Here is a 121,896-nt window from a genome sequence, read left to right on the forward strand (position 1 = left end):
GTGGCTCAGTGGTAAAGAATCCCACATGCAGGACTTGCAGGTTTGACCTCTGAGTCAAGAAGATCCCCAGGAGAAGGAAATGGCAACCCGCTCCAGTCTTCTTGCCTGGGAAATCCCTTGGACAGAGGAGCCTGGCGGGCAACAGTCCCTGGGGTCACAAAGAGTCACAACTTAGTGACTGAAAAAACACTTGCCATAGAGGAAGTTGGTAGGTCTAGTATATTAATTCTGTGAAGCTTGTGATGCCTCAGGAACAAGGTCGTTATTCACTCACAAATGACAAAAGCCTAGAGAATAGTTGTCTCATTTAAATGTGAAAGAACACTTACAGATAAGTTCAGAGGCAGCCTCCATCTTTAGTGGGTCTGTGAGTTGGTTTCCCTGTGAGACTAGTGCCATCTGGTGCTTTTTTAATGTTGCAGCCTTCAATTTGGTGAAGGAAGAGAAAATCTTTACAATGTGACTAACCAGAAAGATTTAGGTAATAGGATTGGCTGTCCTTAAAATTGCACTTCTTCATTAAAAACTGTGTTTTCAATAGTGCATTAGACTCCCCGCTCCCAACCATTGCTCTAATATAGCGTAAAACTAGAAAGGAACTCGGTGGTTCACAGAGATAGATCAATGCAGGCAGTAGCCAAACAAGATATACATTTACTGCAGCTCAACAGCAATGATTTGAGAAGTCAAGTATTTCTTAAGAGAAAGAAGATAGCAATCCTTCCTTTTTAAGACTGAGTTCATTATTTTCATACCCAGTGGAGCTGCAGATATAGGTTCACCTTCCATGGAGGCATCTAGTTTAGTTTCTGTGCCTTGGTGCTTAGTCACTCAGTCATGTCCGACTCTTTGCAACTTGATGTACTGTAGCCCACCAGGCTGTTCTGTCCATGGAATTTTCCAGGCAAGAATAATGGAGTGGATTGCCATGCGCTCCTCCAGGGGATCTTCCTGACCCAGGGATCAAACTTGCACCTGTGTCTCTTGAGTCTCTTGCATTATCAGCAGTCTTTGCACCTAGCACCACCTGGGAGGGATGGCCCTAGTTTAGTTTCCTGTAGTTTAGTTCTGTTTTAGATGGCACAATTGGTCATTTCTATACGTGGAAGAAAAAAAATGCTGTACCCTACTGCTGACAGTCTTTTCACAAATCTGATATTTGTCACAGGTATTTGCTTTAGCGGTTTTTTGTTTTTGTTTTTGTTTTTTTCTTGTTCCAAGGAATTTCAAGCTGGTGGATATGTGATACAGGTTTTTTACTGTAATGATTCATCATCACAACTCATAATCTCCAGATCTCCAGAGAGGAATACTAGTCTGAAATTTTGGTGGTGAAACTAAATACAAAACTACTGCTATAGTTAAGTCTGCATCTGTTGCTTCATTCTTTTTTTTTTTTTTTTTTTTCCTGCGGTGGTGGATCTTCATCGCTGCACTTGGACTTTCTCTTGCTGAAGGGAGCTGGGGTGTGCTGGCTTAGCTTCTCCGTAGCATGCGGAATCTTCCCAGACCGCGGATCGAACCTCTGCCTCCCCTGTACTGGAAGGCAGATTCTTAACCACTGGACCACCAGGGAAGCCCCACTTCATTCTTTTAAGAACAACCTGATGAATGAGAGGGGAGAGAAAGTAGATATTTCACTTCATGTCTTCCAAAATCCATTCATCCATGTTGCCAAATTGGGTAGTCTTTGCCTTGGTTCTCCTCTTCTTCCCTCTTCCCTTTCTCTTCCTTTTTGGGGGACCCCCAGTAGACAATGTACCTGTGTGTAGAATGACTAGGGCCCAGAAATACTGCATATTAGTAGCATTCACGCCTGCAGTGTTATTTGGTTAGAACAGTGTTAAGTCTGCACTGTGTATTATGGGGTGTACCTTTGCGAGTGGGAGGGGGCAGGTTTATGTTTTTAAACTATGCCTACCCAGATAATCACGATGGTGTGACCACTCACCTAGAGCCAGACATCCTGGAATGTGAAGTCAAGTGGGCCTTAGACAGCATCACTACAAACAAAGCTAGTGGAGGTGATGGAATTCCAGTTGAGCTATTTCAAATCCTAAAAGATGATGCTGTGAAAGTGTTGCACTCAATATGCCAGCAAATTGGGAAAACTCAATAGTGGCCACAGGACTGTAAAAGGTCAATTTTAATTCCAATCCCAAAGAAAGGCAATCCCAAAGAATGCTCAGACTATCCCACAATTGCACTCATCTCACATGCTAGTAAAGTAATGCTCAAAATTCTCCAAGCCAGGCTTCAGCAATGCGTGAACCGTGAACTTCCAGATGTTCCAGCTGGTTTTAGAAGAGGCAGAGGAACCAGAGATCAAATTGCCAACGTCTGTTGGATCATCGAAAAAGCAAGAGAGTTCCAGAAAAAAATCTATTTCTGCTTTATTGACTATGCCAAAGCCTTAGACTGTGTGGATCACAAAAAACTATGAAAATTCTGAAAGAGATGGGAATATAGACCACCTGACCTGCCTCTTGAGAAACCCGTATGCAGGTCAGGAAGCAACAGTTAGAACTGGACATGGAACAACAGACTGGTTCCAAATAGGAAAAGGAGTACATTAAGGCTGTATATTGTCACCATGCTTATTTAACTTAAATGCAGAGTACATCATGAGAAACACTGGGCTGGAAGAAGCACAAGCTGGAATCAAGATTGCCAGGAGAAATATCAATAACCTCTGATATACAGATGACACCACCCTTATGGTAGAAAGTGAAGAGGAACTAAAAAGTCTCTTGATGAAAGTGAAAGAGGAGAGTGAAAGTGTTTGTTTAAAACTCAACCTTCAGAAAACTAAGATCATGGCATCTGGTCCCATCACTTCATGGGAAATAGATGGGAAACAGTGGAAACAGTGTCAGACTTAATTTTCTGATGCTCCAAAATCACTGTAGATAGTGATTGCAGCCATGAAATTAAAAGACTCTTACTCCTTGGAAGGAAAATTATGACCAACCTAGATAGTATATTAAAAAGCAGAGACGTTACTTTGCTAACAAAAGTCCATCTAGTCAAGGCTATGGTTTTTCCAGTGGTCATGTATGGATGTGAGAGTTGGACTGTGAAGAAAGCTGAGCACTGAAAAATTGATGCTTTTGAACTGTGGTGTTGGAGAAGGCTCTTGAGAGTCCCTTGGACTGCAAGGAGATCCAACCAGTCCATCCTAAAGGAGATCAGTCCTGGGTGTTCATTGGAAAGACCGATGCTGAAGCTGAAACTCCAGTGCTTTGGCCATCTCATGCAAAGAGTTGACTCATTGGAAAAGACCCTGATGCTGGGAGGGATTGGGGGCAGGAGGAGAAGGGGACAACAGAGGCTGGATGGCTGGACCATTGTCCAGATGGCTGGATAATGAGATGGCTGGATGGCATCACCGACTCGATGGACATGAGTTTGAGTAAACTCCAGGAGTTGGTGATGGACAGGGAGGCCTGGCGTGCTGCGATTCATGGGGTCGCAAAGAGTCGGACACGACTGAGTGACTGAACTGAGCTGAACTGACAATTGAAATTCAGGAGATTTTTTTCTTAAAAGTCTAGATTTGCAGCTTCTTCTGAAAAACTTTCCAGAGAAAAAAGCTATCTGTTAGATAGCTTCTCCACAAGCGCATTATCTTCCTGCCCCAAGAGGCGTTTGAATTCACAGCACTGGATTTAAGGACATTCTTCTTCTTCTTTCGTTCTTTTAAATGAGTCACAATGATGTGTTAATTTCTGCTGTACAGCAAAATGATTCAGTTATACATGTACATGCATATAACATATACATATAAGAATGTATATTTATACATTCTTTTAAAGTCTTCTTTTCCACTGTGATTTCTCACAGGATATTGACTATAACTCCCTGTGCTATACAGTAGGACCTTATTTATACATTCTATATATAGTGGATTGCATCTGTTAACCCCAAACTCCCCACCCATCTCTCCCTCACTCATTCTTCATTGGGTGGCTTGCTGTTAATATAGAGACCACTGGGGGCTGGTGCTGCACTTCAAAGGGTCCTATCAAAATACTCATCCACAGCCCCAACCAGCTTCATCTCACTAACCTATTCTGCTCCCTCCAACCATAATATCACACTTCTTGCTTTCCCTTTGAACTCCTTTCCCCCCGCCACCCCCCCCGCCCCCGAAGTAGCCCAGGAGAGAAATGCTCTTGCTTAAGAGATGATGCGCCTTCCAGCATCTCCACCTACCTCTCCCCACAGGGGTACTCACACTGAACAATCTGGGTCAGCTGTCCAGAGGTAATTATACTGTGACTACTCAGAAGGAAGGCACCAAAGCTGACACCCAGAGCCTCAGATGTTCCCTAACAACCTGAAAGTTAGGAAAGTCTTCCCTTACTCTGACTGGATGAGCTCCTGCACAGAGGCTGGCAACTTGGAAATTGAAGCGGCGTAGATTTCAGTTGTCACCCATCCTCCCAGCCAGTTCCCCTTGTGCAGTGAACCAGCTGATAGCTCTTCTCAGAGGCCCTGAGACCAGGGCCTCACTTGTTTATAATGACTCTTCCATAGCACTTCTGTGCAGGTTCCTGTTTTCACTGTCCAGAATGATGCTGACCCTATCCCACATCTGTGTCTTACTGCCTCAGGCAGACTGAGCACCATTGTTCCTCCCCTGTCGGAGTATAACTTTTTCATCCTTCACTTTTTCTTGTTAACCATGTCTCCTGGGTTTTCTGACTACTTCAGTTCATCTTGGTCTTTAACTCTTCTGGAATTCAGAATTCTTCTGTGCCATTCATGCTTAGTATTATAGGTCAACTGAGAATTTATTAGTCTTATATATGCTTATTTGGTCTTTGCTGTCAATTTGGTATCTCTGCAAGGAGATCCCTCCCTACATGATTCTCATTCTGATGAATAGGAGCTTAGTGAATACTTCATACTGAAGTGAGTGGATTTACCAACAAGAATACAGCTCCTGTACCTAAAAGAGTCTCTGGGGACTTTGGACTCGATGGATTAACAGGGATTAAGGTCATCAGATAAAATCCAAGAAGTTCCATTAAATTTTAATTTCAGATATAATTATACTGTAAGCATGGGTTATAATAAAAAGTATTTGCTGTTGGTCTGATATTCAGATTTAAAAGAGTCTTTCCTTGTAGTTTTTTGGGGGGTTTTGGCCTTTTTTGTTTTTGTTTTTGTTTTTTTTTGCCTTGTGTTTTGCTAAATCTGGCAACTCTTCCATGTGTGGATTTACCCTCCTGCTTTAAACAACTTTGAAAAAGCTGAAAAATATGTGAAACAATAGTTTTCAGACATCGTGAACAGGCAGTGCAAGAGAACAATATTCCCTGAGAAGAGTGAAAAAATGAAGGAATTTTTATGATTGCCCTAGCTTATTTTTAAAAAGGACAAAATTTCCAGGCTGCAGCACAGTAAGAGGGAACTCAAACACAGCCTGGCAGGTCCCCTGGAGTTGAGAGTTTGGGGAGGCCAAGTTGGCTAGAATCCAGAGGGCTGAGCACCAGAAAGGAGACTGTAGAAGGTGCCCCTTGACTCTTCAGCTGAGTACTGATCAGTATCTGTGTGTGATGCAATTACCCAAAGTTGGGGGGATAAACCACTAGAAAGGAGAAGGTGGAACAATTTCTGGAGTTCACAGAGGACTGGGCATAGTCCCAACATACTCCCAACAGCCAGAGTGGAGGAAGTCCATAATACATGATAATAGCGGAAATTGGCCAACTGGTTAAAAAAAGGCAAGACCCAGTGATAGGGTACCTGCAAGAAACCAGCTTCAAATATTAATAAGTAGTTAAAAGTAAAATATCAGGGAAATTATATACCACGTTAATGTGAATCAAAGAAAACTGAAGTGGCTATATAAATATAAGACAAAGTAGCCTTCAGAGCAATATGCATTATCAGAGCAAAACACAGATAAAGAGGGATTTCATAATGATAAAAGGGTAAATCATCAAAAGGACAAAATAATCTTAAGTGTTTATGCACTTAGTGCTTCTAAAACATGAAAAAAGAGAACAGAACTAAGAGAAAAATAGACAAATCCAGAATTATAGCTGAAGATTTCAATACTCTTCTGATAATAATAAGATTAAGTTGATTCAGTCATGTCTGACTAGATATGACCCCGTGGACTATAGCCCGCCAAGCTCCTCTGTCCATGGGATTTTCCAGACAAGAATACTGAAGTAGGTTGCCATTTCCTTCTCCAGGGGATCTTCCTGACCCCAGGATCGAACCCACATCTCTTATGTCTCCTGAACCAGCCACTAATGCCACCTGGGAAGCCAAAACATGTATTTTGTTTCTTTATTTAGGCTATTCTACTTATTTATCTAGGCTGAGCCAGCTCTCAGTTGTGGCATGTGGGATCTAGTTCCCTAATCAGGGATCGAACCTGTGCTCCCTGCTTATGAGTACAGAGTCTTATCCACTGGGCCACCAGGGAAGTCCCAAAGTAAAGGTTGCTCAGTTGTGTTCAACTCCTTGCGACCCCATGGACTATACAGTCCATGGAATTCTCCAGGCCAGAATACTGAAGTGGGTAGCCTTTCCCTTCTCCAGGGGATCTTCCCAACCCAGGGATCGAACCCAGGTCTCTCACATCACAGGTAGGTTCTTTACCAGCTGAGCCACAAGGGATTGAATAAATAGGCAAAAAAAAAAAAACAAAACAAAACAGAAATTATATAGAAAACTATCAACCAATTTTGCCTAATTGATGTTCATAGGATACTCTACTCAACAGCAAAAGAGACTAGATTTTTAAAAATACATCCTTAATATTGAACAAGATAAATCATAGTCTATGCTGTAAAATAAAGTTCAATAAATTAAAATAATTCAAATAACAAAAAGTACAACAACCACAATTGAATTAAATTAAAAAGGTAATACCAGATATTATCTTTTATTAAAAAGATAATAAGCAGAAAGATACCTGGAAAGTCTCTACATATCAGAAAATTAGATGACACAGTTTTTCAAAAACACCCATATGTCAAAGAAAGAATCATAAGGGGAAAAAGAAAGAATCATAGGGGAAAAAAAAAAGAATCATAAGGAAAATTAGAAAGTATTTTAAACAGACTGAATGAAAATTAAAAACAGCATATAAAAATTTGTGGGATGCAGCTAAAGCAGTGGTAAAGGGGAAATATATACTTGCTTACACTGGGGCTTCCCTGGTAAGCTCAGCAGGTAAAGAATCTGCCTTCAATTCAGGAGACCCCTATTCGATTCTTAAGTTGGGAAGATCCTCTGGAGAAGGGTTAGGCTACCCACTGCAGTATTCTTGGTCTTCCCTGTGGCTCAGCTGGTAAAGAATCCACCTGCAATGCAGGAGACCTCGGTTCGATCCCTGGGTTGGGAGGATCCTCTGGGGAAGGGAATGGCTACCCTCTTCATTATTCTGGCCTGGAGAATTCCATGAACTGTATAGTCCATGGGTCCCAAAGAGTTGGACTGAGCAACTTGCACCGTACTAGGAAAGAGGAAAGATCCAATCAATGATCTAAGCATCCACCTTAAGATATATAAAAAATATGAATTGAAACCAAAGTAAACAGAAGAAAGGAAAATTTAAAAGCCAGAACAGAGGTCAATAAAATAACAGAAAAACAGAGAAAATCAATGAAATCAAAAGCTTGTTTTTGATACGATCAATAAAATTGATAATCTAGCTAGATTGTTATGGAAAAAAGAAGATATAAACTATCAGTATCAGAACTGACAGAGGTGACATTATACATATTCTACAGATATTAAAAAGAGCAAGAAGAGAACATGAACAACTTCATGTCTATAATTGGAACTATTTATAAAAAGATAATTTTTCAAATTGAAGTATAGCTGTTTTATAATATTGTATAAGTTTCAGGCATATATAACAAAGTGATTTGTTTACACATATACATGTATATGGGCTTCCCAGGTGGCACTAGTGGTGGAGAACCCACCTACCAATGCAGGAGACGTGAGATCCCTGGGTTGGGAAAATCCCCTCTGGAAGTAGGCATGGCAACTCACTCCAGTATTCTTGCCTGGAGAATCCCCATGGACAGAGGAGCCTGGTGGGCTACAATTCATAGGGTTTCAAAGAGTAAAACACAACTGAGTGACAAATCGCGTACACATGCATATATGTATTTATCTATATTCTTTCTTTATTATTTCCCATTGTAATTTAGAACACAATACTGAATATAGTTCCCTGTGCTATATAGTAAATCTTTGTTGTTTATCTATTTGGATATATGGCACTGTGCATCTGTTAATCCCATACTCCCAGTTTATGCCTCTTCCCCTTTCCCTTTAAAGAATCTGCCTGCAATGCAGGAGACACTGGTTTGATCCCTGGGTGGGGAAGATCCCCTGGAGAAGGGAATGGCTGCTCATTCCAGTATTCTTGCCTGGAGAATTCCATGGACAGAGGAGCTGGTAGGCTACAGTCTGTGGGGTCACAAAGAGCTGGACATAGCTGAGCAACTATTCCTTTTACTTCCCCCCTGCTTTGGTTACCATAAGTTTGTTTTCTTTCTTTTTTTTTTTTTTTTTAATATTATTTTATTAGTTGGAGGCCAATCACTTCACAACATTTCAGTGGGTTTTGTCATACATTGACATGAATCAGCCATATAGTTACACGTATTCCCCATCCCGATCCCCCCTCCCACCTCCCTCTCCACCCGACTCCTCAGGGTCCTCCCAGTGCACCAGGCCCGAGCACTTGACTCATGCATCCCACCTGGGCTGGTGGTCTGTTTTACCATAGATAATATACATGCTGTTCTTTCAAAACATCCCACCCTCACGTTCTCCCCCAGAGTTCAAAAGTCTGTTCTGTACTTCTGTGTCTCTTTTTCTGTTTTGCATATAGGGTTATCGCTACCATCTATCTAAATTCCGTATATATGTCTGAGTCTGTTTCTGTTTTGTAAGTTCATTTTTATTATTTTTTTAGATTCCACATGTAGGTGATATGTCTTTGACTTACTTCACTTAGTATGATCATCTCTAGGTGCATTTATGTTGCTGCAAATAGCACTATTTCATTCATTTTTATGACTGAGTAGTATTCCATTCTGTATATACACCACATCTTTATCCATTCATCTGTTGATGAGCAATTAGGTTGTTTCCAGGTCTGGGCTATTGTGAATAGTGTTGCAGTGAATATTGGAGTGCACGTATCTTTTTGATATGGTTTTCTCTAGATATGTGCCTCAGAGTGGGATTGCTGGATTATATGGTCACTGTATTTTTAGTTTTTGAAGGAATCTTCGTACAGTTTTTCATAGTGACTGTACCAATTTATATTCCTAGCAACAATGTAGGAGGGTTCCCTTTTCTCCACATCTCCAGCATTTATTATTTGTAGACTTTTTAATGATGGCCATTCTGACTAGCGTGAGAATGTTGCAGGTACCTTGCTGCAGTTTTGTTTGGCATTTCTCTATTAATTAGTGATATTGAGCATCTTTCATGTGCCTATTGGCCATCTGGATGTCTTCTTTGAGGAAATGTCTATTTAGATCTTTTCTCTCTTTTTTGATTGGGTTGTTTCTTTTTGTTATTGAGTGGTATGAGATGTTTGCATACTTTGGAAATCAAACTCTTCTTGGCCGCATCATTTGCAAATATTTTCTCCCAACCTGTAAATTGCTTTTTGTTTATGGTTTCCTTTGCTGTAAAAAAGTTTACAAGTTTGATTATGTCCCACTTGTTCATTTTTGCTTTTATTTCTATTGCCTTGTGAGATGAACCTAAAAAACATTGGTATGATTTATGTCAGAGAATGTTTTGCCTGTGTTCTCTTCTAGTAATATTATGGTGTCAGGTCTTATATTTAAGTCTTTAATCTATCTCAAGTATTTTTGTGCAAGGTATGAGGAAGTGTTCTAGCTTCATTGATTTACATGTGGCTGTCGCGCTTGCCCACCACCACTTGCTGAACAAATTTTTTTCTCCATTGTATTTTCTTGCTTTCTTTGTTGAAGATTAATTGACCATAGGTGTGTGGGTTTATTTCTGAACTGATTTATTGAAGCAAACCAATTAGACCAACTGAAGGCAGCACTTGATGAAAAGCATCCAAAATGAGTCAAAAGAAAATGCATTGTCTTCCATCATTGGAGCACAAGATCACATGCTTCCTTGATGACTAGACAAAAAACTGTTGCAGCTTGACTGGGAAGTTCTGATTCACTGTTTTGATTACTGTAGCTTTGTCATATCATCTGAAGTTAAGTTTTGGTGTCTCTGGCTTTGTTCTTTTTCCTCAGGCTTTAGCAGCAATTCTTTTTTTTTTTTGTTCCATATAAATTTTAGGGTTATTTATTCTAGTTTGGTGAAAAATGTCATGCATAGTTTTGTAGGGATCACATTAATGGATAAATTTTTTGAATTATACAAGCTATCAAAGTTCACACAAAAGAAAATATTGGGTTGGTCAAAACTCTTCTTCAGTTTTTTAAGTAGGAATAAAAGACAGTTTTCATTTTCACCAATAACTTTGCTGAATGAGGTATTAACCAATTTGTTCCATGAACTTCTGCCATTTTTCAGGCAACTTCATAATTCCATTTCCCCAAACTTTTTATTTTTTTGATCAAAGAACTCTTTCAGGTGCCTTTTACAGTCTTTCAGGGAATTGAAGATTTTTTTTTCCATTAAGGGAATTTTGTAAAGACCGAAATAAATGGACGTCCAAAGGTGAAATGTATGGTAAGTATGGCAGATGAGTTAGAACTTCCCAGACAAACTACAACAATTTTTCCCTGGTCATCAAAGAAACATGTGGTCTTGTACTATCCTGAGGGAAGATGATACATTTTCTGTTGACTAATTTTGGATGCTTTCCATTGAGTGCTGCCTTTAGTTGATCTAATTGATTTGCTTCAAAATGGGGGTCAATGGAAAGTTTTGAGCAGTGGAGTCTAATGACCCCTGTCTAATGATCTATATCAAGTTATTTTTTGTCTCTGTTGCACACCTCCTCCATCCCCCCGGACCTCATGAATGATCAGTATGGTTTTTGTTGCAGCGATATTGAAGGAAATGAAAAGAGTATTTGAGGCAAGTTTTATGCCATGTTTTGTTCTCTCTCCCATTCTTTCCCCATTTTCAACTTCCTTTACCTTCCTCTATCTTCTTCCTCTTTCCTTTCCTTTCTTATTTTTCTCTCCTATCTATTCCATTGTCCCAATTTTTATTTATGTCTTTAAGTGGAGTCCTTTAGCTGTTTTTTTACTTTTTCTATCACCCCAAACAGCGTAACCAAACTCTTTTCCTAAGTAAAGATCATTCTCTCCCTAAAATATTTGAGAGAATAAGAAAGAGAGAAATTGAGAAAGAAAGAAATTCTTCTTTACCTTGATATTCAAATAGAATTAACACACATCAAATTGCAGTCATGAAATTGGAAGACACTTACTTCTTGAAAAGAAGGCTAAGACAAACCTAGATAGCATGTTAAAAAGGAACGACTTCACTTTGCCAACAAAGGTCCATATAGTCAAAGCCATGGTCTTAGATGGTCAAAGCCATGTAAGAGTTAGACCATAAAGAAGACTGGGCACTGAAGAACTGATGCTTTCAAGCTGTGGTACTGGATAAGATCCTTGAGAGTCCCTTGGACAGCAAGGGGATCAAGCTAGTCAATCCTAAGGAAAATCAACCTTAAACACTCAGTGGAAGGACTGACGCTGAAACTCCAATACATTGGCCACCTGACGTGAAGAGCTGAGTCACTGGAAAAGATCCTGTTGCTGGGAAAGATCGAAGGCAAAAGGAGAAGAGGGTGGAGGGTTGAGATGGTTGGATGGCCTCACTGACTCAATAAACATGAACTTGGACAAATTCTGGGAGATGGTAAGGAACAAGGAAGCCTGGTGTGCTGCAGTCCATGGTGTCACAAAGAGTCAGACATGGCCTAGTGACTGAACAACAACAACAACATAACTACTAATAAACGTATAAACATGAGATGTTATAATAATCAAGTGTAGAATCAACCTAGGCAGGGATGAAGGGACTCAACAAGGAAAGTCACTAGAAAGAGCCCTTCTCAAAAGAGACTTTGATGATGGAGTCCTTCATCAGCTCTTCTGTTCACTAAACATTTCTTGAAAACCTGCTCTGTTCCAGGCACTGAGCTGAACACTGAAACACAAAGAATACTAACATTTAGTCCTGACTCCCTAAATATTCAGTCCAGAGAGAATAGCATATGAAAAATACACAAAATAAAATGGGGTGGTTAAGGGCTACACAAGCCAAATTTTTTTTGGAAAAGTCTACAGCTCAAATATCCTAGCGTGCTGTCAAACTTCATTGTCTCATTTGTGGCTCAATAGAAACACTCACCTCATGTACAGTATAAACAAGATGCTATAGAAGCATGTAATTTTCTAAATGTTTTGGAATACTGTTGGCAATGTGCCTATCATCATGATACAGCAGGGACTTTTAAATGCATGGCTAATTGTCTATATGTTCCACAGGAATGTTGGAGAATCAGAGGATATGCATCATCTCTAACCAACAGACTGTAATGAGTGTACTTTGGAATTTGTGTTTAGATCCTTAAATTTACCTCTTCCTTAACTCTCTGAGTAATTGATTGCTTTTATTATCAGAGCAGGTGAGGTTTTTGTTTTTAGTAAAGGTGAATGGTTACAAGTATTTCTGGAGTAAGACAGTCCAGTGTTTGAATCCTGAAACTGTTCCCTTATTATCTGATTAAGATTTACCAGATCCTCCAGCCTCATTAAGCTTATCTGTCTCCTTATCTGTCACTTGATGATAAGAATGATACTTAATCCTGGGGTATGTTGTAAGGATTAGGTAAAACAATGCATGTGAAGTTCTCAGCCCTTGCCTGCCAAGGAGTTAGAGCTGAAAAAGTTCTTGTTGTTGTTATTCAGTGGCTCAGTCATGTCAGACTCTTTGGGACCCCATAGACTGCAGCACACCAGGCTTCCCCGTCCTTCACTATCTCACCAGCTTGCTCAAACTCAAGTCCATTGAGTTGGTGAGGCTATCCAATCATCTCACCCTCTGCTGTCACCTTCTCTTTCTACCTTTTATATTTCCCCTTATCGGGGTCTATTTCGATGAGTCGGCTCCTCGCATCAGGTGGCTAAAAAAAAGTTCTATTGCAGGTAGGGGGGTGTGGGTAAGGAGTTGGGAGGTGGGGTGGAGTCGGGACAGAGAGGGTGGGGGACGGCAGATTTATAATTTGCAATGCTTTAGAGGGAACAGTAGAGGGAGCACTCTCATTGGGAATTGGACTTTAAATAGGTAAGCCCTTAGCTTGCAAAGCCTTTGGCTCACAAAGAACAGTAAGGAGAGTGGGAAGTTGCTGTATAGCACAAGGAACTCAGTCTGGTGTTCTGTGATGACCTAGAGGGGTGGAAGGGGAAAGAGGCTCAAGAGGAGGGAATATGTGTACCCTTATGACTGGTTCATATTGTTGTACAGCGAAAATGAACATAACATTGTAAAGAAATTATCCTCCAATTAAAAAATAAATACTTAAAAATAAAAAAATTTAAAAAAAGAAAGACTTCCTCAGTGATCAGTGCAAAGAAATAGAGGAAAACAATAGAATGGGAAAGACTAGAGATCTCTACGAGAAAATTAGAGATACCAAGGATTAGAGATACCAACATTTCATGCAATGAAACAGCTCAATAAAGGACAAAAATGGTATGAACCTGATAGAAGCAGAAGATATTAAAAGAGGTGGCAAGAATATACAGAAGAACTCTACAAAATAGATCTTCATGACCCAGATAATCACGATGGTGTGATCACTCACCTAGAGCCAAACATCCTGGAATGTGAAGCCAAGTGGGTCTTAGGAAGCATCACTATGAACAAAGCTAGTGGAGGTGATGGAATTCCAATTGAGCTATTTCAAATCCTAAAAGATGATGCTGTGAAAGTGCCCCACTCAATAAGCCAGCAAATTTGGAAAATTCAGTAGTGGCCACAGGACTGGAAAAGGTCAGTTTTCATTCCAATCCCAAAGAAAGGCAATCCCCAAAAATGTTCAAAACTACCATATAATTGTACTCATCTCACATGCTAGTAAAGTAATGCTCAAAATTCTCATAGCCAGGCTTCAGCAATGCGTGAACCGTGAACTTTCAGATGTTCAAGCTGGTTTTAGAAAAGGCAGAGGAACCAGAGATCAAATTGCCAACATCCACTGGATTATCAAAAAAGCAAGAGAGTTCCAGAAAAACATCTATTTCTGCTTTATTGACTATGCCAAAGCCTTAAACTGTGTGGATCACAACAAACTGTGGAAAATTCTGAAGGAGATGGGAATACTAGGCGACCTGACTTGCCTCTTGAGAAACCTATATGCAGGTCAGGAAGCAACAGTTAGAACTGGACATGGAACAACAGACTGGTTCCAAATAGGAAAAGGAGTACATCAAGGCTGTATATTGTCACCATGCTTATTTAACTTATATGCAGAGTACATCATAAGAAATGCTGGGCTGGAAGAAGCACAAGCTGAAATCAAGATTGCTGGGAGAAATATCAATAACCTCAGATATGCTGGTGACACCAGCCTTATGGCAGAAAGTGAAGAGGAACTAAAAAGCCTCTTGATGAAAGTGAAAGAGGAGAGTGAAAAAGTTTGCTTAAAGCTCAACATTCAGAAAACAAAGATCATGGCAACCCAGTTCCATCACTTCAATGCAAATAGATGGATAAACAGTGGAAACAGTATCAGACTTTACTTTTTTGGGCTCCAAAATCACTGCAGATGGTGACTGCAGCCATGAAATTAAAAGATGCTTACTCCTTGGGAGAAAAGTTATGGTCAACCTAAATAGCATCTTAAAGAGCAGAGACATTATTTTGCCAACAAAGGTCCAACTAGTCAAGGCTATGGTTTTTCCAGTAGTCATGTATGGAGAGTTGGACTGTGAAGAAAGCTGAGTGCCGAAGAATGAACTGTGGTGTTGGAGAAGACTCTTGAGAGTCCCTTGGACTGCAAGAAGATCCAACCAGTCCATCCTAAAGGAAATCAGTCCTGAATATTCATTGGAAAGACTGATGCTGAAGCTGAAACTCCAATACTTTGGCCACCTGATGTGAAGAGCTGACTCATTTGAAAAGACCCTGATGGTTGGAAAGATTGAAGGCAGGAGGAGAGGGGGACGACAGAGGATGAGATGGTTGGATGGCATCACTGATGCGATGGACATGAGTTTCAGTAAACTCCAGGAGTTGATGATGGACAGGGAGGCCCTGCAGTCCATGGGGTTGCAAAGAGTCGGACATGACTGAGCGACTGAGCTGAACTGAACAGAAGCTCTTAACACAAGGCATTCTCTCTGCTTTTAATGGAGCTTGAGTGACCTACACACAGATGAGCTGGTAAGACCCACACCAGACTGCCTTGTTCCAATAATCCTGTGTACCTCTTGTTTGATACTAGCTACCTTGGAATCCAGTGTATCTTTCTGTGTGTATGTATTCTGTTGGTCTAATCAGATCTAACCTACCCCTGTTCTTGGGACACACAAGAGAGGAAGTTTAGGCAGAGAGGTGAGGTGCTACCACAAAAGTAAAAACAAACAAATGTTTATGTTATTTGTATAAGAATGGGGGAGAAGGTGGAAGTGGCTTGTATCCCGTGGAGGGAAAGTGACACCTGTTCTCTTCCTGTCTCATGGCCTCCAAAACAAACAGCTCTCCTGAGCATAGTGGAAAAAACAGTCAGAAGAACGGACTGAATCCTTTCTGCCACCGACTTACAGATGTGAACCTGCTTACCTCACCTTACCTGTCTTCATCCCATCTCCATTTGAGACCCTGTCTGCACAACCAGGAGGAAGGGAAGGTGGAGTTTATTAACCTAGTGACCTCCAAAGTTTCTTACAATCTGGCTCTGTTTATTATTCTATTCACAACAGCTACTGAGCATTTTTCCTTATCTCATTCCTGAAATTAGACCTCTGAATCTTCTCAGCAATTTTGTGTGGGCTATAATATCGCCATTTTTATGGGTAGTTTGGAACTCAGAGGCTAGGTAGCTAATTCAACTTTGTACTGCTAGAAAGTGGCAAAATGAGTACTAGAATCTGTTTTTCAGAAAGTCTATAATCTGGTATTTCTGTCTCAAGATGAGGCAAACAAACAGCAGCAGGGCTTATAAGAGGGCAGTTAGGGGACAATTTAAAGCGGAGAGAAATCTCTGAAGGTCTTTGGGTTTGGGAAACTTTATGGGGGGATTTCACTTTAGAATGCTTTTATTTGATTTGCTTTGAATTGTTTTGGGGAAGGTTGGTTTGGGGTTTTCTGTTTTTGTTTTATTTGTTTCTGACTGAGGCGCTGATGAGGCCAAGGCCAGCATAGGGTCAAGAAATTGGGAACCTAGCTTTTTACATTTAATTCTAAGAAAGAGAAGCAAAGGAGATGTAGAGACACCCTTTATTGGCAGCCTATTAGTTCATGAAATAGGAAAGGAACCAGAATTTAAGCGTATGTTTGAACCAAGAGACAGTGTTCATTTGAGTGGAGATTCCCTTATGATCTATAACTCTGGGTAACTGACTACAGTAGACCGGAGATGGTGCATGAAGCAAGGATTCTGAAAGTGTTGTCTGAGGACCCCTGAGAGTAGTCCTCCAGGTCTTTTCAGGCTGTCCTCCAGGGTAGCACTATTTCATAATAATACTGGCTGCCTTTTCACTTTGTTGACATCTACACTGATAGCACCAAAGCCATGATGGGCAATGTTGGTGCCTTAGAATGAACCAAGGCTGCGGTGCCAAATTATCCTAGTAGTCACTGCATTCTTCACCACCATGCACTTCAATTTCTATTTACTTATTTATTTATTGGCTGTGCTGGGTCTTTGCTGCTGTGCACGGGCTTTCTCTGGCTTTGGAGAGTGAGGCCTGCTCTCTGGTTGCGCTGCCAAGGCACTTCATTGTGAGAGGAGGCACCCCACTGTGAGACGAGGCGCCCCCGCTGTGAGACGAGGCGCCCCCGCTGTGAGAGGAGGCGTCCCCGCTGTGAGAGGAGGCGCCCCCGCTGTGAGACGAGGCGCCCCCGCTGTGAGAGGAGGCGTCCCCGCTGTGAGACGAGGCGCCCCCGCTGTGAGACGAGGCACCTCGCTGTGAGAGGAGGCGTCCCCGCTGTGAGACGAGGCGCCCCCGCTGTGAGAGGAGGCGCCCCACTGTGAGAGGAGGCGCCCCCGCTGTGAGAGGAGGCGTCCCCGCTGTGAGAGGAGGCGTCCCCGCTGTGAGACGAGGCGCCCCCGCTGTGAGAGGAGGCGTCCCCGCTGTGAGACGAGGCACCTCGCTGTGAGAGGAGGCGTCTCCGCTGTGAGACGAGGCGCCCCCGCTGTGAGAGGAGGCGCCCCACTGTGAGAGGAGGCGCCCCCGCTGTGAGAGGAGGCGCCCCACTGTGAGAGGAGGCGTCCCCGCTGTGAGACGAGGCGCCCCCGCTGTGAGACGAGGCACCTCGCTGTGAGAGGAGGCGTCTCCGCTGTGAGAGGAGGCGTCCCCGCTGTGAGAGGAGGCGCCCCCGCTGTGAGACGAGGCGCCCCCGCTGTGAGAGGAGGCGTCCCCGCTGTGAGACGAGGCGCCCCCGCTGTGAGACGAGGCACCTCGCTGTGAGAGGAGGCGTCCCCGCTGTGAGACGAGGCGCCCCCGCTGTGAGAGGAGGCGCCCCACTGTGAGAGGAGGCGCCCCCGCTGTGAGAGGAGGCGTCCCCGCTGTGAGAGGAGGCGTCCCCGCTGTGAGACGAGGCGCCCCCGCTGTGAGAGGAGGCGTCCCCGCTGTGAGACGAGGCACCTCGCTGTGAGAGGAGGCGTCTCCGCTGTGAGACGAGGCGCCCCCGCTGTGAGAGGAGGCGCCCCACTGTGAGAGGAGGCGCCCCCGCTGTGAGAGGAGGCGCCCCACTGTGAGAGGAGGCGTCCCCGCTGTGAGACGAGGCGCCCCCGCTGTGAGACGAGGCACCTCGCTGTGAGACAAGGCGCCCCACTGTGAGACGAGGCACCTCGCTGTGAGAGGAGGCACTGCCTCACTGTGGAGGCCTCTCTTGTGCAGCACAGGCTGGAGTTGGTTGCAGCCGGTGGGCTCAGTAGTTGTGCACGGGCATGTGGGATCTCCTTGGACCAGGGATCAAATCAACGTCCCTTGATGTGTTGCAAGGAATATTCTTAGTGACTGGACCACCATGGAAGCCCCTAAAATTTTTTAAATGCCAGTTTGAGTTAAGAATTTTCAATAAAGCAGGAAAACATATTAATTGTATTAAGTCTCAGATCTTGAATCCATGTCTCTTTAATATTTTGTGTGATGAAATGGGACATACACATACTAACATACAATGGTCACTTCAAAGAAAAGCAATAATATGATTCTTTAAGTTGCCTACCCACTGTCCTGGACATTTTTACTTGAAAAAAATAACTGACTATGGCTATGAAGACTTGGGTATTTGGAAGACATTTTCCTGAAAACAAAGTGAGCTATCACTTCAAGGAGAACAGTTGGCAATATTTGTTGCCATTAACAAAACTGGAGCTTTTAAGCAAGTTTGGAAAACTTATATCTGTCATCATGAATTTAACAGCTTCCTAATACTTAAAATGGGGCTTCCCTGGTAGCTCAGCAGTGAAGAATCTGCCTGCCAATGCAGGAGACATGGGTTTGATCCCTGGGTCAAGGATATCCCTTGGAGAAGAAAATGGCAACCTACCCCAGTATTCTTGCCTGAGAAATCCCATGGACAGAGCAGGCTGGTGGGCTACAGCCCTTGGTGTTGAAGAGAGTCAGACCCAACTTAGTGACTAAACAACAACACTTAAAGTACTTTTCTGAAGAGATCAGTGGTGATGTTAACTACCATGATTTTCTGTTATTGTATGATGAAATGTGTCAGCATTTGGAAGAATTGCGTAATTCAGTGGACCAATATCTTTCAAACTGAACAATGTGTGATATTACAAAATTCTGAGTGGATTAAGAGTTCAATTCAAAAAACAAGGTATACCAATGGATTTTAATGTAACAATATATGTAAAGTTTGCTGATACAGCTTCACAATCCACAATGCAACTAACTCTTAAGGGCTTACCACTTGTTGAGTTGTGGTCTGGTACCAAAGAATACCAACATTATCTGAAAAAGCTATTAAAATGTTCTTCCCTTTTCTAGTTACATATCTATGTGAGTGCAGATTTTCAGATACTTTAAGCAAAACAATATTTTGCAATAAATTAAATGCAGAAGCAGCTGTCTTTTCTCAAATCAGACATTAAAGAGATTTTTTAAAATATAAATCAATGCCAGTCTTCTATTTTGCCTGTCTGTTGGAAAATATGCTTGTTTTCCATTTTAAAATGTTTAGCACATAATGGGTTTATGACTAAAATTTTAAGTGAATAGATGTTTTAACTTTTTTTCAGAGTTAATTTTGAGTGCAATAATTAAAAATGAATACAGAATAGAAATACACAAAAATTCTTTGGGATTGTCAACAATTTTTTTTGAGTATAAAGGTGTCTTGAGACCAAACAGTTGGAATACTGCTAGGAGTATCTCAAGGCGAGGTTCTTCAGAGAAGGGAACAAACTCTCAACTTTCTATAGCAGTCACTCAATAGTTGACTATAATGATGATAAAGACCCACAAAACCAATGTGACTAATGTTGTAAGGCAGGAAGTGAAAAGTGTTAAATGAGTGGGCTAGTTCTACACTGTCCAGTATGGTAGCCACTAGCCACTTGTGGCTATTAAGCACTTGAAATGTGGAGAATTCTAAGATGGCAAGTACACACCAGACTTCAAAGATTTCGTATGAAGTAAGGAATACTGTCTTTAGGTCTTCTTTTTTTTTAAGTTTTAAAAATTGAAGTACAGTTGATTTACAATGTTGTGTTAGTTCCTGGTACACAGCAAAGTGAATCAGTTATGTATATAATATACATATATATGATATTAAATACAGTTCCCTGTGCTATATAGAAGGATCTTTCATTTATGGAATGCTGTCTCTCATTAATAACTTTTTATACTGATTATATGCTGAAATGTTAATATTCTATATGTATTGGGTTATTTAAGTATTAAAAGTAATTTAATTGCTGCTTTCCCCTTTTTTAACGTGGCTACTAGAAAAGTGAACATATGTGGCTTGCATTTTATTTCTCTTGGACAGCATTAGTTTGGACATGATCAGAATTCAGAGCAGGGAAAAGTTGCTTACATGGTTGGAGTCATCAGTGAAATCGTCAGTGAGAAAGAAAGGATTTCAGTGAGTAGACAAGTTGGGGAAGGAACTGCCGCTGAAGGGAGCATCAGTACTAAAATATGAGAGGATAATCTAGAGAGCAGAGGAGACATCAGATCTACATCAGATCATGGGCTCTTGGGGTGGGCCAGGAGGGTGAGGGAGAGAAGTTTCCAGAAGAGGTTAGGACCAAGTTGAACAGAACTTTGAGTGCCAAGAATTGGGACTTTTTCCTTTAGGCAGTGTCTGTGTCCCCAGAAGAAAACCAGGCTTTGCCCCAGGGCTGCTGGAACAGCCGAGATGAGGCCCTTTCTTCAGGTGGGGACAGAGCAGCACAATCTCTGGAAACTGCCCAGCGAGCAAGCAGCCAGGACCAGCTCTACCTGACAAATTAATTTAAATGATGACTTTGAATTTAGATGTCTGACTTTGGGGTTGATTGACTTGTTCTTTGTAAGTGAAGGAGACAGGTGGTAAATTTAATCACATGATATCTCCTGAAAGAGGAGAAGAATCCTCTGTGATGCTAGTTAGCACCATGTTGTGAAGCACGGCCTTTGACCTTGGCAGATCTCTCTAGACATGTGCATGAACAGATTGAGTTGTTCTTTCTACCTCCTTCAGTCTATCTTCCGTTTTTGTCTTGTTTTGTTTTTGTCTTTATTTTCCTGAACTTTAGTAGGACTCAGTGAATGTTAACATCTGGCTCAGAGATGAAAAGAAAACAGCACTAAGGAGGCAGTTGAACCCCCCAGGTTCTTAGCCAGTCTTCGCAGGTAAATCAATGAGTAATTCGGATCACCTCTCTGGGCCCTCCATCTCTTCAGATAGGAAAGAGGAGTCAGAACCAGAAGAGGCCAAGGCTCCCTCCAGCTCTGGGGTTCTAGAACCAGTCCACCTCACAAAGGAAGAAGCACATCCCCCTGGCAACCAGGCGTCACTACTGGGTAGGGGAGGATGATTCTGGGCTGGTAAGGGCAGGTGTCCACCTGCGCAGGAGCTGGCCCCAGCCGCTAGGTGAGGTTGTCCTCCTGCTGGTGAGCAGACGCTATTAGGATCCGCGCACAGTGAAGTCTTCCACTGGCTGTTTTCATCCTGGCGACCCACCCTTTCATCCCTGGGGCTGGCTCCCACCGGGGTGAGTGGACTCTGTAGGGAAGATGCGGGGAAGCCTGGAATTTAGGTCGGTGCAGTAAGTCTGCGGGCTTCCTTGATGGTTCAGTTGGTGAAGACTATGCTGGCAATGCTGGAGACCTGGGTTCGATCCCTGGGTTGGGACGATCCCCTGGAAGAAGGCATGGCAACCCACTCCAGTATTCTTGCCTGGAGAATCCTCCTGGCGGGCTACAGTCCACGGATGGGGTCGCAAAGAGTCGGACACGACTGAGCGACTAACCGCGGCACAAAAGCCTGCAGGGGCTCTCAGTCTGGGGAAACCGGAAGAAAAAGAGCGTGCGGCCCTGACGGCCTCGGGCCACGGGGATTGGCCGCAGTGATTGATGGGGACGAGGAGCGGGCGCCCCGCGTGGTGGCTCCAACCTGTTTCTGCTCTTGAGCGTTTCTAGAATAGACAGTGGGTGGGAACGACCCAAGTAAAGTACCGGAGGCTCTAACACTGACGCACAGGAAAGCCTCAAGTGGGAGGAGAAATGCAAATCCCCTCTGACGGAGGCGTCGGCGGCCAGGTCCTGGGGCACCGCGCAGGGCGATTCCGACCGTGGACGCGGGCAGAGGGAGCCAAGGTAAGGAGGCTGACCGCACCTTGGCGTGGCTTCTCCGGAGGAGGCCGGGACAGGACGTGGTTCTGCAGCGCGCTGCCGAGCTTTTGCCGCTCGCATGCTGTGCTGACAGTTACTTCCCGGCACCCTAGCTGAGGAAGAGGAGTTTTAGAAACAAGCGGTAGACTCCATGATTCAAAGGTGCGCGGTGGCGCGGGTCTTCCCGCGGCGAGACCCCCGCACTCTGCCCGGGAAACCGTGAACCTGGGTGGCTGAGACCGCGGGAGCTGCAGCGGGGGTGTGTCCGCGCCGCGTGTGGCCCCCGCTTCGCTTTCTTAGCCAGCTGCTCTTAACTCTCATGCCTGGGATTAGAGTGCTTGCCTGAGCTTCAGCCAGAAGCCCGCAACTGAGGTAGCTAGTGATTGAGGCTTTGATAAGAGCAGTGATGTTTTAGGGCAGGTCGCCCCCTTTTCACAGAACCCCAAAGCGGCAGCGTTAGCTCCCAGGCGGTGGGACAAAATGCCTGTTTATCAGGCTTCTTCTAGGGCCAGGCATTCAAAGAGAGTAGGCAGGCACTCGGTCTTCAAAAGAAATGCTCGGTAGTTTTCTTGGGATGGGTGAATTAGCCCTCAGAGAGAGAAGGTGTTTTTAGGTCCTTTAAAGGCATTACTAGAAGCTGCAACAGAAAAGCGTGTCCTGACTATAAACCTGTCTTTCCCCCGTTCAGCCTTGAGTTCAGCTCTCTGGAGGGTGGACTCAGATCCTAGGAGTGATCTAACTTTAGGATGGGTTCAGTCCACTTAATTCTTAGTTAGAAAATAGATTTTCATCCAGATCATAGCAGAGATTGAACAATCGTAGCAGTTACAATTGTAATGCTATTCTCAGCACCTGTTCTTTTTGTCATTCCCTAGAATAAACTGATAGAGCAGAGCCATGGTGATAGTAGCATGGGAACAAATGCAATTTTGAGAGGAATATGTGTACACCCAGCATCAGGAAAGACAACCATGTGTGGTTACAGGAGACCTCAGGTTGTTCCTTAAGAGCTGTGTGTCTTGGGCAAGAGTCATTTTGCCTATGTGTCCCTCAGATTTTTGTTTTTTTCCATTTTAAAGCTAGAATAATGCTAGCCACCTGTGCTATTTACAGCATCCCGAGACCCACTCATTCTTCTATTAATGAGTACTTAATGAGCACTTTCCCCTAGGATTATATGTGTAAATATAAAGTGATAGGAAAGTGAAAATTTTTTTTCCAGTCGCTTTATTTTAGCAAAACATTGGCGTTAATCTTTTTTAAATACAAAAGGTGCCCCTGAAATGGTTCCCTTTGAAACCTGAGAAATTTATCATCATAATGTTCTGTAAGCAAAAGGAAATCTTAATATACCTACAGGGTAAGTTGAAACACCATTGTGATTGATTACATAAAAGGTTTTTTTTTGTTTGTTTTTTTGATCTAGAATTAGTGACAAAACTATAAAAAATTTGACTTTGGGAAAAGTAAAATACTGTAATTTCAAGGAGAGATGTCATATTCATTTCCTTGAGTTAAGAAATACATCTAAAGCTTCTAAACTGGACAGAATGGGGTTATGTCGGGGAAACACATACTTTTGTTTTATGACACATTGCCAACTACGTAACAAGTGGTTTCTTCTTCAGTATGTTAAGGGTTTAACCACTGTCAGATACACATCAGAGACTGGTTAAAAGTAGACTTCAAAAGCTTTTCCCAGCAATAGTTGATCATTCCAGAGAGAAATAAAAATATTTATTTGTTCAGAGGTATTTTGAACTGAAAAGAAGTCCATGTGAAACTCTTCATGTAGGTAAAACTGAGACTTGAAGTCTAGGAATATGACTGACTCTTAGAAGCCAGACAAATCTGAAATAAAAAGGGATTGGGCAATTTTATATAAAATAAGCTTTTATTGGGTAGTTCTCACATCAGGTATGGTGGCTCAGATGGTGAAGAATCCACCTGAAATGCAGGAGACCCAGGTTCAGTTCCTGGTTTGGGAAGATCCCCTGAAGAAGGGAATGGCAACATACTCCAGCATTCTTGTTCATGGAGAATTCCATGAACAGAGGAGCCTGGTGATCTGCAGTCTGTGGAGTCACAAAGAGTCAGAAAGACTGAGCAGCTAACGCTACAGCACATATAAAGCCTTTAAGAGGGATCTTAACAGATATAGTTTAGTTTGTTGTTTGTCTTCAAGTTGCTCAAAGTCTAATAGTGAGAAGGGAGCACAGAATAGGGAAGAAGATTGTTGAGAATACACATCTGTGTAGACAGATGTGAGGGGTTTTGAGGGGGAATGAAAGCTTTCTAGAGAAGGTGGATCAGATGTTTCTTTTAGAACAAAGAAAGACATGGCTTGGGGTAGAGAAAGAATCCTTTTTCCTTCCTTAAGAATGCCTTAGGAAAAAGCTCAGAACTGCATTATCTTTGGATTGAAAATATTTTCTTGTTTCTGTTTTCTTTAATTGAGTGACTATAAAATAAATTTTTTCTCCAGTTATTTAATGGATAACATTGTCTTTGTCCGAAATCCAAAAAAAAAAAAAAAGGAAAAGAAAACATGTACCATAGTTGCTAATTAACATTATTTTTAAATTTTATTGTTTCCTCTTCTTTATAGCATGTCTCAGTGGAATCAAGTCCAACAGTTAGAAATAAAATTTTTGGAGCAAGTTGATCAATTCTATGATGACAACTTTCCTATGGAAATTCGGCATCTGCTGGCCCAGTGGATTGAAAATCAGGACTGGTAGGATCAAACGTTATTGTATTTTCCCTAGAGGGCATACATATGGACTTACTCTATGGTCTGCTTTTAACTCTGTAGATAAATTCTTTTCAGGTAAAGAACTTTCTTTGAGGCTTTGGAAAGCTTCCTTAAGGGAGAAGAATCATTGTCCTTTCTGGTTTCATCCATTGTAGATTAAAACTTTATAGTTCTAGTGCTTCATTTTTTATAAGCCAACCCCCAGTGATTTTCTAAGTATTAAAAAACCAAGAAGTAAGTATATTGTTTATATCAGTTCTCCATCATAGACTCAATAAAATAAACATTTTTTTCTTAATATGTTTTACAAACATTTTTGGAAGCTCTATTCACCTTGTACAATTAATTTTTTTTGCTTTTGTCTTCTTAAAATTTTTATTGTGATAAAAATGCATAACATAAAATTTACCATTTTCACATTTGTTAGGTGTTCAGTTTAGTGGCCTTAAGCATATTCACATTGTTGTGCATCCGTCACCACCATCCATCTCCAGAACTTTTTCATCTTAAAACTGAACTAAAACTGTATGCTCATTAAATATTAACCCCTCATTCTTTCCACCCCAGCCCCTGGCAACCACTGTTTTCTGTCTCTGAATTTAACTAGTCTAGGTACTTCATATAAGTGTAGTCACACCAAATTAGTTATTTTGTGACCAACATTTAACTTAGCATATTCTTTCAAGGTTCATTCATATAGCATGTATCAGAATTTCCTTCCTTTTTAAGGTTGAATAATATTTTGTTGTATGCATATACTACATTTCTATATTCACCCTTCAATGAACATTTGAGTGATTTCTTCTTTCAGCTATTGTGAATAAAGCTGATTTAAATGTTGATGTACAAATGATCTACTCAAGTCCCTGCTTCAGTTCTTTTGAGTATCTACCCAGAAGTGGAATTGTATGTAATTTTATGTTTATAATTTGAGGAATCTCCATACTGTTTTCTCTACTGGCTGCACAGTTTTCCACTGCCATTGGCTATATACAAGGAGGTTCCAGTTTCACATCCTTACCAAAACTTGTGTTTTCGATAATAGCATCCAAATAGGTGTGAAGTGATATCTCCTGGTTTGATTTGTATTTCCTTAATGATTAGTGATGTTGAATATACTGTCATATGTATACAATTTAATTTTTAAAACCATTAAGTGCTTATCACTGTGGGATATATTTATCACTTTAAAATGATTATGGTAAAAAGTAGGCATTTTTATAAGCTATTTCCCGCTGTGTAATAACATTTTTGTTTTTTAGGGAGGCAGCATCTAACAATGAAACCATGGCAACAATTCTTCTTCAAAACTTGTTAATACAACTGGATGAACAGTTAGGCCGTGTTTCCAAAGAGAAAAACTTACTTTTAATACACAACCTGAAAAGAATTAGGAAAGTCCTTCAGGTGAGCATGCATTCTAGTTTTTTAAAATATTTGTCTTATAAGTCTTAAATTCAGTTTTTAAAAAAGTAGTCTTATTGTATTTCCATATCATATTTAAAAGGGAAAAAGCTGAATTCTCTTACGACTTTACATTTTGTGCTCAATTTTATTTCATTACCCAACGTTTATTTTTCATCAACTTTTGAATCTTAAGATGCCCACAAAGGGGAGGGTATGATTTGCATGTGACTGTTTACTAGTTATGATCAAATTGATGAGAGTCTGGGACGGGGATCTGAAAGATGCTTGTTTCACAGCTGTCTCTCTGAACCTTTCTTGCCTTTGGCTCATATGTAACAAATCAGAGTTGGTATTGTTCTCATTCATAGGTGGAGGCATTATGATCGTATGTCTTCTTCCAGATTTGGTTCAAACTTCACCTTCGAAAGCATTCTTTGGTGTCCTGTAGCTTCCCATTCCAAAAATTCACCAAGGTGTTCCCATAACACCTGCAACTCTTCTGTGCTGTAGCATTTAGTGTTTTTCTACATTAGTGTTACTTCTGCATTTCTTCTCCCTCAATTTGTGGGTTACTTAAGGCAAGGCCTTTAACATTCAGTTTTGAATTCCCAGTGACCACCACAAAGCTGGACATATGGTAGATGTATAATAGTCATTGATTAAACAGATGAATGAATAAGTGAAACAGGGATCTAAAGAATTAAGAGCCGGCTATTATTGACCTAAACACAGAGATGCTAATGAAGCAAACTCTAAACATGAACTGCTCTATTATTTACAAAGTGCCTATACAATGTATTAGAGAACATGAAATATACATGTACCATTTCTTAGTGATACATCTTTAGAACCTCAAACTTACAATGAATGTATTTTTAGAAGACTTTTCCTAGACTATAATAGAAATGTTCTTGATATTACTAACATCTGTGAGAGGGAAATAGATATTAAGTTTTTATTGTTGCTTGGATTGCTGTTTTTTAAATTGTTAGTGTTTTATTGTTGTTAGGATTGAATTTTTTTTTCATTGTCATTTTACTGTTATCTTTGCCTTTGTAATCCCCTACAAATTTGCAAGAGACTTGAGTGGGGCAGGAAATGAACTTGTTACCAGCAGAACAGAGTTTTTCACAGTGTAAAGTAAACTATCTCTTCCAGAGATAAGACATTTAATCTTGGCTTCATTTGCTATTGTTCTAATCAATGGACCTAAAACAGAGGTTTGGCATACTGGTACCCACAAGTCAAATGTAGCTGTTGCCTGTTCTTGTATGGTCCATGACTAAGAATGGTCTTTGCATTTTAGAGTGTTTAAAAAAGAGTAAAAGTAAAATAAATAAGTTTGTGACATGAAAATTAGAGGAAATTCAAATTTCTATATTTTAGTGGAATGTAGCTTACTTAATTAGTTATGTATTGACTCTGGCTGCCTTTGCACTGCAGTGGCACAGTTGAGTAGTTGTGACACTGCATGGACCCATGGCCTAAATTAAAAATGTGTGCATGTGTATATGTGTGTGTGTCTGTATTAAGAATACTTATCTGGCCCTTTATAGGAAAGTTTGCTGACCCTTGGTCTTTGCCAGAGGGACATAGATGAATAAAATGGGTGATTCGTGGTCTTTGGAAATTCTGATTCTCAAAATTTGACCATGGGCAAGTCACTTAATTTTTGTAAATTCTTATATCTTTTCATGTAAATGAGGATAATTATTTGGGATTATAAGAAAAACTGGAGCTTTTATTCTGGCAAAAAAAAAAAATAGGCTTTCAAAAATGGACCTTATTGTTGATAGAGAAAACAGCAGGATCTTCTTAGTGTTATTCAAGAGTAAGTGTCCAACCCATCATTTTTCTGAGTGGGGATACGATTGTGAGGGAGCCCAAGAACCCACAGTAATTCCCAATCACATTTCAGCTCAAGCACAAAGGTCTCTGCTTATGTCACAGACCTTGCAGCATCTTGTCTCTATTGACCTTTTCAATAAACTGCCCCAAGCTCCTCCACATTCCTGCCCTAGAAACCATAGATCTACTCCTTGTTCCTGAGCACAGCAAGCCCACTCTTAAATGACTCTGAGCCTTTGTCCGTGAAAATCTGGTGGCCAGGAATGCTCTGCCATCTCTCTTCCTCCAGTGCAGCTCCCAGTCATTCCTAGAGGACCTGTGAAGGCCCCAGGGCGGCAAGGGAGCCTTCACCTGTGCTTCACCCTGCTTTCTCATTCCCCATGGAGCATGTGCCGTAAGATAACCAGCCTCTCATCTGTGGGGGATGTACCCAAGAAGGTCACAAGCTCTTTGAAAGTAAAAATCTGATCTCCTTTTGTGAACTTCCTCTTCCCTCCGGTACCCAGTGTGGTACTAGAAACAAACTAGAAACTCCAAAACCAGTTTGATTGGTTAGGATATTTTGAATGGACAAAACCACTTGCTCTTCCTTTGACTTATAAACTATACTTATTGATATTTGTATTAATTCAAAACAGTAGAAAGTAGTGATAAAGAACATCACCAATGAAGACAAATCTTTTTGGTAAAGCAAGATCCCTTCCCTCAAAATGAAGTAAAAAAAAAAAAAACCTCCTGCTGAAAGAATATTGACACTATGTTTATCTGGTTTGAACCTTTTTATCCTATGGGATTTTAAATGCAATCTATTTTAAATTTTATAGCATAAAAGATCAAACAACATGGTCCCAGGGGAACTAAGCAGGTGTAAGCTAAATTTATTTTAGTGGTTGTCAGAGCAACTGAGGTCTCCAGTTTCAATATTTTAATTTACTATTTATATCCCACCTACTTCTGATAAAAATTTGGAATGGCTTGTTATAAAAGACAAATTAAACAAAACCACTGAACCAAGAGTCAAGGCAATCTCTGAGTTGGAAGCAGTGAACACTGATGTCCAGGTTACCTTAGTCCTTTTAAGGGGAGGCAGCCTCAGATCAAGGTCAGGAGGTAGGACTGTATTGGGTTGAATCCTGGTTCTATGATTTGCTTGCTGTGTGGGCCAGGGCAAAATGATCACATTCTCTGGCCTTAATTTCCTCAGCGGTATGAGTGGAATCACAGTGGTATTGACCCCACAAGGATGTTAGGAGCATTAAAAAATTGTAGAACATGTAGTAAGGACTGTGTTAGGATTTGCTAAAAATAAATACCTGGCCCAGATATTTCAAGAACGCTTCATTCTGTTCTTGGGGCTTATTTTTTAAACTAATAGAATTTATTTTTTAGAGCAGTTTTAGGTTTAAGGAAAATTGAATAGAAAGTAGAATTCTGTATATGCTCCCTCTCCACCTGCCTCTCCCTAATTTCTCTTATTATCTGGCAATTTTTTGTACTTTGTTTCAGTTGATAAACCTATTATAGTACATTGTTACTAAAATCCAAGATTGTATTAGCATTTACTCTCTGTGGTATACAATTCTGTAGGTTTTGGCAAGTGCATGATGTATTGGATCCGCGATTTCAGTTTCACTGCCCTAAAAATTTCCTCTGCTCCACCAATTTATTCCTCCTTCCCTCCCCATGCCCCAGCTCCCAGCAATCACTAATCTTTTTACTGTATAGTTCCACCTTTTTCAAAATGTCATATAGTTGAAATCATACAGTATGTAGACTTTTCAATTTGACTTTCCTCACTTATTAATATGTTTTAAGTTTCCTCTGTGGCTTTTTGTAGCTTGGTAGCTTTTTTAAATCGCTGAATGATAATTCCTTTTTATGGAGGTACTACAGTGTGTTTATATGTGTTGGGGAATTATAAACAAAACTCTTATTAATATTTATGTGCAGGTTTTTGTGCATTGAGTTTTTAACATATTTTTAGCACCTTGGAGTTTGATTACTGTATCTTTGATCTTTGATTTTCAATTGAAAATCTCTTTTGTTTATTCATCTTCCTGTCTGGGTCTTAGTCTGTTCTGGATGTTATAACAAAATACAATTGACAGAGTAAATTTTATATAAAAGACATTTATTTTTCACAGTTCTGGACAGGAAGCCCAAGATCAAGGTGCTGGCATGTTCAGTATCTGATTCAGCTTTAATGTAACCTCACAAGGAAGCTCTCTATGTTCTCTCTTAAAAGAATGCTAATCCCATTCAAGAGAGCTCTGCCCTTGCAATCTAGTCATTTATCAGAGGCTCTACCTCCTAATACCATCACTTTAGGGGGTAGGGTTACAGCATATGCATTGGGGAGTCACAAATATTTAGCCTCCAGCAACCTTTTACTGTCTCTTTTCCTCAGATAAAATGACTTTAAAATAATTTAAATGGTGCATATTCGTGATTTTAAAAATTGAAGCAATATAAAATATGCAAATAAAATATGAAATAATACAAAATCTACTGCTAAGATATAACCATATTAATATTTGATAAACATCATTCCTAACATCACTCTCTCTCTCATTCCGTATGATAGATAGATAGTAGAGCAGGCTACTATTGACATTTTATACTCAGTTGCTGTCAGTATCTTTGTAGCCTTCTGTTTCCCCACCCCCAATTCCTCTCTGCTCTCTCCCCATTCACAGTAATCACTAATCTAAATTTTGCATTAATCAGTCTCTTTCTTTTCATTACAGTTTATCATATATTGGCATCTTTAGATGATATATAGGTTTGCAAGTTACCAAATGCCATGTAAATAGGATCACATTTTCTATCCTATTCACATAAATAGGATCACATATTTATTCTTCATGACTTTTCTTCATGCAACATAATTCCTGAGATTCACCCGTGTTGATGTATACAGCAGTGGTTCATTCATTTTCATTGCTACACAGTATTCCATTGTGTGACTATGTCATAATCTATTTGTTTTCATGTTGATGGTCACTTGGGTTATTTCCAGTATTTCTTTGCTATTTCAGACATTGTGGTTTGAATATTCTTGTGTGTACCCCTTGGCACATGCAGTTCTCTGAGACATAGACCTGGGAGTGAAACAATGAATCTTGGGTTATGTATATCTTTAATTGTACTAGATCATGCCAAAATTGTTTTCCAAAAATAGTTATACAAGTTTACACTCTCCCAGTAGAGTAAGAATTCTGGTGTTCTTGTCCATACTTGTAATGGACACATGCCTGCATGTATGCGTAGTTGCTAAGTCACGTCCGGCGACTCTTTTCAACCCCATGGACTGTAACTCTCCAGACTCCTCTATCCATGGGATTTCCCAGGCAAGAATATTGGAGTAGGTTGCCATTTCCTCCTCCAGGGGATATTCCTGACCCAGGGATTGAACCCGCATCTCCTTTGTCTCTTGTGTCTCTTGCATTGGCAGGCAGATTCTTTACCACTGAGCCACCTGGGAAGCCCAATGGACATATATCATGTACCAATCTGGTGCTATATCCATCTAATGTCTTCAGTTTAGTTTATCCTTTGTCTAACTTCTTTATTCAAATACTTAATTTCCAGCCTTTTTTTCCTTATACATGAATTTAACACTATATGTTTTTGAGTGACAGAAATGGTCTATATACTTTAATATGGAGTGCTCTTGTTCATATCTAATCTAAGTGTTTCATTAGTCCAGTTTTGATTTCTGTTTCTAGCTAGCTAAACATAAAAATGATCTCACTAAAAATACATCAAAATGATAGATAAAATGTAACAGACTTTAAATGCATAGATAAATTTATCACAAATTAAGGCAAGTTATAGAACCAAAAGGGCTTCCCCAGTGGCTCAATGGTAAATAATCTGCCTGCACTGCCAGAGAAGCAGGAAGATCCTCTGGAGGAGGGCACAACAACCCACTCCAGTATTCTTGCCTGGAGAATCCCACGGACAGAGGAGCCCAGTGGGCTACAATCCATAGGGTCGCAAAGAGTCAGACATGGCTGAAGCAACTGAGCACACACACATACACATAGAACCAAAAAACTTTTGAACTATGAAACAGAACTGTGTGTAGGACCTGAACTTGTGGCTGTCATGCATCCTGTCATTTATCCATGTGCATGCATGGTAAGTACTTCAGTGGTGCCTGACTCTTTGTGACACTTTGAACTGTAGCCTGCCAGGCTCCTTTGTCCATGGGACTCTCCAAGCAAGAAAACTAGAGTGGGTTGCCATGCCTTCCTTCAGGGGAATCTTCCCAACCCAATGATCGAACTCGAGTCTCTTATGTCTCCTGCATAGGCAAGCAAGTTCTTTGCTACTGGCACCACCTGGGAAGCCCATCATATATCTTTAAACTCTAGAAATACAGGCCCCAAGCATGGTAAATAAAAAGAAAGTATAGGACACCAGAGAGAAAGAAAAGATCCTGAAAGTAGCAAGAGAGCCCAAATATATTACCTACTTAGAAATGAGAAAAACTGAAAGCCAAGTTTAAAACAGTATCAAGTGAGATAAGAGTGTAAAGCTTAATATCCAGAAACTTAGAATTCTATACCCAGTTCAATTATTATGCAAAATTAAAAGTTTGTATAATACTATACAAAATCTACAACGGTATGCTCACAGAAGAAATTACTAAAAGAAATCAGAAACAGATGGTAAGCACACATGTTAAAATTTCAAAAGTTTCACTGCAAAAAAGTAAAAATAGAGTACATAAAAGGTTGAAAATGTGCAATAATATATCAGAAAAAACCATTCACTATGTGAATCAAACTTAGCAGTTCTAAGCCAAACTATACTTTTTACAAGGATGTATCTAAAATATGAAATAAAAAACTGGTGAGATCAAAGGCGTGAGCCTGGGCTGCCTTGTATAGAATCTTGTGGGCCCTGGTCAAGATTCTGAGTCTTATTCTGAGTGTGATGAGGAGCCATTGAGAGGTTTGGGCAGAGGTGTGACATGAACTGATTTCTGTTTTTCAAAGCTTACTCTGATTTTTAAATGAACTGTAGTTAGTCAAGAAAGAATCAGGGCAACCTGTTAGAAAATTCCGTTGATTTTTGAAAGCGGTATACTGAGTCAATCTTTTTCTATTATTGGGGTTTATCAACTCTTAAACTTCTAGAAGTTTTTGCTTTGTGTATTTGTTACTAGGTTGTGAGGAGCATAAGTACAAAATAGTATTGGTTAATTCAACTTAAAAAAATTAACTTAAAATATCCTCTTTGACCCGTTTGTTATATTTGCATTTTGAAATTTTATTGTGTGGCTTTCTTTTTGTTACTGTTTGCCAATAGGCAAATGACTCTATCTTTCCATTTTCATACTTTGTCACTTTGTACTGAGTATTTTATAAATATCACATAGCCAATCTTATTATCTGGTCAACAAATATTAGACAAGTTCTTATTATATTATCAGTTACATCTTAAGCACTAGGAATACAATTGGAGGAAGTCATGAAGTTTACAGTCTAAAAAATTCACACCTCCTATGTTTTGTTTTTAACTTATAGGAGCCTCAATGGCTGTCCGTCACAAATTAGTATCAGGAAGTAAGAGGAAACAGACAATAGCAAACTTGTCTGATTTTAAAAAAAAATCAAACCTCCATTAGAAGGCTGAGTTCAGGGTTTTGGTGATTAACTCTGTGGTTAGAAGTCCCATCACCTACAGAACATTTTTCACCCACCAGGGTAATGAGTCTGTTAGTGAGAGTTTTAGACTCTATGTGTGAGGGGGCACGAGCAAGTGCAAACCACACCTAACATGTTCTATTCTCTACACTCTTGTGGCCTCTTTGTCAGAGGTGTTTGGATTTGCCTGAACAAAAATACATTTTGGGGTTGAAAGGTTCTCTAAAGTTGGGTAAACTGTGGTTCCTCTGGTCCAGTCTGTAAAAATCCTACTGTTGGTTCTGAGTATCAAGCAAAGTGAGATTTTTGACATGACAAATTAGAAGATTAGAAGCACATTTTTGCAATATGATGGAGAAAAAAGTTTGTTTTTTTTTTTTTTTTTAGACTATTGAGTGGCTCTGAATCTACCAGATGGTCTCCTCTAACTCATGCTGCTTTCTTAGTTCACTCCTCTTCCTTCCCCTATGTACACCATATACAAGAGAGGTGACGAGGTGACTTCAGCCTCCAACCTGAACAGAGCCTGGTGTAGCCAGTTGGTGTTAACTCTGAAGGAGCCAAATGAAAGCTTCAGTCCTTCAGGTTATTTTCTACACATGGGCAGCAGCCAGTTTGTCATTTTCATGCCACAGTTATTTTCCCAAATCCTCAGGACACATCCCTATTTTCCTTCTGTGATGCCAGTATCACAATGCTCATATTTCAAAGCCTAAGAGACCTGCAAGTCATGCCATCTAAGATGAAGTGTGAGTTAGGGGTCAGGATTTTGTTTGCTGCATAATCTGGGACAGCCAACAGAAGGTGGGTAGTGTACATCACAATGCTCATGCACATCACACTAAACTGGAAATCCCAGGCGATCAACTCAAGATCCCACCCACCTGAGACGTCATTCATGGATCATTTTTTGCATGTTCCTCCAAGCCTGTATCTTATCCAGGCCCGCCAGGATTGCTCTCCCTCCTTACTAAGTCTTCCCTCACACTGTATCATGTGTCTGTGATGATTTGTTCTTTCCCTCTTATGAAATAATTATTTGTTTATAGTCCATATGTTTTTAAGTTCCAAATGATGATTTGGATTTCTTACAGTCACAATAGAGTTGGGAACAATTGAGCTGGTTCTAAGAGGACGATGCAGAACTCTGACAAGAAGAAGGGAGGGAAAGGAATCATGTACAGAGGGAAAAGCAGGAGCAGGAATGCAACAGGGGAACGAATGCCCATCCCTCAAACAAGCTTGGCACTTCAAGCATTAACAGGGACCTTGTATGAGGTCCATCTGGTCAAGGCTACGGTTTTTCCAGTGGTCGTCATGTATGGATGTGAGAGTGGAACTATAAAGAAAGCTGAGTGCTGAAGAATTGATGCTTTTGAACTGTGGTGTTGGAGAAGACTCTTGAGAGTCCTTTGGACTGCAACGAGATCCAACCAGTCCATCCTAAAGGAAATTAGTCCTGAATATTCATTGGAAAGACTGATGCTGAACTGAATCTCCAGTACTTTGACCACCTGATTCAAAGAGCTGATTCATTTGAAAAGACCCTGATGCTGGGAAAGATTGAGGGCAGTAGGAGAAGGGGACAACAGAGGATGAGATGGTTGGATGGCATCACTGACTCAATGGACATGAGTTTGGGTAGGCTCCAGGAGTTGGTGGTGGACAGGGAGGCCTGGCTTGCTGTGGTTCATGGGGTTGAAAAGAGTCAGACATGACTGAGCAACTGAACTGAACCGAACTGAAGCAGTTTGTACTTTGGCAATGGGGAGCTATCAAAGGTTTTTGAGCCAAGTGGAACATGAATGTAGGTTTTTTTGAAAACATATATAGAGCAATCTTTCTCTCTAGAAAGACCCATCCCTTATCTGCCGTAGGCAAAATAACTTTGGAGAATTTCCTAAGACTTAAAGCTTTTTCTTTCCTCATTCCAGCTCCTATTCTCCCTCTCCTCAAATCACCTAAATTTAGAGATTGGATAAGTTTTATTTCCCCTAATACAAAACCTAGCTATAGTGTTCCCAAGGAAAAGAAAAAATATTCTTTTTTTTGTTAATGATTTTTAATGTAGACCAACTTTTAAAATCTTTATTGAATTTGTTACAATATTGTTTCTGGGTTTTTTTTTTTTTTTTTTAAGTGTTTCTTGGCTTTTTGAGTCCCAAGGCATGTGGGAGCTTAACTCCTCATCCAGGAACCAAACTCACACCTGTGTGCAATGGAAAGCGAAGTTCCAACCACTGGACTGCCAAAGTCCCAAAACTAAACATGAAGCTCATGAAATTTATCCAAGAGCTATCATGGAAAGTCCAGACATAAAGATGAGGCCTGAATCTGTCAGCCTGACAGACTGTAACAGAAGCTTTTAGGGGAGCTGCCAAACCTCAGAGAGAGCAGTCATCCCCAAGAATATAATTAAATAGATTTCTATAGCCCCTAGTATGATGACTAATATCACCATTGAGAACGTGGGTGGAGAGACACAGATGCCAGTTGGGGAAGAGGATATGAAAATGTTAAGTGTCATAAGCTGATGTTTAGTATCCATGGGTTCCTTTTGCTGATGGCATCATGGTGACTGAAGAAAAAGCTGAGCAGATGTTCATCTTAAAAGTGGGATAATTGTATCATTCTGCTAGCAGTTGTTGTTGTTTTTTAATTAGTTTCTTTTTTTAGTTGTCCCCATCTCATGGAGATGAAGACTTATAGGAAAGCTTGGTTAGACTGTTCCAAATTCATTGTGACCTGGAAACTTTCCGAAGAGATACTTAGTCAAAACCAAGGTAATTTATAAGACTTGTTTGTTATCTTGGTGTTTGCTGCTTTAAACATTTTTGTACAAGTTTAGTAAAAGCATAAAAATTGGAGCAAAAATAAACAATCCACTTATAAACAAGTTAGTCAGTATAATCCAAGTTTGTAAGAAACCATTTTATTTTAGCTTTAAAACTGTGATCTGAGTGAATAATGATCAAGTTGCTATCTAAAATTAGTATATAATTAGATTTAGTTCATAGTGCCTATGTGTTAAACCAATTCAGTCATGTCTGACTCTGTGATCCTGTGGACTGTAGTCCACCAGGCTCCTCTGTCCACGCAGTTTCTCTAGGCAATAATACTGAAGTGGGTTACCATTTCCTGCTCCAGGGATAGAACCTGTGTCTCTTATGTCTCCTGTACTGGCAGGTAGGTTCTTTACCACTAGCACCAGCTGGGAAGTTCTTAGTTCATAGGCATTGAATAATTGCCTTTAATTGATCCAAATAACTTTAAAGGTATCAATTGTGAGTTGTCAATGAAAAGTTCATTGTTTGGGAAAGAAGCTATTTTCTCACCAAGTCACCAGTTCCCCTCTGGGCTTCTCTTACTGATTTCTCCAGAAATGACCTGGGGAACAATTTGCTCAGTTGACACCGATCTCTCACACTGCTGCTGCTGCTCAGTCGCTTCAGTCGTGTCCGACTCTGTGCGACCCCATAGACGGCAGCCCACCAGGCTCCCCCGTCCCAGGATTTCTCCAAGCAAGAACACTGGAGTGGGTTGCCATTTCCTTCTCCATCTCTCACACTACTTCCTTTAAAAAAAAATCAGGGTATAGAGCCAAATATTTGGTACTTGGTTGCTGCCCTTATTACCATAGACCTGTGATTGGCTACCTTGGTCAAGAACGTAATGACGTCACTCCCTGTGCGCTGAGTGCACAGCGAGGCGCTAACATAATGAAGACTTATAGGAAAGCTTGGTTAAACTGTGCCAAATTCATTGTGACCTGGAAAATTTCCAAAGAGATACTTAGTCAAAACCAAGGTAATTTATAAGACTTGTTTGTTATCTTGGTGTTTGCTGCTTTAAACATTTTTGTACAAGTTTAGTAAAAGCATAAAAATTGAAGCAAAAATAAACAATCCACTTATTTATTATGGTACCGGTAGCCAAGAACTATGCTCACCAGAGACATGAAGACCCTCCTGTGTGCCTGGGGAGTCAAGAACCTGCCCGTTTTCTGTCCTTTAATCTGTCATCTCTGTCTGTTGCAAGATGTGGAAATGAGAAAATAAACAGTGCCATATCAAACTAAAAAAAAAAACAAAAAACAGCCAGCTGCCTTTTCTACTTACCAGGTTTTCATAACTTACCTCATTTCTGTCAAGATTTCTTTTGGGAAAAATTAGTATCTCATTGGTTCTCTGTAGTTCAGTATATCATCAATTTAGTATTTCTCCTCCTCTGGACTCTTCTGTATCTTTCTCTGAACAATAAATAGTCTTCCCAGAAAAAGACGTAGAGATGATAGACAGACAGACAGAGGCTTCATGGCAACAGTGTGGAGCATAGAGGGGCAGAGGTGAACATTTAGGCACAGAGACCTGTCCAGACATTATTGCAGTAGTTCAAGCGATGTTGAGCTGGGCAATGACAAGGGTGAAAAAAATGTGCTGGAGTCGTGAGATAATCTGGTAAAAGAATGTATCAACGAGTGGATAGATATGAAATGTGTGAGAGGGCAGAGCAAGAAATGAGAGATGATTGAGAGTTTTAGTTTGGGTTACTGTATGATGTTGATGCGTAATGATTAGGTTTGGGGCAGAAAGTGGGATAACAAGATGAGTTTGTTAAATTCTAGTGGAGTACAGCAGAAAGTTAATGGAAAGTAACTGGAACTAATGTGTCTGCTTGCTTACCTGTTTTCTCCATGAGGCTGTGAGCTCCTTGGCATGTTCATCTCTGCATTCCCAGAGTTTGACACAAGCCCAGAACCTAGTAGGGGCTCAGCACCTCATTTAATCAGCAGTGTAGTCGATGTTGAAACAGTGACTCTCTCCTGCTACAAGCAGTATCCTAAATAAACATCAATGTATGACAAAACCCCCTGAAAAATAAAAAAAAAATAATTAAAAAAAAAAAAAAAAGGAGCAAATGTCATGGCATCATTGTGACTGCAGTTTAGCGTCCATAAACTCAACTTTGATAATAAAACTTTCTTGCTGAAATCACCAGTTTCTAAAGATGAAGGGGATTGGGTTTGGGAACACATGTTTTTTAGAGTGTGTTGTACATGTGAGAGAATTTGGACTGGATGGGACCAGAAGCAGCAAAAGCTGAGAAACCTTTGAGGAAAGGATACAAAACCACAATCTAGAGTTTTTATTCTTATATATATGTAAATATGTATTTAATATGCCCAGTATGATGATTTGATATACATGTACATAATGAAAAGATTACTGCAGTCAAGCTAATTAGTATTATCTCAGTTATCACTTTTGTGTGTGTGATAAGAGCACCTGAAATCTACTCTCAGTGTATTTACATTATTTGATACAGTATTAACTTTAGTCAATCTTGCTGTACATAATTGCAACTTCCTCACTCTTCCACTACCCCCAGACTTCTGGCAGTCACCTAAAACATCCATATGGTTAAATCTTTCATTTATCCTGGCAATGTTTTTCAGTGTTCTTCTGTAGGTCTTTACTATTTTATGGATGTACCTTACTCTACCCATCCTTCTAGAACTGGGCATCTAGTTTGCAGTTTTCACTCCACTGCATCTCTACAAGTACAATGAAATTTAAAACCTCACGTCTGTCTTTTGCTTGTCATTTTAAGTTCTATAATTATCATCTTTAAGTGCTGTATTGGTATCGAACATTATTCATTCTCCCCCTCCTATATTCTCATCTATAAGCAAGAAGCCAAAGGGCAAAAAAAAAGATTACCAAGGGTGTCCCACCCTTTGGTTTTTAAAACCACAGCTGAACCACTTCAATCTATTTCCTGTTATTTAAAATCTCTAGGGAAGGCTACTGCATGAACACACTTTGTAGCTTTCCAGTACCAACATGGTTATCAGAAAATGCCTTCTTTTGTCGTTTTGCTATAAATTAAACCCGTTTTCCCATTGTTCACTTGTCAGTGAATGAAAGGACTTATTGAATGGAAGAATATCTGATTTTTATTTTTTAAAAATAGTTCTCCATGAATTAGAAAACAAACTGTATTGAGGGGCCTATTAATTTCCCATGTTTTTAACTCTTTTTAGCTCTACATATTGGTCCTAAACTCCAACCTTGCAAATCAACTAATAAACATGCACTTGTTGGTAATCTGCTCTATAAGAGCCCTTTTAATAAGCATGTGAACACTTTAGCTTCAGGTGTCCTCTCAAAGGCAGCCAACTTTCCTGAGTTATTAAGCCTCAAACAACACACATTCAGAGCCTTATAGGTGGTTTATCTCTGAGTTCCTGTAGATTATATCTTTATGCTGATGTAGTTCAATATTATAACTACTGATTTTTAAAGAACTTTATTTTTTATCACAAAAATATTTGTGTATTGGATACACATCCAATAATGAAAGTTTAGAAAACATAGATAAATAATAAGGAAAAAAGAACCATCTGTAATCCCATCTTTAACTGATAACCACTGTTAACATGATAGCATTATAAAATAGTATATTATAGTATATTTCCTGCCAATGATTCTACTCAAATATATGTTTTAACTTAAAAAAAATATTGGTATTGTTTTATATCCTTTCTAAGCTTGCATGCGTGTGTGCATGCTAAGTTGCTTCAGTCACGTCCAACTGAGACCCTGTGGACTGCAGCCTGCCAGGCTCCTCTATCCATGAGGATTCTCCAGGCAAGAATACTGGAGGGATGCCATGTCCTTCTCCAGGGGATCTCCCTGACCCAAGGATCAAACCTGTGTCTACTGCTTTGACAGGCAGGTTCTTTACCACTAGCGCCACCTGGGAAGCTTAATACAGTTAAAGAATCATCCAATCAACCAACGATGGAATAGCATTCTATACCATTAAATTCTCTTTTTCAGCGTTATTTGTATTCACCTATTATTTGGATATTTACTACTTTTTCCTATTTTTCAACAATACAACAAGTGAAGTGCACATGTTGTTTAGTGACTAAGTTGTGTCTGACTCTTTTTGTGACCCCGAGGACTGTAGCCTGCCAGACTCTGCTGTCCATGGGATTTCCTAGGCAAGAATACTGGAGTGGGTTGCCGTTTCCTTCTCCAGGAGATCTTCCCAACTCAGGGATGGATCCCACGTCTCCTGCTTTGCAGGCAGATTCTTTACCACTGAGCCACCAGGGAAGCCCCAAAGTATACATATCTGTTATTAAATTTTCATTCGTATTTATGATTATTCTATTAAATGGTGGGTTTTGACACTATGTATCAAAATCACTTATAGAGTTGTTTTTAATACACCCACTGTTGACATGAGTGTAAACTGATATATTAATGAGAATAATACTAGTTACTTTATTAAGCTATCAGACAGTAGGATTTTATTTATCATGCACATAACAGTTAGGTATTGGTTCATCTATAGATAAGTGGGTGGCTTTCATTTTCATTACAATTCAGGAAACCAAGTTCCTTCCACACGGGACTTGGCTATTCCAAAGGGATCTCTTTGGAGATAGACAGGAACTGGAGAAAGAGAAAGAGCATGAAGTCACAGCCACATCAAGATTCCTTGGCCTAGAAATGACACACTATATCTATATCCCATTAGCATGAACTAGTTACACACCTTCCACACCATGCAAGGAATGCTAAGCAGTGTAATCTCTGGAGGGACTGCCACTTCACACTTCAAAGGGGAGAGAGGAAGCAGGAATTTGGGGGAATAAGTAGGTATGTTTGCCACATTTGGTAAAACCATTTTTGAAAAGCAGTTTGTCAGTATCAAAGTTTAATGCAACTCATGAATTCCATTTCCGGATATTTATCCTATAGAAGTTCTTACAGAGGTAAAAAGAAGGATATCCATACAATTATGTTCATTGTTTTGTTATTTATAATAGCAAAATGTGAAGATGATCTCCAATGTCCCTCTTTAAATAATCTCAATTCTTTTATCATTGTCCCATCACTCGGTTGTGTCTGACTCTTTGCAAACCCATGGAATGCAGCACGACAGGCTTCCCTGTCCTTCACCATCTCCCAGAGTTTGCTCAAACTCATGTCCAGTGATGCCATCCAACTATCTCATCCTCTGTCATCCCCTTCTCCTCCTACCCTCAATCTTTCCCAGCATCAGGGTCTTTTCTAATGAGTCAGCTCTTTGCATCAGGTGGCCAAAGGATTGGAGCATCAGCATTAGTCCTTCTAATGAATATTCAGGGTTGATTTCCATTAGGATTGACTGGTTTGATCTCCTTGCCGTCCAGGGGACTCTCAAGAGATTTCTCCAACACCACAGTTTGAAAGCATCAATTCTTCGGCACTCAACCTTCTTTATGGTCCAACTCTTAATTCTTAAAAAGTTGAATTGTTTCTATTGGATAAACAGCTATTAAAATATTAGATCTGAATATGCTGAAGTGGAATAATGATATATGTTATGGGGTGAAGAAAACACAGAACAACATACTCTGTGTGATTACCCACAGGGAATGAGGGAAAGAAGTAGAAGATGGAGCTGTCAGCAATTTTTAGCTTTTCTATTACCTGAAATTAAAAAAAAAAAGTCCAATTGACATGAGTATTTTCAAAACCCAGATTCCCAGACCTTGCCCCAAATCGACAGAATCATAATCTCCAGGGAGTGGGGCCCAGAAATGTGTAGTTCATGTAAAAGCCTCACAAATGATTCTGATAAATTGCCAAGGTTGAGACCACAGCCTTAGGGTAAATTTCTATATGTGGAATTGCTATGTCAAAGGGTATGAAAAATGTCAAGGTTCTTGATCAGAATTGCTAAATTGTCCTTTAGTAATGTACCATTCACATTCCCACCAGCAGTGTGTGAAAGCTCATTCCATCATCAATGCCGAATGGTGCAAAGTGTTTTAATCTTTGCCAGGCTGATAAATGAAAAATGATATATCTGATTTATTTCGGCAGAAGCGCTTGTTTTTTGCATTTGGTTCTCTTGGGGGACGTTCTGTCCCATCTATCTTCCTCTTGAATTGTGTAGAAAGATTCATCATGCTAAATTAGCGTTCCATTATAAAAATCGCTTGGGGAACTTGTTAAAAACTTGTAGCACCCACTTCCAATTCTGACTGAGCAGGTCAAGAATGTGGTTTGGGGATGTGGATAGGAAGGTAGGACTCACAAAGTTTACAAAGAAGAGACACATTCCAGGCAGAAGCAACAGAAGACAATGTGAACAATGGTGGATGTAGTTTATGAATGTCTCATATGCCTAGAATAGAGGCATTGCTCATGACTTGCCCTGCCTTCTGCTCCCCTTTCCTCCCATCGCCTATTAAGTTCCAGTCCAAGACCTCTCTCTGTGTCATTAAAAATCCACATTGATTTCTCTGTCCTCTGTACTTCCCCAGCCCTTTGTCTCCAAACAACTCACCCTGACAGTCACATGCTGCAATTACTTTAAATGGATTGGCATTGACTTACAGTAATAAAGATACAGGCTTGTAAAAGTTGTAGAAGTATTGTTTCAGGACAAGAAGAAATGCCCCAGGATAGCCTGGAACATAATCCTGAAGTAAATTACTTTTGTGTTGACACTAAACTAGAAGCACTGCAACTCTGTAGAAGGTGAAATTTGAAGTCAAATGGACTTAAAGAATTAGAAATGAGTGCTTCTCTGTCAAAACAAAACAGAGGGCACTTTTTATCTTCCCAATTGGCAAAGTTTTAAAAACCACTCGGGCTGAGTGCAGACTGAGCAACCCGGGTGATTCTTGTAATTAGACCAGTGTGGGAAAGAGTGCCTTTCCATCAGTGTTCCCAGCATTGCCTGCTTATTAGAATCATCAGGAACACATTGAAAAATTCGCCATGTTTGGCCAGCGCCACCCCAGAGATTGTTTCAACTGGGTTTTTTTTTTAACCTCCACAGATGATTATAATGTGTAGCCAAGATGGACACTCGTCAAAAGTAATGCAAAACAACCAGGTGTAGATCTCAAATATAATGTATTTCATTATTTTTTGCCACTTTAAATGCAGGGGATAAGTGAGTGCTTTTCCAGTGGAAATGATTCCTAAGGGTTTATTTACCATCTCCCTCAAATCCATTGTCATCCATTTTGAGAAGTTTGAGTAAATTTACATTCATTTATTCATTCATCCAACAAGTATGCATTGAGGAGATTCTCTGTCAGGAGTCTGCTGATGTTGGGGATATTGACTTCATGGTGTGTATAATCTACCAGAGCAGATGGAAAGTAAATAAGTAATTGCAAGTAATTACACTGGAGCTGAATCTGTGAGTAGGCTTCAACCATTATCTACCATTCCCAGAATATGCCATCTTTGTCTTAATTGAATGCAGTGTGTTTAAGAACAACTTTTCTAATTCTTTGGGGTTATTTCTTCTATTTTATTTTAAATCTACAGTTATTTTATTAGAAGAAAATTTTCTATACTACTCTCAACTTTTAACATTTCTCAACTTTAGTTAGGCTATTTTTTTTATTATGACTAAGCTGATTCTTCTTTATGTAAACTTTAGATTGCAAAGTAATTGTATATCAACAAGACCAGCTGATGAGGGCTTGAGTCCAGGTTGGAATGCAGTGGCCAGTATGATCCTGTAGAGAAGGAGATACCAGATCACAGATCTAAAACTGTTACCTTATCAAACTATTTCCCTCTTGCCAACACAAGTGGACAAAGGGTACATGTGACCCTTGTCTCACGTTGGGAATGGAACAGTGGAAGGAACTATCAAGATTTCCATCTGTCAGTCATGGCCCTTACCAAAGTATTTCATGTTATAAGCAGAATGCATCCCAAGCAAATGCTGTTTTTCTGACAATCCAGTATCATTCAGTTTTTCTCATGATCATAAGGTTCATTTGAATCATGGGTTCCATGACCATAGGTCCATTAATCCCATATGACTAATCTCTTATTCCTGCAAGAATTATTAAGCACTACTACATAAAAGACACAATCTTTTCTGGCATTTTCACTTAAACCTGCTTGAAAAGGTAACGGAAGACCCAGTACGTAGAATCGGAGTACATTTTTGGACCCCTCAAGAATTGATGTATACAATTTTTGTATTACTGGTATAATGTACATTAAATGATTCCTAATTTAATAAGGAATTCTTCACTGTGCATTGGTAGGAAGTCATTATTTTTGAGGACCAAGGTTATGTACCAGCCTGGGCCCCCAAATAGTTAAATGTAGTCTAAGATCCTCATTGGAAACATCAAACTATAAGCTATTGCAATTTGCTACAGTGGGAACATCATTCTGTCCAACTGTACACAGGTGAGTAAAAACCCTAATGAGACACAATAAAAATGACGCATAGGCTTTTGGGGAGTCTGATAAAGTAGCATTAAGCACAAAGCCAATGCAGATGTTTTTCAAAACAGAACTTTCAAAGTCTCAAGGTATGGTTGACAGGCTACGCCTTGCACAAATGCATGAGACTGGGGGACAAACAGGGATCCTCCTTATGAAGCTGTGTGTCCTGCTGTGAGACCGCCTAGGTTGTTTTATTACAAGTCACGTTAAGTCATCCTAGGAACTGCTTTACTTTTCTTCTCTTTTAAACAATCTTTTTTTTTTGGCCGCATCACATGGCTTGCAGGATAGTGCCAAGTCCTATCTGCCTGTGAGCCCTAAGCCGTCTTCAGCCGAGACATATCCAGTTTTTTATCCTCTTGGATTGGCATTATTTATGATCCTATCTGACATAATGAGGCAAGACATGACCATGAGCCACAAGGGAGAGTCCAGTGTACACATGACTACTCCAGGTGCAGTTGAGGCATCTTATTGAGTGAGGTCAGTACTTAAAAACTCGTCCAACTTCAGGGCTGTGTATGCTTAACTAAGAAATTATGGAGCTGGGAGAATGGAGTTGCTCTTTTTGCTTCAGTGAGGCTGTACGTGTGAGGAGGCTGTGTTCAAATACTTCTAAAAAATGATACAAATGAATTTACACAACAGAAACAGACTCACAGACTTTAAGGTTATAGGGTAGTGGGGAGGGATAGATTAGGAGTATGGGATTGACATATACATACTACTGTAATTAAAGTAAAATGCCTTTCAATGAAAAAACAATTCTTACAAGCACAAGGTGAAAGCACATAAACTAAAAGGAAGTACCCCTCAGTGCTTAGTTTGGAACAAAACCTAAAGTTTAAACTAGCCTTTTACCCTTTCCATCATCCTGCTTGAAGTCATGAAGAAAAACTAAAGGACACAATACAGATTAAATCCAGCTCCTCCTTCAGAGCCCAGATCAAATCACACCCTCTCATTGGATTGATCTCTCACTCCTAAGAAGAGCTATTTTCTTCTCTGGGCTTTGAACAGTAACTTTGTTCACACCTCTAATAAAGCAGACATGTCATGGCTGTTTACATATCTATATTTTCTATTAGATTGTGAGTTTTGGAGAGCAAACAGCCTGAAATCACTTTAACAAATGGTCTTTTAGTGAACTGGTTTTTGATCAACTGAATTTGTATGATGGTAGAATTGTGTTTTATTCAACTTTCCCCATCACTTAGCACAATCTCTGGCACATAGCAGATGTTCCTTAAGTGTTGGAGGAATTGAAAACCAGGTAATATTTTTTTTTATGTTTATAAAAGTAATGCACTTCCATGCTTGTCAAAAAAATGTGGAATATAGAGAAAAATATCAACAAATTTACCTTTTAATCAAACAAACTAATGTACACTAGCACGTCAGTTTTGAGAACAAAAAAATAACACTAGCAATGATGATGTTGTTCAGTCACTCAGTCATGTCCAACTCTTTGTGACCCCATGGACTGCAGCACACCAGGCTTCCCTGTCCTTCACCATCTTCCATAGTTTGCTCAAACTCATGTCCATTGAGGCAATGATGCTATCCAACAATCTCATGCTCTGTCTCCCCCTTCTCCTACCTTCAATCTTTCCCAGCCTCAGGGTCCTTTCCAATGAGTTTTCTCTTTGCATCAGGTGGCCAAAGTATTGGAGATTCAGCTTCAGCATCTGTCCTTCCAATGAATATTCAGGGTCAATTCCCTTTAGGATTGACTGGTTTGATCTCCTTGCAGTTCAAGGGACTCTCAAGAGTCTTCTCCAACACCACAGTTCAAAAGCATCAATTCTTCAGCACTCAACCTTCTTTATGGTCCAACTCTCACATCCATACATGACTACTAGCTTTGACTAGATGGACCTTTGTTGACAAAGTGATGTCTCCGCTTTTTAATATGCTATGCAAGTTGTTCATAGCTTTTCTTCCAAGGAGCAAGTGTCTTTTAATTTCATGGCTGCAGTCACCAGCCGCAGTGATTTTGGAGCCCAAAATTGGAGTAGCAATGATGACCACACTGAAAACAAGGCATATGAAATTTTGCCATTAGAGGTGGAAACATACCTTCCCCTGACCCAACAAAATGCCGGTTGGCTGCTTAATTGAATGAAAGCAGAACTCTGTCCTCTTCTATTTTCATATTTGCTGTCTCCTCCTCCAAAGGAATCTCTAATCTTTCTACCCTTCAAGGGGCATGATTAATAACACTGACCCTATTTAGTGATATATTTTAGTAGGGAGAGTCCCAGGGCTCTGACTGAGATAAAGGTGACATCACATGTGATAAGTTGTGTCGTGGTATTCTCACTAGAACTGACTTCATATTTCTAATAAAGGCTCAGCTGAAAAACATACAGAAAATGGAAAACACAAATTATGCAACTGAAAGTTGTAATTTCCTGTTGAACTTCACGGAGGAGGTGATAATAGAACAGTAAGAGAGAAACTATTCTTAAATGCTTTTTTTTTAACATATTGTTTCTTTTTTTGCTTTTCGTACTATCTATACTATACACAGAGAATACTATATTATCTGTTTATCACACTATATGTATAAGCATCCTAGAAAATAATATTTTAGATATGGAAGAGACCATAAGAATAATGAATATGTGTGCAACAAATAGCCAGCAAAATAGTTTTTGTTTCTTTTTGTTTTTGTTTTTAGGAAAAGGAACATTGTTTTGTTAATAGTCTCATTATCATGACTTTAAAAAAACTTCAGGCTATAAATTTTTAAAAATTTTATGTCTTGTTCAATTTTAGAAATGCTATTAGCAGCTGAGCATTGCATACAACACGTAAGGCTTGGGGGGTCTTTCATTAATTTCACTGATAATTATTCTCCTGTCCCTATTGCAATTTAGTTGCTTAAACTAAGTCTGAAATGCTACCTATGTTGTAAAACAACTGTGACCCAGACTAGATTCTAACACCAGCTTCCTGTATATCACACCTTTGCTCAGACCACAGCTTTCTTAAGAAACAGTGTATTTTAAACATCCGATTTGATCAACCATAAACTCTAGGCCTTAGAGTCTAGGGGAACCTCTAGTCTGTGGTAGTTCTGAGCAGAAGAAAAAGACATAAAAATACGTATGAAAACATTTTCTCTATATAACTCACTTTCTCTGTTTTAAAAACCTCTAACGTTTATACAACATTCTCTGTGGCTCTTGGGGAGAACTTTCTCTGTGAAAAGCTGCTTTTAAAAACATTTTAAATTTCCACAGATTTTCATTATACTGATCTCTGTAATTATTTTCCCTGATACTGTTTCCCGGGCTCTTTTGTTGAAACTCCCAGGTGAAGTACTCTCTAATTCTTATCCTTAACCTACTTAATCCCTCTTCCAAACAACAAGAGATGGTGAGAGTTGTCCCCAGTGACATCTAGTTGCCTTACTGCATCTCTCTGGGGAGGCCAAAAGTTTCCTCAAGTTTCTTAAACCATTTCATCCTTGTTCAAGTTTGGCTCCCTTATGTGAATTTCTGAGCATTGTTTACATCAAACTTTTAAAAAATTGTATCAAATTCAACAGTTTCCTTTCTCTTAAATTAATGCATTTCAAATAAGAGTTTGTCTCCCACATTTCAAGTGCTGTACCCTGAACCTGTCATAGCTCTAAGGTTAAAGGAACAACTACAATATAGGGCTTCCCTGGTAACTCAGATGGTAAAAAATCTGCCTGCAATGCAGGAGACCTGGGTTCAATCCCAGGAAGATCCCTTGGAGAAGGGAATGGCAACCCACTCCAGTACTCTTGCCTGGAGAATTCCATGGACAGAGGAGCCTGGCGGGCTACAATCCACAGGTTACAAAGAGTGGGACAGGACTGAACAACTAACACTTTCACTTCATTTCACTTCACAGTATAAAAGTGAAGGTCAGATTCAAAGAAGGGAAAGATGGAGGAGGTGAGGCTTGTTTGGTGTGGTTTTCTGAGCATCCAGATCAGTGCCTGGCAATAACTGTTGTTTAATACAAATTTGTGGAATGAGTGAATGGATAAAGACGTTGCATCAGTAATGTCTGCAAGCATTGGCAGGATTTTCATAAACAGAGGTGTGAAAGATGTACAAAGCCATGTATGCAAAGGCACAGAGGTAGGAAAGCAATGTGAAAGGACATAGGAACCTGGACTAGGCGATTTGTGGTCACTCTTGGCTCGTGCACTTGAGTCTTGGGAAGGCGGGTCAGAGCAATGGAGGACTATGTGGGTGCTCTTCGCATGAGGGAGCACAGGGAACTGGCAGTGGGGTGCAGGGGAGAAAGATGCTTTTCCTTAATATTTGCTCTACAAATACAAAGATATAGACACAGAACTACAAATTGTCTGTTTACTCTGAGTCCTAGAATACTTATTAACTACATTTGAGAAATGACCTTGACTTTCCTTCCTGTGATTTCTTCAGGTTTAAGGTGCTCGAAAGCCCTAGACTTGAAGTCAGAGTGTCTGTGTTCCACTCATTAGTTGATGACTTACCCCGCTTCTGCTTCAGTTTTCTTAGCTGTAGAATGGGGGTACTAATGAGCCTTACGTCACATAGCTGTAAAACTAAGATGATGTTTGAGAAAGTAGTAACAGTAATACCAAAAGTCTCATTTTTCATAGATCAGTTCATTGCTTCTTTTAGGTTCACCACTATCCTATATTCTATGTCGATTGTGCCACAGCATCTGCTTACATGTCCATACATGTTCATACATGTTCTTCAATACATCTTAGGAAAATGGTGCATGCTTAGTTTATGTGGAGTCCATTCTGATACCTACTTTCATTAGCTCTTTTAATCCTCACAACAGTCCTATGAGGTAGCTACTGTTATTTTCCCCGTTTCACAGATGAGAGAACTGAGGCTTAGAAAGGTCACACAGCTAGGAGGTGAGAGAACTAAGATTCAATCTCAGTTTTTCTGAATCTAAAAATTGTGCATCAAATAATATACACACATAGGTACTTTCCCCAATTCTGAGTTTATATTTTTCTGAAAAATATAGTTTATGATAGTTTGAACAGTTTATTGAGGTATAATGACAGACAATAAACACATAAAGTATACAATTTGAGAAGTTATGACACAAGTGTCCACTCATGAGACCATTACTACAGTCAAGATAATGAGCATATTCATTACTTCTAAAAACTTCCTTGGGTACTCCTTTATTCCCCTTCCTGCCCTGGGTTCCTTCCACAGGAAACCACCTATCTGCTTTTGCATACTAAAGATTAGCTTGCATTTCTTAAAGGTTTTTTCCTTTTAAAATAAAATTAAGTTTGTGTTTGTTTTAAGATTTATTCGCTTATTCATTTTAGTATTTTTGGCTGCATTGGGTCTTTGTTGCTGCACATGGGCTTTCTCTGCATGCAGTGAGGCAGAGCTACTCTCCCTGTGGCACGTGGGCTTCCCCTTGTAGTGGCTCCCTGGTCGCTGAGCATGGGCTCCAGGCCCTCGAGCTTCAGTGGTTGCGGCTGTGGGTCAGTTATTGCAGCCCCTAGACGCTAGAGTGCAGGCTCTTTGGTGGTGGTGCATGGGCACATGGACTTAGCGGGGCTTCCCAGGTGGGTCTGTGGTCCAGAATCTACCTACCAATGCAGGAGACCTGGGTTCAATCCCTGGGTTGAGAAGAACCCCTGGAGAATGGCAACCTACTCCAGCATTCTTTCCTGGAAAATCCCATGGACAGAGGAGCCTGGCAGACTACAGTTCATGGGGTTGCAAAGAATTGGACATGACTTAGCAACTGAGTGTATGCACACACACACACATGCGTGCACACACATACACAAACACACACATACGCGCGTGCACACACACACACACACACATACACGGGCTTAGTTGCTCCATTGCATGTAGGATCTTCCTGGATCAGGGATCAACCCATCCCCTGCACTGGCAGACAGATTCTTAATCACTAGACCACCAGGGACACCCTTGAGTTTTTATGTAAATATAACCACACCCTGTGCTGTCCATTTAAACTGGGACCTTCAGTTGCTAAGTTGTGTCTGACTCTTTGTGACCCCATGGCATCTTCAATGCATCATAATTACTCGAGTTTATTCCTTTCTGTTGCTGAGTAGTATTCCAGCAGTGTGGACATATTGTAACAAGTTTATCTATGATAATTTTTAATAATTTCCCATACTCTAGAATATACAGGAAGTACAAAAGTAAATTATGTTCTTAAACTTGTGATATTCTGATCCTTAATTTATATTTCTCCTAATACTTCATGCCATGTTTCCCTGAAACATTAAGTAGATATCTAAACTGAAAAAGAATAAGATAGGTAGTTAAGAGAGGAGAAAGCCCAGGATGGATAAGAGTTTGTCTCCCAGATGTAATATCTCTCTGGTCTTTCAAAACCATAAGTTAATTTTGAAATTTTACCCTCACAGGCATGCACATAAAATCTGTATTTTTTAATTCTATGCATAAAATTCTGCATTTGAAGTATCATGTTTATAATTAAATTAATCCAATATGGTGCTACAAACTATGAAAACTCACTCTGTAATCCAGTGCTTCAGTTCTATCTGTTGAAACACACACATCTTTTCCTTGGTAATATAGTTGTAAGTGGACAATAAATGTTCCCACTTTAAAATGGTATTTCCTCTCCCTGCCTGTCCCAAATCCTTTTTTCTAGAGACTTCTTTAGGCTCCCAGGGAAAATAAGGACTCCTTTTACCATTCCTCGTTTAGCACTTTTCATATACTTTCCTCCCATCACCTGTCACAGAGACAGGCACATAGCTAGTGCTGGAATACTTGTTGAACAAATGCCTAAACGGGAGCTTTTTACCCTAGCACTGGCAAATAGCTATGTCGACTGGGGAGCGGGAAGGACCATCCACTCCAGGAAAGGCGTGGAGCTCTGTCCCGGGGAGGCAGGCCTCTGTGCGGCTGGCTGGCATTCGCTGCAGGGCCTTGTAGGTGGTGCTGTCAGTCCTTGGGGCTTTGTGGAAGGTGACAGCTCAGATTAGAAACCAGAGGCTTGCTAATTGTGATCTTTCTTTGTGAATAGGGCCCCCCTGGGAAATATAACAGCTTATCAAGGGCCGTTTAGCATAGCTTGGGTGTTGACACACCCTCAAAGTCAGTGATGAATAAACCAAGTACCTTGCCATTGTGCAAAGTCAGAATATTAGTTTCCAGGGAGTTGATCAAGAGACCCTTGTGAGACTTTAAATCTTAGAAAATTGACCATGTTGAGTGAGAAACAGAAAAATGGCAAACTTGTTGCCAACATCAATATGTTTCCTTAGACAATGTTTCTGGGTCTACAGTTAGCCCTTTGGCTGCCAATGGTTGTTCTGTGTGTGCTGAGGCTCCATCGACCACACTTGCTCCCACTCCAAAACAGAAAGCCAGACTCGAACTCTAAATGAAAACATAAACACATAAAACCACTGGGGCTGTTTTGAGGGATGGAGTAGGACATGGGAAATAACAGGACTGAGAAATATAATGTTCTAAAGAACATTTTAAAAACCACTGGCATAAGATAAATTCAGTGCAACATAAATAAAGAAGAATGGCCAACCTGTTTAACCTCCCTCCACCATAATAGAAAGACTTCTGGGGGAACAGGAAGATTTGGTCTGGATTTCAGGTCAGCTTCTAACAAGGTCAGTGACCAAGGAAGGCACTTTACTTTGAGGATGCTCATTTCCCCCTTCTGTGAACTAGTGATTCATGGCATTGATCTTAATCAGACTACTTAGAAGAGAACTAAATGAGATCAAAGGGAGGACAGACCAACTGAACACAGGACTTAGCACATAGTGTTCAACAGATCTTTGTTGTACGACTTCCCCCCGAAAGGCCCCCTCCTCTTAACTGCACGAATGGAGAACATCATTCAGGCTTTGCTCCTTCTCTTTAAAAAAAGCTGAATTTTCATCAGAACTTTCTTTCCGCCTCTCTTCTGTATCTGTAAAATGAGTATAAATCCACCTGCCTCCCAAGGTGTGTGTGAGAACCACAGGTAATCAGGGAAAGTGCCTACTGCACACCCAGCATACCACTGCTCAACAAGTATCTAAAAGCACTGCTTTTTCTCAGGAGCAGAAACACACGCTGATTGCTAATACTAGTCAGTATGTGAACCATTCAGAAAGGTAGAGAATGTCTTTGACAAATAGGAAAGTAAATAAAGCTAATATTTTGTAATTTTCCATTAGAAACCAAGAGGTTTCTGTTTTTGCCAAATGGAAAAAGATTTGTCAAATGCAGTCTTATTTTTCAGGTAGTTTAGCAGATATGGAAAATTCAGTTTTAAAAAGCTATTTTGTTATTGAATCTCTATCAAATTTTTAAGGGTATATACCCAGAGTTTTAGAATTTTAGGGGAGTTTCCATTAGTAAATAGCGCTTGCTTTGGCTGTGACTTTTTGGCTGCTTTGAACCTGTTGGGTCCAACCACAGAATCATGGTTCCAAGACACAAACTTGTTTTCTCATTTTAGCCTGTTCCTCACGCCTGTTTTGCTGATGCTGACCAAAAGGTTTCCTTTTCTAAGTAAGAAAAATTTGTCTGCTTAGCCTCATATAACTTGCACGCACAAACTGAAGTGAAATAAGTCTTATTTCATGTCCCTTTCTTCTTCCCCCACTGCCTCCTCTTCATTTCATATTTGACTGATTTGTCCTGAACACACCAAAATCAGTTTCTGATTCTGTTTCTCAAAGCATCACTGCATGTAAGTGAAAAAGTATCTGTTTCCAAAAGAACAGATATTCATGTAGAACAGCACTGCAGCTATCATTACATTTACAGATAAATAAGTTCCCTTTTTTTCTGTTACATCTCCATAAATTAAACAATGGATAATCTCTTTATTTTATCTTTGGTATGCTTCATAAATTATATAATTTAGAGATCATAGAAACTACCTCTGTGTTTTCAGAGATCATAGAAACTACCTCTCTGTAAAATGTAGGCATCGATCAAGTAAGAAACATTCTATAGAAATTGGGATGCTTCAGCCTATAGAAAAATGTGGGTCTTCCCCACATCATAAATACTTGATAAAAAGCTAGAGCTATCATTGAGATTCTCTTTCTGTGACCAGACGGTAGAATAGCAGGAAAGGTGGATAACAATTCAGACTGAGACAATGAAAAACAGAATTATACTTTGACTATTTCTACTTAAAGTGGGTAAGTGGCTAAGCCATACTCACTGACCTTAAAAAATATATATCAAAACTAAGCTAAGAAGTGGAGACAATTTAAAAATAACAGCGTGATCTTTAAGTGTACATGCATTCGTGAATCAGACTGCCTGGAGGGACTCCTGGTTCCGTGTAACCTTTGACAAGTTACTCAATCCCTCTGCGCCTCACTATCCTTATGTTTGCATTTCTGCCTGATCACATGGGGAAAGTAGTGGTGCTGTGCCCCTTATCAGAGGGCTGTTGTGGGCTAGAGGACATAATTCATGTAAAGAGCTTAGCACAGTGCCTGGCACTCAAAAATCCCTCAATACGTGTTATTTTATAAATACTGCCATATCTAGAACTGAGTGTAAATGACACGGTAGACTAGTAATAGGCGGGATATTTACAAAGAGAAAATAAGAATGATTTGGGGGAATTTCAGCTCATAAACATACTTGCAGTACATATTGAGGTCATCACAGTATATTTGACATTGGGGATGGAAGAATGACTACAGGCTTCCCAGGTGGTGCTAGTGGTAAACAACCTCCCTGTCAGTGCAGGAGACATAAGAGATGTGTGTTCGAGCCTTTCGTCCAGAAGATCCCCTGGAGGAAGGCGTGGTAACCCACTTATAGTGTTCTTGCCTGGAGAATCCCATGGACAGAGGAGCCTGGTGGGCTATAGTCCATAGGGTGGCAAAGAGTCTGACATGTCTGAAGCAACTTAGCATGCACACTTTATGCTACAGACCTCACAGAACAAGGTTGATCTCTGAAACTTTTCAAAATTGGCCTATGTATACATTTTTAAAAATATTTAAACATGCATCTATTTGACTGCGTCAGGCCTTAGTTTCAGCACTCGGGATTTTCACTGCATCACCTGGGATCTCTAGTTGTGGCACATGGACTTTAGTAGTTGCGGCTCATGGGCTTAGTTGCTCCGTGGCATGTGGGATCTTATTTCCCCAATCAGGGATTGAACTTCCATCTCCTGCACTGCAAGGCAAATTCTTACCCACTGGACCACCATGGAAGTCCCTCTGAAACTTTTGAACACTTTTTGTCTTACTGACCTCCCTGAACACTGCATTAAAAAAAAAAGCCACCTAAACAGAACCTGCCTCCCCAAAACCCTATATTCTGTGCAGTCACAAGTTTCTGCTGATGGTGTTAAATGTATAGAAGTACTTGAATTCAGCAGATACGCTGATGAGCAGATCGCTATCAAATCCAATATCACTTGACTGACACTATAGGTGTACAACCGAGCTCTAAACATGGCACCTCTTCAGACAGCAACATCTTGTACAGTTTGCTTTACAATATCTTCCTCGCCTAGAGGATTGCAAGAATGCTCTCTCATAAAAATGAGGTTTCTCCATATACTGTGGGCTTCCCAGGTGGCCCTAGTGGTAAAGAACCTGCCTGCTAATGCAGGAGAGAGGTAAGAGATGCAGGTTTGATCCCTGGGGTGGGAAGATCCCCTGGAGGAGGGCATGGCAACTCACTCCAGTATTCTTGCCTGGAGAACCCCATGGACAGAGGAGCCTGGTGGGCTACAGTCTATGGGGTCACACAGAGATGGGCATGCCTGAAGTGACTCAGCATGCATACACACCACATACTGTGAGATTCCTAGGGATCTGGCCTAATTCTAATCCTGGGCTTAAGCACACTGTCATACTCTTGCTCTGCTCCTGAAGGATGTATGTCTGCTTTTCCTAAAATGATTTGTTGACTCATGCACATTTTTTTTTCCAGAAATCTCCTTAAATTGGGGACATTTTAACTTTTTTCCTATGCAGTCACTAAATCATAAAACTTAAACAGAATTAGGCATGTGTTTTGATTTGTCTCCTGTTCTGCCAAGTTGGAAAAGTTCCCAATACCGAGTGATTTATTTGCCAGCAAAGCCACAAAAGCACAAATGAGACCCCAAGGGTTACAAATGCTTTTGTAATATCTGTGTTCTAATGGATGGCCAATTATTTTTGGCTTGAGACCTGTTAACAACAAAACAAAAATTAGGAGAGCTGGAATTCTAATATTATTTAATGCAACTCTTAATGTTACTGATGAGGCCATAATGACCTGATCAAAATTCCTCAGTAACAGAAAAGCTGATGGGGGATCTTTCTCCTGCAGAGCTCACAGCAAATCCCAGTGATGCACCTGTAGTCAGATTATCATAAGCCTCTCTGCTGATGCCAACACTGTCCCTCTCCAGAAGCTGCGGCTACTGCTGCTAAGTCACTTCAGTCGTGTCTGACTCTGTGCGACCCCACAGACGGCAGCCCACCAGGCTCCCCCATCCCTGGGATTCTCCAGGGAAGAACACTGGAGTGGGCTGCCATTTCCTTCTCCAATGCATGAAAGTGAAAAGTGAAAGACAAGTCGCTTAGTCGTGTCTGACTCTTCGTGACCCCATGGACTGCAGCCTACCAGGCTCCTCCATCCATGGGATTTTCCAGGCAAGAGTACTGGAGTGGAGTGCCATCGCCTTCTCCTCCTCCAGAAGCTAGGAGTTAGCTATTTTCTGTTCATATTATGAACGAGGATGCATGTGTGTGTGTGCATGTGCGCTCAGTTGCTCAATTGTGTACAACTCTTCTGCGAACCCACGGACTATAGCTTGCCAGGCTTGTCTGTCCATGAGATTCTCCATGTACAAATACTGGAGTGGGTTGCCCTTTCCTACTCCAGGAGGTCTTCCCAACATGGGGATTAAACCTGAGTCTCCTGCACTGGCAGGTGGATTCTTTCACCACTGAGCCACCTGGGAAGCCTGATTAGCGAGGATAGTGAATACTACATTTAGAAATCAGGAACAACCTGAATATTCATAACAGGAAACTAGTACCATAACTGTGGCCTTGCCAGATAAGTCAGTAACACATTTATTTAACATCATGTTTTTGAATACTGTTTAACAACACTGAAAAATAATTGGGACGTATGTACCCATGAATTCATGACTTTGGCTTGGCTAGGACAGTGTAAAGACTGTGGCTTTTATTTTGAAATGAGAAACCACTGGTAGGTTTTGGTTGTGGAGTGGTATGATCCTGCTTAGTTTTTAACAAGATCACTCTGGTTAGCCATACTGAACAAGGCTGGTCGTGGTAGAGGTGATGAGGTTTGGATTCTAGCTAGTTATCCATCACAGTGTTAGGTTTTGAAAACTATTTTCCCACCATCTATCATTCATTATATGGGGATTTAAATATATATTTAATATATTTTATCAATAGAATTTATGATGAACTGAAAAACCATTGGGTGATAGGTCTTCATGAAAATAACACCAAGTCTGATTTTTCCTTTCCTTCTCAAACACCTGCTTCTATGCCAAGCATTACCCTATCTCTATGGAGCCAGATAAGATTCCTTTGGGACTTCTTTGTCCAGTCACCAGAAGAACCAAGTCTTAGTCCAGGAAGCATCAAGCATCAGTTAGGGCCCATCCTTAATAAAATCACCCGTCAGCAGCAAAATAAGAAAATTTACAAAGTCAAATTTATTCCTTTTACAGGATTTTTTAAAAATTCTATAACATTTTGTATACTTGGGATAGAATGTTCTGTTTTCTTGAAATGATGATGTGCATGGCAATATTTGTGGAGATTTCCTTATATACTTATTTAAGCAGAGTAAAAAGTTGGCCACTTTATATTAGTCACCAAAAGTTCTACTGTTTCTGGTCCATAAAATGCTCATGTCTGAAAAGCACAGCGTTAGTCTATGGCAAGATCTTCTTCACATGTGCCTGTTGAGAATGTCCTCTTTTTTTGGTAACTGAATGACAAATGACCACTAAAACTTTGTGCCTATAGTCTACTTTTATCCTGTCCCAGAAAATAGATGTTGGCTGGGACTTAACATGGGAAAAGCAAATTTCATTGATTTAATTCCTTCATCATTAAAGTTTTGTTCAGTTAGAATAGATTTTTCTTTGGTTATATAAGTAATACATATTAATTATAGGGAATTTGAAAAATAAGGCAAAGAATAAACTATCCATAATGCTACCATGCAGATTTCAACCATGGTTGATACTTTAGTATATTTCTTCTTATCTTTTAAAATGTATTAGAAATGGATGCATGTATTTTTTTTTCACAAAATGGAGATTACACAAAATGGTTGTTTCTTTAGTATATTACATCAAAAAGCTATTATAGAGGCTCTGATGCTTAGAAAACTTAGCAACCCATTACTCGTACTCTCAAACCTAGTTTGCTCATCAGAAATGTGCAAATAAAACTACATATATTTGAAAGACTGGAGTGATGAAAAACATACTTAGGGAAAGCTACAGATTCCCCAATGCCTGAGAAAATTACTTCAAGTTAAAATAGAGCTTAATTGACATTAAAGACATATTACTATATCATGAGACTAATAAGGTAAAATAGTGACAAGCAATTTTCAAAAATCAAATTATGCTTCAGCTTGAATAGAAGCAACCCTATAAGCAAGAGAAACAGGGCTTTCTATTTTTGCTCTTAGGAACTCTGACAAGAGATTTAAATTTCAGCACATCTCTAAAGATTTTTTTTCCAGTTTACCATGATGCCTGGAAATCATGCCTTTGACTTTGGTAATGAAGACTTCAAGTTTACAATTGTATATAAAAATCTCTCCAAGCTTCTAGATAAAATACATAAGAGGAGAAAAGGATAAAGACATATAACATTAAAGCCTAAAATGAGTGGACAGTTAAATACCAAAACATGAGTGAAATCTTTACATTATCAGACAAATAAATAAAATTAAATTAGGAAAATCAACCCCACATTCATCCATTGAAGCATTGCCTAAAGATACATGCTTGAGTCTTATGAAAAAATCCTTATAACAAGAGACTGGCAAACTCAAAAGGATGTATTTTAAAAAAACATACCTCTGAAAATGATCTACTCCACAATATGAAGTTTTTCAGGACACCACGTGTATAAAATAGGAACACAAACATAAAAGAGATAAATAAGTTTAAATAAAAATTTCAAACAGATAATATGAAAAGAGGGAGATATAGGAAGGGATTCTGAGGAGGGAAAAAGAGAAACAGTAGAACTAAATCCGTACTGGACATAAGAAAGGACAGAACTGATACTATGGAGAATGAATAAATAATGTGGGAAGGGAGCTTCCCAGGTGGTCCTAGTGGTGAAGAACCTGCCTACCTGTGCAGCAGACGTAAGACACCGGAGTTTGATCCCTGGGTCAGGAAGATGCTCTGGAGGAGGGCATGGCAACCCACTCCTGTATTCTTGCCTGGAGAATCCCCATGGACAGAGGAGCCTGGTGGGCTACAGTCCATGGGCTCGCAGAGAGTTGGACACAAATGAAGTGAATTAGCATGCAGTCAATGTGGGAAGCACCCAATGTAGTGAAGTGAAGGAAAATGGAATTTGGATATCAGACACTGAAGGGCTGACAAACAAAATTGCTAAAGAGGCCAGAACAAACAACAAAAATAACAGTTGAAAATATATTCTCAATTCAGTTCAGTCACTCAGTCATGTCCAACTCTTTGCGACCCCATGAACTGCAGCACTCCATGCCTCCCTGTCCATCACCAATTCCCAGAGTTTACCCAAACTCATGTCCATTGAGTCAGTGATGCCATCCAGCCATCTCATCCTCTGTCTTCCCTGTCTCCTCCTGCCCCCAATTCCTCCCAGCATCAGGGTCTTTTCCAATGAGTCAACTCTTCGGGTCAGGTGGCCAAAGTATTGGAGTTTCAGCTTCAGCATCAGTCCTTCCAATGAACACCCGGGACTGATCTCCTTTAGGATGGACTGGTTGGATCTCCTTGCAGTCCAAGGGACTCTCAAGAGCCTTCTCCAACACCACAGTTCAAAAGCATCAATTCTTTGATGCTCAGCTTTCTTCACAGTCCAACTCTCACATCCATACATGACCACTGGAAAAACCATAGCCTTGACTAGACCGACATTTGTTGACAAAGTAATGTCTCTGCTTTTTAATATGCTGTCTAGGTTGGTCATAATTTTCCTTCCAAGGAAAATTTTCCAAGGAAAATTTTAATTTCATGGCTGCAATCACCATCTGCAGTGATTTTGGAGCATCAAAAAATAAAGTCAGCTACTATTTCCACTGTTTCCCCATCTATTTGCCATTAAGTGATGGGACTGGATGCCATGATCTTAGTTTTCTGAATGCTGAGCTTTAAGCCAACTTTCTCACTCTATTCTTTCACTTTCATCAAGAGGCTCTTTAGTTATTCTTTGCTTTCTACCATAAGGATGATGTCATCTGCATTTATGAGGTTATTGATATTTCTCCCGGCAATCTTGATTCCAGCTTGTGCTTCTTCCAGCCCAGCATTTCTAATGATGTACTCTGCATATAAGTTAAATAAGCACGGTGACAATATACAGCCTTGACGTACTCCTTTTCCTATTCGGAACCAGTCCGTTGGTCCATGTCCAATTCTAACTGTTGCTTCCTGGCCTGCATATAGGTTTCTCAAGAGGCAGGTCAGGTGGTCTATATTCCCATCTCTTTCAGAATTTTCCACAGTTTTTTGTGATCCACACAGTTTAAGGCTTTGGCATAGTCAATAAAGCAGAAATAATGTTTTTCTGGAACTCTCTTGCTTTTTCGATGACCCAGTGGATGTTGGCAATTTGATCTCTGGTTCCTCTGCCTTTCCTAAAACCAGCTTGAACATCTGAAAGTTCATGGTTCACATATTGCTGAAGCCTGGCTTGGAGAATTTTGAGCGTTACTTTACTAGCGTGTGAGATGAGTGCAATTGTGTGGTAGTTTGAGCATTCTTTGGCATTGCCTTTCTTTGAGATTGGAATGAAAACTGACTTTTTCCAGTCCTGTGGCCACTGCTAAGTTCTCCAAATTTGCTGGCATATTGAGTGCAGCACTTTCACAGCATCATCTTTTTGGCTTTGATGTAGCTCAACTGGAATTCCATCACCTCCTTTAGCTTTGTTCATAGTGATGCTTCCTAAGGTCCACTTGACTTCACATTCCTGGATGTCTGACTCTAGATGAGTGATCATGCCATCGTGATTATCTGGGTCATGAAGATCTTTTTTCTACAGTTCCTCTGTGTATTATTGCCACCTCTTCTTAATATCTTCTGCTTCTCTTAGGTTCATACCATTTTTGTCCTTTATTGAGCTGTTTCATTGCATGAAATGTTCCCTTGGTATCTCTAATTTTCTTGAAGAGATCTCTAGTCTTTCCCATTCTATTGTTTTCTTCTATTTTTTTGCATTGATCACCGAGGAAGGCTTTCTTATCTCTCCTTGCTATTCTTTGGAACTCTGCATTCAAGTGGGTATATCTTTCCTTTTCTCCTTTGCTTTTCACTTCTCTTCTTTTCTCAGCTATTTGTAGACCTCCTCAGACAGCCATTTTGCCTTTTGTATTTCTTTTTCTTGGGGATGGTCTTGATCACTGCCTCCTGTACAATGTCACTAACCTCTGTCCATAGTTCATTAGGCACTCTATCAGATCTAGTCCCTTAAATCTATTTCTCACTTCCACTGTATAATGATAAGGGATTTGATTTAGATCATACCTGAATGGTCTAGTGGTTTTCCCCACTTTCTTCAATTTCAGTCTGAATTTGTCAATAAGGAGTTCATGATCTGAACCACAGTCAGCTCCCAGTCTTGTTTTTGCTGACTGTATAGAGCTTCTCCATCTTTGGCTGCAAAGAATATAATCAATCTGATTTCCGTGTTGGCCATTTGGTGATGTCCACTTGTAGAGTCTTCTCTTGTGTTGTTGGAAGAGGGTGTTTGCTATGACCAGTGCATTCTCCTGGCAAAACTATTGCCCTGGTTTGCCCTGCTTCATTCTGTACTCCAAGGCCAAATTTGCCTGTTACTCCAGGTGTTTCTTAAATTCCTACTTTTGCATTCCAGTCCCCTGTAATGAAAAGGACATCTTTTGGGGGTGTTAGTTCTTACAGGTCTTATAGGTCTTCATAGAACCATTCAACTTCAGCTTCTTCAGCATTACTGGTTGGGGCATAGACTTGGATTACTGTGATATTAAGTGGTTTGCCTTGGAAATGAACAGAAATCATTATGTCGTTTTTGAGATTGCATCCAAGTACTGCATTTTGGACTCTTTTGTTGACTATGATGGCTACTCCATTTCTTCTAAGGGATTCCTGCCCACAGTAGTAGATATAATGGTCATCTGAGTTAAATTCGCCCATTCCAGTCCGTTTTAGTTCGCTGATTCCTAGAATGTCGACATTCACTCTTGCCATCTCCTGTTTGACCACTTCCAATTTGCCTTGATTCATGGACCTAACATTCCAGGTTCCTATGCAATATTCCTCTTTACAGCATCGAACCTTGCTTCTATCACCAGTCACATCTACAAATGGGTGTTGTTTTTGCTTTGGCTCTGTCTCTTCATTCTTTCTGGAGTTATTTCTCCACTGATCTCCAGTAGCGTATTGGGCACATACCGACCTGGAGAGTTCATCTTCCAGTGTTCTATCTTTTTGCCTTTTCATACTGTTCATGGGGTTCTCAAGGCAAGAATACTGGATTGGCTTGCCACTCCCTTCTCCAGTGGCCCACATTCTGTCAGACCTCTCCACCATGACCCGTCTGTCTTGGGTGGCCCCACACAATGTGACTTAGTTTCATTGAGTTAGACAAGGCTGTGGTCCATGTGATCAAATTGGCTAGTTTTCTGTGATTGTGGTTTCTGTCTGTCTTCCCTCTGATGCCCTTTCTCAATGCCTACCATCTTACTGGGGTTTCTCTTACGTTACACTTGAGGTAAGTCTCTTCACAGCTGCTCCAGTGCCCCTAGAAGAAGACTTTCTTGGGATGACAAAGAAATCATTTAGATATGGAAAGTATGCTAAATTCCTTATTTTGACATGGGAATTTCAAAATAACGGAAATTAGCTTCTACTTCAGATACTTAAAATGAAGTTCAATGGTAGTATCATACAATCAAGACATCTTATGATTGGTGCAAGTGAAAATGGTGGGATTCTAGATGGTGCAAGCTGGGAGTTGTCCATAGGGTACAGCCTCTTCTATCAATGCAGCAGTGTGTAGCGGAGTATGGGGTGGGTGTGGGGTAGTCCACCTGGGGACTGTGTGAAAACTAGGTTGTGAACTACTGGGCACAAAAAAGCTTTTGATAAATTCAATGATAATTGATATAAGCATGTAAAACTGCATTTATACCTCCCCAAATAGTGGAGAAAGTGACAGAAAAGAAGTATGGGCTATAGGTAACAAAACACAGGCAAAGTAAATAGAAAAGTACGTGACAGAGTACAACTGAACATATAAATACGGCAGTAAATGCAAGTGGATTGAACTCTTCTTAAAAGTAAGAGAGTTCTCATTTAGAATCAAAACAGAAAATTCAGTGACATGCTATTTACAAACAACTCCTAAAATGAGGTATATGTGTGTGCTCAGTCACCAAGTCATGTCCAACTCTTTGCCACCCCATGGATGTAGCCCGCCAGGCTCTGTCCATAGGATTTTCCAGGCAAGAATACTGGAGTGGGTTACCATTTCTTCCTTCAGGGGCTCTTACCAACCCAGAGATCAACCCTGAGTCTCCTGCGTCTCCTGCATTAGTAGATGCTTTACTACTGAGTCACCTGGGAAAGTCCAAAATGAGGTATAAGGAGAATTAAAAGTAAAAGGTTGGGTAAAAATAATGCAGACAAAAATAGAGTATGGTCATTATATATTGTTATAATAAAAAATAATAAAATAGAAATGAGCTGACATTTATTTAGTACTCAGAATGTGTAACGTTTAATCCTCTTGGTGGTTCTGAGGTGGTTAGACAATGTCAAATTCCAGTTCAAAAGCAATAATCAGGACAAATATTTTATCAGAGACAATTTCAAATAGAAATGTAACATTCACAGATCAATATGCACCAAATAGTACTGAATCAAAATATAAAGTAAAAATTATAAATACAGGAAGAAATGAGAGACATCAAAGTGGAACACTTTAGTAAACTTCTCTTAGTTTCTGACATACCAAGTAGGAAAACCATAAATGAACAAGATCTAAATACTGTAATTTAATGAGGTTGGTTTAATCAATATATCACAGCATTTTAATGGTGACAAATTATAAATAATCTACATGTCAACAGTGGAGAGTTTATTCAATAGATTAGGGCTAAAACAGCCATTCGTCAGCTATTAAAAATGATATTGTAGATGTTTGAATGACATTGAAATTTAATTATCAATTAAATGGAAAAGCAGATATATAATAATATATAAAGTGTAAATTTTATTTTCTTAAATGTCTGCACATGGAAAATATAAACTGAATGGCACATTAAATGTTAACATCAGTTATCTCCAGATCTTGTGATTATGGGTGTCTTTTATTAGTATTAGTATTTTTGCATTTAAAAATTTCTCTTCAAAGGATATTTTTGCTTCTGCAATCTGAGCAAAACATAATTGACCTTTGTTTAATGATTGACTCTGATATTCTGAACATCCCACTTGATTCTCACAACTTAAAGAGGGCAGGGTACAGATTTTAAAGCGGAGAAAATCAAAGTTGAGAGATGTAAAGTGGCTTTTTTTAATGTCACAGTTAATGGCAGGTCTGGGTAAAACCCTGATTCTGACCTCAAATGCTGAGGACTTTCCAGTGCCTTCTGCATAAACCATGTCTCCACAATGGCCTGGCTTCAGCACCTCAAGTGATTCATGCCCTCAGGTAGTAAACTATATAAACCTGTACAGCTTAATAGGAGTTTTCATCCAAGATGATAGGAAAAAGAGGCAACTACATTGATTATTAGCACTGCATGAGCAAGGAGTGTAGAAATGAGACGAATACATTTTCATGGATACTGATGGCACAAATAGTCCCGGAAGCCAGAGCCAGTCAGTTTAAAAGGCCTTGAAGGACAAGTTCCACTGGGTTAGTGTCTTTACTAATGTGGCCTTGAGAGAAAGTGACCCTTTAAATATAAACATGTTATTGTGACTTGCATTTTAAGCCTCAAGACCACTTTGAAGTGTCACTCTGGGTATCTGTAAACCAACATTAGGATTCCCAGTTTTAGAACCGGTTCTGAGACCTATCCTTATGGTCACAGTTGAGTAATAAGTCACTTGGGCATCACTTTCCATTATTCATGAGCTATTAGCAACCCTTCAGTTTCCATTTCTCTCAGTAGCTGAACAGTATTAATGCCTCCGCTACAATTCAAATAGATTCCGGATTTTTGTTCAATGGAAAATGTTTAATGGTCACTTTGAGGGTTGCTTCACAAGTGTCAACAGTCTTCAGAGAATGGTTTTATTTCTTCCGATTGGAATGGTTTTCCACTTCTAGATGTAAAAGGTCTAATTTTCTAATTTTTGCACAATATGTAAATTAATTTAAAAGTTTTTTACTAATGGACTTTTTTGATATCATGGAAATAGCTTTCTAATTTTCCCCTAATTGTTTAAATAACACGTCTTTGTGAAAATTCAGATAATAATGAAAATTCTAAGACAAAACTAAAAATTCCCTAAAATTCCACCAAAATAAAATTACTACCACTATCATTTTGGTCATTATCTTTTCATATTTTTACTGCACATTCACCTATAGTCTACCATAAATTAGATTTAGTATATGCTGCTTTTTTATTACAGATTTCTCTTTTTCCTCACCTCCATCCACACCATCACCCCCAAAGACATCAGTGTTAACATCAATGGGTACTCTTCCATACCTATATCTCATTTCTAAATAAAATAAGAATATATGTAATTTATCCCCATGAACATTATATGTTCTCTGAAATTTTGTAAATGAGAAGTCAGGATCTTGTCATGAAAAAAACATGAAGTTGTGTTAATCATTTCTCTACTTTCTAAACTTTACAACACAGAAATCTCTAGATCTTAATGGTAGCAAATGGTCCATGGAGTGGATGTGCTGTAATTTATTGAGCCATTCCTATTAGTAGAGCAGGCACTTTACCTACAGTTTTTCTCTACCATAGTGTGGTAACAAACAACCTGGTGTGTGTGTCCATATGGGCTATTGCCCTTATTTTTATGAGATAGATTCCTAGAAATGGACCTTCTAGTCCAAGGTATAGTTGAATTTTAATAGGTATTGTCAAGATTGCTTTCTAAATAGGCTGTAACATTCACATTTCCATCAGCAAAGTCTATGAAGACCCTCTTTCCCATATCTCCATTAATAGTAGGTATTTTCATTTCTTTTCATCTTGCCTACCTGATTGTTAGGAAATAATATCTCTTTTTACTTTGTTTGCTTTTCTCTGACTACATGTGAAGCTGGTCATCCTTTTTCATATTTATTTGTTACTTAGATGTGCTCTTTTGTCAATTTTCCATTCACTTTCTTCTATTGTGCTCCCTCTTATCAATTTCAAATGATTATATATTAAAAACACTAAGAATATTTTTCATGTTAAATAACAGTTACTAATAATTACCTCAATCTACCATATGTCTTTTGGCTTTATGACATGTTTTTCCATACAAAAAAAAATCTTTAAATGTAGTGAAAAATTCATCTTTTTGTATAGTTTCAGGGGGTCTAGCCTCAGTTAAAAGTCTCCCAATTCTTAAATTATACTTGTTTTCCTGACTTATTCTACTTTTTAAAAAAATTATCTTTAATCCACGTAGAATTCTTTATATAAAGATTCAACTTTTCTTCTGGATTAATAGACAATTATACCAGCAAGACTTTTTAAATAATCATTTTCCCCCACTGAATTGAAATGCTTTTTGTATGTCCATTTTTAACATAATAATCCTCTACCACTCTCTTGTTATGCTCTGCTAGTCTAGATATATGTCAAAATTAATGATTATAAAGTATGTTATATAGTATATTTATACCTTAAATATACTACACTTTGTAGTATATTTCAGCATCTTATATGGCAAGTCCTTCTCCCCCCCACTTGGTGACAATGACTTGGGTGGTTAAGTGGTTGAAAATACACACTCTGGAGTCAGATTGAACCTTGGCTTCAGGCTACTTCATCTCGCTCTCTCATCGTGCCTATCTGTAAAATCAGGATGATAGTATTGATCACAAACAGTTGTTGTGAAGATTAAGTGAAATAAAACATAGAATGCTTAGAAAATTCCCTGATATATTTTAAGCACTGAAAAATTAAGTAGCTTTTGTAATTTTCCTAACTATTGTGCAACATTTCTTTCATATGAATTGTATTACCTCTTTCTCTCAATCCAAACTCTCCAAAAGCAACTCTTGGAAGTCTAACTGCAATTACATTAAATATGTGTATTCATTTTGGGATGATTAACATTTTTAGGAAAAGTCCCGCATCCTAAAATTCTGTTATGTTTATTTTATGTTGTTTTTAATTTATGCATTCTCAGATCTTTAGTCTTCAGTATGACCCTAGTTTAATTGATGTAAAACGAATGGTGAGTGGTCAGGGCTTCGTATTCTTGGCACACCAGCAAGATCACACAGGAGCCCTCAGGGTCCATGGCAGATTGCCTGTATGAGTAGCAAGCCAGAGGTTATTAAGACTGAAGTCACTTAAGGAAATGTGATTCAACGATTTTACAATCAAACACATAGTAATTTTCTGTTGGTTGGTTTAACCACTGCAACTATCTTGAGGTTCCACAAAGAATGGTTAATCCTTGAACAGATTTATCATGGGATATATTATAAAGATAATTTCCAGGGAGAGTAAAATTGAATGCAACTATGACTGAAGGGGTCCAGTTAAATAAGAAATGCATTTTTAAAAAGACAGTAGTGATTTGGAAAGGTGATGGTTTATAGAATGAGATACACCTGTTTTTTGAAGCACTCCTTTGCCTTAACTTTAGAGTTCAGTGCCGTTCACAAATAACGTGACCTCTGGGCTTCCTAACAGGACTATTGTCCTGTTATTGTCAGCTTTTATAATGCTTTTATAAATGCACCCTACATATAATAGGTATTCAGTAAATGGCAGGTTCTAGTATTGTTATGTTCAAACATATAAATGATAAGTAGAGTTTGTTAGCATCTACCTTGTTCTCTTCCTGTCACTTTGAATTAAGCAATTCATTTCTCTCTTAATTACAAGACTGTGAGTTCCCCAAGAGCATTGAAATTTAGTCATTATAGTGATCTAACTAGACTCTGACTCTCCTTTTTTCTCTTTTCACCTGAATGACACATTTTCAAAACCAACATTCATCTTTTACAAAAACCTCTGCCTAAATCAAGCCAAGAGAAAGATCTGGTATGGAGCATATATGAGTGATTTATCACTACTTATTTTGTTTTAATCATAAAAGTAACACATGCTTAAATATCTTTAAAATTCCAACAATACCAAAGAATAGAGATAAAATGAAAGTATCCAGCCTCCCCCAATCTCATTTCCCCAAGGATGATCTTTAATGAGAGTTTATCATGTTCCTTCTCAAGACTTTGTATTTGCTTAGAAAATGTAGTATTGATTATTTTCTTCCAAAGGTTTTATGAATTATGCTCAGGTGGGAGCACTGTATCATTATGTCTTATTACTAGCTTGTATGAGTTGGTTTTTTAAATTTAAAGCAGCTGTGTACTTGTGCACATGTGCAAGTTAATCCTAAAGAAATGCTGGGAAAGTCCCTGCTCTTTAATGTTTTGAAAATCCCCAATACATAGTCTATCTTTTTCTGGAGTTTCTTTTATATACATATAAATATATTTCCCAGAAAACAATTGGTCTTTATTGGGTTTTTAGTCAGTTTTCTTCCCTTTTGTGAAACTAATAGGAAGATTTTTATCTTATTTTCATTGATTTACCATTTATGGTCTTTAAACTCTTCTAACACCCCCATGAGACAACTTAAAAACACCCTCTTCTCTTTTTAGAGCACTTTATAAGTTACATGCTTTACAAGCTTCCCAGGTGGAACTAGTGGTAAAGAACCTGCTTGCCAATGCAGGAGACAAGAAAAGAGGGTTTGATCCATGGGTTGGGAAGATCCCCTGGAGGAGGTGCATGGTAACCTACTCCAGTATTCTTGCTTAGAGAATGCCATGGACAGAGGAACCTGGAAGGCTATAGTCCGTGGGGTCTCAAGGAGTCTGAAGCAACTGAGCATGCACAAGTTACAAAGCTCTTTCTTGTCTGGCATGCCCCTCACAATGACTCTCTGATACCAGTATTGTTATCTCAGCTGACTAAGAAGCAATTCCCAGGTGGCTCAGATGGTAAAGTGTCTGCCTGCAATGTGGGAGACCCAGGTTCGATCCCTGGATCAGGAAGATCCCCTGGAGAAGGCAATGGCAACCCACTCCAGTACACTTGCCTGGAAAATTCCATGGATGGAGGAGCCTGATAGGCTATAGTCCATGGGGTGGCAAAGAGTTGGACACCACTGAGTGACTTCACTTTCACTTTCAAGGAGCAATTAGAGTAATGAAGGTTAAGAAGTACTTTGCCTAAGGTCACACAGCTAGTGACAACCACAAACTCAGGTTCCCCTGACTTTATATAGAGAACTTTCCCACTGCTTCATGGAGCAGTTGTCTAGGATACGCTAAGCCTTCACAGACACAGAACATGGTGCCAAAATAGACTCAGAATTTAAGTCTGATGCCTTTAAGAAGTATTTTCTTTTAGTTTAAAAAATAAACCAACACAAAAATAAAAAGTAAACCAAGACAAACTATTTACATCTACAGTTAATTTTAAGTTCATTTAAGATGTATGTATCATTATTAGCATAAATAGAAATGGGGCATTAATAATTTGTATCCATGGAGAATCTATACCTCATTTCTCTTTTATTAAGAAAATCTTTGTGATGATGAGAAAATTTCAGTTCAGTCGCTCAGTTGTGTCCAGGTCTTTGCAACCCCCTGGACAGCAGCACGCCAGGTTCCCCTGTCCCCGAGCTTGCTCAAACTCATGTCATCGAGTCAGTAATACCATCCAACCATCTCATCCTCTGTTGTCCCCTTCTCCTGCCTTCAATCCTTCCCAGAATCAGGATCTTTTCCAATGAGTCAGTTCTTCACATCAGGTGGCCAAAGCATTGGAGTTTCAGCTTCAGCATCAGTCCTTCCAGTGAATATTCAGGACTGATTTCCTTTAGGATTGACTGGTTTGATCTCCTTGCAGTCCAAGGGACTCTCAAGAGAATTTAAAGCCAACTAAACAACAGAGGAGAGTGGAAAAGTTTGCTTAAAGCTCAACATTCAGAAAACTAAGATCATGGCATCTGGTCCCATCACTTCATGGCAAATAGATGGGGAAACAGTGGAAACAGTGTCAGACTTTATTTTGGGGGCTCCAAAATCACTGCAGATGGTGACTGCAGCCATGAAATTAAAAGATGCTTACTCCTTGGGAGGGAGGTTATGACCGACCTAGATAAGCATATTAAAAAGCAGAGACATTATTACTTTGCCAACAAAGGTCTGTCTAGTCAAGGCTATGGTTTTTCCAGTGGTCATGTATGGATGTGAGAGTTGGACTGTGAAGAAAGCTGAGCACCAAAGAATTGATGCTTTTGAACTATGGTGTTGGAGAAGACTCTTGAGAGTCCCTTGGACTGCAAGGAAATCCAACCAGTCCATCCTAAAGGAGATCGGTCCTGGGTGTTCACTGGAAGGACTGATGCTAAAGCTGAAACTCCAGTACTTTGGCCACCTCATGTGTAGATTTGACTCATTGGAAAAGACCCTGATGCTGGGAGGAATTGGGGGCAGGAGGAGAAGGGGATGACAGAGGATGAGATGGTTGGATGGCATCACCGACTCAATGGACATGAGTTTGAGTAAACTCCGGGAGTTTGTGATGGACAGGGAGGCCTGGCATGCTGCGATTCATGGGGCTGCAAAGAGTTGGACATGACTGAGCGACTGAACTGACCGACTGACTGAAACAACAGAGGCAGGCAACTCTAGTCATTTGAATTTTCTCTTTCTTGGTCAAAAGAAAAGCATAAAGATATGTGAAAACTGTGACTTCTGAATGATGGTTTTTAAAAATAGACTTTAAAATTTTTTTTAGTACTGTCTTAGGTTCACAGAAAATTAGAGTGGACAGTTCAGAGTTCCCATACCTTAGCCTCTCCCCTCTGCCCACCCCCCAGAGTTTCCCTTGTTATTAACATCTTGCATTATTAGTGTAGTGTATTGCTTGTAACTGATGAACCAATAATAGATTATTATTAGATAAAGTTCATATCTTGCATTACCCTTTGTTCTTTGTGTTACCCGGGTTTTTGAGTTCTAACATATGCCTCATACCATCTATCCACCATTACAGTATCATACAGATGAGTTTCACTGCCCTGAAAATCTCCTGTGCTCCCCCCCATTCATCCTTCTACCCCACCCTGCAAACCTCTGGCAGCCACTGATCTTTTTACTGTCTCCACAGTTTTGCCTTACAGTATTCTTGTAGTAATATGTTTCCGTTTCCTCCATGTCTTTGTGTAGCTTGACAGCTCATTTCTTTTTATCACTGAATAATATTCCATCATAGAAATGTGTTGGTGGTTTAGTCGCTAAGTCGTTTCTGACTCTTGTGACCCCGTGGACTGTAGCCCGTCAGGCTCCTATTTTTAGCACGGAATTTTTCTAGGCAAGAATACTGGAGTGGGTTGCCATTTCCTTCTCCAGGAGATCTTCCCAACTCATGGATTGAACTTGAGTCTTCTGCATTGCAGGCAGTTTCTTTAACATCTGAGCTACCAGGGAAGCCCTCATGCAAGTATGAACCACAGTTTATCCACTCACCCATTCAAAGACATCTTAGTTGCTTCCAAGTTTTCATAATTATGAATAATGTTTCTATAAACATTTGCTAACTTTTATGTGAACATAAGTTTTTAATGCATTTGGGTAATTTCCTAGGGGCAGGACTTCTGGGTTGTATGATAAAGGTGTTTTTAACTTTGTAAGAAGCTGCCAAAGTGTCTTCCACATTTGATAGTTCTGTTGCACTGTATCCTCACCAGCATTTGGTGTGGTCAATGTCAACCTGACAGATGTGGAGTGGTACTTTATTATTGTTTTAATTATCATGAAAGAGAATTGCTTTTTAAATCTGTTAGACTGGCCAGTCTAAATCAGCCTTAAGACAGCTGGGTTAACTCTTCCTCAATTTAGTATTTTTTTTTCACCTTAGATATATCCTTATAATTCTAGTGAGGAAATCTTAGGAAAAGCCTTTAAGAAAAATCATGTACTCAGAACAAAGAGAAGGAAATAATAATAAGCTGAAGCTGAGAGTGTGTTGTCATGGCCAGTGTGTTTGATGCTGGTAAGGAGCAGGGATAAACATGATTTAACAGCAGTATTCAGGATGATAAAAGGGGAGAGTATGAGCTGGCAGCCAGAAGTGTGCAGTAGATTGCAGATTGCCAATAAAAACATGAATGAAAACATTTTACCCAGTAGTTGGATTTAACTGCTTCATATCTCAGAGATACCATAAAAGAAGAAATATCAGCATTTGACTGTAGTGTGGTTGCAGGTAGTTTAAAAAAATAAGAAATCAAAAATATCTCAAACTGATGTTAGGAGGAGAGCTGGTAGAGCAGAGATAGGGGCTGCCCTGCCCCATAGCCCCTTGGACCTTATGGCTTTAGTTCAATCAAGTGGACTTCAAAGTGCCGGCATTTGTGGGTTTTTGCTTTAGGGCTAGTAATGACAAGAGCTGATATAAAAATACTCTAGTTCCCAAAGCCCTGGAATAGATAAATCTGTGCTGTTCTAAGTCACTTCAGTCATGTTTGACTCTTTGAGACCCTATCGACCATAGCCCATCAGACTCCTTTGTGCATGGGATTCTCTAGGAAAGAACACTGGAGTGGGCTGCCATTTCCGTCTCCAGGGGAATCTCTCTGACCCAGGGATCGAACCCACGTCTCTTACATTTGTCTCCTGCATTGGCAAGCAGGTTCTTTACTACTGGCACCACCTAGGAAGCCCAAATAACTCTAAGGCACATGTTCTACCCTATCGGGGGGTTTCCAGCCCATTTGAGCCAATGGTTGGGTGGTGCACCCTTTACTGGCGCACCCTTCTCTTCCTCATCTCACTGACCCACTCCCATAACCGTGCTTTTGGGGATGAACTTTCAGTTATGCTTCTTGCACTGGCATCTTTGTCTCAGGGTTAGCTTCTAGAGAAACCCAGGCTCAGACAGTTGTTGGTTACCCATTTATTCAGAATCCTCCATCCCCTTTAGTTACTGTGCCTCCTTCTTTCAAGGCTGTCCTGAAACTTCCCCTTTTATTTGCCCTGGAATCCATTACACTCAGCCTGCAGGTGCCAGGTCCCCGCAGCCAGAGAGCACATCTGGTAAATCCTTCACAGTGCAGAGGGAATTACGTAAATGCAGTGTGTTAACTCTCCCTTATGTCTTTGCATTTTAAAGGGGATCCTTGGAAAGACCGAAAGTCTAGCGATGAAATCTCAGATTTCATGCCACCCGAATGAAGGATATCGTTTTGAGCAGCCTCATCACTTCCTTTAGCTCTGACTCTGGTACTCTTTGGACTATCTGGGAGAAAAAGAGCAGAGAAACTAGTCATTCTTTAGTGACAATCAAATTTACAAATTAAATGGAAGGCACTAGAAGAAGAATTTGAAGGAAAGCCAAGGAATTTAGCCAAAAGCAGCAAAAATAATAAAATAGCACATTTGTTGATTTTAATGGAGGAGAAAACAGCAACCTACTCCAGTATTTTTGCTGGGAAAACCCCATGGACAGAAGAGCCTGGCGGGCTATAGTCCAGAGTCACAGAGAGTTGGACATGACTGAGCAACTGAGCACGTTGATTCTAAGACACTTTTTCCTGCATTTTAACGTCTCTGAAATCAAAATGCATCTTATAATCAATAGCATCTCTAGTTATAACCCTCAGGTAGCAGTCACAATGTTATGGCCATTTCCTGTGATGTAAAATTAAGTCATAGCTCTTCGTGTCACTTTGGTTGAACTATGTGCACTGTTGATAACAAGACATTGAATTTAATTGCTGTTTAAGTGTCATTAATATAATACTGTGATTTAGGATTAAAACAAACAGTTTTCACATATGTGGAATGTTGCTCAGTTGCTCAGATGGTGTCTGACTCCTTATGACCCCGTGGACTACAGCACGCCGGGCTTCTCTGTCCTTCACCATCTCCTGGAGTTTGCTCAAATGGAGAATGGGACAGGAACAAATCAGCAACACATAAATTTGATATTTGTTAAGCAAGTTAATTGTCACTAGGTGGATGATCCTAAATTCCATGTTTTCTTAGAAAGCAACAATAAAGTACTTTACAAGACATGAGAAAGGGAGGAAGATGCCCACTATTAGAAGTTGTATTTTATTTTATTTTTGAGACTCATGCAAAAGGATTGCCTATCATAGATACTGCAACAGTGGCAAGAGAAATCACCAAATGACTCACAATAGATGAATAAAATATCGGCACAATAGCAGGCTGGAGGAAATGAATCATGCATTGCCCAGGACTATCATTAAGATGTACAATATACATTTATCAGAAACTTCCTGCTGCCTTTGAACAGAATGCCCTTAATTTACAGCATGATACCACTGAGGAAAAATTAAAATACGTGTTTAATTGTTATCAATTACCCTGCTTTTCATAATCCAAACACACTCTTGATCCTTTTAAGGATCCATTTGTGGAACCCTCCTACACTGTTGGTGGGAATGTAAATTTGTGCAATCATTATGGAGAACAGTATGTACAGTGTGGAGTTTCCTTCAAAAACTAAAAATAGAGTTGCCATATGATCCAGCAATCCCACTTCTAGGCCTATATTATATTTTTGTTTCAAGGCAAAAAGCATTCTTAAAGATAAAGATCAGTTCATAGTAATGAAAGATTTGATTAGTAATTTATAACAAGTGTGAATGTGTATGAAAGAACCACAAGAAGAAAAATTCACAAGCTAGATTTTAACATGCCTTTTTCAATATTTGATAAAAGTAGTGAGGCAGAGAGAAATCAGCAAGGATACAGAAATTTGAACAAAACAGCTAAAGTTAAGTTAATGAACTTGTATGAGACATTTGCATCCAACAACTGCAGAATTCACATTCTTTACAAGCTCACGTGGAACATTTACAGAAAGTCCATATGCTGGGCCACAGAACAATTCTCAGTGAATTTTGTGACTGAAGTCATTCAAAAATCTATTCTGATCAGACTTTTAAAAATCTATAACAGTTAGTTAAGAGGATAATAGAAAATTCCTGTTTGGAAATTAACCAATGCATTTGTAAACAAGTCATAATGTGAAGGTGAAATTCTGATGGCAATTAGATAAAGGAAAAGAGAAAAATGTTATCAGTAGTCAGACAACATTTGATTTGTATTTGCAGAAAAATCCAAAGGAATTTACAGATAAATTTTTATACTTGGTAAGAGATATTATAAGTACCTTATTAGAATTATTGGAATTTAGCAAAGTTGCTGAATTCAGTCAATATATAAAAGTCAAATATATTTCTACATACTAGTGAAAACACTTAAGAAAGAAACATACTATCCATTATCAAAAATACCAACTACATAGAAATAAACTAACAAAATTGTGTAAGATCTCTGTGGAAAGATATAATGCTTAATAGAGAGGCATTAAAGAAGACCTAAATAAATAAATTAGAACACAATTATAAAGATACCAAGTATCTAAAGATTTAGTGCCATTCAGATTCTCAACAGGGTTGTGTGTATGTGTGTTTGTAGCTTGATGAGGTGATTCTAAAATTTATGTGAAAATGCAGAGAAAGCCTATTATACTTGACATCAAAACACTTGTTATACAACTCTAGTAATTAAGATGGCCTGTTGATAAAGCAGATAGAACCATAAGGTGGAATGGAGTCAGAAACCAACCCATCCATATGTGGGCACTTGGTTTATGACAGTTCACCCAGCAGTGGTGGTGAAAAACTAGAATGTCCAATAAATATTGTTAGAACTAATATTCATATAGAGAAAAGTGAAAGGGACCACTCATATTAATAAGCCCCAAGTGAATTACAATTAGGGAAAATCTCTAAAGGCTTGCAATATATATATAGGGAAAAGTCTCCATGACTGTAGGTTAGGGAAAGATTAAGTCGTAAAAAACTAACCATAAACAGAAGAATTAATAAATTTGACTGCACTAAAATTAAAAACTTCTCTTTATTGATATTAAGAGATAGTGAAAAGAGCCAGAGATAGAAAGTATTTGCAATACCTATACATAAGAGAAACAAACACCTCCCTCCAACTTGGTGGCTCAGACGCTAAAGAATCACCTGCAATGTGGGAGACCTGGGTTCGATCCCTGGAGGAGGGCATGGAAACCCACTTCAGTATTCTTGCCTTGGAGAACCCCCATGGACAGAGGAGCCTGGGGAGCTACAGTCCATGGGGACTTCGAGCAGCTGGACACGACGGAGCAGCGAAGCACACAGCACACACATAAGAGAAACACAACTGAAGAAGGGCAATCTCCTGCCTTCCCTCCTGCTCCCAGCATGCTCTTAGGGGTGGGCTTCCTGCTGTTCTGTGTCTGATTTTTGTTGTGGCTTTCTGGGAGGAGGAGGGTCCGTGGCCCCTATACACAGTAACTACTAAAAGGTGAACATAACTACATCTTTTGGTAACACACACACACACACACACACACACACTCAACTGAATCACTTTGCTATACACCTGAAACTAACACAGCATTGTAAATCAACAATACTTCAATAAAAAATAAAAATTTTAAATTTACCTGATCATTTTAAAAAGTGCTAATTTTCTTTTGAATCTATAACAATCAATTTTCCATAAGATGTTTTCATCTCATATATTTAAGTGAGATAAAGGTTTAGGAAAATACAAAAGGAAAGTGAAAAGATAGCCTGGGTAAAAAACATAGTGATTCTCTGCTCTTAGCAAAGCAGAAAAAAATGACTAATGTAACCTCACAGTGGGGAAACTGAAATGTGAAAGGGAAGGTAAAAGAAGTCCAAGTAGGAAAAAAAACAAAGAAATTTAGACAAAGGAGCTGAGAAATGATGAAAGATAGTATCTAAATGATCAACAATGAAGAACTTCTACAACATTGAGAAAAACAAATAGTAGTGATTCTTCGGATTTTAGAGGAACTCCTAATCTTGGATAGAAAAATCTTTCAACTTAACATAAATAACAGAGCCTCTAAACTAGTCCTGGGAGAAACCCTTAATTGTTTTCAGTGGAATATTTTAGAAATAAGGGCAAAATGAGAAAACAAAGCTTTTCTTGGAGAGTTCAATAGAAGGTATATGGGGGAAAATCAATAGATAGGAACATTTTAAAACAGGAATAAATTCAAACTAAGGAGAATCTGAAATTGTTAGCATGCAGAAATCAGAATTTTTGGTATCCCAGCTTAATGAACAGGATAATTTTAATTTCTTAAGAGTTTTTGTCAATTCATTTTTGTTTTTTTCTTTTGGAGTTTTCTGATTTTAAAGGGGAAAAATGTTTTGAAAGTATTAGACTATGAAACCAGATACTTGGTGTTTACCCTAACTTTACCAATAGAAATGCTAATTAGAAAGCATCATCTAATAACATTGTAGCAATTTTATGGTCAAGGCCACAAAAATGTTTACAAACAATAGCCTCATTTCTTTCCCTGAAATACCTTTTGATTTACTAGTCTATACAATCTACTTTTGACTATTAATTTTCCACTTTGTTGTTTGTTATTTTATCTTTTCTACTGTTGATCTTTTGGCCATTTTGTGGGTAAGTAGCACCTCGTTCAGAGAGGAGGGGGAAGGAAACTAAATAAAAAAATAAATGCATTTGTTTACATTTATTGTGCTTCCTGTTAATCCTGCCATGGAGAGGTCTAGTAACAAAGTTTGACACTATTGACTAAAATGATTCTGTTCAAATTAGTCCTGTAAACCAAGAAAACACAGACACCTATGGGAGCCTAGCAGGTAAGGGAAATGAGTGCCTGAGTCACTCAGTGATGGATATTATGGTAATTTTGGGTAGTACATGCTACCCTGAAGGAATTACAATATTTCAACTTACACAACATACCTTATGGCTGAATTAGGCCCACAGGCTACCAGTTTATAAAATCTGCACCGTTAGCATTGGTAATAAAACATGTATATGCTTAGATGTCATAAAAATGAAAGTGAAAGTGAAGTCACTCAGTCGTGTCTGACTCTTTGCAACCCCATGGACTGTAGCCTACCAGGCTCCTCCATCCATGCAATTTTCCAGGCAAGAGTACTGGAGTGGGTTGCCATTTCCTTCTCCAAGGGATCTTCCTGACCCAGGGACTGAACCCAGGTCTCCTGGATTGCAGGCAGACACATTACCATCTGAGCCACCTGGGAATTGTTGCTCTAGCATGCTGACATAATTATGAGCTAGTTGATATGAAGACCACCAAACAGGGACCAAAAACAATGAGTTAAACAAGTCACGAAGTACAGGGTTAACAAATGAACAACTGGGACCACCATGGTTCCTAATAATAATTTACAAAGAAGTAACTCTTGTAGAACTTATCCTAAGCCCAAAGTAAACCAATCCTTCTGAATGTGTGTTCAGAGCCTTTCCTACAAAGGTGCTCAAAAAGTATTTTTAATCATTAAGAATAACTTTTAGAGACAGAACAATATGTTACATAGATGTCTACACTCACAATATAAGTTTCTGTGGCTTTATAATAGAATAGATAGTTGAAACAAATCCCAAACAATTTCACATACTTATTGGGAGATTATTTTAATCTTCAAATAGTGAGGTATATATTTAAGATTTTATGTTGTTTCTGTTCAATTTTTTTCAGGGAAAATTTCATGGAAACCCAATGCATGTAGCTGTGGTTATTTCAAATTGTTTAAGGGAAGAGAGGAGAATATTGGCTGCCGCCAACATGCCTGTTCAGGTAATATTTTCTCCAGTTGCAATCTTTTCACCCAGAACTCAAGTTTTCTAAAACAGAAATTCTAATCTATTTTCCAACTGTCTTCTTCTATCTATATTAATGGTGCCATCATCCATTCATCCAATTGGAATCAAGGTCTTAGGATCATCTTTGAATAGTTGCTTTTCTCTGCCTTCTTACTGAGGTAACTACCAAGTCTTTGCAGAGTTTGTTTCTGGAATCTCATCTATACGTTCTTTTCTGTTCCCGCTGCTCTCACTCTGGTCTGTGGTCTTACAGCACCAGCTGAGGACAGAGTAAGCACTTCTGGATAAATTCCTGCGTGCCAATCTGGATAAATTCCTTCCTTTCAGCATGTTTATGCTCAGGGACAGTCTTGCTCGAAACCCTTCAGTATTTCCCAGTTTGCTACACCACAGGTCCAACTATTCCATAAGCAGGAATTTTGTCTTACAGAAACTCCATAAATACTTCTTGTCTGTTTGAGTGTGCTCTGCCCTGCCATATTTTAGAGAACATTTTATCCCACTATACTGAATGAATTCAGAGTCCCCATCAAAACTAAGCAGAGGAGTTAATGAAGGCCTTAGGAATACTCCATTTAAAAAGGAAAGAACATGTAGATAATCAAGTTTCCAAATGTCATGCTGCATAATTTAGTGATTCACTCTACTGTATTTATTTTTGAAGATCCAACAAAAGTATCTTTTTTTCAACTATTAAAAATTCTCAAATTTTCTTGCTGCTAGTTTATGGTTGTTTCTAGAGAACTATGAGGTTTTAACAACTTACTCTTATTTTTTAGATGTGAATAAGAATGATATCACCTTTAATTTTAAAATCTAAAGTTAGTAAGTTTCTAAAGTAAACATAGTTTGATTCAGTGAAAATTTGGATGAAAATTAAGATTCTATATATGACATTTTCATATATTCTCAGTTGTCCTTTTTGGTAGCCCTCTTATCTCTAGTCATTATATATATATGTGTATGAGTGTGTATTGTTGTTATTGTTCTCTTCACATTTCAGGTATCAGCCAAGTTAGAAACATTTATTTGAATAGATGCTAATGAAAATCATTCCTCAAGCAATCTTCTAGTACTACATACTGCCACAAAAGAAGCACTGGTTTGTAAACTTCAAAGCAATAGACAATATAGAGAGATACAGAGAGAGAGAGAGAAATAACTGGAGCCAAGATGAGAGAGAGGGAATTTTACAAATCATCTGAAGAATGTGATGTAGTTGAAAGAACATTTCATTGAAAGTTAAGCCCCTGGGTTCCACTTGAGGTTCTGGGACTCATTTTCTATTTAGTCGTCACTCTTTCTAATCATACCTCCCTATCCAAGTGTAAGGTGAAGGGTTTATGGACATTCTCTCAACTCAGACATCTATGTAAACGTTATATCTAAAGAACAAACTCAGATAGGTTATTAGAGTGGCCAGGAAACATGGCTTGGAGTAGCTGGTTAGTCTTTCCAATAATACTTAACTAGGCTAACAGTTTACATATTGTTTGTAAACTCTCTTTGTTCCAATATAAAAATAAATTTCATCCTGGCAGGTTCAATATCCCTAATTCTGAATTCAAGTACAACTTAATGTAGTTTCACATTTTATAGAATTTCAAAAGTCACATGGGTCTGATGTAGAAAAATAGGAAAAAAATTTTAACCGTAAAATCATCTGTAATTTCACTGTTCAAAGATAACAAATGATAATATTTTGGTGTATGTATTCTTCCAATCACATGTGCTTGAGTTTACATATCTATACATATATCTAGGTATTTATAAGTAAATACATACATACACAAGCAACAAAGATCACAAACATATAGTGTCTTATAATTTTGCTCTATTTCTTAATACTTTAACACTACTCATATGTCCTTAAGGCCTCCCCAGGTGGCGCTAGTGGTAAAGAACCTACCTGCCACTGCAAGAGATGCAAGAGACATGGGTTCGATCCCGGGGTTGGGAAGATCCTCTGGAGGAGGAAATGGCAACCCACTCCGGTGTTCTTGCCTGGGAAATCCCATGGACAGATGAGTCTGGTGGGCTGCAGTCTGTAAGGGTCGAAAAGAGTCAGACACGACTGAAGCAACCGAGCACACACACACGTACGTCATTAAATAATTTTCTGCAGCATGGTTTTTAATGGCTGTAGAGTATTTCATATCATACTGATCCAGACCTCAGTTCAAAGTTTATTACATATACTACATTCATCATAAGCCTGTTTCATCAATATGTTGAAGTTTCAGGGATTTTGCTGGCAGTCCAGTGGTTAAGTCTTTGCCTTCTAATGCAGGGGGGTGCAGGTTTGATCCCTGGTCAGGGAGCAAAAATCCCATATGCCTTGCAGCCTATAAGCCAAAACATTAAAAAAAAAAAAAACAAACCAGAAGTAATATTTTAACAAATTCAATAAAGACTTTAAAAATGGTTCATATAAAAAATGTTTTTTAATACGTTGAAATTTCAAAACGTTTTTCCAGGGACCTCTGGAGAAATCCTTACAAAGTTCTTCAGTTTCAGAAAGACAGAGGAATGTGGAGCACAAAGTGGCCGCCATTAAAAACAGTGTGCAGGTGAGTGGTCTCTTAGAGATGGCAGAAAAGGGAGCAGTGGCCCCCCGTTCTATGCACCTTCTCTTGTGTGCCCAAAGTTACCGTGTACAGGAATCATGGGGCACTTTGTTATGAGATAAATATCTCTCACACACTATGTTCATATTAGAAAAGGTTTCTTTGGGGAAAGCTTTGAACTTCAATTTACTGAAAATTGAAATCACACCAGTCTCTATCAGCGAGAAGCCATGTGGCTTCAGTCAAGTAAGTTACTTTGCATCTCCAAGCCTCTGCTTCTTCATCTGTAGCAGTAAGGATAACCACTCTAACAGGCTGTTTGGGAGGACTACATGAGATTTAATACTATATGAAAAGCCTTTAGCTTAGATTCTGACATCTTTATGTCTGAGCAGAAAACATCACTAGATTTGGGGAAGAGGAAAAGCAAAAATCTCAAAGACAGAAATGAAGAGGAAACACAGAGGAGGCATAAATATTTTCTAAGAGGTAGAGAGGAAAAATTTTAGACTGTATTGTCATAAACTATATCCTTTGATAAAGGAGACTTTAAACAAAAAGATAGTTGGTACATTAATACAGAGCTATATGGAGCTAAGTGGATAAAGTATCCGTATTATAAAAAAGATGTTAGCATCATTTGGAATTTACTGAGAAATGAGAGACATGATGTTGAAATTTGCAAACACTCAGGAAGAGAAAATGGAAGAGCAACTTCAGTCTGGTTCTTCCAGAGCTATTCTGTTTTCATGGGAATTAGCTCTTTAGAAATTGTGGTTCTATAATATATAATTAGTTTGGGATATTACTGGAGATTGGAAGCACTAAACAGTGTGTTTTTAAATACTGATAATGGATGGTATTGTTTCATTGACATGATTAATTGCAATAACAGAGTATGTTTTCTTTTGTAAAAAGATGACAGAACAAGACACCAAATATTTAGAAGATCTACAAGATGAATTTGATTACAGGTATAAAACAATTCAGACAATGGGTAAGTTTTTGTTTTGTCTACAATTCCACAAAGGGACATGACTAGGGTTTCTTCTTTCCTGAAATAATTGATAAATTAATCTCCTTTTTTTGAAGAGAGGATGCAGGAGAAGAGAATTTAGTTTACTTCCTCCTTTTCTTTTCATATAAATATGTATTTTTCACCAACCATTCAAATTATAAAGCTCATGAGAAATAACCCCTATATCAGAATAGTTCTCCAAAAGCTAAGAACATTTTCCTGTAGAATCAAAATATTGTTACTACAACTAAGAACAGGAATAATAATTGTCTATTATGATCAGGAAATTACTAATATTATCTCTAGGTGAGTTTTTTACCACAATTTTTAAAATTAAAAGTAGAAATGTTATTCACTCTAGGGAAAGTAGAAAAAAATTACAAAATTTAAAAATCACACAAAATTCTGCTATCTAGCTATAACACCATCAAAATGTTAGTATATTTTGTTCCAGCCTTTGCCTACATGTTCAAAATACATCCACAGAAATTTATTTACAAAAAATGAAATCATCTTGCACATAGTTTTTGAATAGTATTTTAAGCTAAATTTTTATTTTACATATTTCCTCATATTAAAAAAATCTTCACACACATAATTTCAATAATTATATAAATATCAAAATGTAAGGACACTGCAATTTATTTCACTATTTCTTTGTGGTTAAATATTGAGGTTGTTTACAATTAGGTGTTTTTAAAGAAATGTAAGGAAAGAATGAGAATATTTACAAAGATCTAAGATTTATAAGTAATAATAGATTGGTCACTAAAAGTGTGCTGCAATTACTAGAACAATTAGAGAGAAATTTTAATCAGGTCTAGATTAGTTAATAGGACTGTACCAGCGTTAATCTACTGGCTTTGACCATTGTACTATGGTTATGTTAAACATTAGAGGAAGCTGTGTGAAGTCTATATGGGAACTCTATACTATTTTTCGTAACTTCTTGCAATTCTAAAATTATTTTAAAATAATTTTTAAAAACACATTAGATATAAATTCTTTTTATAGATGATTTACAAAATCATCCTTAACTGTTGAAATACTAGCTTAAAATTTATCTGGAAGGAAGTAATATGGATGATTGTGATCAAATGCTTATTAACTTCCTATCTAATATTCAAAAGAGAGGATGTTACTTTTTCCTGGCATAGGTGAGATGTGACATGTTCTCCTGGCACCTTCAGGATGTTTTGACTCCCATGAAATGTTGATTATTATTATGTTATGATTATAAGTATGTTCATGAATTTGTATGCACAATTGTATGTACAGTTTTTGTGCATGCATAATTGTTTGTATGTACAAATTTTTTTCCTTTGGAAAAATTCACACAACACAGGTTTCATCAGATTATCAAAGGGGTCCATGATCTTAAAAAGGTTTAGAACAACTGCACATTTAATCAACCATTACAGTTCATTGAAAGCAGCCTCACTCTATATTTCATATGTGAACTACCAATTTTATTAATTAGAATACAATAAAATACATTATAACAATAACATTATCTTGAACTTATGTTATAATTAGTTACTTTAATATCTTTCAGTACTTCATAAGCAGTATGAAGCATAAAAATGATTATCACTTTAATCACCAAGTATTTATTTTGTTGGTTATAAGTGAAAGGAAATGTTTTAAGTGAAATGAAAGATACATGGGAAACAAGTTATATCCTTGCTGGTGAAGAATGAAAAGTATTAGCTAAGTTTTGAGTTGATAAAATGCTGTCTAAGCAAGAGTGTGCTATACCTGGGATCTAGGAGTTAGTGAATTTGTGGATTAATACAGCCAGAAATACTTAGAGACCAGTGCTATTTTGTGGAGAAATTTGCCACAACATTGTTCAAGAGCCTCTTCTTCACAATTACTGAGGCCCTATCAGTGTTCCAGGCCTTCATTTAGATATATGAACAGTTAGGCCTTCATTTAGGTACATGAACAGTTGGTATAAATAGTCACTTACTATATACCAACACATTTTTAAGTTAAAATTAAACAATATGATGTTTCTTGTACTTTTTCCATTTAAGAGGATAAATCATTTGGGGTTTTTTCAGCCAGAGATTTTTCTTAATTTGTAACTCCCACTTCTGGTTTCACTGTGAGTCTAGCTTGTTTTGCAAAGAAAAAGAGAAAGCAAAGGATTTAGTCATTATTAGTTCATGAGACTGTGTATAAAAGTACAAGCCTTGCAGGAGATGGAGTCGAGGCATCAGGAGGGGTCAATATGATTTAATCATGGGCACAAAGAAAGACCCCTTCTTTTCTTACACATGCCAACCAGCCAAGGTCATTATCAACGCAGAGATGATCTAATAAAGAGTCTATTATAAAAACATTGTATCTCCTCTCTCCCGGCCTCTAAAAGAATATTGTGAAGAATGGTGTTCTCTCAAGGTCTGTAAGATAGAGAGTTCATCTCTGGCATGCTTGGATGTAATCCTTCCTGGCAATATGAGCAGTCAGGGATTTACTTCTAAGCTCATCACTAATGGCCCCATTTCTGCTCTTACATCCTGGATCTTAGGGTGGCAGGTTACAGCCAGCTTGGCTTTCAGGACAGAGACCTTTTCCTTGGAGAGGACTCTAAATCTGATCTCTTCTTCACAGACCAGGGTGACAAGAACAGTGCCCTAATGAATCAGGAAGTTCTAACTCTGCAGGAAATGCTGAACAGCCTGGACTTCAAAAGAAAGGCTAGTGAAGAACTCTAATTTGGCCTTTTGTCTACTTTTCTCCTTTTTCTGCATCTAGTCCTACTGAAATGAAGCTCTTTAATTTTATCAGTTCAATTAATGCTGAATGATTTTATCAGTTCCATTTATGCAATGTTTCTAGGATGAGTATCATACTGTTTGCCATGCTTCTCTACCTAAGTTTACAAATCAGACTCTCTCTAGAGTCTATTTATTCTGCTTATGTGGTACCTGTACTATAGAGGAAAGCTCAGTTGTGTCTGACTCTGCGACCCCGTAGACTGTAGCCTACCAGGCTCCTCTGTCCATGGGATTCTCCAGGCAAGAATACTGGAGTGGGTTACCATTTCCTTCTCCAGGGGATCTTCCCAACCCAGGGATCGAACCCGGGTCTCCTGCATTGGAGGCAGACCTGTACTATAGCTACCATTAATTTCAAGGTGAACATTTTACCCAGTTTTTATTTGCCATTATTTCAGACATGACTGTTTTAGTTGCTGTACTTAGTTGCTGAAATGGGTTCTACTGTATATGTATAATTAAGATATTACTTGATGACTACTAAAATTTTATTGCAGAAATGTGTCTCAGTTTCTATTATGAGAAATGACATTGTACTAAATAATTTTGTAGATTTCAGGATAGTCCACTGAATCCTGAACATATTCAATCTCATCTCTTCCCAAGGAGAGGGAGAATATTTTTCTGGCTCAATAAAATATTTTAAAAGAGGGGAAATATCTCTATTTCAATTCTACCTCTCTTTGAAAAGAGACACAACTGAAATTAACCGGTTACTGAAATCGATAGTTTATTTATATAAGTTTGGTTTCACTTTTTTGTGCAGGAATTTGTGTAAGCACAAATATTTTCACCCTAAATCAATTGTAAACTTAACTATATATCAGATTTTAAATATGTAAATATTTAACCCAAGATAAGCTCAATACTTTTGTACATAATGAATTTATGCTATACATTTTATGCATGCTATCTTAAGATTTTAAGAAGGGGAACCTCAGAAATAATTCAGTTCATTCATCTGACTGTATAGATGAGAAAGCAAAGGAAAATGACTTGCTCAAATTTACATAGCCTGTGGCCAAGCCAGGGTAGAAATTCACATCTTCTAATCCCTAAGCCTTTGAAAATTATCCTCTTCCACTATGCTTCCCCAAACCCAGATAAAGTGGTAATAAAAACTAATGTGTGTGTGTGCTATAACGCTTGAGTTGGGTCTGACTCTTTGTGACCCTATGAACTATAGCTGGGCCAGGCTCCTCTGTCCATGGGATTCTCCAGGCAAGATTACTCCTCCAGCGATCTTCCCAACTCAGGGATCAATCCTGCATCTCTTAAGTCTCCTGCATTAGCAGGCAGATTCTTTACTAGGGCCAACTGAGAAGCCCAAAAACTAACAGAGAGAGGCTCAAATTTTAGTCAGTACATTTAAGAATTAATGCATTAAGATATTTATAAGAATGTAAATTTAATTTATAAATGGCTTTTTAAGAAGCAGATAAATGGCTTTTATGACTACAGGATTCAATATTGTCACAAGAGTTACAAATTCAACATATTTATATTAATGATATGAGACTTCTGTGAGATATTATGAGAATGTTAACTGTGATCATAGTGTTTTCTTCACGATGTTATTGAATTGCAATAATTTAATTATTTGAAAAGGTAGTCCTATGGCAAATAGAAGGTAGTATTTGGTAAAATATTTGGTCAAAATTTTAACCCAAAGTTTTATCTCCCAGGTTAGGCAGACTGTTTTCTAGATTGAATTGTGACTGACTTCGGTTGTGTGTCAAAAAAATCTTCTCAGTAGTCACTTTTGTTTTTAGGAAGCCCTGAATAAGATGACACAAATAGTGAATGAGACAGACTTGTTAATGAACAGCATGCTGGTGGAGGAGCTGCAAGACTGGAAGAGGCGGCAGCAAATCGCCTGCATTGGAGGTCCACTCCACAATGGGCTTGACCAGCTTCAAAACTGGTAAAACGCGCTGACTTTAGTTTCTAGTGAAAACCACAGGAAATACACACACACAGCTTCAGTATCTCCGAGCTGGAGAATGCAGGCTTAGACCTCAGCGTCAGTTCATTCAGCTTGTTGATGGCTTACGAGCAGCTGGAACTCTTGAATACAAATAGATGTAATTGTCTAAGTGTTCTTAATTCCCATTCCTTTGGGGAGAAAAATAAAGTATCTACAGAAATCTGTAGAATGCATAAGAATTGCTTATTTTCTCCTATATAATATGTCAATATGTCAGTCTTAAAAGACTCAAATGAATTTTTTTCAAATCATCAATAAATACACTTTCTTGAAGAGCATGAGCAGCACTGGCTTCAAACACTCTATCTCATTTTTAAAATGTGTATCTTAAGATGTCAACATAAAACTAAGCATTAATTTTGTGTTTTTAACAAAGTGATCTGTTTTTGTAGATAAATGACAAGTCTCAAGTGGCTAATACAATTTGGCATCTGCTGCCTGTGTACACATGCACACAATCATGTACAGATATTATCCTTTGTACTAAACAAAGGTTTATAGGGTTTCCCCCTTCATCAGTGCAAAAGAAAATTCTCTGAGTGAAGGAACAATTAGAAAATATAATGAAAAAGAAGGAAATTTTTTGATTGAATCGAAAATTGCTTTCCAGGGGTGCAATCCAATTCGATGAAAACACAGAAACTGGGCACACTTGTACTAAAAGCTCTGCACTCCAGGACTACTTCTCAAGAAAAGTAATTGGACGCTTTTAAAAATTTATTGATTTCCTTGGGGAAATATTTTGATTCACTAACCTCACTATCGTTGTGAAAACAAGATAAACAACAAAGGGAGGAATAGAGAGCATAGCAGAAATGGTGCTTATACCAAATTCAGTAAGGGTTTGACAGTTCTTTCTACCATGTTATGGGGAATAAACTTTAGAAAGAGCTGCTGTCAGGGCACATGGACTTAGTAAGTGTGATGAGACTTCTGCCTCCTCTTAGTTGGAGGCCCTGTCTGTGTGCCTTTCAATCTCCCCCTTTCCCAGACTTCCAGCCCAAGCTGCCACCTCCATTTCTTAAGTGAGATCCAAGGTGTAAAACTCTAAGCAGATAATTTTCTTCAGAAAGGTCCATTGACAAACTTTTGGTTAATACTTAGGACTTGTATAAATATATATGGGGGGGTCACATTTTTTCTGTCAGTATTCTTACACATAAGATTCTTCATAAGATGTATTTTTAAAGTTTTAAATTTGCTCTCTTTGCACTTTAGCAAGTACCATCTTTTAAAAATATATGTGTTTAATAGACTTTTTAAAAAAGATAATTAAAAAGAATTTGGGGGGACTTTCCTAGTGATCCGGTGGCTAAGACTCTGTGCTCCCAATGCAGGGGACCTGGGTTTGATCCCTGGTTGGGGAACTAATTCCCATATGCTGCAACTAAAGACCCTGTGTGCCACAACTAAGACCCAGTGAAGCCAAATACATAAAAATACCTTAAAAAGAAAGGAATTTGAATCCAGACATTCACAAAATTTTCTAAATGATTTCTTGTCTAAAACTGAAGGTAAAAAATTTAAAACATTGAAAACAGTTAACATCTATCAAGCATTTCAGAGAAAAGCTGAGTAAGGAAAATAAACACAAAAAACACTGTCACTAATCTAATGGAATTAAATTACCAATTAATTTAGTAATTATTTAGTAATACTTGCTAAATAGTTTAAATGGTGGAGTTTAGTAGAAAAAAACTATCTGCATTTTTCATTGACTGTTCAATAGCTTTACACTGTTGGCAGAAAGTCTGTTCCAACTCAGAAGGCAGTTGGAGAAATTAGAGGAGCAATCTACGAAAATGACATACGAAGGAGATCCTATCCCATTGCAAAGAGCACATCTGCTAGAAAGAGTCACCTTCTTGATCTACAACCTCTTTAAGAAGTAAGTCAACGCTTTGCTCTACACCCGTAACTTAAACAAATTGTATATCAACTATACTTCACCTTAAAAAAAGAGAGTAAGTCAAGTGTTACCCATTTAGATGCCTCCTGGCAGCTTCAGTTCTATGTAGTTGGGAGGACACCCTGGTTGGCTTTTGGTGTTCAGGTGAAGGAATGGGAGAGAAGTGTTAAACAGTGAGCTTTAGGGTGCAGTGAATAAAGCTCCAGAGTTCCAGAAACATTTTTTACTCATCACTGTTTATTCATCAATACTTCTTCTATCACTTAACCCAGTTTTTCATGAGTGACCATGTTGCCCACCCAAAGTTCATTTTTCATATTTTAGAAAAAAGATTTCAAGGATTTCTACTCAAGTATCGATATATATTCAAGAAATGAAGGGTGGAGAATATGTTTATGTTTATAAGCTCATCTAAAGAAAAAAATATTACTGTGTACCAGAAATCCTGATATCTAGGTCAAAAATGGCATGAAATTAACTTTCTACTTGATGTTTATTATGATAAAAAGAGACTGGGGCTTTTCTTCTTGACCTAAACATAATAATTAAGAATTATTTACTGTTGTTACTTAGGGAAATCTTTAGGCATTTCCCGTCTCTTGGTAATTATTTATGTGAAGTCTTGGAAAGATTTGAGCCTAATGGGAGTTTGAATGTCTTATAAGTGTAGAAAATTTGGATTTTATAAGAGGACAGCATCCTGTTACTCTATGGTTTTCAGCCTGTCAATGTCTTCAGTGTTTTCAAATGACACGCTTTATTTCCTTGGACCCCAGCTCATTTGTGGTTGAACGACAGCCATGCATGCCAACCCACCCTCAGAGGCCAATGGTACTTAAGACTCTCATCCAGTTTACTGTAAAGCTAAGGTAAGCAGAATATATTCTATTGTTTCATATTTATGGTACTATGGTCAATGTGTAATTAAGGCTCATTTCTTTCAATGTTGCTTTCATGCAACTATTCTTTATTGAGTGTCTCCTGCATGCCCAACTATGGTAAATTAAATACCCACAGAAATATTAAGGTGAGAGCCCTGCTTATAAAGAGTGGAACGATGAAGATGAGGACATGAGAGCTATTAGCATGAAAGTATGAAATCACAATTTCAGATGACATGGGGTTAACTGCTCAGAAGATTGACTTGAGAGAAGACTCGGGAGCCTAGAAAATGCCTTGCAGTCACTGTGAGGAAGGAGGGAAGAGCAGGGGTGTGAGAGTGAAACTATCAGAAGTAAGGACTTTCTAAAATAAGGAGTCACTGTTCTATAAGCATGGGGAGCAGGGAGAGGGAGAATCGAGACGATAGATTGGGACAGGTTGGAAGGTTCAGATATCCTATCCAGTCATATAGTGGCAAACTCTTTACCTGTGATCACGCAGCAACTAGCTTATTGAATTTTCCATGAAAACTCTCAACACCATGATTTCCAGAACATCCTTATTATGAACTTGATTTAAAGAGAAATGATTATGTTGTTGCTGCTTTATCTATATATGTGCTTCTTTTCATTTTCAGGAGCAAACTAACACATACAGCTTTCCTAATGACAGTTTTAAAATAATGAGTTTGACTTCAGACTTTCAAAGATTTTCATCATGCCTCAGTCTCTAAGTCCCAAAGCTTTAAATTCCTAATCACTAGGTCATCTCTGGAAAACTGAAATTCCAGACCAGTACAAGAGGTTGTGATGCCATGGTAGATGGTAGTTAAGATCCCATGATAGCATCCCTGGTCACAGGTGACTATTGAAAATCCACTTTTAGTTTAGTTTCATTTTATCAAGACATATTAACATACAACACTGTATAAGTTTAAGCATAAAGACTTGATGTGCATAAATGGAATAATGACGATTACAGTAAGTTTAGTTGACATCCATCACCTAGGAACTTCATTTTTAAAAGGAAGGCATTTGTCTTTCATTTGCATTTCAGAAACCCTACTTGAAATTCTGAATCATTTCCTTGTGTGAATTTGCACCACAACACTAAGAAACAAAAATAAAAGGCAGAAACCAGGTTCCTTTTTAAAATTTTATTATTTTCAAATGTATTCCTTTCTCATCCCCACATCTCTATACAACCCAGAAAATTGTAACACTAAAGGGAAATAGGATAGAAGGGTGGTGCATATATCCTGCTTTCCCTTGAGACACCCCTATATGATATATTCAGTCTAAGATGTTCTCTGGGGCAAAAGGGAAGATGAGTAGGATTGCTCAGCAAAGAACTCTGAGGGGAAGAGGTCCTTGAATGGGCATCTCCTGGCATGTTGTTTAAACTGACTGCCAGAGCCATAGACCGTTAGTGCCTGGCAAGGGTATTCTGCCCTCCTCTTCCATCTAGCTGTTCAGTCCCCATTCTTTTCTGTACCCAGTTCCCCCATTGTCTTGACAGCTGATTCTTTACTTAGTATTCAAGATTTTTCCTAAAACCCCACTCTACCAAAATATTCCATCCTCCTATTTCAAAGAAAAGAGGTGACATGGGACTCCTTTTTGTCGTCAGCACTTAGCAGTGAGTCAGATCCTTCCTGATACAGGATAGAGAGGAAGGCATAAAGGGAAATCATTTCATCTTACTTCATATGACTTCCTCACTACCAGCAGCTATATTATTATATCCCAAACCCCAAAACCAATTCTGGCAGGATTTTTAAGAAACCTTGATACATTCTTTTTGTTTTGTTTGGGTTGTTTGTTATCTGTGATTATATTTCTCAAATGTCAATCAGTTGCTTATCACCATCCTTTAAATTTCATCTGTTTAGCTGGACTTCTTCCTGTGATGTATCTCCATGTCTACTCTGCTCCTTCCTTAATCTTCATTATGCCAGTTTCCCACTGCCTGGGGCTGTATTGGGTTTATATAAGAAGCTCAATGCAGCTGAGTGAATAAACAATGTTTGGGATGAGTGTATATGTAAATGAATGAGTAAGTGAATGACTGAATGAATACCTCTGAAACTGAACTGAACCTGCAGAGAGGTTATGTCAGAGGGTACAGCTTAGAAAAATTGGGGAAAGCTAAGGAGATACCACCAGACCACCTGAGCTGCCTCTTGAGAAACCTGTATGCAGGTCAGGAAGCAACAGTTAGAACTGGACATGGAACAACAGACTGGTTCCAAATAGGAAAAGGAGTATGTTAAGGCTGTATATTGTCACCATGCTTATTTACCTTATATGCAGAAATGCTGGGCATCATGAAAAACGCTGGGCTGGAAGAATCACAAGCTGAAATCAAGATTGCTGGGAGAAATATCAATAACCTCAGATATGCAGATGACACCACCCTTATGGCAGAAAGTGAAGAGGAACTAAAAAGCCTCTTGATGAAAGTGAAAGAGGAGAGTGAAAAAGTTGGCTTAAAGCTTAACATTCAGAAAACTAAGATCAAGGCATCTGGTCCCATCACTTCATAGGAAATAGATGGGGAGACAGTGGAAACAGTGTCAGATTTTATTTTGGGGGGCTCCAAAATCACTGCAGATGGTGACTGCAGCCATGAAATTAAAAGACGCTTCCTCCTTGGAAGGAAAGTTATGACCAACCTAGAGAGCCTATTAAAAAGCAGAGACACATGTCAATGTATGGCAAAAACCACTACAATATTGTAAAGTAATTAGCCTCCAACTAATAAAAAATAAATGAAAAAAAATTCAAAAAAAAATAAAAAAGCAGAGACATTACTTTGCCAGGAAAGGTCCGTCTGGTCAAGGCTATAGTTTTTCCAGTGGTCATGTATGGATGTGAGAGTTGGACTGTGAAGAAAGCTGAGCACCGAAAAACTGATGCTTTTGAACTGTGGTGTTGAAAAAGACTCTTGAGAGTCCCTTGGACTGCAAGGAGATACAACCAGTCCATCCTGAAGGAGATAAGTCCTGGGTGTTCATTGGAAGGACTGATGCTAAAGCTGAAACTCTAATACTTTGGCCACCTCATGGGACGAGTTGACTCATTGGAAAAGACCCTGGTGCTGGGAGGGTTTGGGGGCAGGAGGAGAAGGGGACGACAGAGGATGAGATGGCTGGATGGCATCACCGACTCGATGGGCATGAGTTTGAGTAAACTCCGGGAGTTTGTGATGGACAGGGAGGCCTGGCATGCTGAGATTCATGGGGTCGCAAAGAGTCGGACACGACTGAGTGACTGAACTGAACTGAACTGAAGGTGATCCCTGAAAGAATTAAAGGAATTGTTATTCTGACCTTTAATCATTTGTTTGTGTGAAGTTAGGGCTTTTTCAGTTATAAAATTTTTGCTGTTACTTACATGTAATATCTTTAAAGTCTGCAAATGTATTTGAAGTGGGATTTTCCATATTCTATCAGAGTCCTAGTCTTTCTCAGTATTTTACCATAAAACAGTTATCAAAGCATTTAATTTTACTAAGCTTACCTTTTTTTATAATATGAGAATTAAATGAATCCACATAAATAGACTTACAAAAGTTTTTTCTTTTATTTATATGTCTAATGCAAATTTAGGCTTTAGCCAAAATATATAGCTATTTTTCTGATCTAGCCAATGCATTATCCAACACACATCAACTGAAGTAATATGGAAATACTTTCCAAATATGTGTTCTATTAAGTGGGTGATGTCAATATTAGTGAAACGGCAAAGTAAAGAGGAATTGGACATTTTTAAAGGACACTAACATATGACTGGAAATAATGTGAGCTTGATTTATATTTTTGTGGCATAAATGTATTTAAATCTTTAAATATAAAAAGGCTTTTAGCCATGGAAATTTTTATCTTTAATTCTTTATGTGTTTTTTCCAGACTGCTAATAAAATTACCAGAACTAAATTATCAGGTAAAGGTGAAAGCATCAATTGACAAGTAAGTTTCTAATTTCGTTTTGAAACATGAAATTGTAAGACTTTTTAAGATGAATTGTCCTTATTTTATAGAATAATTTTTAACTTTTAAATTTACTTCTCTCACATTACATATCAATGTACTTCAATATTTGACTTTAAAGTTCAAACCTTTAACAGAACTCCAGTGAAGACTGACTTTAAAAATTTTACTATAAAGACATGAAATGAAATTTTATATACTATCCTCATCCTCTAAAGTTGCATAGAAAAATCTTTTTTTAGATCTATTAAATAACTCATTTTAAAGAATCTTCTTGGTTTTACAGGAATGCTTCGACTCTAAGGTAAGACATTTACTTTAGAATTTTTTTGTTGTGCCCATAAATACATTTTTACCTGAGACCATTGTAAATAGCTAAGATTTCCTCTCTAGCAATCGAAGATTTGTACTTTGTGGAACTCACGTCAAAGCCATGTCCATTGAAGAATCTTCCAACGGGAGTCTCTCTGTAGAATTTCGACATTTGGTGAGTTAAGCAGTGAAATGACCCAAGTTCCCCCCCCACCCCTCCAAATCAGACACATCTAAACTAATAGACCTTATAATTTAATGTGTTTTGTTCTTTAGTGTTTCTTATGTGAATTAAGGATCATATTGAGAAATAAAACATGCCATCTTTGAAGAATTAAAAGTGGTTAAAAAAAAATTGAACCTTAACTCTGAAGGTCTGAGTTCCTAACAATGGTGATGCTGTACCTAAATATATGTCTTAATTAGTCAAAATATTTTGGTCATGATGACAGAGATAATATGTCTTAAAGTAGATAAGCATTCCTGGCTTCATTTTTAAAATCTCCCCAATTGATACCCAATAATGGCATGTCTGTCTAAAAGCTCTGTCATTTTAGGAGAATTGGCTTGGGGAAATAGGATGGTTTTAGGTGTGAGATGCACACAGTTGGCCTTGGCATTTCTAGAAAGCTTCTGACCCAGCCTCATCCTGTTACTTCTTGTTTTACCACTTCCTCTTAACCTAGAGTTCTCTTCCTGCTTCCTTTCTAATTCTTTGCATAGTTCTTAGATTTCCAAATATCCTATTGCTTGTCTAGCCAAAAACATGTTACTCACCTGGCTTATTAGCATTGAGAAGTTACCTCACCTGAATGTTGGGACACCACTGAAGCAGCCTCAAAAGATCTACTTTCTAAAAGATAAAATTTATGTTAACTGAAAGATAGCTGCATACAAATATTTATACTGGTGTTCAATTTTTATTTTGTTTTTGTGTGAATCCTTGAATCCCTCTGTGTGAGACTACTAAATCAATTAAATGTAATGATGAGTGATTATATATGTATATTTTTACAACTAAAACTCTTTTTGCTTAAGTTCAATTCCTATTCTCAAGAAACTTTCAATAATGGCCCATGTTTGCTAATAAGTGAAGCCATAAAAGGCTCTTAATTTAGAGATACCTGTCTCCCAAAAGAGTCATTTGAAAAAGGAAGGACAAGAAACATACCAAAAAGCGGTTGAGTCTCTATTCCAGGAAGGATAAAATATAAAATAACAAAACTTTAGTTTTCATGATGCTTTTCTAGTTGCAAAGCATTTTCATATATATTACCTTTTATATAATACCTTTCATCACTTTTTAATACCAAAGCAAATATAGAAAATCAGCAAAGCAAAATTTTAAAAATTAAAAACCACCTATATGATCCCAACACCATGACATAACACTATTTACATCCTTATTTTTGCATTTTCATTCATATATATATGTAAATATGTGTGTACATATATAGACAGCTTCCCTGGTGGCTCAGACAGGAAAGAATCTGCCTGCAATGCAGGAGACCTGGGTTTGACCCCTGGGTTGGAAAGATCTTCTGGAGAAGGGAATGGCTACCCACTCCAGTATTCTTGCCTGGAGAATTCCAAGGACTGAAGAACCTGGCGGGCCACAGTCCATGGGGTCGCAAAGAGTTGGACATGACTGAGCCACTAACACTTACACTATATAATATATATATGTATATATTGTTTTTTTTAAATGGATCAGGTTGTACACATTAATTTGTTTTCCGTCCTATTTTCCCACCGAGTAGTCTATATCATGAACATTTTGTGTTTTCTCCTCTCATGGCATTTAATAGCTCACCACGCCATGTGCATACTGGCCCGTGTCTATTTCCCCAGGCCTGTGTGTTAAACATGATTTCATAGGCATTGAGAATTGTCATGGGTTAGCTCAGATGATACTTTCCAGGTACAGAGGAGCGCTGAATATATTCTAAAACATCCCAATATGATTTCCTCTTTCCAAAATGTGGCTGAAAAATAGTTTTATACCAGCTTGCTCCCTTATCTCAACGAAACTTCCTTAAGTGGTGTCCCATGAGGTAAAACAGGAAGCTCTTTCTGTTGAATCTGGGCAGCTATGTTAGGTTTCAATGTGTTAGAAGACATCTGGCTTACTGTTCTAGAAGTCAAAATTCTGACTGAGAAAACTGCTATAATAGGTACAACCAACTTGGTGTTTAACAGATAATGCTTCTCCATCCAAACACTGTTGTTTCCTTTTCCACAGCAGCCAAAGGAAATGAAGTCTAGTGCTGGAAACAAAGGAAATGAGGTAGGAAATGTTTTCTCCAAAGGAATTTTTCTAGGAAATAATCCAATAAAGTCTTATTTTTACAAAGCTCATGAACAGTATGAAAAGGCAAAAGCTCTTAAACTGCCCTTTATATTTTTATATAAAATCAAATTCATGTTTCTCTAATTACAAATGTAAAACTTGATAATTGTCAACTGTATAAGAAATTTTGTTTTAAAAAGAAGAGAATAGAAATTGCATATAACATCCTTCTAAGAAAACAACTATTAATGTTTTGGTTCACATCATTCTAGACTTTATATGTATGCTGCTGCTGCTGCTGCTAAGTCGCTTCAGTCGTATCTGACTCTGTGTGACCCCATAGACGGCAGCCCACCAGGCTCCCCTGTCCCTGGGATTCTCCAGGCAAGAATACTGGAATGGGTTCCTCCTCCAATGCATGAAAGTGAAAAGTGAAAGTGAAGTCGCTCAGTTGTGTCCGACTTGTAGCGACCCCATGGACTGCAGCCCACCAGGCTCCTCCGTCCATGGGATTTTCCAGGCAAGAGTACTGGAGTGGGGTGCCATTGCCTTCTCTGCTTTATATGTATACATTACTTTAAATGTATACATACACACAATGTTTCATAACCTGCTTTCCATCACATAGCAATGTGAAGTGAACAGCTTTCCATAAACTTACTCTTGGAGGACATGATTTAAAGTGGTTGCATTGTATTGCTGTAATTTCTTTAGTCAGTTCATTATTATAGAATATCATAACATCACTCATTTTCCACAGGTAAGAGGTAAGTCTTTGAACATCATGACCCAGGATGTGAAAATCACAAGTGAAAAACAGTTCTGTTACTTTATGGTATCAATTACTTTACTCGTATATCTAAGGTTGGCGCTTCAGTGGATGAATTGATTAAAAGAACAAACTGATGCAGCCCAGGTGTTTGAGTTTGTCAGTAAATAATAGAGTTGCCACATCCTGGATTGGAAGTGGCTTTGGGAATCATCTATTTAGTTGACCTAGATACTAGGGCATTTCTCTATGCCCTACATATTTGGAATTAGAAAACCTGGGCCTGAGTCCATTCTGACAGTGACTGAAAATATGACCCTTGGCAAATGATCTGATAGAGAAATATTGCATTTTTTTCCCTCTAAGAGATCAGAGTCATAATGCCTAATGCTCTGTGCTCAGAGAAACTGCATGTGTAAGACCACCTACATGATGCAGTTAGAAAGCAATGAGGCTTATTCCTGGTGTGGTTGGTATGGATTCAATCTCCTGGCTTTAGTGTTACAGCTCTATGAGAAATTTCTTCAGATTATTTGGAAGAAAATACACTTTATAAATCCAGCATTCTATTATAGTCGATCTAGCCCACTCCACAAAACCACAAAGATCCATCACAACAGTTTTCATGCTCTAGGTTTTTCCCTTCCAAGAATTCTTCATTCTCTTAACCATGTCTTAAAATTCTTTTGCCAGATATCACCACTCCATCAAGGATGAGCTAAGCTTTCTTCCCAAGGTAGAACCTTGGCTTACAGCAGACTGTCAAACAGGTTTCTCAGCGCAGATAGAACAGGAACAAAGCTTTTGAGTTTAAGAATATTCTAGTAAACCAAACAAATAAGAGTTATTCTTTCCACCTTATAGAAATCCATAAAGGTTTTCCAAACTTCCTAATTAAAACATTAGCACATTATAAATAAAAGTCTGTTTCACAAATCTCCTTGGAATTTTCACCAAAGTTGCAAACAGCATTTCATGCAGTGACCTCTCTGAATAGTATTTACTAAGTCTGAATAGACTAAGCACAATGCTTCTAAACTCTTCTTAAGGAAAACAAATCAAGTGGGAATAAATTAAATAGCTGAATTCTTCAGTACTTTGTCATCTTTGTGAATGTAAAATCAGAATTTACTTGAATTTCTCTAGAGACAGAGATCTAAGTAAATCAGCTTCCAGTATAGAAAAACAATGTCTCATTAACCATGCCTACTTATCTCATTTTGAATTTATTTCCTCTCATTTTCTGATTAATAACAAGATCATGTGGTTATATCAGAATGATTTGCTTTTTTTCCCCCCACATTTGCAGGAACTGGATAATTTTATTTTAAGCTGTTCTTTGAGCTCCCCCTGTTGACAGAATTTTAATATGACTCCTTGGTACATTCAAAACAAACCATAGACTTGAATGCTGTTTTATGTGCTATAGGAACCACTGAAAAGTCACACAATATATGAAGTGGACTCAGAAAGTTGAGATGGGAATCAGGAGCTTGGCCAAACTTAGGAGTGACAACAGGAAAGTCAGGAAAGAGTGGGGGAGGATCTGGTGATTAAGTGGGATTCACAAAGTCATGGGGCCAGGAATTGCAGTAACCAAAATTTAGGGAGAATGGGAAGCCAGGATATTATAACCTCATTTTCAAATTTCAAGCAGTAGCTGTTGCTTATCGCTTATCTATGTACCTGCAGCAGGAGTTCATAACCTGATAAGAACTTATCTGACAAATCCTTGTGTGGCATTTACTCTGTATTGCACTGTCTAATAGCTTTGCTGGCATTGACTGATGTAACTCTCTCAACAGTGCCAGGAAGTAGAGACCATTAGTGTCATACTTATTTTGGCCAGGGAGACTGAGGCACTGAGTGCTTGGGCTTAGATTCAAACCTCAGCAAGCTGGCTCCTGTGTCCATGCTTTTGGCCACTGAGTCACAAAACCTTGCCTGGGAGAGACTGTGATGGTTGACACTCACATTGACCTCTTTAGCTCATCACACCCACCCACACACACACACACATGCATGCACAGAGGCCATGATGGTTATCACTCCACTTAACTCTTATCACACACACACACAGAGGCCATGATGGTTGCCACTCTGCTTTGACCTATTTCATCGCGTACACATACACAGAGGCCTGGATGGTTGTCACTCCGCTTTGACCCCTTTACCTCATCACACACACCACCCATTTGCTGATATTCCTATAAGAAGGATCTCTGCGGGTTTGTGGGGAGCACCTCATTTTTTCATCTATTTAAACTACTGTTTTCCCCACTTTACCCACCTGCTCAGAAACATGTAGCTACCTCACACCAGAATCCTGACAAAGTTTAGAAGGAACTTAAAATCACGATTCCCAGGAAAATTCGGGCTGCTCCTGTATCTCCTGCGCACATTGGTACAGTGGTGGAAACAGCACTGCCGATGGCTCTGCCTCTTGCAGGGAGCTGACCTTGCACCAGCCACTTTACCTCGCTAACTCCCAGTTTCCTTAACTGTAAAATGGTTTCACGTTCACCTGCACCTCATAGGGTTGTTGTGAGGACCAAACAAGATGAAGCGTGTGAGAGTCCACGGCAATGCACTGTGCAGCTGTCTGCCATGGGCCTCTTGGGCAGCTCTCCAGGCTGTCCCCTCTGTAACAGGTGCGGACATGGTTCTAAAGGTGGTTCCTGGCTTAGGATAAACTACGAATCCGTAACATCCCTTCTCTGCCCACCCGCCAGGTGCTCTGCTGGAAACATTCCCTTTAAGAGTCACTGAGCATGTTCCTCTTCTGGCTCCAGGTCCATGAAACCTCAGACCGCTATGTATATATACACCCCTTTTATACGCTTGCATGTCTACTCCCAGTGCCTGCTGCCTGACAACTTCCCCGACTTTGAGTCCTCCTCTCCTACGTCAGCGGGGTTAGACTGAATAATACCAAGGCAGTTTCCTCAAGACTGCCAATCCAAACCTCTTTAGAACTGCAGCGCCTCCTGGCGTTTGACTCTGAGATTATCCGGGAAGAAGTGACCTGTCGGGATGCGCAGGGGCTCCTGGCCAGGAGCGCTGGGTTGAAAGAAGGAAATTGCACTAGACCCATGCTGTCCCTAGAAGGCTAGGAAGACCAGTGGAGTCCGCTCCTTGGTTGTGGTTTGGTAAACGGTGGAACTCTGGACTTCCCACCCCTATTTCAATCAATCAGCCCTATTTTAAGTATTTTACAGATAGGGGCCCAGGTGGGAAATTTACTTCTAAGAACATGTTTCAGGGTTAAAAAAAGATTTTAGAACCATTAGACTACACAATCTCTGAAACTCCTTTGATAGAGATTCTGTAATCCTCAGAAGTGCAGCAGAGAATCGGGTCATTTTTCAAAATGCATTTAATTTAAAGGATTTGCTTTGGAATGAGGAATCTGTTGACATGCTGTCACAAATTCAAGGTTTGCAATTACTGCTTATTTTTCCCACCTTTGTTCTTTTCTTGGACTAATCATGCTGAAGATAAGATTCCATCATCTAGCAAGTGGCCTAACTTGGTGAAAGCTTCAGTCCGTCTCTATAAAATAAACATTCCCAGGAAGCAGCCTTTCCTGGCGGTCCTAAGAGCTGGCTTGAGAGTGATTGTTGAAATGGCAGAAATTGTTTGAACAGGGAGGCTGAAATTGCAGTCTCTTGAGTTTGTTCTGTCAGTAGGCTTTAACTGATAAATGGCAGTTTTAGCCACAGACTGAGGTGTTAGGTAATTTTGTTTATGTGGTGGAAAGTCATGAAGCACAAAGAAGCTATTAGTAAAGCCTGGCTGACTTGAGTTTCATTTAACAAAATAGCCAAACAGATGTTCTGTCAAGGTTCAGTGTTCTCAAACACAGATCCACCACTCACACTCCAACTGGCTCAAGCATTTTCACAGGAAGTCGATTGCCTTCTGAACTAATTTAAGTAGTTGCAATGCTTTTTAAAGACAAAGATTGGTGCACGAATAACACTAGAAACACAGATTTATTTGCAATGTCTTCTGTATAGTCCCTTTATTTTATGGGTTGAGAATTAGTTGCTGCTTTACATTCATTTCCTATGATTCTGTGATTAAGGTCTCTCTCTCTCATATGACTGTACCATTGTTTCCCCTCTTATTATTGTTTCTCAGGATCTAGGCCAGGGTCTAACACATGATAGGGACTCAGCAAATACTCATTAAACGAATGGATTATTACAGTTGTTTTCTATTCCACATAGTTTACCATGTGCAACATTATCATAGATTGTGGCTTGTTAAGAAATGAGCAAGATAAACAACAATGTCCTACTCTATTGGGGACTTCCCAAGTGGTGCAGTGGTGAAGAACCTGCCTGCCAATGCAGGAGACATAACAGACATGGGTTCAATCCCTGGGTCAGGAAGATCTCCTGGAAAAGGCCATGGCAACCCACTCCAGTATTCTCGCCTGGAGAATCCTATGGACAGAGGAGCTTGGCTGGCTACAGTCCGTAGGGTCGCAAAGAGTTGGACGTGACTGAAGTGATTTAGCATGCATGCACAGAGGTAACAAAAAGAATATGGTGACATCTTTACCTGCCTTTCATTAGGTTCCATATATTTTCCTAGGTGGAGTCCTGGTCAGGTTGTTTAGCCAGTTTTTTAGTTTCTTAGCAGATTATCCAGTGGGTACTTTTCCTTAAAAGTGCAATACAGTCAATCCAGTTATATCATCAATGTCATTAATATAAATATCATAAATATGGATACTTTAAATCTATAATCATTCCAGATGGTTGAAATGGCTTTTAATACAACATTAATGGTACATCTTATCTATGATATTTTTACAGTCTGTAAGGAATGGGCCCTAGGAATGTGAGATTGAATAGTGTCTCTAGCTTCGACTGCACTGATAAAATAATAAAGACTATGACTGGTGGCCATGCAAGCTTGGAAAGTTAACGACACTGTCTTCTGTCAGAGCTGCTCTCCTCCAGTCCTATATATTGTTGATACACATGTTGAAGCTGATGTCAGCTTCTTTGTTGGATTTCGTTCTAAACGTACGTCACAGTTGCATCAGAAGTTTAAAGCAAACACTAGAAATTAGTTTGAATCCCTATGTAAATCTCTCACCATCCACATTACAGTTCAACAAAGTACTGTTTTTAAAGTACAGAGTCTTCTTCCAAAGCTGATGGACAGCTCCGGTGCCACTGCTCTGTAAAGTCCTGATTTCTCAGGACTGAGAAACGAAAGAGTCTTTGAAAGATTCTTGCCACTTGGACCAGTGATCACCCAAGTGCCATAACCCAAAGGTGTGAGGGAACTATATCCATGATGAATTGTTGTTATACACACACACACACACACACACACACACACATTTAATTAACCAAGTTAAACTGCAGAGACTAGAATGAAGGCGGGATAAGAACTCCAAAGGCTCCCTTTGGCAGTCCTCCCACTGTGGCCCTCCATACAGAAAGAGATGTCTGGGTAGTCAAGGCCATGTGCTCACCAGAGCCCAGGGCTTCAGCATTCCCAGCCCAGAAGACCTCAAGACCACTTCCAGGGCTGTACAGGCCTTTTCCCCAGGTCTGCTCTCTCAAGCACAGATGAAACCATCAGTGCAAACATTTCCAGGCATGAGGAGAGGCCTCAGGGCCACACTCGTCAGGTCAGCCCCGCACAGAGGGAGAAGAAAGAAGGATGGGAAGTGGTCCCGGAAGGTCATGCTCTCCCCAGGCCAGCATATTTCAGCAGGACTTTGAGGAGTTAAAACGTGGCCAATTAGGTCATGTGAAAGCTTAGCTGTTGGTTGAGGCAGGAGGCTAGACCATACTTTAACATTTGTTAAGTTGATTTATAAAGGCTAAATATTTAGACATATGGTATGTGGTCCCCCTCTGTGCGCTTGCCTCAGGCCTCTCAAATGTACAAACACAGGCTTGTGTCCTTTCTGCCACTGAGCTCAGTGAGGATGTGAGTGGCACCCACTAGTGAACATGGACTTGTGGGTTCTTCTGTTGTCTCACTTTGCATAATGTAAACACCTCCTCCTAGAGGGCAGTGAGATTTTCTGTTGTTTAAAAAAACAAAATGTGGTTTTTGTTCAACTTGGTGCCTAAACATGACCATTTCATCTCATGGTCAATCAAAGGAAGGACAATTTAGTTCTACATAATAAGTAAATTGGGGGAGAGGGCTGGTTGTTGGGTGTGTTGGGAGTAATTTTAGGGGTGGTCTAAGAATTTTCAAAGGAATTTTTGGTAACATAACTTTCTACTAATCCATAAGAAGCAGTCTTACTGAGTCAATCTAACCACCCCCAGGCACTGGAAGGTACCACAATGGTCTAGCCCAAGGGAAAGAGGAGTTTTTAATTTTCTGTTTCCTTCTCAGTAACAAGTTCTATTTTAATGTTCCTCATTATCAATAAAATCTTCCTCACGTAGTTGTCATTCATATCATCATATTAGAACTTTTTTGAAATTTAACACAAAAGGACTCCAGCTTGTTATTAACTATATTCAGTAGCAAAAGCTCCGTTTCAGAGCTGACTCAGCCACCCACAACCCCACCCTGACTTTTCTACTCTAGATAATTCCACTTCTGCTCATATGTTCCCACAGGACTTATTTTTTTTTTTTATCGTTTAAGCTTTCTATATCATCTCCAATTTTTCTACATCCCTTTTGAGACTAAACACAATGTGGATACATCACTTTGAGAATAATTGCCTCATACATTCCACCTGGGGTTCTTGTTAAAATGCAGAATCTGGTTCAGTAGGCCTGGAATGAGGCCAGAGAGGCTGTTTTTCTAACAAGCTCTTAGATGATGACAGTACTGCTGGTTCTGGGCATATAGCAAGTTTTGGTCAGAATTCATCCTGGGAAAAACAGCAATTTCTGTCCCACTGCTTCCCATTCCAAACCAACTCCTCAGAGGTGATCATTTTTTGAGTTCTAAATATTATGTTAAGATCATACTGATATTTCTTGATATTTTTATTTTATATACTTCTGAATTATTTCTAGAGAAAGATTAAGCTGTGGCTCTCTTTTTAAAAAACTTTTTATTCTATACTGCAGTATAATTGATTAGGGGCTTCCCTGCTGGCTCAGATGGTAAAAGCATCTGCCTGCAATACAGGGGACCTGGATTCGATCCCTGAGTGTTGTGTTAGTTTCAGGTATAGAGCAAAATGATTCAGTTACACATATACATATATCTATTCTTTTTCAAATTCTTTTCCTATTTAGGTTGTTATGTAATATTGAGCAGAGTTCCCTGTTCTGTACAGTAGGTTCTTGATGGTTATCTATTTTAAATTAAGCTATGGTTCTTATATACCAGCTCTTCATACACATGAATTTCACCCATTTTTACTATATTACTGTATAGCATTTAGTTTATTTAATATATTCAGTGTTTGGGGTTACATTAGTAACAGGTAGATAAAACAAATTAAGTAAAAAGTCTGAGGCAACAAATAAGTCCAGGGAATATAAGAATGGAAATGCAATCATGTTGTTATATAGTTCAGCTGTTAACAATGTTTTCATAACCATAGTAATGTAAGCACTGGATGTATTAACTAACCAAAACCCGACCAGGGTCAGAGAAGCTGGGAACCTCATTGCCTAGGCTGAGGCTAGTAACTACCCCTCCTGTTCAGTCCTTACTCTCCAGCTTCTGGGGGTTCAGTGCTTCCACCCCTGGCTCTGACACACAGCCCCTAACTGCCACCCTCGCTCCACACTCCCCTAGCTTTCACTCCCAGATCTAGGTTACAGTTTTATTTTATTGGAAAGTAAACAAAACCCCAGTTGTTACTTTTATTGAAGTTTCTGGAAGAAGCTGAGGAAAGTACATATTTTTCCCACTTACCATGTTTAATCATGTTTGAGCTTGCTTTAAAAAAAAATCCATTATGATACTGACTTGTTTTTGTTATAGCTACACACATCTGGCTTTCTTTTATGAATAGTTGATAAGTCAAAAGGACAAATTTCCAAAAATAAAAATAAAGAGCAATTTATCTGGATTTCAACTGATGAAAATACGCTGGAATTGTTGAAGCTAGAAAGTTCATTGTTTTGGAGATAATATCATTCTGTTTGTGGAAAGGAAGATTTCTCAAACTCTGTATATCCTTTAACTTTTTAAAATAAGGAATGTTCCATAGCAGGAGATGTTTGAGGGTATTTTATACTTTATACTTTAAGAATTTGTTAGTTTTTATAAAAGCACATCTAATAATAGGTAACAACTATACACATTTGTATTAGGCTTCCCAAGTGGCACTAGGGGTAAAGAACCTGCCTGTCCATGCAGGAGACATAAGAGACACAGGTTCCATCCCTGGGTTGGGAAGATCCCCTGGAGGAGGGCATGGCAACCCACTCCAATATTCTTGCCTGGAGAATCCCATGGACAGAGGAGCCTGGCGGGCTACAGTCCATAGAGTGGCAGAGAGTCGCGACTTAGCGCACATGCATATGCATTTGCAAGATAACCATTTATTTCTTTCCCCCTTAGGGCTGTCACATGGTGACTGAGGAGCTTCATTCCATAACATTTGAGACACAGATCTGCCTCTATGGTCTGACCATTGATTTGGAGGTAGGTGTTTCAAGGAATATTTAGTATTTACTAATAACATTTTCAGGAATTGGTCAGTATTTGAAGATGAAAACTCAATATTTTCTAGGTTTTAGTACATTGCTTATTCATTATTTTTGTTGTAATTTAGGAAATCAATATGTCAAATATTCACTCATTAGTCAGCATATATTATTCTGATTAAATATAAATGATAAGGAAATTCCCTTGTTGTCCAGTGGTTAGGACTCCACATTCTCATTGCCAAGGGCCCAGGTTTGTTTCCTGGTCAGGGAGCTAAGATCTCACAAGCTATGTGGTATGGCCAAAAAATAATTTTTAAATTATATATATATATATGATAAAATCTCAGTCACTATAATTCAATACATATTGAATAATTTGTTGCCGAGACTGTATATTTGTTTGTTTTCTGAGATTCCCAGATTCGTGGATACTCAGTGGAAAGCTTAAAGAGAAATAAATATACTTGAACCATGTCTTGTATGATTTCAAAATTTTAACTTGTACATAAAATTGCATCAGAAGAAAGGTATTTATAGTGTGATGAGCAAGGACCAATGATAGGAGCATTAATAGTACATTATTTTGATCCTCTGACAACAGTCACCATTGAACTCAAAGAAGGAATCAAGAAATGGGGAATTAAATTGAATATAATTAACAATGAGCTCCTTGAAGGCAGGATATCACACCTTTATCCTTCCATCACCAGTGCCCAGCACAGTGCCTGACATGTAACAGATGCTCAACATTTGTTGAATGAATGAGTGCATGAATGAATAAACACAGTTTCATACACCTGAATATGGTCCTATTTGTAGAATATATTATTTTAGCATTCTGCCTTCACTCTTTTATCCTAATGAATGTGAACATATTTATAAAATTTTCCAGAGATTCCTTCATCCCTTTTCCTTAAATGTCTGCTTCCATAAGCTGTTAAGTTCCTCAAGTGGGCATTTCACTGCCTACAAGCAATATAACTTCTGTTAATGTGAAGGGACTTAATGTAAGGTGATTAGTTTCCCAGATGAGTCTGTGAAGCCTCTTGTTCCATAAGGTTGAAAATGTTAGCACCAACAGTACCAAGCTGAGTGCTATGACAATAGAGGCAGCGACTCTATCTCCCATAATATTTTGTATTCCAAAGTCACTTACCTCTCCCTCTTCTACAGTTGAAACCCCCATATCTGATACTGACATTAATGAGATGTTAAATCATAATTTGAATATATTAACCCATTCCAGAGATAAATTTTAAATTAGATTCTTTGATATATTAAGAGGAAAGTTGCTAAGTCAATACAAGCTCTAATTAGTTACATTTTAGGCAGTACATGATACAAGAAAGTAAAAATATCTACGTAATATCAGGGAAGATGTTGGAGCTGACTGACCGAGCATCTGAAAGGACCCATTTTTCATCACTCTCTGCTGCTGGTACTTTGACTCATGTATGCTCAGATGGCTCCAGTGCCTTCATGATCATTTTAGTGACCAAAGTAGTGTGGACTCAGCACTGGAGGACTGGGGTTGACGTGAGATGGCTCTTTAAGGGAAAGATCCAAGTATAAAATCAATGCAAGATGCTACTACCTTTAATAACTGTGCCTTTTTTTTTTTTTAAACCAGACCTGCTCATTACCTGTGGTGATGATTTCCAATGTCAGTCAGTTACCTAATGCTTGGGCATCCATCATTTGGTACAATGTGTCAACCAGCGATTCCCAGGTAGAGACCCTATTCCTGTTTCTTCCCCTTTAATTCCATTTCGTTTGTTTTATGGTCAACAAAACCCACGTGCCCCAAAAGGTATGTGTATATGTGTGTGTATAAATTTTGGCATACCTTTGTGGGTTATTTATTTCAAAACTCCAATACAACTCAGTTGTATGATTCCTCCCTCGTGTCATATTTAAAATAATATGTTCTGATGTACTTGGACCATGAGAGAGTTCTGGCTAGCAGAAGTGAGAGACAGGTGCTCTTTATTTCTGAGGTCTGGTCAGTTCCCAACTCCGTGCATCACAGAGCGTCTAAGGCCGTCCAGTTGCTCCATTCACTGGACTCTGGAGAATCCCTTCCCCAAAATTTGAGGTCTGACTGCTATGTTCACCTCCTCAACTACTTCTGGCCACACCATCTCCACAATGGCTCTTCCACAAAGGTTGAGAATTGGTTTCAAATAAGTGACTAACATTTTCACCAATCTCACCTAACAACACTACAGATTTTCAAGTTGATTATAGATTTAAATCCATTCTAGGCTCAAATTGGCTTCTAATGCCATCTGGTGGTTATTTAAGATATGGATGAAAAATTGACCTCAAGTTTCAAAGGAAGCAGAGAAGAGAAGCATTTCCGAGGAAGGGCGTGGCAAAAAAGATGAGTCACGATTTCCCTCCATTCTCTCTTAACAAAACCCCAGTGTGTTGTCCTGGAAACCACCAAGGTCTAGAGAAAATAGGTCAGATGTAAATAACTATTTCTTCTTGATGCAAAGCAAATGTGCCTTCCAAAGGGAAAAACTTTTCTACCTCGGGTCCTAGCAGTAGGAATAGTCATAATGAGGCAGCTCCAAGCGTTCCCTCCCTTTTGTCTAATGTGCTTAATAAGAAAACAGCATAGAAAATGCCTCAGCCTTGTACCTTCTCATCCTCTGGCGCCCTGCATCTGAGTCAGATTAACTGCAGACAGGAAGGCTGTGCAGAGTGTCCTGTGCCTTGCTTCCTCTCAGCCTGCAGTGAGAAGAACAGAACTCACTAGGAAAGTTCAGTTCAGTTGCTCAGTCATGTCCGGCTCTTCCCAACCCCGTGAACTGCAGTACGCCAGGCTTCCCTCTCCATCACCAACTCCCGGAGCCTACTCAAACTCATGTTCATTGAGTCGGTGATGCCTTTCAACCATCTCATCCTCCGTCGTCCCCTTCTCCTCCTGCCTTCAATCTTTCCCAGCATCAGGGTCTTTTCACATGAGTCAGTTCTTCGCATCAGGTGGCCGAAGTATTGGAGTTTCAACTTTAGCATCAGTCCTCCCAGTGAATATTCAGGACTGATTCCCTTTAGGATGGACTGGTTGGATCTCCTTGCAGTCCAAGAGACTCTCAAGTCTTCTCCAACATTATTGCTCAAAAGTATCAATTCTTTGGTGCTCAGCTTTCTTTATGGTTGAATTCTCACATCTGTTCATGACTACTGAACAACTTTAGCTTTGACTAGATGGATCTTTGTTGGCAAAGTAATGTCTCTGCTTTTTAATATGCTATCTAGGTTGGTCATAGCTTTCCTTCCAAGGAACAAGTGTCTTTTAATTTGCAGTGATTTTGGAGCCCCCAAAAATAAAGTCTGTCACTGTTTCCATTGTTGCCCCATCTATTTGCCATGAAGTAATGAGACCGGATGCCATGATTTTAAAATTGTTTTCTGAATGTTGAGTTTTAAGCCAATTTTTTCACTCTCCTCTTTCACTTTCATCAAGAGGCGTGTTAGTTCTTCTTTGCTTTCTGCCATAAGGGTGGTATCATCTGCATTTCTGAGGTTATTGATATTCTCCCAAAGATATTTCTAGGATATTTCTGAAAAGGTACCTGGTCTGTAAAGCCAATAACAGCCAACACTTCTGAGATTTAATGTCATTCTCCATTAGAAACTACACGTTTAGAATGTTTCATCCAGTTCCAGGATATAGGAAGGAGATGGACTAGCCTCAGAGTGCAGTGCCACCACCCTTAGCTTTCTTCAGCATCCTTCTTCTATGAGAAAGCCACCAGAGATGTCTGCTTTAGCATTTCAGATTCTGCTCTAGTTTTAGATGAGAAACCTGGAGATGTATTTCATATACAACTCCTAACACATAAATGTACAGCCAGCTTACAGAGTTCAGCATAACAGCTAACTCTGGCTTCTCTTAACTGTTATGCTTCAAAACCTAAGCTCCTAGATCTTAATTATGTTCTATGCATTTTGGTCATCTGTCCAGATATAATCTTCATGTTCAAGGAAATTCTTTCTCTCTTCTCTTCCCTCTCCTATCTCTCACTCCTTCTTACAGAATGCCATGTCTTCTTTTACTCCTACCTTCTGAAGTCTCTTGAATTGGTTCCTTTTCTTGCTGCCCAGCTTGGTTCATGTTTGCCAAAGGCCTTCTCCCCATATTGCAAAGGACTTCTTAATTCCTCCCCCACCTTCCTCCTTAAAATGTCTTTCTTGGCTTTCTCACCTTCTCCTTTCCAGTGATCTGAGGTGAAGACTTCTGTTCTGTCATTGTTGACCCAGTTTCTGTTATGAACAGTTGATCTTTTGCAGTTGATCATACAAAAGATCCTCTCATCTAGAACAATATTAGAAAAGACCATCCTAAAATGGGAGTCCCAAGTTAATTATGAATTCATATTATAGGATTCACTTCATTAGCCTGGGACTTAACTATTTTTGTGCTTTGGGATGCTTTGTCTGGTCAAGATATAACTTGTACTAACCCATGATAAACCAATTAAATATCATGATACAAGTTTTGTTTAGATTAATATTATTTCAGGGGACTTCCCTGGTCCAGTGGTCCAATGGTTAAGAATCCAGCTGCCAATGCAGGGGACACAGGATTGATCCCTGGTCTGGGAACTGAGATCCCGTATGCTTTGAGGCAGCCGAGCCTGTGCCGTGAGAGAGTGGCCCCGCTCACTACAAACAGAGAAAGCCTACTTGCAGTGACCAAGAGCCCACGTGCCACCATGAAGACCCAGCACAGCCAAAAATAAATATTTTTTAAAAGATTAATATTATTTCAGAAGAGAGTATCTGTTTAATTATTTGTTGAACAGTGTTAAGTACTTGTATGAGTTGATTGATAGTCCAGGGAAAGTTAAAGAACTGCCCAATGATTCCTTTAAGGATAAGATAGAACCATATATTACATTAGACTCAAAGAACCAGAAACTCTTTAGGAAAAGACAAAATCAGTCTTAATTTAAAAGCACAACAGAGATGAGACAATAGATCTGTATTGTTAACTTAGGTTAACCTAAGGAGTTTAAATCAGGAATCCTATATGTTGAACTACAATGTATTCAGTGTGATTAATACATACAATCATCAATACAACTGTTTCAGAACTTGATTTTCTTTAATAATCCTCCATCTGCCACTTTGAGTCAACTCCTGGAAGTAATGAGCTGGCAGTTTTCATCATATGTTGGTCGTGGCCTGAACTCAGATCAGCTCAACATGCTGGCCGAGAAGCTAACAGGTAAGAGCTGGCATATATGGAGGACTTGCCCCTGTTTCTGGTACTCAAGAGTTTTAAAGAATGAGGGTGATATTACTATTAATAATAATAATGCTTACCACAATTTATTGAGTGCCTACTATATTGCTGGATATAGGGCTAAATGCTACATTTTCCTTCTCACAGAAATTCCTTAAGGCAGAATATTGAGGATAACTCATTATTCTATTTTTTAAAATTCTATCCATTCTATACATGAGGATACCTAAGTTCAGAGGTTAAATGACTTGCCACAGCTAGTATGTAGCAAAGGTAAGATGCAGGCCAGGACTGTCCAGTTCTAAAGTACCTTCCTTTCTACTAGGCACTCCAGTCTCTAGAGTATTCTTATTCTTATGCCATTTCCACTGAATGTACTGTGAAGCCTTAATGGTGCCTTGGTCTTTCATATTAATATTAGAGTGGTTATTAACCAACTGGAAAACAGCTGATCCCAGGGTCAGGAAATTTATTTGAATTTTAAAAAACTACCCAAAGTGGAAGTGAAGTGGTAGTCACTGAGTCATGTCTGACTCTTTGGGATCCCATGGACTGTATCCTCTATTTGTGGAATTCTCCAGGCAAGAATACTGGAGTGGGTAGCCATTTCCTTCTCCAGGGGACCTTCCCAACCCAGGGATGGAACTCTGGGTCTCCTGCATTGCAGGCAGATTCTTTACCATCTGAGCCACCAGGAAAGTGCCTGGTCATAGTTAATTATTAATAGCAGGAAAATTTCAGTTTTGACTGCTGTTTCTAAAGTTTGCAAAATAGTCATTGGTACTCCATATACTGACTACAGTGTAAGTTTTTTCTAAAAGAATTTTAGAAGATATGTATGTTTTGACAAACCTAGGGTGAACACATTTAGCACCAAAAAAAGAGTTAAAATTGAATTTGTATACATGTTTAGTTAAAGTACAACCAAAGATGTATTAGATGTGAGAGTTGGACTATAAAGAAAGCTGAGCACCAAAAAAATTGATGCCTTTGAACTATAGTGTTGGAGAAGACTCTTGAGAGTCCCTTGGACTGCAAGGAGATCCAACCAGTCCATCCTAAAGGAGATCAGTCCTGGGTGTTCATTGGAAAGACTGATGCTGAAGCTGAAACTCAAGTACTTTGGCCACCTCATGTGAAGAGTTGACTCATTGGAAAAAGCCCTGATGCTGGGAGGGATTGGGGGCAGGAGGAGAAGGAGATGACAGAGGATGAGATGGTTGGATGGCATCACTGACTCGATGGACACGGGTTTGAGTAAACTCTGGGAGTTGGTGATGGACAGGGAGGCCTGGCGTGCTGCAGTTCATGGGGTTGCAAAGAGTCGTACACGACTGAGCGACTGAACTGAACTGAACTGAGTGAGTCGTGTGTGATTTGGTTAAACTTGACTTAAAAGGGATGCCGAGTTGCCCTTGGATCTACTATCTGAGCACTTGATGTTTAAATAAATTGGGAATATTACAAAATTTACTTAATGTAAATATTGTTTTTGATCCTTGTTTAATTCATAAAGCACAATAGTAGGCATTCAATAAATATTTGCTAATGAGTGAATAAGGTTTTTAAATATATTGTTTAAATAGCAGCCATATTTTTTCAGCTCTTCATCAAATTATTCTTATAATTTCCTGAAATTTTAGACAGAAATTCTTTTTTCATTGCCCTGGATTGGAACATTCAGTGGTGGTTCCTTATTGCTAAATGGACCTCTAGTTCATTCTTTTCATGATAATATTCAAGACTCTTGGCAATCTGGCTTTCACAGATTTATATTATAATGTTTATTTACCAACATTAGGCTGCTCTTATGGCCTCATATATAAGCCTTGTTCATATCCACTATGCCTCAACCTACATTATTCTTGCTACTGGAGTGGCCTCTTCCTTCTTTGACAATTTATATCCTATCCATTCATGGAGGCCTGGTTCTAGACACCCACACACTTCCTAAGGCTATCTTTAGCTCCTCCATCGGAAAGAATTCTTTCCTGGATAAAACTTTTCATGACACCTTACTTTTACTGTTTCTAGCATTAAATATACTGTAAACCCTTAGCAGGTGCTTAGGAAATGCTTGGGGGAGGGCAATCCAAATTAAGCACCAAATTGAAGAGTCTAATTGTTTAATAAAAATCTCAATCTCATTCTTTTCTTTCATTTTAGTCCAGTCTAGCTACAGTGATGGTCATCTCACCTGGGCCAAGTTCTGCAAGGTACAAATGGGGAAAGGATAGCATCATTTAGATTTTTTTTAGTGTTCCTTTTTAAGCCTCCATTATCATAATTTGAGATTTTGAGGGTTTCTTTGATAGGGTTATTTTAGGAAGAATCTCTAAAGTGTTTTCTTATTTAAAATAAATATTTCACTGGAAAAAGCAACTTGAACTATCGTACCAGCATTACTACTGACACAATTATTGTGCTAACATGTTTGTTTATTCCAATAGGAACACTTGCCTGGTAAATCATTTACCTTTTGGACCTGGCTTGAAGCAATTTTAGACCTAATTAAGAAACACATTCTTCCCCTTTGGATTGATGGGTAAGTTCCATGGAATAATATGGAGGATTATATTTTCCATTATGAATTCATTCAGTTCTTATTTTTATACTGTCAGTTTTTTAAAAATTGCAGTGTAGTTGATTTACATCATGTTAGTTTCAGGTGTATAGCACAGTGATTCAGTTGTACATATATATTCCTTTCTAGATTATTTTCCCTTATCTGTTATTATGTGCTGTACAGTAGGGCTTTGTTGGTTGTCTCTTTCACACACAGTAGTGTATATATGTTACTCCCAACGTGGGTCCTAGTTTACCCCTCCCCTCATCCCACTTCCTCCTTTGATAACCATAAGTTTGTGTTCTATGTCTGTGAGTCTATTTCTGTTTTGTAAATAAATTCATTTATATTATTTTTTAGATTGCACATATGTGATATCATATAATATTTGTGTTTGTCTGACTTACTTCACTGAGTATGATATTCTCTAGATCTATCCATGTTGCTGCAAATGGCGATATTTCATTTTTTTATTGTTATGATTGCATTGTATGTATATATATCATATATGTTTTATATGTATAATATATATATTATACTACATCTTCTTAAGCCAGTTGTCTGTTGATGGACACTTATGTTGCTTTCATATCTTGACTGTTGTACATAGTGCTACTATGAACAGAAATAATAAAATATAGGAGAGGGTGTGGAGAAATGGGAACCCTTGCACAGTGTTGGTGGGATTGTAAATTGGTGCAACCACTATGGAGAACAGTACAGAGATTTCTTTAAAAAATAAAAATAGAGCTGCCTTGTGATCCAACATTCCTACTCCTGGGCTTATATTCAGAAAAGACAAAAACTCTAACTTCAAAAGATGCATGCACTCTACTGTTATAGCTTCTTTACAGTAGTCACTTTTTCTTTTCTTTCCTTTGTAAGCATATTTAGTGTCATAGAATGGAAAATAGTTGCAGTTTCTTACATTCTTCATCACATATTGATATTTAATCTGTATAAGAATATTTTAGGCATTATTGACTTTTGATTATATCAAAATCAGGTCTGTTCTTTGTGAATGCAATAAATTATAGTCTTTGATCAGATGAAACTATGCCATGTTCTATTTGTAGGTACATCATGGGCTTTGTTAGCAAAGAAAAGGAACGACTCTTACTAAAGGATAAAATGCCCGGGACCTTTTTGTTAAGATTCAGTGAAAGCCACCTTGGAGGAATAACTTTCACCTGGGTGGACCATTCTGAAAACGGTACATGCTCACTATTATTTATTCAGGTGAAATTAGCATTGAGTTTGGTTATTGGTCTTTCCATCTTCAGAAGTGTGTGGCCTGTTGTTCTATTTCTCATGTGTTCAGTGGGTTTGCATATTAGTTGTTACGGTTGTTCCAGAAGAACGTAGCATGACTTTCTCACAGCCTATATGGGTGTCCTCTATCATGTGGCCATCTGTACTCTACATAGGCAGAGAAGGGCTGGCCTCGTTTTATAACCAGTGACATGAAGAGAATGTAGGCTGGAAAAATGGCCACAAAGAATTTCTGCAGGATCCTGAATATTCCCTCTGTTTTCTCTTTTACCAGGAGAAGTGAGATTCCATTCTGTGGAACCTTACAACAAAGGCCGGCTGTCCGCTCTGCCGTTTGCTGACATCCTTCGAGACTACAAGGTTATTATGGCTGAAAACATTCCCGAAAACCCTCTGAAGTACCTCTATCCTGATATTCCCAAAGACAAAGCCTTCGGTAAACACTACAGCTCCCAGCCATGCGAAGGTTAGTTTCTTTCCATTTTGCTTTTTCTTCTTAAGATTTTGGAAAATAATCTCAGATTGGAGTAAAGTAAATGAAGTTCCTCTCTTTATGTTGACTTTGATCATTATAAGATCTAAGGGGCGTGTGGAGGTCAAAGCCTTAGAAATGAAGTAGTGTGTAAGCAGTTCCTGAAAAGAACAGCAGGAACTGTTCAGCTAGCAGAGCAGTTAGTGATCAGCAGCTAGACTTCCCCATGGCTATGGGCGTGTCTCAGCCACCGACAGTTTCATTTTTCTCCCTTCTAAAGTAGGAGTGGCACCAATTTCACCTCTATGCCTAGGGAGAAAAAAAGAAAGAAGTAATGATTAGAAAGCTGTTAAAAGTCAGGCAAGGCTGTTTTCCTTTCTTACAAAAGAAGTTCAGAGTTGATGAGCTTTGTATTTTTTACTTAACTGTAGTCTCACAACTCGGAGACTATTGTTCCTTTGCCAGGGAGGGGACAAGGGGGTCTTTATGCTTTATCCCCACCTTCCAGCCTATCAATAACAAGTCTTGACATGCCTGCTTTTCCTGGTTGTATCTAAAGGGCTGAAAATGATACCTGGACAAACTAGGCATTTGGTAAATATTTGTTGAATACATAAAAAGAACATTCGTGAAATAGCGATATAATTGTAATATGTTTACCATTCTGTTTCTTTAAATGAAGTATATATGTGAACGTGTGAACGTGTTAGTCACTCAGTCATGTCTGACTCTTTGTGACCACATGGACTAGCTCACCAGGCTCCTCTGTCCGTGGAGTTCTCCAGGCAAGAATACTGGAGTGGGTAGCCACTTCCTTCACCAGGGGATCTTCCAGACCCAGGTTACAAACCTGGGTCTCCTGCATTGCAGGCCGTTTCTTTACTGTCTGAGCCACCAGGGAAGCCCAGAAGTATATGCAGTCTGTTAAAACAGTCATCCACAGCGACTTAATGTATGAGCATCATCTTGAGGAATATGGTACAGTTGTCCCTCACAGCAGTGACTTGCTGCCACCCTCCTTCATCCCCTTCTGAAACAAGCAAAAGACAACAGCCACCACAAAAACCTTGAGGCTTTTAATTGTTTCTATATCTGATCAAATGAAATAATAAATGTCAATGCAACAGATTACAGCTGAAAAATTACAGTTGGTCCTTACAACTGGATCAGTGGAGTAAACCAGAGAAATTTGAGGGTGAGGATTGCACACAATATTACTGCTACTACAATGCAGTAATATTGTACTTTTAACACTGAAGTCTGTGCTTCAAAACTTTGTGTCATTATAATATTATAATTGGTGTCAGTTTTAATGAAAAGAACTGCATTGCTATAAATCCCCAATCCACAAATAAATCTGTCCTTATAATTAAACTTAAATACTACATGGAGGACAGGTAATATAGTTGATTCCCAATTTTGCTCACTCATTTCAGACCATTACTATGTAAAGTTAGATCAGTCCTGCCAAGAGATATGTTTTTCTCTTCTTGTACATTTTATGCTCATTTGAAATGTCATTTCATCTATTCAACTAAAAAATGTTGTGAATCACTAAACAATTATATTATCTCTCTTCCTTTTAGCATTACTTATCCTTTTGTAGATTTATAATTTTATCAATAATAACATTTTCCCCCAACATGCCTTTCTTTTCCAGTTTCAAGACCAACAGAAAAGGGAGACAAAGGTTATGTGCCCTCTGTTTTTATCCCCATCTCAACAATGTAAGTAATCTTAGCCACATATAAAATAATTATTATTGAACTTATCAAAAAAGCTGGAAACTTAAGGGTAAAACAGCACACATATAACTGAGAATAAAGCATTTTAATGCTTGATGTCCCATTTTCTTTAACCCATAAGTCTTTAGGATACACCACAGTCTGTCTTGAAGGAATTCTAAAGTTGCCCTTTAATATGCCATTTATTCCATAGTGGGCTGAGTACTCTGATTTCAAATGATGAATTATTTGAAATTCAATAATCTCTGTCACAAATAGAAGAAACCCTAAAAAGAGTTCTTTTGGGGAGGTAGAAATTACCGCCTCAAGTTCTTGTGACTGGACTAATAATAAAATTGATACAAGGTAGATTAATAGGAAAAAGGAAAAAATTTTAATTGATGTTCATAGAATTCTCATAGAAATGGGACTTAAGAAGTGGCCAAAGCAGGCAGCTTTTATACTTATTGCACACCAAAAAATCAGTAACTTTGGGAGGAATTGACAGGACAAAATACTTGGGCTTTGGGTGCTTAAGTAGTAAAGAATCTAAACAGAGTTTGGGTCTGAGGTGTTAAAGAAGTAACAAGGTTCAGGCTTGTACAGCCTTCTCAGCCCCAAATGAATCCCCTATCTCTAGCAAAAAGGATGTTCTTCTACCTCTAGAACTGGGAGGGCACCTCTCACAGAAGAGACTCAGTTCTTGCTTTCAAGGAGGCAGAGACAAGGATCTGAGTGTCCCTCCTACTTTGGATCTTTTTTAAGTAACTTAAGTCATTTGATTAAAAATAACCAATATGCCACTGAGGCACATTTTGGGATGGCTTCCCCTGGGCCCTAACAGTTGCTAACACAGTAAGTCACCACCAGCTATTATGTTTAATCCTCTTCAATATTTACTCTGTTACCTCTTCAAGCCGAAGTGATTCTACAGAGCCACATTCTCCATCGGACCTCCTTCCCATGTCGCCGAGTGTATATGCGGTGCTGAGAGAAAACCTGAGTCCCACAACAATCGAAACTGCAGTATGTCCCCTTTCTTTCCACTGCTGTCATGGGCATTTCTCAGGAAGTGAGGGTGGTGTGTGAGTTAAAGGGGGGTGAAGATCTGCCTGGGAGATGAGAAAACACATTTGTTGGAACAAATCCATGAGCATAGTACAATGGATGTCTGTATGGCCCTGTGTGTTGCTCTTACGGTGAGCACTGAAAGCAGACACCTGTGCTGACCTGAAGTGCTTTAAGGTCTTCCATCAAAAGCTGCCCAAAGGCAAGATATCCCTGTATACCTCCCTACCTAAGCACGCGTCATCCCTACTTTCACCATCAGCCCCAGCAGTCCCCACCAATGTCCCCCCTTTAGCAGATAACACATATCAGTCATTAGATATGTAAGTCTAGTATAATATTTATGTTAGCAGTTCATGCACCAAAAATGCCAATTTTTCTTGATTGTTCCTTGCCTCATTTGTCCTGTCCTGGGAGCTTCTTCAAGTAGTATATGAACGACAATCAATATCAGCATAATAATGCTTTTTTGAGAACTAAATCATAGTATTAAATGCAACTATGTGCTCTAGGATGCAGTCTATTATTGTTCCCCAATACTGTCAAGCAGTTCAGAACTTCAGTTACGTGAGGATGCATGTACATCAGAATAATAGTGTCTTGGGGAGACCATGAGCCCCAAGAAATTTATATCTGGCTAGAAATCAAGTGGTGTTTAGTTTTTTCTCTTGAAGATTTCCAGGGATGAAAAACTTACTCTCCAATGTTAGTTGTACTTAAATCATTTCGTTATAAGAGAACTTTTGTTACATTTTACAGTCACTTCTTCATTATGTTTTTGTGGGATGAATAGGGCTTCTTAAAATAGTTTTTATTTATTTAAAAAGTGCCTTTTATTTTAAATTGACCAACCTCAGTTACTTTTGCAAGTACTGTAGTTAATTGGTAGAAAGATTATGAAGAAAAGTATGTATTTAGTAGACGAGAATATTTACCTAAGAAATGGTGACTTATTTGCAAAACAATAGCTTGCTCAAAGGTTATTTTCATTTTTCAATTTTAGATGAAGTCTCCCTATTCTGCTGAATGACAAGATAAACTCTTGACACTCAAAAGAAGGAAGCAAATGAAAAAGTTTTAAAGACTGATCTTTGCCAACAATCACATCTGGTTTCTTCAGCTTTGTATATACCAGGAAATGATTAAATATGAAGCTTTCCTCTCATTCTTATGACACCCCCAAATGGGAATGTCATTGAAATGCTAGAGATCCAAGCTTCTAATAAACTTGTGAGATAAAACACTTTAAGAAACCAGTGTTAATATAATAATAGTGAAAGACTCATTTGTATGTGCTTCATTTCTGGGTTTGTTTCTGTTGTGTTACTTATGATTTTGACTCTAGAAGCTTTGCATGTAAAGATTGCACAATAGGTGAAAAATAACAAAGTCACATACACATTACTCAAAAACCAGCAGGAAGGCTTGATGGAAACTCTGAATAAGCGAATGTCTTGAGTTCTAGCAAATAAGAGTCATCATACTGGATACAAGACGGAAGCAATGACAGGGCATTAACAGCAGCAATTCCCAGGTGAATTAGGAAGCCTCTTGGTTGCCGTGTCAGCACTGTTCCAGCTTCAGGATTCACAGCTGCTGGCATCACTGCAAGGGACACCTCTTCTGTTAGGGGGAGGGATCCAGAGTCATTCCTGGTGGCAAATCTCAGGCAAATTACACCGAAAGCAGATGCATGGGTAAAACTCCCAGGAAATGAAGACCAAGAGGAAAATAACAACACTGGCCTTAGTTGAGTGATTTGATCGCTGGGTTGTATGTTCTTCACCTCTAGAAGAGGTTGGACTAGGTAGGCTATGGGCCTTTCCAGCTCTAATAGTCTCTGGTCTCATGAATCCAACTTGAACCTGGAGGAAGGAATTTAGGATGAGATGCTCCATCCCTGGTGATGCAGGAGGGGAGTGGCTGATGGAATTACATGTATGTGGGCTACAGGTCTACTTTGATCTTTCCCCTAGCCCGGACTGGATGCTTAGTGGTGCCACCGCCCAGCTGCTAACCCTAGTAATAGTGTGGGCCCTCCCAGTGCCTGAGCCCTGGGGAGCTCTCCATGTCTCCCGGCTCCAGAGAAGCTGCTGAGTCAGGTGAGGAAGTCATGATACTGAGGTATCGGCCATGACCGGCCACATAAAGTCCCGAGGCTGGGGTCCAAAGTGAGCCCTGACTGCAGTCAGAGATGACAGTTCCTTGTGGGGGACTTCTAAGTTCTTTCACCCATTTCCCATCTTCTAGGTGGTCAAACAAGAGGAAGCTAATGTTTGATGGAGAAGATTTCAAAGAAAAAAAGCTTTTAATATAACCTGCCTTCTCCCTTGGACTTCTTCAATGTCTCAGTAGGTAAAGAATCCACCTGCAATGCAGGACCTGCGGGTTTGATCCCTGGGTAAGGAAGATCCCCTGGAGATGGAAATGATGACCCACTCCAGAGTTCTTGCCTGAAAAATCCACAGAAGAGGAACCTGGCAGGCTCCAGTCCAAAGAGTCGCAAAGAGTTGGATACAACTGAGCTCCATCCTATCTCTGATCCTTTATACCCACCCACATGATCCTAGATTACTCTGTAGGAGAAACTTTGCGCCTGTCCCAAGGCCACCACTCTTACTCTTTTGCAAGCTCTTGACAGTATTCTTTGGGTGAAGGTGTCAGTTTGATGTAGGACCACAGGCTAATTCAAGGTGCATTTTCCAGTCTCTGCTTCTCTCCACAAGCCCAGTTTTCTGAAATTCAAATATATTAATTGGCAGCAGAAGTGGAGGAAATAATTTTAAACTTGGTTTGAAATCAGTATATATTTTGATATTTAGAACTATAAATGAAAGCAAAAGTGTTAGTCACTCAGTCATATCTGACTTTTTGTGACCCCATGAACTGTAGCCTGCCAGGATGCTCTGTCCGTGGGATTTTCCAGGTAAGAATACTCAGATCTCCTGCATTGTAGGGAGATTCTTTACTGTCTAAGCCACCAGGAAAGCCCTTAGAACTATAAAATGACCATTATAGCTTTATCTTTAAGCAGGTAATTCCTTACCAGGAAATACTCATAAACAGTTGAATTTAGATATCCAAAAATGCTGCAGGAGTTTTTTATTCCCTAGAAAAGATTAAAAATATGATGACTCTTACTTATTTCAGAAGAAATTTTGAAAAGCTTGTAAATATAGAGCCTGGCAGAAGAATGTCAAGATTTCATATGTGGTCACAGACACCTTAGTCGATGTACAAGGACATGTATAGTTTGTTTCCCATAACAG

At 39.0% G+C, this 121,896-nt stretch overlaps 1 protein-coding gene across 3 annotated transcripts; it reads left to right on the top strand.

Annotated features, from left to right (window-relative positions):
• The first annotated feature begins 21,954 nt into the window (after positions 1-21,954).
• Positions 21,955-120,513, top strand: STAT4 (signal transducer and activator of transcription 4). Of its 3 annotated transcripts, XM_065927711.1 has the most exons (24): positions 21,955-22,010; positions 24,634-24,762; positions 26,043-26,187; positions 79,018-79,116; positions 81,620-81,712; positions 82,628-82,706; positions 85,347-85,436; positions 87,290-87,437; positions 89,230-89,388; positions 90,186-90,278; positions 94,202-94,261; positions 94,569-94,586; positions 94,676-94,769; positions 96,837-96,881; positions 106,177-106,260; positions 107,896-107,994; positions 111,372-111,507; positions 113,692-113,741; positions 113,976-114,070; positions 115,168-115,304; positions 115,638-115,829; positions 117,496-117,562; positions 118,477-118,585; positions 119,631-120,513. In XM_065927711.1, exons 2-24 carry the CDS (start codon positions 24,635-24,637, stop codon positions 119,655-119,657), a joined length of 2,247 nt encoding a protein of 748 aa, XP_065783783.1. In that variant the 5' UTR covers positions 21,955-22,010; position 24,634; the 3' UTR covers positions 119,658-120,513. The 3 variants fall into 3 exon arrangements, with proteins under 3 accessions (XP_065783783.1, XP_065783782.1, XP_065783784.1); XM_065927710.1 differs by lacking the exon at positions 119,631-120,513 and having other exon boundaries at positions 118,477-118,664; XM_065927712.1 differs by lacking the exons at positions 82,628-82,706; positions 85,347-85,436; positions 119,631-120,513 and having other exon boundaries at positions 87,286-87,437; positions 118,477-118,664.
• The last annotated feature ends 1,383 nt before the right edge of the window (positions 120,514-121,896 follow it).

Source organism: Muntiacus reevesi, chromosome 3, assembly GCF_963930625.1.
Source record: "Muntiacus reevesi chromosome 3, mMunRee1.1, whole genome shotgun sequence".
Taxonomy (NCBI): Eukaryota; Metazoa; Chordata; class Mammalia; order Artiodactyla; family Cervidae; genus Muntiacus; species Muntiacus reevesi.

Coding starts and splice junctions, on each gene's coding strand:
- STAT4 (XM_065927710.1), top strand. CDS start 24,635: ATGTCTCAGTGGAATCAAGTCCAACAGTTAGAAATAAAATTTTTGGAG. Junction 106,261..107,895: donor GTCTGACCATTGATTTGGAG/GTAGGTGTTTCA, acceptor TTTTTAAACCAG/ACCTGCTCATTACCTGTGGT. Junction 107,995..111,371: donor TGTCAACCAGCGATTCCCAG/GTAGAGACCCTA, acceptor CAACTGTTTCAG/AACTTGATTTTCTTTAATAA.